Consider the following 144179-nt stretch of genomic DNA (forward strand, 5'->3'; position numbering starts at 1 on the left):
AATTTTTGCTAGTGGCTACAGCTCTTAGCAAGATCATCATATTCAGTTTTCCATAAGTAATCGCCTCCTGAGAGACAGGCTTTACAAACCTGTGACCAGTCATAAGGAGTCATCCATTTACTGGCTCGGGCTTCTACCAAGGTTTGTGTGTAAGGAGCTAGAGGTCCATATTCAGAGCAGGCCAATTTTAATTCTTTAAGTATTTTGTAAGGTATAGGCTCCCAGGTGGGGTTTTCGTCCCCCTCACTCTCATACATGACTGGGAAGCAGAGTGAGAATTCAAGATCTCCATTAGCTTCAGCTTCTCCTATCGCTCTTTGAAATTTAGACATGGAGCTCATAGGAGCCAGAGGACCTGGTTTATTTAGGCTTCCTTTCTAATTTAGGGAGCCTGTTTTGAATGGGAGGGCTTTTCCCCTCTCTACTGACTCGAAAGGATCAAGGGTCATGTTTATGATATTTATTCTCCTTCCGATCAGTAGGCATAGCTAAATTGCTCTTAGATTGAGCTGGAGACAATAATGATGTGTCCTCTCTAGGTGGAGCCGAGGGACTATTTAAAGTTTGAGAAAGTTCAACCATTTCTGCCTCTGGTGCCAAGGTATCACGAATTAAATTCCAGAGGGAAAGGGTATCTGCCGGGACCTTCTCAGAGCCATGGTATCTGTAATAATTCTTTAATTGCTCTCCTACTTTAGTCCAAGTTTCTAAATTAACAGTTCCTTCCTCAGGAAGCCATGGACATACTTCTTGTATAAAACTTTCTGTCTGACTGGGAGTAACCTTAACTCCTCTGCTAGCAAGCATATGTGTTAAAAGATTAATACAGAGTCTTTTTTCTTTAGACTCAGTATGACCCATCTTCTCAATCCAAGTTCTGTACTATCCACCCTCTTACCCTACTTATCCTCTATAAGGGGGTCTGCAGCTCCCTACGGTGCAGTCCTATCCATCCCGAGTGAGGGGGGGGGGCCTTACCTAGGGGGTCCCTGTTTGGGTGTCAATTGTTGGGGTCCAACCCCAGCAGGTCCAGGGGTTCCCAAAGGTGTGGACGGAGTCGACGAAGAAGGAATGACACAGAGACAGCATTCAGGTGATCAGCAGCCTAGCCAGGTTCTCTAGCCAGGTTCTGTCCAGGATCTCCAGCCAAGTTCTGTTTTATTTTTTTTATTATTTATTTATTTATTTATTTTTAGAGTTTTTGTGAGTTTATTTGAGCCAAACTGTGGACATATGCCAGGAAGCAGAACCTCAAGGAATTGAGATAATGCTTCGGAGAATGGCGGGGTTACATTTGTATTTATACATTTGCAATCAAAGGAGGGACATTGGTGACAGATTAAGGAGGAGGGATAAAGCAAAGCAGGAAAATCCCTGGGATTGGATAAAAGTAAAATGATGGACACATACTTAGGTGGGTACAGGATCAATTAACTAACAATGAAGGAATTTGGGGTATCTGTCCTGGCGTCCAGCACATTTGGTTGTGCCCCAGGGGCTCCAGAAAAAGGGAAGTTACAAGTTACCCAGACATTTCAAGGGTGTGTTATCATAGATGCAAAAAGACAGATAGGCTCAGTTAAGGTAAAGGTTGACCTTGTCAGTGAAGATACTGGCCTAGGACGTAACTGCCCACCATAACTGCTTTTAGTTAAAGTTTAATTTCAGACCATCCTCTGTGATTACTTTAGGCCTCTGAGTTTGTAAGACTGCCATGCAGGTCTCCCCTAAGCTTGTCAGGTCAGCATGTGGCCCCTTTCGTTCACAATTACCTTCTCTCCATTAAGAGGTCCATAAAAAGGAGCCAACTGAGATCCACAAGGGGAGTCAGCAGGAGCCATGTTTGTTTTTCCCACCCCGTGATAGGGTTTTGCTGAGGGGCCACTGCTAGGTCCCCACTTGCTCCCCCCCCCCCCCCCTTTGGCCTGAGATGGCAGGGCAGTACAGGGGCTTCGAAGGAGCAGGTCACGACTCCTCATTCCCAGAATCATCATGGTCATCACAGTCGGCATCTTCCTCCTCCTCTTCATCCTCAATGTCAAGGTCGTACAAGTCGTCATAAAGCCAATCTGAGCTGTTGTCATTGGAAGGCACTTTAGTTTTGATGCAATATTCTGCCAGGGTCGTGGGGACTTTCACTCCATCCTTTTCTGCTTCGGCTTTAGTGGCTGAAACCTGTTTTCTAATGATTTCAGCATATTCTTTGTCTTTTCCTTTACTGTCCCTCCATTTCCTGAACATAACTGAAGCATCCGCATTGGCTGCGGAGAAGATGTTGGGCTCATTAAGCAATGAGATTACACTTAACAGGATAGTCCTGACATTCTGAGTAGGATTCCACCTTTCGGAGTTCAGTTGACCACTCTGTGGGGCATCTACGGGTGGATGAAGAATTGAAATGCATACATGTCCACTCTCATAAATGTTGGGGTGCCACATTTTGGTCAAGAATCTGAAGGTAGGTGGTGAATATGGGTAGTCAATAGGAAATTTAATATGCGCCTTGAAGTAGCCGCCTTCGTAGAGGGTGTTGGGGGGTCCGAAGATGGCAACCTCCCAGTTGTAGAGGTCGGACTCATCCACCAGGGTGATCCGGGAGCCCTCCACCGGCTCCTCCTGCAGGGACTTGAGCTCCAGCATCAGGGCCTTCTGGGAGCTGGCCATCGCTGCAGCAGCGGCTGTGCCTGGCTGGGGCCCCAGTCCTCACACACCAGCTGAGCTGGACCAGGCCCCTCCCCTCGGCTCACCCTCGGGCGGGGCCGCACCTGGCCCCGGTCTTCACACACCCAGTGGGCCGGACCAGGCCCAAGATGGCCCGTGGGCTGGCCCTGGTGCTCCTCACACACTACACGGGCCAGGCAGGGCCTGGCCTTCTCCTCACACGGGGGCCAGTTGTTCGGAGAGGGTGAAGGAGTTAGGGGAATTCACTCCCGGTCCCAGTCCCGGAGGGGGCCTCCACTTGGGGGGGGGGAGAGGAGAAAAGGTGGAAGCGGTCAGGAGAGGGGGCCAGACCGGCCCGGGAGCGCCGTGCTCGCTCGGTCGCCCTCTCGTTCTTCTCTGGGGCCGCCGCGGCCGCTGTTTCTCTTTAGAATAGTGCAAATGGGCAATCGTGCACTCACCTAAGGAGCAGATCCAGGGCTTTCTGTAGCAGGAAAAATAGGAATAGGTCAGCTCAAGGACCAAGCCTTGATGTGTGGTTGAAGTCTCTTCCAGAAGTCTACCCAGCCAGGTGAGTTCCCAAGACACTCTTCTGGAGAAGGTTCCAAGTTCTGTGTTTTATTGTCTTGTTACATCTGTATTTATACCAGTTGATTTTAATCCTATTATTTCTATTCCAAAGGTTAGGGCGTTTCTTATCTCCATTCTAGGGAGTAAAGATTATGTAGCTTAAGCATGATTATTCATAGTTAAAGTGATTAACTACCCGTCTGGCACTTAGTTAAGGGGTTTTATTTCCTCCCTAACTTCAGGGGAAAATCCCTACCTGGGGAAACAACCTTTCTTGGAGAGGTGACCTTGGTTAAAACACATAGCGCCAAGAAGGGGAGCAAACATATTAAGAACAGTATACCACATATGCCAGATCCCTTGAAACATATGCTGTGCAGATGTTCCTTCCCTGCAGCAACTGTGTCAAGCAGCAAGGATGGACTGGCTTCCGGCACTTTTTCTTCTATTTTCTTCCTTGCTCAGAGTTTGCTGTGGGTCTAATGACTCTCTGGGCAGTTTTCTTCCACATGATGGCTCAGCATTCCAGGCTCTTTTATCTTAGACATCTACACCTCAACAAATGATAACCTGGAACAAAGAAAGTTTTAAAAAAAAAAAGGTAACAAAGAGAATTGTGTGCCTTCTCTTAGATATTTCCATCCAGAAGCAGTATGTGTAACTTTCACTCACATTTCAGAGGCTAAAGTAAGTGCCATAGCCATGCCTAACTTCAAGGATGTGGACAAAGTCCTCTCAAATGTCTAGGTCAGAAAGGAGTGCTGAAAGTATTGGTAAGCTCCAATGCTGACAATGCTATTTTACATTAAAAAAAGTCATGCCCTCACCCCCCTACTGTCCATGTCCATTGCTATGCTTATATGCATGCATACAAGTCCTTTGGTTGCTCTCTTATCCCTCCTCCCCCTCAGCTGCCTTCCCTCTGAGATTTGACAGTCTGTTCAATGTTTCTATGTCTCTGGATCTATTTTTGTTCATCAGTTTAGGTTGTTCATTATATTCCACAAATAAGTGAAATCACATATACTTATCCTTCTCTGACTAGCTTATTTCACTTAGCACAATGCTCTCCAGGTCCATCCATGCTGTTTTGAATAGTAAGAGTTCCTTCTTTTTACAGCCATGTAGTATTCCATTGTGTAGATGTACCACAGTATTTTAATCCACTCATCTGCTGACAGGCACTTGAGCTGTTTCCAAATCTTAGCTATTGTAAATTGTGCTGCTATGAACATAGGGGTGTATATATCCTTTCTGATTGGTGTTTCTGATTTCTTGGGATATATTCCTAGAAGTGGGATTACTGGGTCAAATGGGAGTTCTATTTTTAATTTTTTGAGGAAACACCATACTGCTTTCCACAGTGGCTGAACCAGTCTGCATTCCCACCAGCAGTGCATGAGGGTTCCTTTTATTCCACATCCTCACCAGTACTCGTTTGTTGATTTGTTGATGATAGTCATTCTGACAGGTGTGGGGGGGTGGGAGTGGCTGAGGAGAGGTCAATGGGGGGGGAAAAGGAGACATATGTAATACTTTCAACAATAAAAAATTTAAATTTTTTTAAAAATTAAAAACTTCAGTACTGGCTGGTGTGTCTCAGTTGGTTGGAGTGCTCTTCCATATACCAAAAGGCTGCACGTGTGGGAGTCAACCCATTGGTGTTTCTTTCTCATGTTGATGATTCATTCTCTCTCTCTCTCTCTCCCCCACTCCCTCTCTAAAATCAATTTTAAAAAATAAAACATAAAAAAACCTTCAAGTCTGTATCAAAGAATGGGGCTGAAGTTATGAACAGAGGTGGAACTTGGGCCACCAATAAGCAAACCCCTATGCCTGCCCTGCTTCCATTCATGTTGTGTTTTGTATGTTGGGGGAGGTGGAGTTAAAAAATCCCGAGTTCAGATATGTCAAAGTCAAGATACTTCCATCTAAGTGGAGTGTCAAATAAGTAGTTAAATCAGAAGGTCAGAGGACAGGCCTGGGCTGGAGATTTAATCTGGGAGACTAAATGCATATCTACAGTTGGATATGAGAGTGTGAAGCCCAAGAGTGGTCCAGCCTGGTGGTTAGGGATAAGAAAATGTGGAGAGGATAATTAGAAGGCAGTTGTGGACAGAACCCTGCTGACAACCAAAATTAAGGGGAGGGGTTCTAAAAAGGAGACTAAAGAGGAACAGAGAGGAAGGGGGAGAATTAAGAGAGAGAGTGAAATTGTTAAAACTAAGGGAAAAGAGCTTTAAACGCTATGTGTTTCTGCTCTTATCAAAGCAAACCCCTGTCCTTGTGCTCTGGATCCTGCCCCTTTTGTTGTCAGTTCCTCTCTCTTGGGTGGCCTTTCTAAACGCTGTCACATTACAAAGTTTTAGGCACACGGGTGTCCTTTCATGACTCCAACATCCCAAGTCCTTCAGTGCCTTTGCACTTACTCTTCCTTCTGCCTGGCAGGCTTTCCCCCAAGTTTTCTAACAATTAACTCTTTGTAAGTCTCAGCTTAAATGTCATCTTCCCAAAGAGGCCTTCTTTGATCACACTATGTAAAGCAGTTCTCAATCCCCACCTGGTGCCATGGGTGCTTGTCTTAGTCCATTCAGGCTGCTATTTAAAAAATGCCATAAGCTCAGTGGCTTATAAACAACAAACATTTATTTTTCACAGTTATGGAGGCTGGAAAGTCAGACTATGGCTCTGACAGTTTGGGTATCTAGTGAGGATCTACTTTTTGGCTCACAGAAGATGCATTTTCACTGTGTCTTTACATGGTGGAAGGGGGCAAGGGATCTGTGAGAGGTCCCTTGAAAGTACACTGTGAGTCTCCACCCCACTACAAAAAAGCTACAAGAGGATATAAGGAAAGCTTAATTGGGGGAGAGGTGGAGTTTAGGAGCGTAAGGAGTGGTCATTTCCTCCTAAAGTATTACATTTTCAGCAATTGTAAAATAGTATGTTGGTAACAGAGTTGTTAATAATATGATGTAAGTAACATTTGAGCAGGCAGTCTGAAATTCAATTGCAGTGCAAGCAGGGAAGCTAATCAAAGGTTGGCATTTTTGTAAGTGCTTGCTGCCCCACCAAAGCTGTGGGGCTCAGCATCCCCCTTGCTCTGGCCCCAGGCCAGATAACTCTGATGTCATAACCTGGCTACACCTTTGAGGCAGGACCTCCTCTATCTATATGTCACAGTGCCTAGGACAGTGTCAAACACATAGTAAGTGCCTAGAACGGTGTCAAACACATAGTAGGTGCTCAATAATTATTGAATAAACATTAACACTTGCACTCTCTGAATCTGCAGAGAGCTTAGATTCAGGCTGAAAATCACACGATTTTAACATGGAGAAGTTCACCTCAGTGGGGCCATTTGCAGTTGGGTATTGGCAAAATGGCCAGAGTGCAGGGAGGGAATAGGAAGAGAAGAGAGGAAGTGTAGCCAGGGAGACTGCTCTTTCTAGAAGCTTGGTTGCGAAGGGAAAAAAGAACAGGACAGTAATTACAAGATGCAAAATGACAAGAGAGAGTTTTGTTTTATTTTAAAAAGTAGCAACTTCAACTTTTATATATATATTTCATGAGAATAGAACCAGTAGTGAAAGAATGGAACATGTATGGGAGGGAATAGATAACTGATGGTGTGAAGACAAGAGCAAAGTTAGCACATATAAGACAAAGAATTCCCTTTCCTCTGGGATAGCAAAGAAGTAAGGATAGGTTGGGGTGGGGTGTAGGAAGCTGAAGGAATGGGCTTGCCACTGGCCCTTATTTTCTTTCTAAACAGAAAGCTCAGAAGTAATTGTTCTTTTCAATTTCTCCTCTTAACCAACTTAATTCTGCTCCACATTTGTTCCATCCCCGCTTCACATTTGACGTTATGCTTTGTCTGTCAACTACTCCCTGTTCTGGATCCACCTGCAGCCCCTAGACCTTCTCTGGACTAGTGTATAAACATGGCCAGTCTTCTGGAACTACCCTGTCCTTTAATACCAAATGACAAAGTCTTCCATCCTGTGAAATTGTAGAATTTCCAGGCTTTTATTTGATTTTTCTAAGTATTAACGAGGATTCCCATGGAATCTTCTCACATTTCACACACTTCATCACCTTACTTCTGTAATTTGGTTCCAATTGGTGTAATAATCCAGCCCAAAGATGGACACAAACTTCTCCTGTAACTCCCTAAAATAGAACATATTTTCAACAAGATTTTAAAAAAATATTTTTTTATTGATTGTAGAGAAAAAGGGAGAGGGAAAGAGAGATAAAAACATCAATGATGAGAGAGAATCATTGATTGGCTGCCTTCTGTATGCCCCACAGTGGGGATCTAGCCCACAACCCTGGCATGTGCCCTGACTGGGAATCAAACCGTGACCTCCTGGTTCATAGGTCGATGCTCAACCCCTGAACCATGCTGGCTGGGCTAAACAAGATTTTATTTGAAGATTTAGGGATAATAGAAATGGATAACAAGAAAGAAAAGTAAAAAAAAGTATTGAAATGTCCAGCCCATTCTGTTCCTGCTCTATCTTAAGATCATTTTCTCAGATGTCAGAAAAGCCTAATAGCAAAAACACTATTGATTTTCCTTACCACATAAAAAACTTGCTAAAACCCCTCCCTATCTGAACTTTTCTGCACTTCCAACCAAGTTTCTGTCTCTCTGTCAGCTGTCTATTTCTTTGTCCATCCCTGCAAAAGTTTCCTCCCACAGCACACAAAAATCTCTAGCCTTCCACAGGGCCTTCTCCAAGTCACACCCTGCTCAGCAAAACAAAGCTGGAGGAACACATTTCTGGGAAACAAAAGCCCCAGTTGTTAGTCAAACCTGACCAAGCATCACGCCACCACACCCAATGCTGAACAGGAGGGCTTCTCAAAGTCTCTCTGCAGAGAAATCTCCTCCGGTCTGGGAATCAAACCAGAACCTGTTTGACTTGTAATTGTTTTAGATATGCTTTTGGTAATTATTATGGATCAAATACTTAGTTTGTGGGTCACATATATTTATATCTATATATGCACATTGTCTTGTTACCACTGCAGTTCTATTTCTGCCTCTTCATATGACTTCCAAACTTCTGGTGGAATACAGCATACCGTATTAAGTGGGAGCTGGTGCCACCTAGTGGACATCATCTCCTTAACAGCTTTGAGTCCAGGATTTTTTCTCTGCCTGGTGATCAAGATGAAGAAGGTGACTAACATTCATTAAGTGCTTATTATTTATTAGGCATTGTGTTAGATGTCATGTTAATCTATTTAAATTCATTGTCTAACTTAACCTCCAAAACAACAATAGGAGGTGGGAACAACTATCACTATTTTGCAGAATATGTTAAGTGAGACAAGGAAACCTTGAGTTGCCTAAGGTCACTCAGAGTTAAAATTCCAGAGCCCTTCATTAACATAAAACACTGAGTCAAGTCTATCGATGGTTTAGTACAATGCTCTATGATAGATGCTATTTTAATAGAAATAGTCTAATTTTAATTCATTTTACTTGAATTTGATATAACAAAAGAACAAGAGGTAGAAATATTTTTCTTTAATATGAGGAATATTACTTTGTAAGAACTCTTTCTAGGTTAAGAAATTATGAAAATCTTTCAGGAGTTATTAATACTTTAAACTACTTTTTAATTTTAGACATTAAAGGTAGAAAACCCATGAAAAATTAATACTCACATGCTTTCTGTCACCTATCCATAGTTTTTCATTGCATATTTATTTTGTTCAGGTTTATATAGTTCACATTTTGTTCTGTAACCCTAATGGTTTAGTATTGATAAAGTTATATATCTAAACCAGTTATATTTCACTAGAATGTAAGTTTCACATAGGCAGATGGGTTATTTGCTCTGTTCACTGATATATTAAAATGACTAGAAGAGTATGTGGCACTAATAAGTACTTGTTGAATAAATTATTTACCACGGTTATTCACTCTTATTTTAAAATTTTAATTTCTCTTCTAATTGGCTGGATTTCACTGTTTTATATGTGTACATGTATAAACACACACACACTATAGGGTTTTTTCTCCCTTAAGAAAAGCTCAGACATGCCATGCTGCTTGAGTTCCTTCTGTTTGAAGACGTTGACTGTTATCTTCTGGCATTAGATAATCTCTTCTCATTTTATCTAGTGAACTCTGAATATTGGTGTAATAAATGGTCACTAATTCTTTGTAATCCTAGTGGTCAGTGCCCTCCTATCATAAGTAGCTTTAAAAAAATGATTTTAGAGAGCGGAATTGGGGAAGAGAGAGAGAGAGAAACATTGATGCGAGAAGCAATGATTGTCTGCCTCCCACTTGCACCCAACTATGTGCCCTGATCAGGAATTGAACCTGCCACCTTTCAGTTTATGGGACAATGCTCCAACCAACGGATCCACACCAGCCAGGGCTAATTAGCTAGTTTTTTAAAAAACATATTTTTATTGACTTCAGAGAGGAAGGGAGAGGGAGAGAGAAATAGAAACATCATTGATCCACTACCTCCTGTATACCCCACACTGGGGATAGAGCCCACAATCCAGGCATATGCCCTGATCAGGCAGGAATTGAACCATGACCTCCTGGTTCATAGGTCAACACTCAACCACTAAGCCATGCTGGTAGGCCAATTAGCTATTTTTTATTGTGAGCTTTTATTCATTTGCCACATTTATTTGTGAGCAAAAGTTAAATTTTTATTTTGATAGGGCCATATTACTAGTATCTCTGATGATATTCTTCAGTAAGTCAACAAGTATTTTGTGAGCACTGTCTGCTAAGAAGTGTGTATTATAGAAATAGTAGAGGCCCGGTGCACAGAAGCACTGCTGCTGAGTCGGGAGAGCTCCTGCAGCCACAGCTGCGTTTGCCAACCATGAGCTCAGCTCCCCCTGTGGGAGTGCACTTACCACCAGGGGGCAGCTCCTGCGTTGAGTGTCTGCACCCTGGTGATCGGTGCGCATCATAGAGACTGGTTGACCAGTCGTAATGATCACTTAGGCTTTTATATATATACATAGATGGATGGCCAATGAACACTATCCTCATGGAGCCTGTCTTGTACAGTAGATAGAATAAGTATATTGCCACAATATGAAGTAGAGTGTGATGTCTTCAAAGAAACACAGTGCCTGGATGTTCTAAAGGAGCAATAATTACTAAGAAGAATGAAGCAAATAAACATTTATTAAAAGCCTGTTATTTGGCAAGCAATAAAGAGCTTTCACAGACATTATTGCCTTTGATCATCAGGACAACTTTGTAAGGAAAGTTATCATTATCCCCATTTTATTGATACAAAAATTAAGCTTAAGTAATTGACAAATTATCACACAGAAAAAGTTGACATTTGAACCCAGTTCTGCCTAATTCCAAAGCTCTTTCTCTACTATATATATTACTTGTTGCAAGAATGAGTAAGAGAAGGCTTGATGGAGAAAGTGGCATATGAACAAGTGTCTTGTTCGATAGGTAGGTTTAAGATGGGAATCACAAATCCATGCCTGGTATTTTCCTCAACTGAGGGACTGATAGGTATTAAATCTACTATCAAGAAATCGTTTTGGGGAGAATCCAATATGGCTGCAGAATAGGTGGAAGCTACACTCACCTGCTCCAGTTCCAAACTGGATTTACAGCTAAATTATAGAGCAATCAACTTGAATAACCAACTGAAAGCTAGCTGAAATGAAATATAAGGATTTACAGAAGAAGCCACATAGACACTGGTAAGAAGGGTGGAGATGCAGAAAGGACTGGCGCCAGAACCCACATGCGACAGGTAAGAAGCTTGAGGGATAGCTCAGCTACAATACCCTTTCTCTCTGAAATCAATAAAAATATATATTTTTTTAAAAAGTGGCAACATCCACATCACAGGGGTACCAGAAGAAGACGAGAGTAAGCAAGGCACAGAGTACCTGTTTGAAGAAATAATGGATGAAAACTTCCCTAACCTGGTGAAGGAAAAAGGCACACAAATTCAGGAAGCACAGAGAGTCCCAACCAAGAAGACACCCACACCAAGACACATCATAATTAAAATACCAAAGGTTAAAGACAAAGAGAGAATCTTAAGGCCATAACAAGAGACAGAAAAGGTCACTACATAACACTAAAGGGATTGATCCAACAAGAGGATATGACTCTTGTACACATATGCACCCAACATAGGAGCGCTAAATATATGAAGAAAATATTCATGGACATATGGACACTGAGAGATCACAACAATATAATCACAGTAGGGGATTTTAACACTCCACTGATGCCAATGGAGAGATCTTCCAGACAAAAAAAAATCTACAGGGAACAGCAACCTTAAACACTACACTGGATCAGATGAATATAATTGATATTTACAGAACATTTCATCCCAAAGGAGCAGAATATACACTCTTCTCAAGCACACATGGAACATTCTTGAAGTTAAACCACATGTGTTAGGACACAACATAAGTCTTAATAAATTCCTGAAGACTGAAATCATATCAAGCATCTTCTCTGATCACATTGGTCTGAAACTAGAAATCAACTACAATTAGAAAATTGAAAAACACTCAAACACCTGGAGGCTAACTAGCATGTTATTAAACAATGAATGGGTTAACAATGAGATGAGTGAAGAAATAAAAACTTCCTGGAAATAAATGAAAATGAGCACAAAAGAACCCAAAATCTATTGGACACAGTAAAAGGAGTCCTGAGAAGGAAGTTCATAGCATTAAAGACCTACCTTAAGAAACAAGAAAAATCTCAAATAAACAATCTAACCCTACAACTAAAAGAATTAGAAAGGGAACAACAAGAAAAGTCCAGAGTAAGTAGACGGAAGGAATTAATAAAGATCAGAGCGGAAATAAGTGACACAGAGACTAAAAGAACAATATAAAAGATCAATGATGAACCTTCAACCACACTCACTAAGAAAAAAAGAGAGAAGACCCATATAAATAAAATCAGAAATGAAAGAGAAGTAACAACTGATGTCACAGAAATACAAAGGATTGTAAGAAAATAGTATGAACAACTATATGACAACAAATTGGACAACCTGGGTGAAATGGACAAATTCCTTGAAACAATCTTCCAAAACTCAATCAAGAAGAATCAGAAAACCTGAACAGGCTGATAAGAACCAATGAAATGGAAGCAGAAATCAAAAGACTCCCAGCAAACAAACAAAAGTCCTGCAACAAATGGCTTCACAGGTGAGTTTTATCAAACATTCCAAGAAGAACTAATACCTATCCTTCTCAAACTACTACAAAAATTCAAGAGGAGGGAAGACTTCCAAGGTCTTTTTCCAAGCCAGCGTTATTCTAATTCCAAGACCAGACAAAGAAACTACAAAGAAAGTTACAGGCCTGTATCCCTCAATAGAATATTAGCAAATCAGATCCAGCAATACATTAAAGAGATCATATACCATGGCCAAGTGGGATTTATTTCAGAATGCAAGGCTTGTATAGTATCTGCAAATCAATAAACGTGATACATTACATAAAAATGAAGGGAACTCTGGCTTTTCAGTCCATTGTTTTTCTCTTACATGTAACAGTATTAATTCACTCCCACTCCCATTTAAGATTTGCTCATTGCTTTTTAATATATCACTCAAAATTATGTCATTTATATATCATGCTGGAATTTGTTCATATGTTCCTTAACTGTTACTTTGAAATCTTACTTTTCAAGGATCTTTACAATTATACCTTCTTCTATTTTTCAGTACTTCAAAGCATGGATCAGCAGTACAACTCAAGCTGATTGATGTCCTCTATAGAAGCTGTAACAGCTTTCCTGTCTGTGCTGTTACTCTTTCCTGTTTGAGATGCCTCTTTCAGTGCTCTCCTCTTTAAATCCTACCTGTTAACCGAAGCTCAGCTTAAATCCCCCCATAAAGCTTACTTAACTATCCTCAGTCCTCCTGCTCCTTATTTTCTCTGAATGTAGGTAGCACTGCATTCCCTCAAAACACACAGAATTTAATTATGTTTTTATTTATTTCTACAAATGCTAGCCTGTGTGGTACTTGAGTTAGGGACTATTATTTATACAGTTCTTACTTTCTGCAGTCTTAGGCACTACAGAGTGACACAACTGAAACAGCATTAAGGAGATGAAGGTGAATGTCCTGACCGTGTATTGAGGAGTTTTGAACAAGTTCTTGGGAAAACAAGCTCTCTGATGCCATCCTATATTTCTCACGGCATAAATAGTGCTAGGTGAAAGGAAAGCTAGCAAAACATCCTGAAGAACATTGGCTTGTAATTCATAAGATATCAGGTCTGTCACTAAGATGAAAATATGCACCTCAGTGCTTCAGATTGTCTATCATGATGATGTTTTGTTTTTGAAAGCTTAGGATAGTACCCTGCTATAAAATAAATGTGAATACCAACTTTCAATAAAGCAACTGCGATTGATTACAGCATGCAGGTCACCAACAATAGATACCAGGGTGTAGTAGTAAAATACAAGTCTGTGTATAGTTTCACTTATCAATTTAGGTAAAGAGAATACTTTGTCTTACTATTACTGCACTGGTAAGTGAGGCAACTAGAATTAAGGAAGAAATGCATATAAAGCACAGATGCTAAAGCAATGCATGAAAACAACAGATGCCAAATCAAGTTAAGTCAACAAATGTTTATCTAACATTTTATCTACAGGGAATCTAAAGTGAGTGAATCTTCCCTCAGTAAACTTTCATAACTTGATGGACCATACAACGCTGACAAAACTTCTGATTTACTGATTATGTAAAATACAGTTGTAAGGTTCTTTTTCATTGTAATTCTTTAAATATTAGCATCAGCCCTAACTGGTTTGGCTGAGTGGATAGAGCGTCAGCCTGCAGACTGAAAGGGCCCAGGTTCGATTCTGGTCAAGGGCATGTACCCAGTTTGGGCTGTGCAGGAGGCAGCTGATCGATGTTTCTAACTCTCTATCCCTCTCCCTTCCTCTCTGTAAAAAAAAATCAATAAAATATATTTAAAAGATAAAAATAAATATCAGCATCAGCGGACAGTGATATTATTCAGAACCTGGATTTGCATCAGTCAGAAGCATGGCCCGTAGGCTAACTATGAGAATAGAAAAAAATAAAAAGGGCTCTTTCTCGGTGATAACTCCCTTCGTTTACACCCCAAATTGGTGAAATGTCTGATCACATCAGTACCGCATCATCTCCAAAACAAAAAATAAGCCCAGCCATTGAAAGCATCTTGAAAACCACTTAGTAATTCAGAAACTTACATTGTAAAAGTTACCTTTAGGCAGAGGTAACTTTGATTCCTCATTGCCCTTCCTTGTGAGCGTACTTCACTTGTTCATCACGCTGCAGGCAGAGTGGAGTAGGTAGAGGGCCGATCCTGTCGTCACTGGAGGCTGTTACTAGCTGCACCGATCGAGCTCCTTGCTGCACACACGCTCTTCGGAGCTCCCGGCCACGGAAAGCATTTCTGTAAAGAGGCCAACATCACCTCCTCTTTACCTAGGAACCCCGGCACCGAAAGCGTGCACAACCCAGGAACGATGTCGTCACCAAGGGAGGACACGAATAGAACCCAAATCCCTCGACTCCCCAGCTTGTGTTTCCCACTAATTGTGCTCCTTCCTTTCTGCTCACTCCAAGGGCAGCAGGTGTCCAGGGCTGGAGCAGGGAGCGGGCGCCGATAAGCCGGGCCCGCGAGGTGGAAGCTGCGCTCAAGGTCCCCAGGAGCCGCGCTTCGGCGCTGCCCTTTGTTCTGGCCGAGAACGATGAAAGCGGCGGCCACCGTCAACCCCCGGGACCAAGAGCTGGAACTAGGTACCGCCAGTTGTGGCAACTCTCTCTTCCTCATGTTCAGGCCTTTCCTTTTTAGCCTCTCCCTTCCCGCCAGCCCGACACGCTGCCCCCTCCGCCCCCCGCCGCACTCACTGCGGGGTGTCCCCCGGGCGGCTGCGCTGCGCGCGCCTTTAGCCTGAGCCCGAGCCCGCGCCCGCGTCCGGTCCTTAGGATGCGCGCTCGGGGGCTTCCTAGCGGCGCGAGCGTTTTTCGCTGGAAAATGAATGCTAGTCGCGCATTACGAACGTGTTGCAATGGTTAGGAACGTGAGAGGTGGGAACCGGGTCTGTGCAGCTTCTCACGACAAAGCGGCCTTTAGACAGTAAGCATGGAGCCCTTCTCTCCAGCTGCGCGCCTCACGCAGCGCAGCCATCCTCGGGGCAGCGACCTCCCCGCGGAGGACGCCGTGCAAAGCGCGCGTGTTTACACTCTTCCCCGACCTGGGGGAGGAGACAGGCGCTCCAGGACCCCGGGGATGCCTAACCGTTGCTCCGCCCGCGGGGTGGGGCGGGGCCAGCCCAACGGCCGAGCCTGCGCAGTGGGCCTGGTGGCTCAAGGGCGCCGGCGTACTCGAAGTCCCAGAATGCAACGCACCGCGGGGGCGGGCTTCCGCCTTACCTGCCGCGAGCTCGTCCCACCGGCTCCTACCGCTCTCCCCCTCCCCCGCTCCCGTCGGCCTCCTTTCCGCAGGGAAAGGCTACTTTCTCTCGAAGCACGTGAGCAGGAGCCGTAGCGACCTCAGCCTCGAAGCTCTTCGCGTCCTCGCTCGCTCTTCCTCGCCCGAACTATGCCTGACTCCCTCACCGGAGTCGGGTAGTGTACGCGAGAGCGCGCAGCCCTCGGAAGCCAAGGCCGGGGCCACCGGGTCGCACTTCCGCCTCCCGGGCTCCGGAAGGTAGAGCGCACGCGCTCCCTGCGACTCCGGCGCAGTTGACTTCCGCTCCCACTGTGCTCCGCGAGCCGAATCATGGATCACACTGGTAAGGAGGCGGAGGCAGTGGGGGGTCCCGGTACCAAGCCCCCTTGGCCGGCCTGGGACTGGTCGCCCAGCGGGCACCGGGGGGTTGTGCTCGCCCTGCAGCGCTGGGGTGTGGCGGCGAGAGAGGAATCTCACGGAACCTTCCCCGTGCCCGGCAAGCGCCTGCTGCTTCCCGGCCTACCCTCCGGTGTGGTACCCACAGCCTCGGTGCCGGCAGTAGCCGCTGCTGATCTAAGGTTCCGCTGAGCTCCGAGCCCGAGCTGCGGGCGGCGCGGGCCCTGCCCTGCCTTATGGGGACTGGCGGGTAGATTGCAATCTCGGAGTCGGGGAAGCCTCGGGGTGCTGGGGAGTTGATGCGCGAGCGGGGGCTGGAGACTTCCTGCTGTCTCCGTCCGCTTTGCGCGGCTGCTCCCGCGGTCTCCGCCGGTCCTTCGTGGACTGGAGGTGGGAGAAGGGAGTCAGAGGTGGCTTTCGGAGTGATACTCGGATCGGCTTTTCCACCCAAACCCCAAGCATGCTCCGTGCGTCGGCTGTGGTCCTTACTCATCATTTGGGTACATTTACAAAGGCGAGCTTAAAATCAAGACGTTCACATCCCTTTCTCCACGTGATGGCTCCACTCTTCGTTATGTTTTTTTGTTTTGTTTGTTTTTGCTTTTGCTTCCTTGTGGCATTTGGTTTGGAGTTAAAAAGCGCTCCATAGAGTTGTGTCGATCATGTGGCAAGGAGGGAAAATGGGTTTTTCCCTGTATGAAGTGTTGGTTGGGATGTCTTCAGTGATCAAACAAATATATTTACATGCCAGATACCTGTAGGCCTGGAGATGGAATGATAGAATGGTAAACAAGACGGAGTAAGTTATTGCTGTCATAGGGATTACATTCTTTTACAAACTTAAAAGACCCCCAATCTTACAGATCATAAGTTCTTTGAAGACAATAAGCGGATGCTGTAGTGAAGACTAACTGGGAGGGCCCTTCAGAAGGCCTTTCTGTAAGGGTTACATTTATAATTTGATGACGAAGCCAGCTGTGGAATAAATCTGGAGGACAGCAAGTACAAAGACAGATAGGAAAAAATAGAGAAGACCAGTTTGCTGCAGCTTAGTTATTAGCAAGAGGGAAAGAGCTCTAGGCTGAGATTGGAAAGGAGGGTTGGAGTCAGCCTGTGCAAGACTTTGAAGGCCATTGCAAAGATTTGAATTTTAAGTGCAATATGAAGCCATTGAACGGAAGTGAGGAGAGACATAATCTTTTAAAAGTGTAATAGGTTCTGTGGAGAATGGTATAAGAGAGGGAGGTAAAAATAATAGAAAATAGACAATTTAGGAGGTGATTGCAGCAAACTAGAAGGGAGGCTTGGTTTAGTAAAGGTGGCTCTGTTTACTGAAAATGGAAATGGGTAGATCCAATAAATATTTCGGGGTTAGTACTTAAACACGTACTGATGGGTTGGTTTGGATGTATGTGAGAGAAAGGAGAGATGCCTATGTTTTTGGTTTGAGTTGGGAAAAACGTGGGAGAAAAACAAACTTTTTTTAAGGGGTAGAGGTGATTCATGGGAATTTGGGAACAAGATTTTGGACTGCTAAGTAAGAGATATACATTGAGAGTCATGCAAGGGGAGATGTCAAAAGAAAGATTTGAGCTGAAAAGCACGTATTTGGGACTTGTACTGCAGAGTTGATATTTTAAGATAATGAGGATGGACAAGATCACTTAAGGAAAGGGAATACATAAGAGAGGAGGTCCTAGACCCCAGGCTCTAAGGAGCTCTCATACTAGTTTGGAAATACAGACTTGAAAGTCTGGAATATTGATGTTAGAGTAGTAAACATCCAAGGTTAGCAAAATATTTCTCATTTGAGCCTATTACTGGAAATGTAAGTCAAACCCCATCCACAGTTTAGAGAATATTATGTTAAATTATAATATGGGTGGGTGTGTACTGATTATTTGGTATCCTAATTCTCCTAAATTAAAAAGTTGCTTAAGAAAGTGAATGTTGCCGAAACCGGTTTGGCTCAGTGGATTGAAAGGTCCCGGGTTCGATTCCGGTCAAGGGCATGTACCTGGGTTTCGGGCACATCCCCAGTAGGAGATGTGCAAGAGGCGGCTGATTGATGTTTCTCTCTCATCGATGTTTCTAACTCTCTATCTCTCTCCCTTCCTCTCTGTAAAAAATATCAATAAAATATATTTATAAAAAAAAAAAAAAAAGAAAGTGAATGTCATCCTAACATGAAAATATTCACCAATGAGCTGACCACTTAAAAAATTAGTTCCTACTAGATAATCCCTGCTGCTTAACACTAGCTTCTTTTCTATTCTTGTAGTTAATATTGTTAAATCCTTTATGTTTCATATCAGGCAGCAGTATCAAATGCTTATATAGATTGTGATTACAAAGCTTACAAAAGAATCAGGTTTTCATGAAATTCATAAACTATTTGAGTCACAAATAATGTCATGGGCAAGTGAGGAAATACCTGTTAGCCAATTAATTGAAGACATTATGACATGGTAGGCATCTCAGAAGAATGATTTTAATAATAAAGGATTAAGAGATGCCCTTGAAATTGATGAAACCCTAGAATTTATACAGAAATGAGATTTTATGATCACGCTGAAAAAGTCATATAATGAAGGCTACCCTGTGGTGCCCTAATAGAATTTTGCTGGTAAAATTACTCTAAGAAACTTCTAGTTAACACTTGATTCATTCTTTACTCATTCTAAGAATTAGCACTTAGTTGTAACTAGCCTAAATTTTGTAAAGTATTTCTTGTTTCCTTTAAAATTCTAAATATACTTAAAAAAAAAAAACACCTATATAATATAAAAGTGTTATTCCTTGTTAAAGTGGGTTTACCTAAAATGGCCAGTTATATCCTTAGTTCTCACTTTGTAATATCCAAAGACTTTTGTCATTATGGGCTTTGTGTTTTTAGTTGTCATATTCAAAAGGAAATTGTTCTGTATGTTCTGATTCTTAAACCAAAAAACCCAAGACAGACCCAGAATGAGCAGGCAGTGATATATTAAGAGGCAGCAGGCTCTTGAAAGTATTGGTAGACTAAGCAAGTATCAGTAGTGACTTCAAGTGTTCAGGGTGATGATGTCAAAAGGACTTGGAATGTTGGCATTTTGATCATTCACCAAGGTAAAACCATTAAGAGTCCTTTAAATATCAGAAGGGAAAATTTGAACTGTTAACTCTCTGTCTACAACTTGCTTTTTAATTATTGGAAAATTAGGAATACCTTTGAGAAAAACAAATCATCTGTCATATCTGTCTTTTGGCAATTACATTGCTTGTAGGCAGTTATACTTAAATAAGCAGCTAATGTGAAAGCTGATGAAATACATTATTCAACTCAACACATTTAGTGAAGTGTTGAAAGTTGATCAAGTTGGGTTTATCTGAACTCAAGATTTTAGCTGTCCATGTAATTCCTTTTCCATGAATTTTGTAAGTAATAGTAGAAATGAGAATGAAAGATATTTAAATTATTAAGGACCTCTTTTGAATTTTGTTCTACATATTTTTCAGAAAGAGTATAAATCATTATTGTGAATTTAATTTGAAATCCTACTAGCCTTGTAGGTCATTAGTTATTATTTCTAAATTTGGCTTTACTGAATGTAATGTGGTCAGCTTGGCTGTCAATTTTGATTGTACTGTCTCCTACAGTTGCAGTTAAACAGCCTGTTCAATAATTTGTCATGTTATAAACATTGCTATTTTAAAAAACTATTTTTAGCTTCATTTCCTACTTTGTAGTACTTCCCTTCATGTCTTTAGTAGGTAAAGGTATTTTGTTGTATTGTAATATCTTGTCATAGACTTGAAAAGGTGATTTTTAAGCTTCAAATGGAGTCAGTTCTATGAAATAATGCTACTGTTACTCATGGGATGAGTTAATTTATTTCTTAGTCAATAACAAGTAAGGACTTAGAAAGTGTCAGTTGTTTAGATGTAGTGGAAGTGCAGAAACCTTGCATCTTCCTGAACTAATTTTCCATTACAATGCTGATTAAGAATAAGAGTCATATGTGAACATACAGAAATGTTATGGCATGGATACATTATTGCATCTTTCTACTAGTAAATGGTATGACAATTTTTACTATGTTTCCATATGCGTTTTAGAAAAACTATTTTACACTTAAGGTAATAATCATCTTCCTTAAACCAAACTTCAGGTCAATGCATTATTTATTTACTTTTACCATTGTCAGTGTTAGTTTTGTGTTTTCAGCTTTATTGATTGCCCTGATGTAGATTCAGTTTACTAAATTTATTGAGTGCCTACTTTGTATGTTTGATGGAGATGGGGATGCTTTTCTTTCTATTTCTCCTCCTTTCTCTTACTTTTTCCTTTAAAATATCTCTCAAGTTACTTTAAGACAGAAATGCTTATCTTGGGCTTATGAAGGATTTTATGTTTCTATAAACCCCTCTGGAATTATATGAAAAATTTTATTGTCTACATTTTTAGGGAGAGTTTTATAACTTTTGTCAACTTTTTGAAAGGTTCCATGTCTCAAAAAGCACTTCTTTAAAGGGTTTATCCAAAATAGAGAAAATTAGCACTTAAACTTACATAACAAAGTATTTAAAATCTGAACCCAGATATTCAAACCTTGATAATGATGGATATGCTGCTTTAATACCTGTAATAGAAGAATCTTCAAAAAGAAAAACTAACAGAAATTACAACTTTTTCCCCCCTAACATAGACAATGAGTTACAAGGCACTAATAGTTCTGGATCATTGGGTGGTCTTGATGTTCGAAGAAGAATTCCTATAAAGCTCATCTCCAAACAAGGGAACAAAGCCAAAGCTGCACCTCGCACACCAAGGACTATAAACAGAATGCCTGCAAAGGCTCCACCTGGTGATGAAGGTAATTTGTTTAAACTAACAGGACCAGAAGTCTTTTTGTTGTATCCATTTCCACCAAATAATGCATGTGATTTTGCTTTTTATACATACCTTTTAAAAATCTTACATACTCTCTTCATTCCTCAGTTTTACTGATGTCTCATTGTGGCATTTTGTATTTTTCTGTCCCTTTACAAATACAGGTGGGGCAAAAGTAAGTCTATGATTGTTCGTATTGAAAATAATGCAATAATTAATAAATAATAAAATAAAAGTAAAGTAATATTAAAAGTAAAATTGTCCCTCTCCCCCACAACTAGTCTCTCCCATAACTTGTCTCCCCCAAAATGATTTGCTATGACATTTTTATATTTACTTTTTTCATGTAGAACTGCTCTTTTTTTATATTATTTTGCCTTCTTAGTACATACAGATATACCTCACTTAACAAAATAGGTTTAGATATTTCATTTATCAATAACTTATGTAATAATTTTTCCAAATTTTTGCTGTTAAAAACAGTGTTGCTTTAATTATCCTTGTACATATACCTTAGTATGTATACTTTGTAGAATTTAAACTTTGCATGATTTGGGCATTTTAGAACTTGATGGATACTGTGTATTTTAGAACTTCACAGTATTGTCAAGTGGCTTTTCAAAACCAGTACATCATTTTATGCTTTCATACACCAATATTAGTACATACTATTAACCTTTCAAAAATTGTTTTTTTTAACGCATTTTTAAAATTATGAGTGGGATTGTATATCTTTCATAGTATTGGTCATTTCTTTTACGTAGGAAATTTACCTATTTATATCCTTTTCCAATTTTATTTTCTGTTTGATTGCCTTTCTCTTGATTTTTATGAGTTCATTGTAAATTAATAAAATTGGCCCTTGGTCATATATTACGTATATTCCCCATTTGTCTTGAATTTTATATATAAAACTAGAGGCCCAGTGCATGGATTCGTGCACATTGAAAGTAAATTAATTAGAAGGTGGCCAGCGGGGCAGGACTGGGCAAGACGGGCTAGACACGCCTTGGAGCCAACCTCCTGCGGTCCCTCCTGGGGCAGCACTGGGACTCAAAGGGTGTCTGCGGAGTGAGCGGGGTCCCTCCAGTAGGTGGGGGTCCCTCGGCCAGGCCTGCAGGGATCGGGCCGAAACCAGCAGTCCGATATCCCCTGAGGGGTCCTAGAGTGCGAGAGGGCACTCTGCAAAGTTGCTATCGTTCGGCAACTCCTGGGTTGAGCATCTGCCCCCTGGTGGTCATTGTGCATCATAGCTACTGGTTGGACAGTTGCTTGGGCTTTTTATATATAGATTTTTGTTAAAGAAGATTCTAGGTAGCAGAGATATCTAGTCTTTTCTGTTATGACTTTTAGGTTTTATGACATTCTTAGAAAGGCTTTTCCCATATTCCATGAATATAAAACAGTTTTCCCAACTTACCCTTATACAGGGTCAGCAAACTATGGCCTGTGGGCCAAATAAAGTTTGATTGGAACATAGCCATGCCCATTCATTTAAGTATCATTTATGGCTACTTTCACAGTATATTGACATAGCTGAGTAATTGCATATATAAGTATTTAGTTATATGGAATTTTACAGAAAGTTTGCTGACCCCTGCTTTGGAATATTATGGATGATACGTATTTTGTTATTTAAAATAAAAAAGTGGAACCTGGGTTTGTTTATTTTTTTCTATAAAATAGCCAGCTATATGTCCCAACTATTAAATCTATCTTGTTGAATTGGAATCCCACTATTATCATATGTTAAAGTTCTATTAGTATTTGTATCTATTTCTAGATTTTCTATTCTAGACATCTGTCTATTCCTTTTTTAGAATCAAATTGTTTTAATTGTACCTTATATTATGGTTCCCCTTATTATAGAATTTCTCTCCCTATTTGAACAAGTATTTGAAGTCAAATGTTATAAATCCGGGTAGTAGAACTTAGGGCTGCTGCTGCATTATCAGTAACTAGATTCTCCCTTTTTGGTCTTTTTGTTTCTTAAAAACTACACAGTAATGTACATATCTTGTAATAATCCCGACAATACAAAAAAGCTAAAATCTCCCTTCTACCCTCTTCCTGTCAGGTATCCCTTCATCTTTTCCTCTCCACCCAAGCCCACATCTCTTTTTAGGGGGAACTACCATTACCAGTCTCTCTCTTAATAGAGCAAACTGAGGCTGAAGATAATTTTTGGATACATTCAGTTCACCTATTTAGGGTAAAAATTGTTCATTGTCCCCCCCACACACACACCTCCCTACGCCCTCCCAGGCATTGTTCAAAATATGGAGGTCTGGGTGCCAGCATGGTACAAATATACAAATATATATATGGTTTAATGATAGATGGCAGTGCTGGTTGAACTACTCTGAAAAATGATAATGTACTCCTAATTTCATTGGCTGTTGTTCTCAATAATTTTTTGTTTCAAATAAATAAGAAAAATTGATTTTTTTTATTTTGAGTTTTAGATGACACTGGTTTTTGTAAGGTACAAATGGGCCATATAAGAGCCTAAGTTCACTCAGTTGTAACTTTCAGGGACACTCTTTGAACTTTACATTTGGTTGGAGATAATTAGATAGCAGTGTCTATATTAGCTTTAAAAAATTTTTGCATTGCTGTGTGTGTGTGTGTGTGTGTGTGTCCGTGTCCATCTGTCTGTCCTATCCTGGTTTGTGCTTGTGTGTTTGTATACAGGTGCTGTAATTTAGCCATTTGGGCAAAGTTAAAAACTTGTGTGTCTCCCTACTCTGTTTAATAGTTATAGGGCCAAAAGAGTTGTGAGAAGCCTAGCATTTTGGAGGGATAGATTTGTCTTCTCAGTTTTACTTTAGTTAATTGGATTCTTCCTAGAATCCCTATCTAACTGTTCATTTGGTTCTTTTGTATGAGATGAGAGGATTACCATCAACCTTTTCAATAGGTCAGAAAAATTGAGTTCATGCAATCTTCATATTGCTATGCAGTATAGGAGAGTATACTTGTGAATAGATATGATACGGCCTTTTCTGTTTGGGTGATTAACCAAGGAGTCGTTTTTTGCTTTTTAAAAAAATATATTTTATTGATTTTTTTACAGAGAGGAAGGGAGAGGGATGGAGAGTTAGAAACATCGATGAGAGAGAAACATCCATCAGCTGCCTCCTGCACACCCCCAGCTGGGGATGTGCCCACAACCAAGGTACATGCCTTTAACTGGAATCGAATTTAGGACCTTTCAGTCCACAGGCCGACACTCTATCCACTGAGCCAAACTGGCCAGGGCCAAAGAGTCGTTTTAATTTAAAGGATGAGGTATCAATATGTTGATGTTTCTAAAATCAGGCTCAGTTTAAAGCTGAAGAAGAAGATATCTAATTTACTAAATCATAGATGAAAATGTGCAGAATTTTTTGTGTTTCATTATATCCTTTTAGCTTCTTGCAGCATGATACTTTTGTAGTAGGTTAAAGTAAATGATATACTAGTATATCTTGAAAATTTGTGTAATAAACGATGACAGTAATTAGTAAAGTTTTATACTAGAAACTAAAATTTGTTTCTAGTATAAAACTAGAAATGTGCATGAAATTTGTGCACATTAAAAGGGAATTAATTAGAGGAAATATTTTAATATTGCTATTTGCCCTTTCTCTATAATAGAAGTGTCAGAGATGAAAGAAAATTAGTAAAATGTATATGAAAATCTCCATCCTGTCAGAGTCTGGGGCGCACCGTGGGACCCAGAGTCAAGTCCCCACCCACCCGTGTGTGCCTCAAAATCTCACGAGACCCAGACCTGGCCAGCCCCACCCCCGTCAAGCCCTGCCAGGTGGGGGGCGCAGCCTCAGGTGGCCCCACCTCAGGTCCCCCAGCCCTGATGCCAGGGCGGGGGGGCACGACTTCAGGTCTCCCAGGGTGGAGGGCATGGCCTTAGGTCCCCCGGCACTGGGGCAGGGGACGCAGCCTCAGGTCCCCCGGCTCTGGCGGGGAGCGCGGACTCACGTCCCCCGGGCTGGCGTGAGGGCATGACAACCATTTGTATATTGGCTCTTTATTATATGGGATAGTTGGGTCAGTAATAAGAGCACTTGAATGGGAATGAAGCGATCTGAGGTCTGTTCCTAGCTCTGCCACTTACCTTCTCTGTATTGTTACAGTCCCCTTACTACAATATTTTCTATTATGAAGTGAGAAAGTTGGACTACATGATCACTAAGATAATTCCTAGGGGATGTTGAAACTAGTCTTGATTATCTTGTTCATAGAAGAGCTTTGAAAAGAATCAGGGAACAGGTCTATTTTACCTTGTAATGAAATTTTGAGATATGAAAAGTTAATAAATAATCCTTTCTTTTCTCAGAAGGATTTGATTATAATGAAAAAGAACGGTATGACTGTAAAGGGGGTGACCTGTTTGGAAATCAACGAAGATTTCCTGGACACCTTTTTTGGGACTTTCAGGTATGACTAAAATAAAAGCATTTATTAGAACAATAAGATATTTTAACTATTTTATTAGAGCAATGGAGGATACATAAAAAATGGCATGAACTTTTATTATAACTGTATCTTTCAGCACACACAACTCATTTATTAATGTCCTATTACCACCATTTCCAAAAATAATTTGAAACAGTTTTTACTTAAGCCAAGTAAAATAAAAAAAACAAAAAACATGTTAACACTATTTAAGAAAAAAGAAACAACAAAAAACTGGTAGCACAGCCAATAGTGCGGAATATGTGAGGATATCAAGAAACTTTTATTTCTAATTGTTTTAACAACATTTATAAAATTTAAATTCATTGTGTAAATTATAGGTATGATTTTTTTAGAAATGATTGAAAAGGAAATTGTAATTATATCATTTCAACAGATAAACATCCTAGGTGAAAAGGATGATACACCAGTTCATTTCTGTGACAAATGTGGATTGCCTATTAAGATCTATGGGCGAATGGTAAGTATAATTGAATTCTATTTTATAAATGTGAACATTTTTGTAGAGGTAAGATTCTGAAATTTAAGTAGATAGGTTTTTCACTATTTAATGACTTAAGTTTGTGACATTTAAAATAAATGTGAGGTTCTGGCGGGTAGCTCAGTTGGTTAGAGTGTTGTCCTGATATGTCAAGGTTGTGGGTTTGATACCCAGTCAGGTCAGGGCACATACAAGAAACAACCAATGAATGCATAAATAAGTGGAACAACAAATCGATATTTTTCTCTCTCTTCCTCCCCCTCTTCCCTTACCCCCCCTCCCCAACTCCCCCTCCCACTACCTCCCTTTCTTTTCCTCACTCTCTAAAATCAATAAAATAAAATAATTTTTAAAAAAGTGAAATAGCTAAGGGAAATTTTGTGATAATAATGCATTTTAATATAATTATCCTGACAAACTCTACAATTGCTTGTAAAGTACTAATTAAGGGAACTAACTTCTGAAAATGAAATAATTTCTTTAGACTGTTTGATACCTGTTTATATTTATTCTGTTTATTAAGGAAAAATGCTTTTTTTTTCTTCTTTGATACAATGAAATCAGTTACTCATTTCGGAAGGCTGTAATTTTTAATGTAAAACTGAATCAATTATATTTTTATTTCTGAGAATTTAATCTAATAATTAAAATAAGTTATAACCGTGACTGTAATTTTATAGTATTTTTGACATATTCTCCTTTTTAAAAAGGTAGTTTTACGTTTGTGTTTGGGGGAAAGAATTGAATTCAATAATATATTTGTGATGGTAGAGAGCATTGATTGTGCACTGTTGCTTTGCTGTATGACATAGCTAAATAACCGTAATGGGCTGTGAGTTTTAAAATGGTCTAACATTGTTTTTCTACATCCTGATTAATTTTTAGATTTTTATAAATTTATTACAGTAAGGCTAACTGGGAAAACTGCTACTTATGTTAAATGTAGGAGATATTCGTTATCTTAGTGCTTTGGAATAATTTCAAGAGGAACAGGATAAGGTAAAACATGGTTACATTACTTTTCAGGAGCTTTTAACCCATAGGGACCATGATGAAATTCATAGGGTTTATACCTTCAGGAAGTATAAGTGAATGTGCATGTATACATTTATTGGGCCAGAGTTTTCATCTCATTGTCAAAGGATTTGTGACTGAAAAAGGCTATTGTTTTTATATAATTAGTACTTAATAAATGCTCACTTTAACGAACAGTTCTCAAGTGTCTATGTCTAGGTTACTATTCTTACTGTTATTTTTTAAAATATTTTAATTTGTTCTAAAATGTGTCACTATATTTCTGTTTACAGATTCCATGCAAGCATGTTTTTTGCTATGACTGTGCTATTTTACATGAAAAAAAGGGAGATAAGATGTGTCCAGGGTAAGATCATCATTAAATTTTTAAAGAATAAAGCTTGTGCTGTAAATTTATAATCTTGATTAAAGGTCAATGACAGGATATCAGATGGCTACTCTTTCTCTGTGAGTCCAGAGTTGGCCTTAGCCTTCTCCTTAGGATAGGGCTATGTAGCTGTTATCAATTAATTCAGATTGGCCAAAATGACAAAATATATTTGTCATCACAAAATTTGTTATAAGCCAAAAATAGTTATTTTATTGTTTTGATGGGACACTAGAGGTAGTATTGCATAGTAGCAATTGAGAGTAGCAAAGACTTTGGAATTAGAATTCTTGGGTTCAAATTCATTTTCTGCCATTTGTTAGTTATGTGATATAGACTGTTTCTTTATCTATAAAATGGATCTAATAATAGCACCTGCATCCTTGGATTATTATTAGAATTAAGTGAGTATATATATATGGTACCTAGCATATAGTAAGTACATATGTAAGTATAAGCTCTTATTTATTACCTTCAAATCTGATTATTATGTCTTGAGTGTATCTTAGAACACCATCATGACATAGACTCAGATCTAAGTTATAAACAGCTAGAGGTATTGGTTCATACAGATCTATGAATGGTTTATACTGGAATGGTGTTGAAGGATCCAGATTAAATTAGGAATTTGATATTAATATGGAATCCCTGATAGAAGGCTTGAGGAATTGAGGAAAGCTTTGAGAGGAACTTCCTTGTCCTAGATTCCTTCTAAATGTGTTAGAAGCTGTCCCAAGAGTTATACTTTTTTTTGGTTGATAGCAAAGCCCTAGACCTAGACAGTTGTAAGGGATGATTTCCTTTTATGGTGTAGGAAGTTTGGCATCACTGAGAGAGAAAGGATGATTCATTGACAAGTCATTAAAACTGATTTTCTTGGCATATTTCTAATAGCTCTTTAAAGTCACAGATTGCAAAATCTGTAGTATGAGTGTAAAGAATATTTCTCCCCTAGAATTATAATTCAGAAGAATTATACAATTAAAAGTGCATAATGTAACTCCAGTAAGCACCTCACCGGTTGGCCCTTAGCTACTTAGAACATAAGCCTATCTAGATGAACAGACCCAGATCTGAGAAGTGTGTCAAAAGACCATTAAATGGAAGCCTGTTAGTATCAAGGAGTGCCAGCCTTACAGCAAGTATGGAAATAATAGACTCAACTCAAAAATCAAGAATATAAAACCATGTAATAGAATGTCAAATTACCTGGCATACATATTCAATAATAGCTTATAGTTATACATATATAGTGTTGAATGATTAAATACTGTCATTTTCATTGTCCCATTGATCTTAAGAATATCTCAGATGAAGTAGATATAAAAACATTGAGTTAGGTAGAATAGATGCTTTAACCCATTTTATAGATGAAGAAACAGACATTAAATGACTTCTCCAAAATTACAGAGCCAGTGCTAGATCCCAATTCTTCTAATTCCTAGTTTAGTCCTCTCTCCACTATTTCAGAAGACTCTAAAGCAGCCACGGGCAAACTACGGCCCTCGGGCCGGATCCGGCCCGTTTGAAATGAATAAAACTAAAAAAAAAAAAAAAAAGACTGTACCCTTTTATATAATGATGTTCACTTTGAATTTATATTAGTTCACACAAACACTCCATCCATGCTTTTGTTCCGGCCCTCCGGTCCAGTTTAAGAACCCATTGTGGCCCTCGAGTCAAGTTTGCCCACCCCTGCTCTAAAGGCAAGAGTGGGTTAAATATAGAGAATGAAGAATGGTTATAATTTTGACCCCGAGTTGTTAAAATACTGAGTTTAAATGACAATTTAGAAAGTGCTTACAATTTAGAAGGCAGGAGTATGCAATAACTCTTTAGTAGTAAATTTGACTGACCATCCAGAAAGATCCCTTCCTTAAGAGACTTGATAGCCAGGGTTTGAATTTAAATTTTGTGTTGATTAATGTTAACCCTGATAATTAACATGATCTTACTTGTTTTTGTAGTCCTTGTAGCATCTTCCACTTAGTGTCTTCCACTCAGTATTATTTCCTCAGCAAATTCTTGTTGTTCAGTAAATATGGTACAAGTTTGAATCCATGATTATGACCTTTGGTTTGCGTCCCCCCCACCCCCCACCCCCTTTTTTTTGTAAGTGGATAGAAAGCATAGACTTGTTAGAGAAAATCAGATAAATTCTAGGTCTTGGGCAGAATAAGGTCTTTTCTTAACACATATTCTATTTGATACACGTTCAGTTTTTTCTTGTATTGAGAGTTCTGAAGTTGATAGAAATGCTGATGCTTAATAGTGAACAAAAAACAAAGTGGGAAAGGTTAAAAGTTCACTTACAGTATAATTTTCAGTTGTGAACTTCTGCAAATTTCCCATAAATTAAAAAATAAGCATATCTTTGAAATTAAGTGCATTATTTTTAAAGTCCTTTAGTAAATCAGTTTTTTTCTTCTTCTAATTAGATGCAGTGATCCTGTGCAGCGAATTGAGCAGTGTACACGTGGTTCTCTCTTCATGTGTAGCATTGTTCAAGGGTGCAAGAGAACGTATTTGTCTCAGAGAGACTTACAGGCTCATATCAACCACCGCCATATGAGAGCTGGAAAACCTGTTACCCGAGCTTCACTTGAAAATGTTCATCCTCCTATTGCCCCACCACCAGCTGAAATCCCTGATCGTTTTATAATGCCGCCAGACAAGCACCATAGTATGAGCCATATTCCGCCAAAGCAGCACATCATGATGCCACCACCTCCTTTGCAACATGTTTCACATGAGCACTATAATCAGCCACATGAGGATATTCGTGCACCTCCAGCAGAAATGCCCATGGCTCCACCTCCACCTCGTTCGGTCAGTCAGGAAACCTTTCGTATTTCAACAAGAAAACACAGCAATTTAATAACTGTCCCTATTCAGGATGACTCAAGTTCAGGTGCTAGAGAACCACCACCTCCTGCCCCAGCACCTGCTCACCATCATCCTGAATATCAGGGTCAACCAGTGGTATCGCACCCTCATCATATTATGCCTCCACAGCAACATTATGCACCACCCCCACCTCCTCCACCACCAATAAGCCATCCAATGCCACATCCTCCCCAGGCTGCAGGCACTCCTCACTTGGTTTATAGCCAAGCTCCTCCTCCTCCAATGACCTCTGCTCCACCACCAATAACCCCGCCCCCTGGACATATCATTGCCCAGATGCCACCTTATATGAATCATCCTCCTCCAGGACCTCCCCCACCTCAACATGGTGGTCCACCTGTTACTGCACCCCCTCCTCATCATTATAACCCTAACTCTCTACCCCAGTTCACTGAAGATCAAGGAACTCTGAGCCCTCCATTTACACAACCAGGGGGAATGAGTCCTGGTATATGGCCTGCACCAAGAGGGCCTCCGCCACCTCCACGAATGCAGGGTCCACCTTCTCAAACCCCACTTCCTGGACCACATCATCCAGATCAGACAAGATATAGACCATATTATCAATGATAATAGTATTTTGAACTGAAGATATGAAAAAAACTTACGTGTAGTCAATCTTTTAATTAAGCTTTGACTGTTCTGGGAAGGAAAAACACCTCTTATTGAGGTGGCTATGAAACACTTAGGGTCTTATAAAATGGTTTTAAATCTTCATCTTAGGATTGATTTCAAATACTATACTGTAGTGCAGATAAGTGGCTCAGTGGAGCACAGCTATATTTTAACAGCTTTGTTCCCCTCCTGTGGTAAATTGACCCACAGGTGACCATTTGTAAAAAATTGAAAATTTTTATTCCACTTTGAAAGGTGTTGCTTTTGTTAAACCCAGTTTCGTTTTTCTTGTGATACATTTTGTTAACCTGTGTAAAAGGATTAAATTTCAATATGGTTGTAAAAATGCTATTTTTATGTGAATTTAAGTGCAACCACATACTGTTTTTTAAAACCGTATGTTTTACCACTAATTTCCCAAGTTACAATAAAATCCTAAAAGTAAAAATTCACTAGAATTTACTGTAAGGCAGACTGTTAAATGATAGAGAATTACTTCACATTTTAGGCACTGAAATTTTGAGGTATATTAAGTATATAATGCACTTCACTTGGATGCCTTTTCATTTTAGGCAATTCAGGGGCACCAAAATATGTTGAAATTCCAGAGAGATATATTTATGTTTGAAATATTAAAGGCATTACTAATTATTTGGAAAGATATGGCCAAAGTAACTGACTACAGTCTCCAAACTGTTAGGGGATACTGTTATTCATTAATGCTTTTTACTGAGTGGTTGGAATCACATAATTCATCACACTTTTTAATCTTAAGTAACTATATAACTGTCTAAGTGGTGTTCTTTAGATGAAGGGTGTTTTACTCTGCTCATTGTCTTTAAATATTTAGGGTTGAATAGGCTTTATGTAATTCCTCAGTTCATGATAGAGTTTGATCCTGTGCTTAAGTGTCGTCTTGTTTATTGGGGTTTAAATCACAATTTGAATGCCATGGAGGAATTTGAATATTGTATTAATGAAGGACATTCTTGTAGTCACAAACTCGCATTGCTCAGGTTTCAGTACTGTGTGATAAGGTTTCTTTCTCTAACTTGAAATTTAAAAACTATTAATGATTTTCTTTTTCTTTTATTGGTTAAGTGGTCTAAAACTTGGGATATTTTAGCATGGAGTCAACATGAAGACTACCAGATGATTTTGTATTGGAGAACAATAATAACTAAATTGTGAATTTCAGTGCTTTATAAGGTGCCTTTAGAGTCAGCCTTTGCATTGTAGGGGCTTGTTATAGTCCAGCTAAGATAACCACTCAGTTTCTACAGAACTCATGTACACTTCATTATTCTTAGGATATATTATTATATATTCTATGAGTAAACCCCTGTGAAGTATTTCCTTCCTCTAAAATGGTGCATAATATAAACATGAAATATGTAGTGTGCAGATACCATTTATTGAATAGTTTGTAGTGTATACATTTAGAACATTTCTTTTTGACAAAGGGTGAACTAATTGCTATTTACCACTTAATTCAGTCAGGTATAGGCAAAACAGTTTCTCATTTTGGATAATCAGATGCAAAGTCATCTATGAACTTAAGATTTGAAGTTAGAAATAATACAAATGGCCATTTCAACCATGACCAGTCGAAAATAACGAATACACTTTCTTTTAACTGACTTTCCACACCTATCAATTAGAGAGTCCAAGTTAATGTGATATTTCTAGTGAGAAAATTTTGTTACTAGAAGCATGGAAGTGAAATAGTGTGAAAAGGTGGTGGGAAGTACTTCTGTTATATTACTGTAGGTACTTGGACTGGTGCAAACTTGATACCCTTTCAAGCCTCTATTTAGTAGCCGTTAAAAATCCTATATTTGTTTCATGTAATAAGAGAATATCCAAATTTTTTGAGAATAATCTCAACTATTTATGAAGAACTCTTCTGTTTTTATTGAAATTCACTAGAGTTGAATGTGGTTATGAAACCACTTAGCCTATGTATTGGACAAAAAAATTAGTATCTTGATAAAAGTACACATGTTAAGAATTCTCATAGGCGTTTAAAAGTGATTATTTTCAGTTAGATTTAAGAAATATAAGTTATGCAGGGAGGCAGATCAGATGAATGTGTTGTAGCAGACAAATTTTAAATGTGTTAGACTTGAATTCATCCAGTTATTGTTTGAACGGGGGTGGGAGGGTGGGGGGTGCTGTAGTAGAAGGATAACAAAATTACTGTTAGTATTTCTTTCCTTAAAGAAAAAAGATGTGAATTCCAGCTTTATTTCAGGGAAGCCTTTGAAACTATAATGGACATAGTTCTAAATTAAATGTATGTATGTTTCATTATATTGCTCTTAAGACTACTGAGGTGGCAGTTTAATTCTTAAAAACAATAAAATGGAAGCATAAATACTATTTTGCCTAAATGAGTTTTTACCTAATGATGACACATTTGGGAAAATGCAGAATTTTTCATGTTTTCATCGATAAACTTTTATAGTAAAATTAGATTCACTTTTAGAGATTCAAACCAGCAAGTTGAATGAAAATTTCTTCAGTGGCATGTTTGTTCAAAATATTATATAGTATTTGGGGAAGTAGTTGCAAAGGCCATAAAAAAAGAGACTCTATTTTTCCCTGTAAAAACCACTGCTTCAAAATTATTGTGTAAATACTAACTAGGTAACACTGAAATATAAATGGAAAAGATACTTGCACATAATTTTAAACTCACGATGGGAACTTACCATGTGAAGTATAGTATACAGAGCTGCTTTAGGCTTTGTACTAGACGAGTGTCTTTCATACACCTTTTTGGAAAAGCTCTGTAGTCCTTTCCTGAAAAATTTTGTGAAAGTCCTGTAAATACATGGAAAAAACTCACAAATATCTAAAACAAAAGTATGCATTCTAATTACTAGTTAAGACATCAAATTGATATATTGATGTTGAAGTGTGACATAATCACATTCAAACATTTTCTGAAGTGGATGAATTTTTCACTGGTTTGTAAGAATAATTTCTTGTGGCCTTGAAACCAAGCAGAATTTACTTATTGCAATTTATACACAATCTAATAAAGCATTATTGGATATTTAGACTTAAGGGTAGAGGGGGGTAAGCCAGTTAAAATACTTGGTAGTGATACTAATAAAAACATTTGGATTTTGTTTTGATTTATGCTCCTTTTAATTTCCCAGCATTGAGGGAAAAGGTGTTAAAGTAGAATTCTTAAAGGAACATTTTATTGTTTCTTCCATCATTGAGGGAGAGTGTTAAAGTAGAATTCTTAAAGGAACAATTTAGTGTTAAAGTTTTATTGTCCTCGCTTTAAGAATTTTTAGGCATTATAGGATCAGGATTGAAATAAACAATGATAGGTCATGGGTTTAGCTCTCACAATTGGACAGGACCATGTCTTTTTAAAAATCTAGTGTTTTGAAATGTTAATTTATTATCCCAGAATATCCCATTTCTACTCTAAGTAGTAGTAGGCACCAAGTCTCATACTGCATTTAAGTCCATTTCTTATTAATCTATTTAAAAATTGTTCTTCCTTTGCCTTCAGATGAAAAATCCTGCTCTCTTTTGGTGTTACTTTTAAAACCTCTAATTGTTTGTTTTAAAATTTGTACTCATTTCACCCTAGCTGTTTTAGCTCTGGATAGAGCATCGGCCTGCGGACTGGATAATCAAATGCAAAGTCATCTATGAAGGGTCCTGGGTTTGATTCCAGTCTAGGGCACATGCCTGGGTTGCAGGTTCGATCCCCAGTAGGGGCCACACAGGAGGCAACTGATCAATGATTCTCATCATTGATGTTTCTATCTCTCCCTCTCCCTTCCTCTCTGAAATCAATAAAAATATATTTTAAAAAATAAAAGTATTTTGTCTTTTGTTGAGAAAAGATGAGGGAGACAAAGAGGTCAGTCAAAAGTTTGCTTTAAAAATTTACACAAGACTAGCATTGTAGGTATCAAGAAGTGGGTGACCGGTGGAAGGATGTATATGTATACGTACAGATGTATATATATCTACACTAATAAAAGAGAAACATGCAAATTGGTCATCACTCTACACCCACCAGCCAATCAGGGCGAGTATGCAAATTAACCCAACAAAGATGGCCACGGCCATAGCGGTCAGGCAGTGCTTGGGGCTGCTGGGGGCCAGATGGAAGACACAAACACAGCCCAGCACCCAGCAGCCCCAAGCCCCGCCATCGCAGTGCTGGGGCTGCTGGGGGGATCAGAGACATAAACCCGCAGGACTGGCACCCAACAGCCCCAAGCCCCGCCACCTCGGTGCTGGGGCTGCTGGGGGCCAGATCGGAGACACAAACCCACAGGGGCCGAGGCAGAGGTGGCTAGAGGTGATCAGGCAGGCAGGGGAGCAGTTAGGAGCCAGAGATCCTGAGGGTCCCCAGATTGGAGAGGGTGCAGGCCAAGCTGAGGGGACCCCCCTTCCCGTGCAGGAATTTCGTGCACCAGGCCTCTGGTATATATATAAAAGCCCAAGCAACTGTTATGACCAGTTGACCGGAACGACTGGTCCCTATGACACACACTGACCACCAGGGGGCAGAAGCTCAGCACAGGAGCTGACCCCTGGTGGTCAGTGTGCTTCCACAGCGGGAGCGCTGCTCAGTCAGAAGCTGGGCTCATGGCTGGTAAGTGCAGCTGGGCGGCAAGAGCCTCTTCCATCTCCGCAGCAGTGCTACTCAGCGACGGCGGCAGCAGGCAGCGGCGGCGGCAGGTGCAGTGGGGAGCAGGAGTGGCGGGTGCCCAGCCCCCGCTCGGGCTCCTCCCCAGCTGCCTACCACTTTGGCACTGCTACATCTCTCAGGGATCGGACCAAAACCAGCAGTCCGACATCCCCCGAGGGGTCCTGGATTGCGAGAGGGCACAGTATATATATGTGAATTGTATAAATATATAAGAAAATATGTGAAATGTAAATTATGTATATACTAGAGGCCCAGTGCACGAATTTGTGCACGGGTGGGGTCCCTTGGCCTGGCCGGCGAACGGGGCTGATGGGGGCCATATAGCTCAGTCCCGATTGGGCAGTTGTCCAGGGGTTGGGGGAAGGAACGACCGGGGGAGGTTGGCTGGCTGCGAGAGGTTGACTGTGGGAGCGCACTAACCACCAGGAGGAAGCTCCTGCATTGAGTGTCTGCCCCCTGGTGGTCAATGTGTGTCATAGCTACCAGCCAGTCGTCTGGTCTCTGGTCATAACAGTTGCTTGGGCTTTTATATATATAGAAGATGCTAGACATGGATATATAATGATAAACAAAATAGGTATAGTCCCTGCTCTTTAGGAGCTTACATTCTAACTTATCTAGGAATTATTTGTGGTAGTCATCCCTAAATTTCCTTTCAAAATTTTTATATTCTCTTTCAAAGTATAGTAGCCAGGAAAAAATATTTTTAGAATGTATTACCAACACACACACTATAATGAGAGGAAATTAATAATTAATTCTGGGCATTAATATGTTTCCTAATAGCTTTTCTGGGTACACTTGTACAATGCTAAATTAGTGACTTTGGAACAAATCTGTAGAATGCACCTATATTGTTCCTGAGTTTAGTCCTGCCTTGTACTAGGTCATCTTTAATCAGATTTTAATTTCTTTTTCTTTTTTAGACAGGTTTTAATTTCTTTTGGGAGGTAATGTTTCTAGTGGTTCAGAGCCTGGGCTCTGGAGCCGAACTGTTTAGACTGAATTCTGGCTCTACTACCTGTAACTATATAAGTTAGATCAATTACTTATCCTCTTTGAGTCTTGATTCATTTTGCTTTTCTAAAAAGCGAGGATAAACATAGTACCCATATTATGGGACCTATTTTGAGAATCAAATGAATTGATCCTAGATATACTTTAAAGGTGGGGCCAGTAGAATTTCCTGACAGAATTCTTAGCCTGAGCATCTGGAAAGATGGATTTGGCACTAACAGGTGGAAAAGGCACTGGCAGGGCAGATTAGGGGAGAAGAGCATAGGTCACTTGACATGTAGACGTCCAGATGAAGATGGCAGAAAAGTAAATGAAATATTCCACTTTTCTGCTCTTGTTTATGCAGCGTAAAGTCAGGCTTGCATTTAAAACACTTCATTTACATGTCTGTGGTAAGTTACTGTGCTTAAATAAGGTATCAAATGCTTAAATTATTAGAAAATGATATTTTTAAAGTGTTATTTTCCACTTTAATTCATGTTATTTTTTGTTTTTATATGTTCAGCAAATAAACTTAAAATGTACATAAATTCGCAGTTAAAATATTTAGAGAAAATGATTTTAAAGATAAACTGCTTAACATGTATTAGCTTCAAGCTTCCTTAATTTCAGTACTGTGTCTGTCTTTTCACAAGCTTTTCTGTCTCCAAGTTGAATTACTGGATCTCCTCTCCCTCCCATCTTGCTCTGAGTTACGTACGTTTCATTTTTCATCTTTCAACATGGACACTGGGCCTCTTCCTAAATCAGGGATCAGATTTTTGTACTAGTCAAAAATTTTTTTCCCCAGTATTTGTTCTGAGCCAGGCAAATAGAGGCTCAGTCCCATGTATTTCCATTACTCAATGAATATCCATCTTAGAGGCCTCACACAAAAAAATATGTAAGGGTGAAGATAAGCAAATGTTGTTAAGGTTGAATGGCCTGTGATGGGAGCACGCTAGTGGGCGTGCTTGTTCCAGCTCTACCGTATGGTATTTTATTTGGCAATAAGAGTACAGAGGGCACCTTTGCTTGAGAAGATGCAGGCATCAGTGACAGTCCTATATAAATAAGGCTTTTGCCCCATTCCCAAGCCAGATGATCAAGTAAATAGGCCCATGTTTTTATTTTATTCCTGCCTTCTATAGAGAAAGAGCTCTTAGCCCGAGATTCATTGGGCATCATATATAAATGTGTATGTGTATGTTTATCTTTTTTCCTAAAGCCCGAAGGGTGCATGAGGCTCTGGTGTCCCATGACTCAGAATTTAAGAAACGTTGTTATAAAAAGTGCTGATGTTCTAGTTTTTAAAGAGTAGCTATGTAAATAAACCTTTATTTTTACCTTTCTGTAATTGGTTTTAAAGTCCAATAGACAAGCCCATGCAGTAAAGACACTAATAAAGGATGGAAGTTACTTTGAGAGCAAATATTTAAAGGCGAGACCTAAAACAACTGAGACCACATCTCCCATTGACAAAGTGGTTTGATGTTGAACAGAGGGCACTGCATCTTTTTTCTGTTGGTGCTAATGTTTAATTTCTCACTGTTACATAAATACTATTGTTTGCACCAAGAACAGTGCCAGTGAAAAAGAGAAGTATGTGTGTGCTGACTCATTCACCAGCTAAACGGAGCTGCAGAGCTGTTATTCTGCCCTGTGAGTTGCAAAAAAATGACCAGCAGTGAAGAGAGAGTCACACTTTCCTCTGCTATCTTTTCTTTCCTCCCAGGAAGATCAGGGAGGAGGGGCTACCCATCAAGTCTTCTCTTTCCTTTTTACCTTCTTGCCTTTTCAGTGTTTATCTTCCATTAGCTGACACAATTTTCATATTAAGAGGTGGGGGGAAAAATAAGGATTTGCTTCAAAAGCTAGTTATGAAAAGATTGTGTCTAAATCCGGATAGGAGGCTGGATGCTTTAAAAAGCTACAGTGATAATGATAAAATCTGGACAAAGAAGTCTCATTACAGGGGGTTTAGAAGATTCTCGTGTAGCAAGCTTCCAGCCAGACCACTATAAAGGGGACTCGCAACAAGCGTATTTCAGAAAGCAAACAAGAAATTTAATAAAACGACACACCTACTGTACAGATTGATTTTGTTAAGTGGAGCTGTATTAATTACATACTGTATGAGCAGTATAAATTACAGGATTCAAAGCATTGGTGTAATGAAACATGCACGAAAGTAGTTTGGATAGAAATCTGTCAGTGCTATAAAAATACATATAAACACAATTTCTTCCTTTGATAAATCTACAAGCTTACAAAATTAAGAGTATTTACATCATTTTATACTACATATATGAAAAAATATACCAAGCTAGAACAATCTTGTTCCAAAGTTTGAAACATAATTGTGTCAAATAACAATATTCTTCATACAATGTATGAATACATCAATAACTTTCTGGGTATAAAGTTGTTCTGTATGTGACCGTCAGATGTGTATCCCTCTGGATCATATTTTGGTTAGAATTTCGTTTCAACTGGTACCTGGAAGACAAAAAGTTCTTGTTTAAAACCAACTTAAGTTCTTTCCCTTTCAATAATCATGTCTTGTATTTAAAATGTAGTCAATCTTATAAAATTAGGGTTAGGATTAGACCTAGAATTTGACAGAATCATCACATTTTTTTTTGTCTTGAATGTTAATAATCAAATACCTTTCATTGCTACTTGGTTAACGTAAAACCATGTGACACCAGGTAGTAACATAACTATCTTTCAAAAGCCTGATTTAACTTAAAGTAACAATACAACTTGTAAATGTATTTCTTCACATTTGTTTCAGGGGCACACACACTCCAAGGGGCTATGTGTGTTTGTTGGACGAGTACACTCAGCTTTTACATAAGTCACCCCTGGAGGCCTACCCCCGACTCTAATGCAGCGGTTCTCAACCTGTGGGTCGCGACCCCTTTGGGGGTCGAACGACCCTTTCACAGGGGTCGCCTAAGACCATCGGAAAACACATATGTAATTACATATTGTTTTTGTGATTCATCACTATGCTTTAATTATGTTCAATTTGTAACAATGAAATTGGGGGTCACCACCACATGAGGAACTGTATTAAGGGGTCGTGGCATTAGGAAGGTTGAGAACCACTGCTCTAATGCAAGAAGCTGACGTCGAATGTTTCTTTTTGTAAATACAGATAAACAGGTATAAAATGGTGCTGACTACATTCTGTTGGTTCTAAAGCTTTGATCAGGCATCAGGTTTAAATTCTGTTCCTATACTTTACCCTCGAAAACTTGGTGACAATTCTCAATCCAGCTACTGGGCAGAGGGTTGCTGGTGGGGCTCTCTGATTGGTTCTACAAATGTAAAAGTCACCAAAGAGCTGGTACCTGATTGAAATTAAACTTTGAAGTACTGTAATCCTTCTTCATCAAAATATGCAAAACAGCATCGTGGATTGTTAAGAAGAATATTGAGTCCTTGACTTCATCATCAAAAAACTCACACCGTGCAAGCTTCTCAATGAAATCATCTGAAGAGAGAGAAGAAAGAATAATTTTTAATTTTAGTGTAAATTAATTTTAAATTTTACTTACATTTCATAGGTGTTTGGTTAAGTGTCTAGGGTTTGCAACGGTATGACACCAGCGTACCATCAGTAAGTACAGTGTCTTCTGGAACTAGAGGATACCTTTCTAATAAAAGTATATATTTAATGCCCTAAAGTAAAAAGACTGAAGGAAAAGGTTTAAATGAATAAAACTGCCCTAGCTGGTTTTTCTCAGTGGTTAGAGCGTCGGCCCGTGGACTGAAGGGTCGAGGGTTCGATTCTGGTCGCAGTTGCAGGCTCAATCCCCAGTTGCAGAGTCAATTGATGTGTCTCTCTCACATCGACGTTCCTCTCTCTCTCTGTCTCCCCCCCTCCCTTCCACTCTCTCTAAAAATCAATGGGGGGGGGGGGAATCTTAGGGTGCGGATTAACAACAACAAAAAAATTAGAAAAACTTTTAGTAGTTCTTAGAAGAAAATCAATCCACTTTCTTTTAGGCAGGAGCCTAGTGAGTTAATCTCCCCAGTAAATGGTTGATGCATCCAGTGTGGCTTCTTTTTACAAACTGTGATTCTGCCAAAATAGAGCATCTGCTCATGGACCAATGACATGCTGTAGTTCTGGATGGCCAGACCTATTATTTACCAGTTATTTACTGTAGCCCATTTCCCCAAAGCTGCTGGGTTCCATCAGAAAACATCTTTCCTGACTACCCCACATCACCTTTCCACATGCACTGGGGATCAGCCTGTAGCCCAGGTACATGCCCTTCACTGGGAATTAAACCAGTGACCCTTCAGTGCTTGGGTCAGTGCTCTAACCACTGAGCATGTCGGCTAGGGCCTGAGGGATAAATTCTTTGTTGTGGTTAATCTTCACTGGAGGATATTTTTCCATTGGTTTTTAGAGAAAGTGGAAGGGAGAAGGACAGAAATAAATATCAATGTGAGAGAGACAAATTGATTTGTTGCCTTCTGCATGTGCCCCCACCAGGGCCAGGAACTGAGCCTACAACCAAGGTACGTGTCCTTGACCGGAATTGAACCCAAAACCCTTCAGTCTGAAGGCCAGCGCTCTATCCACTGAGCCAAACAGGCTAGGGCCATGAAAGAGTTTCCTAGTCAGAAAATGGGGTAGGAGAACGTTCTAGAGACAGGAAACTAGCTAGAAACTTCTTTCCTAGGGCCTAGATGAAAAATGATAGAGGTGTGGACTGAGGCTGTGGAAGTGAAGAGCAAGAGACTGTTTCAACAGGAGTTACCTACAGGTGACTGGTTGAATGCAGAGGGAAGGGGAGGAGGAGAAATTAAGGGTGGCTCCAGGGTTTCTACTTTGGGCAACTGAGTGAGTGGTGATGGAGTGACTGAGACAGGAAGAGAAGGAGTGGTTTTGGGAAGGAGGATAATATATTTAGTTTTGAACAATTGCATACATGGATCTGCAGCTCAGAAGAAAGGTCTGGGCTGGAGGTGTAGTTTGGGAATTCATTAACAAGATACACTTGCAGTCATAAGCATGTACAAGATTCAACTGAAAGAGTTCTTGGAATTAGACCTATAGGGTTAAGGGTGAAGTCAGGGAAAGACTGGCTTTCAAAAGTGGGAGAGGAGCCAGTGTCAGACACTGAGGCGCTCTGAGAGGGGTGAGAAGTGAGTCAGAAGAAGGGTCTTGCAGAAGTCATGGAGAGAGTTTCAAAGACAAATGCTGCCTGGCCGGCATGGCTCAGTGGTTGAGCATCTATCTATGAACCAGGAGGTCACGGTTTGATTCCGTCAGGGTACATGATCAGGTTGCGGGCTTGATCCCCAGTGTGGGGCATGCAGGGGGCAGCTGGTAATGATTCTCTCTCATCATTGATGTTTCTATCTCTCTCTCCCTCTCCTTTCTTCTCTGAAATCAATTTTTAAAAAAAGAAAAGAAAAGACAAATGCGAAAGAAAGGGCCAAATGCTAAAGTAAGCTCCATGAGAATGAGGCTAGGAGGGAGGCAGTTGAGCTTGACAACCTGGATTACTGATGACTTCATCACTGAGGTGAAGCAGAAACCAGGTTATTATGGGCTGCGGAATCAAGGGAGGCAAGAAAAGAGAAAACAAACCTACTTTTCCAACAAGAGTAGAGTAAAAAATGGTTACATAGCCACTTCTTTTTTGCTGCCTATTAAACTAGGATTCAAATTGCAAAGTTAATTTAATTGCATATTGACAGAACTGAAACATAAAGATGTGATTTCCAGAGGGATTTCTATAGGCTCAGCTAAAAATTAGACTTCCTGCCGTGGCCGGCTTGGCTCGGTGGATAGAGCATCGGCCTGGGGACTGGAGGGTCCCGGGTTCGATTCTGGTCGGGGGCATGTACCTTGGTTGCAGGCACATCCCCAGTCGGGGGTGTGCAGGAGGCAGCTGATCGATGTTTCTCTCTCATCGATGTTTCTAACTCTCTATCCCTCTCCCTTCCTCTCTGTAAAAAATAAATAAAATATATTTTTTAAAAAATTAGACTTCCTTCTTGGTGATCGTAAAAAAATAGCTGTTATTGGAGAGATCGAGAGTTGGCAATGAACCTGAAGTGATTGTCAGAATTTAAAAATAAAACAACTTACCATCAGCTCCAACAATATACACATCTACCTTGATCCTGATGAAATCTTGCAAAATCTGTTAAAAAGAAAGTAGATCTTCCTTGGGGAACAGTTTCACTTGTCAGAAATGTAAAGAAAACTGTCATAATTATAGTGTATGGGTGACATAATGCTTTCAGAACCTGTTACATTTTGAAAAGAGAGAATAGTATCAAGAGACACTAAAGTTCAAAACAAGGCTCCGTGACAGAAAGAGATAAATCCCAAGGAAAGAATTCTCCCCAAAAGGAGGAAGTTAAAAGTGATCATTCTTCTGGGAAGTGTGATGGGGAAATGTTGTGCTTTAACTCACCAAGTAACCTCTGATTTAATTTTAAATTCAGAGAGAAACAAAGGAGTCTTTTCAATATGCTATGATGTTGATGTCATTCCCTAATTTTAAAAGTTTTTTTTTTCTATGAGATGCTATCAGCTAGAGCTTTCTATTTACACACACATAAGTTGTTCATTATTCCTGTCCCCAGTAACTAGATGTGTCCAGAACCAACAAATCTTTATTCAATTTCTTGGTCTCTAGGCTAACAGCAAATACCAGTAGAGATATCGTTAAGATCGTATAAGGCAGTGGTTCTCAACCTTCCGAATGCCGCGACCCTTTAATACAGTTCCTCATGTTGTGGTGATCCCCAATTTCATTGTTACAAATTGAACATAATTAAAGCATAGTGATTCATCACAAAAACAATATGTAATTATATATGTGTTTTCCGATGGTCTTAGGCGGCCCCTGTGAAAGGGTCGTTCGACCTCCAAAGGGTCGCCACCCACAGGTTGAGAACCGCTGATATAAGGTGAGAGAAGTAATGTATACGGTTGATCTATGAGACACTGAGCTAAAAAGGTGGGCTTTAATGAAATGTAAGGCAGAGTCCCTGTCCTTTGTGCTATCCTAAAAAAAAAAAAAAAAAAAATCAGTATGCTAGGATAAAAAAAATCAATATGATGTGTGCGTATTTTTTGCTTCAAAAGCTGACACAAAAAAACAAATACACACACAAAAAAAATAAAAAGCAAAGAAAGAACAAGTTTGAACACAATGAAATTATCCTATTTTTAATTTTGTCTGCGTTCACCCTACTTACTAGATCTTATCTTAGCTCTGTTCTTATGTAGGCAGATTTTTGTGAAAAACCAACCAAAAGAAGAAGGAAATGTGGAATTTCTTAAATTTCCTTTACCTATTTCTGCATTTCTGTTAGAAACAAATTTATTTTAGAAATGCCCACAAAACCATGGCAAGAAAACAGAGAGCAACCGGATTGTTTCAGTCTTGCTTTTAAATCCCAAATCGCTTGCCATACTTATTCTTTCACACATCTCCTTTTTAAAAAAGATGGTTATTTAGCCAAGTGAAATTCCATCAGCTTATATCAGATCAAAACAAAAGGAGCCCTATTTCCCAAGAACTTTTCAAATCTTCTGTATTTTAGGACAATTTAGATACAACGCCCATAAAGATATGAAGGTGCCACAGGCCTGAAATTTCATAGGTATGAGAGCAGAGTTGTCTCCCAGCAGGATCAACATAGATTAGAAATGTAGGTTTGGTTGCCTTCAAAATTTTATGCCAGTCTCATGGGAAATGCACTCTTAAAGAGTTCACTGAACATGCCCCACCTGCCCTCCCACTCCCTCCATGGAATATTCTAAGATTATAATTTGCTTCTGTTTAAATGTGTATTGTCTAAAGGAGCATCCTTCCACAAATACAGTTTTTCACCTTCAGTCGCTGATTGGTTATTTCCATTAAGAAAAAAGGGATTACCGATTTGAGACCCCTCATTGAAGACACATCAAGAAATGACACGGCTGAGAAATCCAGGATGAGGCTGTGCAGTTCAATTTTAGGGACCGCAATGTTGAGAGGAAGGTTAGCATTCCAGTCTATCTGGAAGGGCAGGTCTGTGGTATTGACTGGCTGGTTCAGTTCTTCTACTTGATTGTTGTCCAGCTCTTCATCGGAATCTTTCAAGCCATCAACAGTGCATATAAGTCCTTTCTGCAAGAGAGGATAGTAATATGCATGGAAATTCCAAAGGAGAAATACCTTCTGTGTGTCAAAGATGGCCAGTGACTGACTGAAGCACAGATTTAAAGTTGGGTCAAGCAAATGAGATTGTAAACTCTTTTCTCTGGATAATACAAATTGTCCTAGGAGGATAAAATTGGAAGGAGAGCCTCAAAGATACTATTTTAAAATACCACATTAATTGACACATGAAATACCTTGTTTATCTGGCATTTTATATCAAAAGAATGGGACCAACATCTTGACCTACATTTTACTGAGCTTTTAGCTATAATACACAGAAATGCGGTCAAGAAACTTACTGGTGTCACTTGTAGCAGGCCTTGCTTCTGCAGTTTTCTGATTTTCTTTAAAGCTTTATTGCGCTTGCGTAGAATTCGAAGTGGACTAAAGCCAACCTGAAAAACCCATTGTCCTGTTACAACAGTATTGAATATTCTGCTACTTATGTAGCATGTTTCTAATGATTTTAAGTAGGGTAGGTTAAGGAATTGAGACATATATTGGTAATAAAATGTAAGTGGTTCAAACAACATCAGTGGGAGCATTGTGTCAAACTGATGGTCTGCTCAGCCTGTATGCAATGATTAATGTTTAAAAACCTGTGTACCATCCAGGATATGTCCATAAATGATCCATGAATGGGTCTACACTCTAATTTGAATCTGTTTGTATTTTTGGTCCACACAACTCTTAAGGGATTTTATTTTATTTACTAGAGGCCTGGTGCAAAAAAATGTGTGCACTCGGGGGGTCCCTCAGCCCAGCCTATGCCCTTTTGCAGTCTGGGACCCCTCGGAGGATGTCCACCCGCTGGCTTAGGCCCGCTCCCTGGGGGATTGGGCCCAAGCTGGCAGTCAGACATCCCTCTGGCAGCCCGACAGCCCTCAGGGGATGTCCACTTGCCAGCAGGGAGCAGGCCTAAGCTGCAGTCGGACATCCTTAGCGCTGCTGAGGAGGCGGGAGAGGCTCCCACCACCACCGCTGTGCTGGCAGCCATCAGCCTGATTTGTGGCAGAGCAGAGCTCCCCCTGTGGGAGGGCACTGACCACCAGGGGGCATCTCCTGCATTGAGCGTCTGCCCCCTGGTGGTCAGTGTGTGTCATAGTGACCAGTCATTCCCAGTCTTTCTGGGTTAGGGTCAGTTTGCATATTACCCTCTTATTATATAGGATTTTCTATTTAATGAATATGGGTGGCATCTAATTAGTATTCTGCTTCTATATAACTTTATTCTATTAAAATGCATATGATTACATTTTATAATATCTATTATTATGTGATTTTATAACTTACTTATCTTATAATTTTATAATTTTATAATAACCAGAGGATAACCTTCATTTTCTCCTTTTCAAAACAAATGTGTTTTTATTGTGGCAACATATAGCTCCAGAGTAATAGGTAAGGAGAGTCAAATTATGTAATTTTTTTTAAAAAGTTGGCCAAAAAAAGTAGTTGGAGGGAAAGATACTAGATTAAGTGAAAAGGACAGTATATAAAGCCATATACACAATATGATCCATTATTGTAAAAAAATTTGGTAGAAAAATATTTGATGCACACCAATCTATAATAATAAAAGCATAATATGCTAATTAGACCAGATGTCTTTCTGGACGTCCTTCCGGGGCTGCTGCTGCGAGGGCCTCTAGTCTAATAATAATCGTGAGGGCTAAGGCAGAAACTCTATGCAAAGTACAGAGTAGATCAAAAGGCAGGTTCAAGAGTAAATGCTGAGCTTTTGTTTCTTAACCTTAAAGACTGCTTCTTTGTCATCTTCTCTACAGGCCACCAGGACACTCAGTTGTTATTTCATATTAAATATTCATTTGTGTTATATTTATTAATTTCATTTATATTATAAATATTTGTTTGCTATTCTGAATCTCTTCAATGATACAGCCAAATATTAAATATCACTCTTTTTCTCTTTCTGAAGTTGATTCCTCAGGAAAATCTGTAGGACAATATCTATGAAAAACCAGTAGCCCCAAACCTCATTGTGATCTTTTTACTCTGCATCAGAATTTAATAAAAGGTGACTGTATATTGGAAGTTGTTCAAAAAATCTTATTTTCCAACATATTGGAAAATATAGGATACAAAAACATTAACAAAACCCAGCCTCAACATAGGTGAAGTCAATGACCTTCTCTTGTTACAAAACAAACATTTCGTTTCTAGATATTCGGTGGAATTACAAAAAAAAATTAATAACCCCTGAACTTACAGCATCAATAAGTTTCTGCTTAAAGAAACTAATGTTTGCAAAGTAAATAGGAGATGGACATCTGAAAATTTTCACTCCTTCTGGTTCATAAATCTGTAAGGCAGAGACATAATATTAGATGGTGCCCAGTGGATTCATATTAATATAACTTAGCAAATCAAAGTAAAAAATGAATCTTCCTTACGTCAGAGTAATCTTTCTTATTCTTGTAGATGTTGCTCCGTCCAACACTAGCCAGTGTGCTGCATTTCGGACTGTAGGGAGAATGAACGCCACATAAATCATGCATACATATTTGGGAGGCCTAGAAGGCTAACACTGATGTTGTGCTAGCATCCCAAAGCAGGCTCGTTTTAAAAATGTAAAAGATTCACTATGCCCATAGAGACCATGGAGGGCCAACACCTGGGTTTCCTTATTCTGCCACAGCTCCTAAGACAGTACCTCCCACCTACCATATTCCAGTTCACAAAAAGCTTTTGTTCGTGTTTGCTGTTTTGATTCTGAATATCACAGTTATTTGGTGAAAAAGACAGACATGTTTACCCAGTTGTACAGATGTGGACATGGGGAAGTATGATGATTTGCCTATGACCACTCAGTTTGTTTCTATGTTTGGTGAGTCCCCAAGAAATGAATGAAAATATAAATGAATCAATGAATGCAGGAACATTGCAATATAAATGCATTCCCTCAGTCAAGGATTAACTTAAACTATGATAACACTGTGATATGGAACTGCTTAGCTGCTAAGAAGTGTTATATCTCTCTCACAATATAATCCAACTTAGGCTGAGTGGAATAAAAAAGATGTTTGGACTGGATGACCATTAAGAAACAATCATTCTAAGTGTTGTTGTTTTTGTGGCATCCTAGGATGAGCGGGGCCTTTCAGAAATTCTCTTAGGTCAGCTCCATGCTTTTCAGGTGGGAGTACAATCTGACAGCCTATAAAGAGGAAGAATACTCCACTAAACATGGAGAATCTCACCATCTTCTCAGTAACACATTTCCCCAATGTAAATAGTCTAAGGCAGTGGTTCTCAACCTTGGCTGCACATTAGAATCACCTGGGAATCTTTTTAAAATCCTGATTTCTGGGCCTCACCCCGTAACAAAGAAACAGAATTTCCAGAGGATGAGGCCCAGAAATCAGGATTTTAAAAAGATTCCCAGGTGCCGAAACCGGTTTGGCTCAGTGGATGGAGCGTCGGCCTGCGGACTGAAGAGTCCCAGGTTCGATTCCGGTCAAGGGCATGTGCCTGGGTTGCGGGCATATCCCCAGTGGGAGATGTGCAGGAGGCAGCTGATCGATGTTTCTCTCTCATCGATGTTTCTGACTCTCTATCTCTCTCTCCCTTCCTCTCTGTAAAGAATCAATAAAATATATTAAAAAAAAAAAAAGATTCCCAGGTGATTCTAATGTGCAGCCAAGGTTGAGAACCACTGGTCTAAGGCATATGCATTTCTGATTTCTTTGAATTTGAGTGCAGGCAGGGAGCAGACCAACAGCTGGAGAGACCTCGGCTAATGCTTTAATTTGGGCCATTCTATTGCCCTTTGGGGTGAGCAACCTGAGGAAGAACAGACTGGCCAATCTTGATAGATTTGCATGCCTATCCATTAAACTACTCTCCCCTTAATCAGAGACAAGTTTTTTTTCTCCCGACACTGGCAGGCCAAAGTCTGCAAGGACACAGAGTGCGACAATCACTCACAATTGGGTCCTGAACACGATGGTCAGGAGCTGAAACGCCACGCTAGCTGCCAGGCCTAACGCAAGTCCCAGGACAGTGACAAAGATGAAGGTCATGATCCAAATGAGCTGCAAAAGGAAGGCAACATCTACACCAGTGGTTCCCAAATTTATTTGGCCTACCGCCCCCTTTCCAAAAAAATATTACTCAGCGCCCCCTGGAAATTAATTTTTTTTAAAAACTTTAATTAAACAGAAAGATATATGTATTAATGTTTCTACCTTTTTCGTAAAATATAGTAAAGAAAGGTGTAAATTAGAAACATTGAAGTTTGAAATTAGGAAACTATTTATTGAACTCAGAATAGAAAGGTAATACAAAAAAAGTTAAAACAAATGCACCTGTGGCCATCACCGCCCCCCTGGATCGCTGCAGCGCCCACCAGGGGGCGGTAGCGCCCACTTTGGGAATCACTCAATTGACTCTGATTCAAGCACGATGTGTTACCTGGTAGGTTCATTGCTACGAGAAAGCATGAACTTCCAGGGAACACAGCAGAAGTTGGAAGTATACAGGAGAAGGGACCTGCCTCCAGAGATCATTTCTACTGGCTCAGGTTCTGAACCACAGAAAACACAAGCAGATATTTTTTAAAAATCCCAAGAGAGTGTATCCACTGCTAATCCCATCCCTGGCCTGGTCAAGGAAATGATTGAGTCTGTCAGTCACAGCTAAAATTCCAGAACCAGCTGCTGTTCCTTAAAATGAGCAGGTTAGTGAGCATATTATACTTTTGGTCTGCTGGTTTTATTCATAGTGATGATCTCTCCAAGAATCTTAGTATGGCCCGGCCGGCGTGGCTCAGTGGTTGAGCGTCGACCTATGAACCAGGAGGTCATGGTTCGATTCCTGATCAGGGCACATGCCCAGGTTGTGGGCTTGATCCCCAGTGTGGGGTGTGCAGGAGGCAGTGGATCAATTGTTCTCTCTCATCATTGATGTTTCTATCTATCTCTCTCTCTCTCCCTTCCTCTCTTAAATCAACAAAGAAAAAAAAAAAGAATCAGTATGCCAAAGGGCTGTGAAAATCCCCAACAATTATCTAGCCAGAACAAAAGTAAACCAAGTGTAGTGCTCGCTTCGTCAGCACATATACTAAAATTGGAACTATACAGAGAAGATTAGCAAGGACATTAGCAAAAAAAAAAAAAAAAAAGAAAAGAAAGAAAGAAAACCAGGTGTAGTTTATTACCTTTTGCTTGTAAAGTACTAGAGGGTATGTTAAGCGTTTTTATGCCACAGACTTTGACCCTGATATAATTATGGGCTCTGCTTCTCACAACAAGGCATGCTGAGAGCGAGGGGAGCTTTTATAGAGCACTTCCAAAAGATTGTTCAGAATTGAAGTTTCTCACACATCCTCTGGGAACTAACAGATGATGTGATGAAGAACAGAAGCAATGCATACCCCGAACTTCAGAGAGTTTCTGCGGCATTTGGGAGGACTGCAGGGATTTTAAGGACAGATCTAAGGAAGTGATCTACTAGTGTGTCCTGGAGCATTTCCTACTTGCAAGAAGCTCATCCTTTTAAACGAAAATCCCAGAGAATGATCATTAGAGTGGGCTGTTTAAAGATAGTAAATAACACAAACTAAAGTCACTTTAACAGATATATAGGAACAAAATTTCTCAGAGTTTACAATATAAGTAGGCATTTTACATCAGCATGAAGTGCCATCCTGATTTTTCTCTCAAATGCCATTGCCTCTACTTACACAATCATACTTATCCTTTCGCCACAGTCTTCGTATTTCTGTAAACTGCATCAGCATTCCCTTTAAGTTTCCAAGTGCTAGAGCTGCCAGGACAGACTGTGAGAGACATAAATGGCAGATGTACTTTCAGATAACTAAATAAGCCACCCTGAAGCAAAGGTGAAGGCTGTAGATAAGTGAGTCCTTTAAAAGGGCCTCAAAGCAAAGTGTACACCCTTGTCTGGTGTGCAGTGCCATGCAAGACACACCAGACCTTCCCCACCACAGTGACAGTGGCATCAATGACCTGACAGCACATACCAGCCTATACCTTGGGACAGAGAAAGGCAGGTCCTAAGACCTACGACGGATATAAATTCTTCTCAATCAGCGAGAGGCTACTGTGTGTCTACTTATTGAAGGTGGGAGAGGGAGTTGCTCTTTGTTTAAAAACAAGTTTGGGGAGCTTGAGGTCCTGGAATAAGAATTCAAAACTTCGACGATGCTTAGCAATCGTGCCATTTTGAAATAGGAAACTGAAGGTTGCAGAGGTGAACAAGTCTTTGAGGCAGACTCTCTGGGACAGCGTGTGCCACATCTCTCACGTTCCCTGCTGTATCCCCAGAACCGACCATGGTGCATATATCCGGGGGGGGGGGGGGGGGGGTTTAATAATTATTCAGTGAGTGAGCGGATGAGCTAATGAATTACTATTTCCAAAGCCAGTACTAACCACCCAGTAACATAGCCTTTTTAAAATAGTCCTGATGCAGATACCACTGAATAGTACATTTGCTAAGAGATCTGGGTAGAAAACGCAACTCTGCTACAGCAGCATTTCGGGCTCCTGGTTCTTCCTTCACATGCCCAAGTGAGATCACTCATCTTATAGGGAATGATGCCAGTTAAAGTGAAAAATGCTGACTAGCCAAGTTTGCTCCCTTTCTTAGATTTTTTCCTTTACATGTATTTTATTGATTTCAGAGAGGAAGGGAGAGAGATATAGAAACATCTATGATGAGGGAGAATCATTGATTGGCTCTCTCCTGCACACCCTCAACTGGGGATTGAGCCTGCAACCTGGGCATGTGCCCTGACCGGAAATTGAACCATGACTTCCTGGTTCATAGGTCAACCACTGAGCCATGCTGGTCAGACTCTTATTTACATTTTAACACAATGGTAGGTGTGTGCTCCTAGCCTTCACCCCCAATTCAAGCTGTCCCATTCCGAATGGGCTACGGAATTTGCATGCTGACATCGACCTACCAACCAGGAGGTCATGGTTTGATTCCCGGTTAGGGCACATGCCTGGGTTGTGGGTTGATCCCCTGTGTGTGGCGTGCAGGAGGCAGCCTATCAATGGTTCCCTCTCATTGATGTTTCTATCTATCCTCCCTTCCTCTCTGAAATCAATAAAGATATATTTAGGGGAAAAAAATTGTCATCACCATGGTAGCTGGGGGAGGGTTCCATAAGACTCTCTGTAATAAGCCTCCTGCTTATTGTTTGGGGGACTTTAGCATTGAGCATGTCCAGTGCCACCAGCAGAAGAGACATAGTTGTCTTTTCATTAGGCATTATTTCCCACCTAGTCAGAATTCCAAGGGAAAACCATTTGAAATGAATTACATACACAATAGCGCCCTTAAATAACAAAGCCTGTAGAGCACTGAGGAGCCGTAGAGAGGAGTTTTATCTGGTATCCACAGTATAATTGATAAAAAGGACGAAATACATGTAAAATGCATAAAATTCTGCCGATACTTAGTAAGCACACAAGAAACATTCATTATTAGCTATCATTGTGGGTTATTTTGTTCTCCTGTGATTAAAAAAAAAAAAAAAAAAAGCAAAGCAGCTACTCAGGTGAAACAAGGACATTACAGAACAATGGTCTAAGAACTCACCACGTGAATCCTTTATAGCAGGAGTTCTGATTGATCCTGGACAATGTCTCTGGGCATTGCTTATTCACTGGAGAGCTATGGTTTTATATGGCAATTGTTTCTTTAATTCTCCAAGTTGATGCGGGTGAGGGAAAGCTCAAGAATGCACCCGGAAGAAGCACAATAGGACAGAATTCTCTATGCAGGGGGCTGTGTGCGCGTGCATTTATTTATTTATTTAGTATTTTTGTTAATCCTCACCCGAGGATATTTTGGGGGGGGAACTTGAGGTTGAGAGAAGTTAAGTAATTTGCCCCGAAGCACACAGACAACAAGTGGCAGAGCCAGGATTAGAAGCAGGTCTACAGGACTCTAGAGCCAGTGCTCCATACACTCCCTCACAATCCTATACACACCATAAAGAACTGCATGTTTACCACTGTCTGGCTTCCTAGAGAGCCCATGCTTTCCGGAGTCCGCTGTTATGTTTTCCATCTGGGCGCTGCAGTCGTTTACAAAGGCTCCAGCGAAACCCTCAACATTTACAGTTCAGGAGGGCTGGACAGAGGAGCGTGAGGCACCCTCCCCAATGTATTTGGCTGTTTGCTCCCATCCTGCAATCTGACAGCTTTGGTCTTGGAGTCAAACCAAACCCTGGGAGCTGCAGGGCGGATGCCTGAGAACAGGTTGTGTGGCTGGCAGCACCATTCTCTGACTTAGATCGACGCCCTGATTACCTTAACCTTTAAGAAAATCTTCACCTCAGTCAATTCATATTATAGAAGCCGCTGTGCCAGGGTGTCTTTCTGTCTAAACATCAAGTATATTCTGAGCTACGAACATGGGAAGAGTAGAGTAGATACGGTGTTTTGGGCATGTGCATTCCAAGCATTCACAAAATGCTACCAGGGCAAGAAGAAATACTTACGGCCCGTAGAGAACTGGCTGAGAAGAGTGCTCGAAGGTTTGCAGTTACCTCATATTCCCGTTTGGTTTATGTTTCGAGAGTTTAGGAACCAGGGTCCCACAGGAGAGAGATAGCATCCAAAGAGGGAGGGTTGGTACCTTTTGTAGTGGTGCCAGAAGAAATCCCAGGTTTTCAATGAAAATCAGCAGGATGAGAGCAGAGAGAATCCCAGCAATCTGTGTAGATGAAAACATTCCCAGCACAAAATCAACTTTTCCCACAGTCTGGCATTCCCCGGGGCCTAAGCTAGGATGGCCTTCCACGCAAAGGTCCAGAAATACCTGCGTTTTGCCTCCAGTACTTTCTTGAATTGCAGATCTGGAGAGGGCGGTACTGGCAGCAAATCCTTTGAATGATCCAGTGAATATGTTACTCACTCCCAAGGCTATTAACTCCTGACAAGAGGACGAGAAGGGATCTTCATTAGGAGCAGCGCCATGGGTATTGTGTACGTGAAACATTATTTAAAGATGCTGAATTAGACCCAGCATCGGCTGTACACTTACCTGATTGCCATCAATCGCATAATCGTGTTTGAGGGAATAAACACTGGCAACCGAAAAGGCCACTGCAAAGCCAACGATTGCAATGCTGAAGCTGTCCCCGATGGTTCCTTTGATAACCTCCAAGTCATACGTGATAGGTGGCTCAAATCTGAATTTAAAGTAAACAAGTCTGAAGGTCACCAACCTGCTTAGACACCTTCAATGGCATCCATTTGTGCTCAGAAAAAGTCCAAATTCCTTAGCAAGGCCCCCCATCTACCCACTCCCTCCATTCCTGCTTAATCGCTACAATTTCCCAGAATGTATGCTCCAACCATACCCAGCTTTTTTTGTTTGTTTGTTTCTTGAAGATGCCACCCATTCTCTCACCTTGGAAGCTTCTAATTTGCTGTTCCCTGTGCCTGAACCATTCCCCTCATCCCTGTCCTTCTAGCACAAGCATGTCAAACTCTTGGCCCATCGCCCCATGCGGCCCACAACAAATATTTTTGTGGCCCAGCCAATATAATGTTATCTAAGAAACATTTTAATAAAAATTTCGTAATTTAATTTTTACAATATCCTGTTATACATAATCCTATATAATAAAAGCCTAATATGCAAATCGACCGAACAGCAGAATGACCGGTGAAACGACCGGTCCCTATGATGCAAACTGACCATCAGGAGAGAGATGCTCCACACAGCAGCTGCCCCCAGCCTGCAGGCCTCAGGCCAGCCAAGGTGGATGCCAGCAGGGGCCCCATGATTGCCCTGCTGGTTGCCCCACAGATCAGCCCTGATCGCCAGGCCTAGGGACCCTACCTGTGCATGAATTTTGTGCACCAGGCCTCTAGTTACGTTAAGCGCCCAGCCTGTTTTGTCTTCCAGATGGAAAGTATAGTGTCAGTCACCAGTGACTGACTGGGCGCTTAACGTGTTAATAACAAACTACAGCATTTGCTAATGACTGATTACTATAATCGTGTTGCATTCATTTCCCTTACATGCAGGTGCACCATTTCTCTCCACTAATACTAGCAGTGAATATTTTAGCAGCTGATTGCCATGTCGTTAGTCTTGGATTGACTTGTTTGATGTACGCAACAGGAAATATTTTGCCTTCAGAGAACAAAAAATTAGGTTTATTTGCGGCATGCTTATTAATTTATGCAGTTATTCAGTGTCTCGTAAGTTAATGTTGAAGAAAAAAATTAATTCTTATTAAAATGTTCTATTATTTTATATTAATGATTACTCATTTACGTCAGCCCTTTTTATTCAGCATGTCTCTATTGAAATAAATCTTACATTTCTATTGAAATTGAAGCTTTTGTTTTTCTGTGGCCCACAAAAACTTAAACCTTGTTTATTTGGCTCATGTTAGCCTTTGAGATTGACATGCTTGTTCTAGCACGTCTTCCCTCACCATCAAGGGTTAGGAGAGATTCTCTGTGTTTCCCTAAGTCTTGAAGCCTCCCCACCCCAGATACTGAGCAGAAACTGTGACTGGTTCGCTATTCTGTGACCAGAACTGACCGGTCTTCATGGCATATATCAGGCGGTCCATAATTTGGGGCAAATCAATGAGTAAATGCAATCTAGAATGAATGCTGCCTCACTTTGGAGCATGACTAGCAAGAATTTGGTATCCTTGCAAACTTTGGAATCTGTTATATTATTGTTGAAAAGCAGTGCTGCTTGAATTTGATACAAGATTGTACATACAGCCCAATGGCAGTGGTGCATCGGAGATGATTTTGCTGGTATAAGCGTATTATAACGTATATTTATATCCCCATCAGCTTCATGCAAAACATCTTAGGTCCCACTGGTATTGTTGCAAAGAGTGCAAAGCATCCCCTACAATGCTTCCACTAGTTACCCATGGATAGAGGCTTTTGAGGAAATACAATTCTGAGGCAAGGCCAGGAGGAAAGTCTTCTTTCCGTTGATAACATAGCCTTTCATGGAAAACCCTTCGCAAACAGATGGGCCTTGGACTCTGTCCAGGGCTCCACAGAACTGCTAGAGCCAACTGTGGCCCCGATGCAGACAGAGGGTTTCCATTTAGACTGATGTTGTGTCAGGAAAACACTCACCTCACAGAGGATACTTTTGTGCTTATGCCTCATGAGCTTAGAGCAGTTAAATGTTATTTACTAACTGTATTCTAAACAGTACAAATATCTCAAACTCAACAGCAATACCCTCAAATGCCCAGCTCCTATAAACATCTAAAACTTACTGGTGGTGGGTTAGGCTCCATTCAACTCTTTCTTAATTGTGAATATCTATGTTAAAAATTTTTCAGCTCTGATTTGAAGAAGTGCCATTATCTCACATTCTGCAGCTATCATGAATCAGAAAGTTACCTCGGAATATTATTTATTCATTAAATAAATCTAAAATCAGTGATACAATTAAAATTTGCACTGGATATCAAAATAACCAGAAGCCAGCTATTCATCTTTTGTTCTAGCCTCTAAACACCATAGACAGAGTGGTCCGAAGACTTAAGTTAATTTCTTGGCTCTGTTATTTATTTAGCTCCCTGAGCCCAAGGCCATGCAAAGTGAGTCAGAACTAAACCCCAGGCACCAGTGCCTCTAGAACACCTGAGCTTGCCTACTAAGCTACACTGCCTCACTGTAGAATGTAACAATTAATACACGTGAATTCCTCCCTTCCCCATCCCACACACCCTGAGGAGAGAGGTCCATTGACATCTGAAATACAGTCACAAAGTAAAGTCTCTAAGATTGTAACTCAGTGATGTTAAGTATATCTTTTATTTCTAAAACCCTCTGAAAAGTTCTTTAATTTATTAAAATGTAATTACTTGAAAACTGCAGAGTGGAGAGAAATCATATATATACACTTTTAAAAGAAGTTGGCTGTTTTTAAATCAGCAATGCATATAGATGCTGATTCCTGGAATTCTCAAGTACACCTTAAGCATGTTTTTGTTTTGTTTTTAAACAGGAATACAGCCTATCATTGTAAGCCTGTTGGAAGAGATTGCTGTTATGGTCAGAGGGCAGCAAAAGGAAAGACAGCACAAATCTGGATCTTTCTTCTCAATCTCTGTTTTCAAATTCCTCGTACGAATTGGACCCCCATCCTTCAGCAGCGGCAAGAGTTGCTCTGGCCTTGTTTTGAATTTGATCACGAGAAAGGACAGGGTGTGCCTAACTGGATTGTTCACGCAGTGTGCCAGGTATCCCTTCAGTGTCTCTTTTGAACTGTCGGCTCTTGGCTCCAGTAACACAAGCAAAACACTACATATTGTTTGTGGTAATTTATGGACAAGGAAATCTGGTTTCATTTGGTTTTCTTTCTTCCTTTCTTTTATTTTATGAGGGGAAGCAGGTTGAAGTGCCTATTTTTCTGCTTTTACTACTTCATTTTTACTTGTGTCTGAGTCCCTGTTTGTCTGGTTTGGGAGTTCTTCCACAAGGAGACATGTCCTGATATTAGGAACTGCAGACCCCTATGTCCTTTGTGGCTCCTTCCTAGAAGGAGAGCAGTGAGTCTCCCTCATAAATGCCACATGCAGGGAGGATTCTAGCCTGGGTTAATGCGCTTCAGCTGGCTGTCTTTAGTAACTTCTGCTTACTCTCTAATGAGTGCTTGGGGATGTCATCCCAAAAGACACACTTACCCACTTGGCATGTTCCCAATCACTGTCACATTAAACCTTCTTTCGAAGTCAAAGCCATAGGATACCCCTGTTGCGATCACAGTCTGCAAAGTTGCAAATTGCCCAAGTTAGAAACATGAGACATACCTAAGAGTCTTGCTTTACGAAAAAATGCCAAAAACCATCCCTTGACCTCTTAGATACGAATCTCAAGCCCCGGCTTGGCTACTTTTTAAGAAGTCCTGAGGCAATTCTAGTGTCCCACCAGAGTTGAGACATTAATTCAAATGCATCTATCAACTTCTTAGAGATCTTGCCTTCTGCACCGGCCTTGTCTTGACTTAAATGGACAGAATAAACCCAAAATCAAAAGAGAAAATTCTTAATTCTGAATAAAGATAAAACTGTACTAAAAATTAGGCCCAGAAACTGCAGAGATGGCATCAGCCCCACTAAAACCTCCTGATCTACAGATGGTGAAGGGCTTTCAACATACAACTGTGAGACTCATGAGCTATGAGAGAAAGTCTTAAGATGGTCAATTACCATGATGAGTTCAATTGGGATGGGCACTGGAAGTTTGGCTTTGTAGCGCTGATTTATTTCTTTAACCACAAATAAAATGAAGAGGATAATCAAGGATGTCACAAGGTCTGCAATATTAGTCTTCTCTATTTGTGTGAATATGGAATTTAGTATCTAAAATTATAAAAACAAAAACACCCAAGTGCTATATTAATGTATAATTTGATTACGACACTCAATTTATTTCCAAATACATAAAAATAAGAATTGAAGCAAAAGAACTGACATAGATTGATAGCGAGTGAACGAGACATTGCTTGGTTGCCTCCCACATGCACCCTGACTGGGGCCAGGGATCAAACCTGCAACCCAGATCAGGTACATGCCCTTGACGGGGAATCTAACCTGCGAACCTTCAGTGTGCAGGCCAACACTCTAACCACTGAGCACACCAGCCAGGGCAGTACTATGCTGTTTTGATTAGTATGCCCCTGTAGTATAGTTTGATATCAGGTAGCGTGATTCTTTCAACCTTGTTTTTCTTTCTCAACACTGCTGTTGCTATTCGAGGTCTTTTGTGGTTCCATATAAATTTTTGGAATATTTGTTCTACTTCTGTGAAATACAAAATTGGTATCTTGATAGGAATTGCATTGAATTTGCAGATTGTTTTGGGTAGTGTGGACATTTTAATGATGGTAAATTCTTCCTATTCATGAACATGGTATATACTTCCACTTATTTGTATCTTCTTCAATTTCTTTCTTCAGTGTCTTGTAATTTTCCCAGCACAGGTCTTTTACATCCTTGGTTAAGTTTATTCCTAGGTATTTCATTTTTTTTTGAAGCAATTGTGAATGGGATTTTTTTTTTTTTTTTTTTTTTTTAGTTTCCCTTTCTGGTAGTTCATTATTGGTGTATAAAAATGCAATTGATTTCTGGATATTTATTTTGTATCCTGCTTTCATTGATCAGTTCTAGTAGTTTTTTTTATGGAATCTTCACTGTTCTCTATATTGAACAGAATAGAGAGCCCAGAAATAAACCCACGTCTTTATATTTGACAAAGGAGGCAAAAACATACGATGGGCTAAATACAGTCTATTTAGTAAATGGTTTGGGGAAAATTGGACAGATATGTGCAAAAAAATGAAACTGGACCACTTTCTTAAATTGCACAGAAGAATAAACTCAAAATGGATTAAAGACTTAAATGTTAGACTTGAAACCATAAAAACCCTAGAAAAAAATCATAGGAAGTAAAATCTCAACATTTCTTGTAGCAGTATTTTTCTGATATATCTCCTCAGGCAAGGGAAACAAAAGAAAAAATAAATGGGATTACATCAAACTAAAAAGTTTTTGCACAGCAAAGGAAACCATCAACAAAATAAAAAAACAAACATATTGAAGAGGAGAAATATTCACCAATACATCAGATAAGAGGATAATTAATATCTAAAATTTATTAAGAATTTATACAACTCAACACCCAAACAACACCACCACCAAACAATCCAATTAAAAAATGGGCCAAAGACCTTAATAGAAACTTCTCAAAAGAGGACATACTGATGGCCAATAGACATATGAAATGATGCTCAGCATCACTAATCATCAGAGAAACGCAAATTAAAACCAATTAGCTATCACCTCACACCTGTCAGAATAGAATGGCTAGCATCAATAAATCAACAAATGACAAATATTGGTGAGGTTGTGGAGAAAAGGGAACCCTTGTGCACTGTTGGCAGGAATGCAGATTGGTGTAGTCACTGTGGAAAATAGTATGAAGCTACTTCAAAAAAATGGAATTGCCTTATGACCAGCAATTCTTCTTCTGGAATTTATCCAAAGAAACCCAAAACAGTAATTTGAAAGGGTAAAGTTACCCCTATGTTCATTGCAGCATTATTTACAATTAGAGGTCTGGTGCACAAAAATTCGTGCACTCGAGGGGGCCCTCAGCCCGGCCTGCATCCTCTCACGGTCTGGGACCACTCGGAGGATGTCCACCTGCCAGCTTAGGCCCGCTCCCTGGGGGATCGGGCCTAAGCTGGCAGTCAGACATTCTTCTGGCAGCCCGGGAGTCCTCGGGGGATGTCCAACTGTGGCTTAGGCCCTCTCCCCTAAGGCCACCCCTGCGGAAGGTGTGGCACTAGGACCGGGCTCGTGCCACCACCTCTCCTGCCACCTCTGTGGAAGAGGGGGTGCTGGGACCACCATGGCTGGCCTCGTGGCTCAGGCTTGCTGGCCCAACCCCCCGCCCACTGGAGGAAGGGACGTGGGTGGAGATTGAAGAGGGTATAGGGGAATAAATGGTGGTGGGAAAAAATTAAAAAACAAAAAAGAATACTGTTCTATAGCACATCCTCTGTAGGAGGAAGAACCACTGTCCTATTTACATATTGACCAATTTCCTTTTGCTTTATAAACAGAGATGCATAAAAGAGTAAGAAGAACTTCAACTCAAAAAGAATGAGACCTGCTTTTTAGAAATGGGGAAGCATTTTCACTCAATTAGCACATTTCTTTCAAAATAAGATTTTAAAAAATTTTAAAAATTTGGGTCAAAATACTAAAGCTTTTAATAATGTATGTAGATTATTTTCTTTTTAATAATACTTAGCAGTCAAATATAAGAGAAGTGGCACTTTTTTTCTGTTGTTCCCATTAGCTGTACAGTAGGTGTGGTTGATTTTCTATGTTGTTCTCCTTGTCACTAACTTTATATATATATATATATATATATATATATATATATATATATATATTTTATTGATTTTTTACAGAGAGGAAGGGAGAGGGATAGAGAGTTAGAAACATCAATGAGAGAGAAACATCGATCAGCTGCCTCCTGCACACCCCTACTGGGGATGTGCCCGCAACCACGGTACATGCTCTTGACCCGAATTGAACCTGGGACCCTTCAGTCCGCAGGCCGACGCTCTATCCACTGAGCCAAACCGGTTAAGTTTTTCTTAATGTAAATACATTTCACAACCCATTTGTTTCTTAGATGTTGTAGGCAAGACCCACGGCATTAAAGCGAAGCTCTCCCAGAAACACGATAGTGAATTACATGTATTTAAACATTTTTAAAGCAAAAGTCATACTTACTTTGAAAAGTGAAAAAGGATCAGTGTGTGATGGGACACTCAATTGTAGCATAAATTTGAGTTGGGAAACCAGAACGTGAACAGCAGCAGCTGTGGTGAAGCCACTGATGAGGGATTCAGACAGATATATCACCATGAATCCAACCTGCAGAACCCCCATGAGCAACTGGAAGGAGAAGGGCAAAGGCCTTTGTTAGTGCAGATTAGGAGTACACACCTCAGCAACCTGAAGTAACAGCGACTGAAATGATCAAAATGTAAAGGTGCAGCCTGTACTTATAAGCCTTAAAGTAGCATGAGTCCCTGCCTCCTCGAACACCTCCCCTTTCCCCACCCCACACCCCAAGGTGGAATGTTACATGCTGTTCAATAACATGCAAGTCTAGCTCACTCCAAAAGCAACAGGCTTATCTGCCCCCCTTTTTAAAGGTGCAGTATCTATCTATCTATCTATCTATCTATATAAATTTCAGAGAAGAGGGGAGAGGGAGAGAGAGAGAAACATCAATGACGAGAGAGAATCATTGATCAGCTGCCTCCTGCATGCCCCACACTGGGGATAGAGCCCACAACCCAGGCACGTGCCCTTGACTGGAATCGAACCCAGGACCCTTCCGTCTGCAGGCTGACGCTCTATCCACTGAGCCAAACCAGCTACGGCAAGGTGCAGTATCTTTAGAAGACTCACCTATAAATCCTTTCATAGCAGAATCTTATCTAGCATCAGCCCTCATCAATCTATATATATAAAAAGCCAGCGGCCATAACGGCCATAACAACCAGTCACTATGACACCCACTGTGGCCAGCGTACCACTGATCAGGGGGTGGGGCCGGCCAGCCAACCTCGAAGCCCCTCCCCCCTGCCAGTCCGTCTGTGATCAGACTCTCCCACCCAATCAAGAGCTGGCCTCCAGCCAAATACCCCCTCCCACTCCCCCCAACCAGCCCCACTCCCAATCAGCCTGCCCCACCACCATAGGCCTGCAGCCCCCTGCCAGCCCCGCCCCTGATTGCCCCTGCACCCCATTCAGGGGTGGGGCCAGCTGGCCCAGTGACCACAGCCCCTCCCCATGGCCAGCCCCGCCCCCAATCGGCCCCCCAACTCCAATCGGGGGTGGGACCTGCTGGCCAATCATCCATGGCCCGTTCCCCCAGCCAGCTCGGCCCTGATCAGCCTGATCAGGGCAGGCTGGCTGGCCAACCTCCCACCATCTCCTCCTTTCGACAGGCCCAGCCCTGATCCGCCCCCATTTGGGGCCAGGCTGGCCGGACCCCACCCGTGCATGAATTCGTGCCCTGGGCCTCTAGTTTTCTTATGTAATTTTAAGTTACACATTCTAGCTGCTGTAGTATGCATAGATGAGCATCCATTCATATTCCCTCAAACAAGTTGCTTGACTTTTGTAGGAATTACATAACTGTGTACTGGACATATGAATTGCTCGGTTTTAACTGAGGGCAAAAATGGTAAATTGCCCCAAAGAACCAGTATTTTGCAATCAGGTGACTGCATGGATTTTTCCTTCCCTTGGATACCTGGCCTGCCTTTCCATTCATGTCCCTGGAATGGAGCCAGAGCTGTGGACACTATGTTCAGAAATGTCTTAGAAAGACCTGACCAAGCTGTTTGTCAATAGGACACACCACTTATGTGTTTGTATTCATTCACTCTTTCTTTTAAAAAAGGTTTTAACCAATGGTATCACTATTCACAAACTTAGGCAACATCGTGAGGAGTCCATGACATCTTTACTTGGGAGAGAGGCTTTAGGCCCCTCCATTAACCTCTTCAGCTTTTCCCAAATCTTTGAAATGGACAATTCAAAGTCTGAAACCACAAACCCTTCCAACTAGATTACAGTCCCTGAACAATCAGAAAGAAAAAAGTTCCAAAGCTCCCAGTTTCACTATTGCTTGCACATAGTTATGTTGAGTGACTATATTTTATTGAATTCAGCATTTCACTCACCCCTTCCTGTTCCCACTTTTCTTTCTCTCTAGACCCACGTTCACCCATCTTTGCAATGTGGGTCTGCCTCTCGCCTCTGTGGTGAGTGGCCCTTTTACAATTATTTCCTATAGGCTATGGAAGGAGGGCTACAAATCAAATGGGAAGTGGGAGGGCTGGCAAGAAGGAGGAAAATCAGAAAAATGTGTACAGGTCAGGACAAGCAGATTGGGAGGGTAGATTATATGAGAAAGTGCTCACCTGGATGATTCCAGAAAGAACTGTGACTGTGGCGGCCACCATCACCCTATAGTTATCTAGTGCCGAGTTATTACTCATTGAACTATTATAAGAATCCATAGCATCTGAATTGTCCATTGAGCTTAGTCTCATAACTGTTGCTCCCACCATGATACTCAGAACTGGAAATGGACCTAATTAACAGAGGGTGAATTGTGGTGAATAAATGTCTCCCTAAAGCACAATTGTCTTTTACAAGAAACTGATTCTTCTTCTGAATTATGCACAATTTGAAATTGATTACAATGTGTGGCTAATGAAATTCATAGAGGAAAGGCAGTGTGAGCATGAATTAGCCCAGAAATTCACTTACCCACAGCTATGTGTCTAGAAGTGCCCAAGAAAAAGTAGGTTATGATTGGGAAAAAGGCTGCATATAACCCATAGCTTGGAGGGATGTTGACCAGTAGAGCATATGCTAAACCTGTAAATACACAAACATCAGGGTTTATATTTCATGCAAGGGGAATCACAGAAGTTCTCATTAGATCCTTTAAATATTTAAATTTGGACCCTAAATATAAGTTACTTTACTAACTCAAGTGTAGCAAAGATGTAAATGTAAGAGCTAAAACTATAAAACTCAGGAAAAAAACCTAATTGTAAACCCTTGTGATCTTGGATTAGGCAATGGTTTCTCAGAAATGACACTGACGGCATAAGCAATCAAATTAAAAACAGATAAAATGGGCTTCATCAAAAATTTTAAATGTGCGCTTCAAAGAAAATGAAATGACAACCAATAAAATGGGAGAAATTATCTGCAAATCGTATTATGAATAAGGGCTTAGTATCTAGAGTATATAAATGACCCTTGTTACTCAACAATAAAAAGACAACCTAATTCTAAAATGTGCAAAAGATTTAAATATATATCTCACAAAAGATATACAAGTCTCCAATAAGCACATGAAAAGATGTTCAACCACTGTTAGTCACTTAGGAAATACAAATCAGAACCACAATGAGATACCATTTAATTTAAAAATATACTTTTATTTATTTCAAAGAGGAAGGGAAAGGGAGAGAGAGAAACATCAATGATGAGAGAGAATCATTGATTGGCTGCCTCCTGCACGCCCCCTACTGGGGATCGAGCCCACAACCTGGACATGTGCCTAACTGGCACATGTAACCTTGTGGTTCATAGGTCAACGCTCAACCACTGAGCTATACTCATTAGGACAGTTAAAATAAAAAAGGCAGACAATAACCAGTGTTCACAAGGATATGAAGAAATTTGAACCCTCAGATATTGCTAGTGTTTTACCATATGACACAGCAGTTATACGCCTAAGAGAATTGTTTTTACAAAAACTTGTACACAGTGATCATTCCTAATAGCCACAAAGTAGAAACAAAAACAACCCAAATGTCCATCAACCCATGAATGCATGAACAAAATCTGGTTTTTCCATACAATAGAATATTATTCATCCATTAAAAGGAATGAAATGCCCGTACATGCTGAAACATGGATGAATCTTGAGAACATTATGTGAAGTGAAAGGAACCAGGTACAGAAGAATCTATTTATAGGAAATGCCCAGAATAGGCAAATCCATAGAGACAGAAAGTTGTTGCAAAGGGGATGAATGGAGGGGGGAATGGGAAGTGACTGCTAATGAGCAAGAGATTTTTGGGGTGAAAATATTCTGGAATTAGATATGGTGGTTGCATGACCTTGTGAATATACCAAGAAACACTGAATTGTACACATTAAAAGGATGAATTTTGTGATAGATGAATTACATATCAATAAATATTTTACCTTGCAGTACACACACTAGCCCTGTGCTGATTCCAGAAACAACGTCACTGAGTAGCCATTCCTTTACCCGGTAGGCTGGTAACCAAGATGCTATGGGGAGTAAAGAGAGGGCAATTCTCTTGGCCTTTTGTGTGGAACAGCTGAAAAAAATGGAAAGCCACAGGTCAGTTAAAATCAAATTTTAAGTTCAGTACCTCATTGTAGGTGGAAAATTGGTAAAGGCGGTAGTATATTAAAGAAGAAACTAGCACTTTCACTAACTTTCCCACCAACAGTCACCTCCTTGCCCATATCAACTGCCCCTGGGCCACCACCAAAGGATTTTGAAAAAGAAAAATGCTGCTTTTCTTTAGCCATAATAGAGCTTATTTGTCATCCTCAGCTTGAACTGTCCTGCATTTCAACTGAGAATGTTCCTCTGTCCTCGTCTATTAGTCCTCTGATATGGAAAGACTGTGTTGAGAGCTGAGAGGTGTTCATTTCAGAGTCAACCTTTTCAGCTCTGGCAGCGGAGTTTGGAAACCAAAGATAAGAAGGCTCTGAAAGCTCTGGGCCAGAGCCAGAAAGGAGAGCATGAAAGTTTGAAAATGTAGGAGAAAGCGTTTCCTTTATTTCTAATGCCAGTGTCTTTAAAAATACCTTACCTACAGCACACTTTGAGATGATCCAGAAATGTCTTATGATATCTGTGTTTCTTCTTATGTTCTTCCTGAAAGGCATTTGCAGAATACACCGGCCTGTTCTCAATGTACCGATTCCCAATGTGTTCGATCATTTTGCTTCCTCTGAAGGCTGTGGTTAGTGGGAGACCTTTGGAACGGTGTGGCAAACGCTCTCCTTGCCTTTAACAGGTTAAAATGCCAGAAACCAAACGGAGCTTGCTTCTTAAATAACTTGGAGATAATGTGATGCAATTTACAGATGAGTGAGCTCTGGACTGAATGTTACCACCTTTTGAGATCAAAAGAAGCAGGATTAAGGGACCTGGCTTGTGTTTTGCGACAGTGATATTCCAATGAGTTGGACACGGCTTCTTTGGGTAAGTAAACAAGATCTCTTGTTTACTTATTTTTAAAAGACCACCAAAAATCAATAGAATTGACTCAGTTTACTAATCAGTGAGTGCATTTTATACTCGTAAAGTAAGATCTCCTCAAGAAGAAGAAATTTTTTTTTTTTTTCATGGAAAAGTTGCCAAAGCTACGGCTTTGGATTACTGGGACAGATTAGATTTAAAGTCTACTCACAGCCCCTAACTCCAGTCAAGGCTGCTCCATTTTACCATTCAGAATTTTTATAATTCCTTAGAAAATGCTTTTAGTGTGTGAAATTCAAGAATATTCCCCATTCAAGTTATTTTTTCTATTGTTTCTGGGGGTTAAATAGTTTTACAATTTATAGTTGTAAACTGGCACAAAGTATTACTTGGTTACTTAGTTCACCAGTGATGAGATCTTTTTAGGAAAAGATCTTGGGCAATTTACCAAACCTCTCCAGGTCTTAGCTATGTAATTGGGATAATGAAACTCAAGTTTCAGGGAGATTTTTGAATATTGAAGGAGAATGTTTTCAAAGCATCTAGCTTGTTCCTAGCACACAATAGGCATTTACTAAATGAAAGTAATTATTCTAACTATTTGCATTTTCTGCACAAGATATTTCATTTTTTTTGTTCTTATCTCAATCGATTGTATTTAATTTAAAAGATCAATTTTGCAAAACCTTTTAATGCATTTTTACCTAGTTAGCCCTCACAATTCTTTGAGGCACTTACAATTATTATTATTGTTCTCTTCTTGCAAATGAAAGAATAATAGCATACTCCTCCCCACAAAAATCTAAGTGCTTTTTCTCAGGCGATACAGCTAGTAGTGTCAAAATGTGGTTTCTGTTTTCAGACTTCTTTGCTTTTTCTTCTTCCACATGCAGCTTCTCTACTGTCTAATGTGGACATAATTAAAGAACATTCTAATGAACTCTTCACATTCCCCCCCTCTTATCTTGGTTATCTATTACTACCCAGAGTTTTCTTTCCTGACATGATCACAATGATTAATTTAATTATCTCAAATTATTATTATTTTTAAAATATCTATTTTTATTGATTTCAGAGAGGAAGGGAGAGGGAGAAAGGGATAGAAACATCAATGGTGACAGAGAATCACTGATCGGCGGCTTCCTGCACACCCTCTACTGGGAATGGAGCCCCCAACCTGAGCATGTACCCTGACTGGGAATGGAACCATGAACTCCTCCTGGTTCATAAGTCGACACTCAACCGCTGAGCCACACTGGCCAGGATAACTACCTCAAATTAGATTGTACCTTGTTACACGGTGCTCTCTCGTAGCTCAGGGATTTCAGCATGTTTGCAGAGCTCAAGTTATAACCAGGAATCAGATGCTAGCCTCAACATCTGGCCCTTCTGACCTCTCTTTGACCACCCATTTCTCTTCCCCACCCCATTCCCTAGCAGCCTCTTTTAAAGTCCTCTCTACCGACCTCTTCTGACCACAATATAGAACGTCTTGCTCACACTCTGGCTTGACTTCCAGAACTCGAGTCCCTTTGAGCTTTGTTATGACTGTTAAACTCCCTTACTTATTCTTTCTGCCCCTCCTCCCACCTCAAGTTGCTTGTTCTCCCTGCTTCTTATCTCTATCTCCTCTCCCATCTCTTCACCCCAGTTTGTCAGAAAACCTTGTCCGTGAGATAGAGTTGGCTTACTACTGCCGTGCATAGCGCAGATTTTTGCCCTGATGTGCCAATTACCAACAACATGGTTGGGGCATTAAGATCTAATCCATGTTAATGACTCTTGACACCTAAGCTCTCTTGCAAGGTTGTCTGGAGTGTCTTTCAAGAACAGCTTTAATCTTCTGAGGTATCCAACCTAGACAACCTTAAGATGATGGAAAACTCAGGTACTGTGCATCTTGTTTCTGTTAGATGCTGCCATGAACAGGAAAAAAAAAAACTTCCACTATTTTGTTGCTTTACTCATTTTCACTAAGTTGTTTATGAAAATGAGTTCTCTTCCTGAAGAAAGACCCTGAACGTACTTCTTTTCTTCCTTTTGCTGCTGCATGTTTTCTCTCTTCTAAGTCATGGTCTAATGCTTTAGCCAATGACAGTGATGGCAGAAGCAACTTCATTTCTATTAGGCTTCCTTCCCTGAGGATGACTGAGGCGGGCTCTGCAGTGGGCTCCATCATACCTCCAGCTGGGCATCCTGCCACAGACTGCAAAATGCCTCCTCCTCACACCAAGAGCTGCATAAAGGTGAGTGCTCAGGACAGGAATCAGGGCAGCTTACAAAATCTTTTCAGAAATGAGAAAGAGAGAGAGAGAGAGAGAGAGAGAGAGCTTAATGGCCACATTCCAGTCTTGTGGATTTTCCCCCTGTTGTCAATCTTGTTCCCCAAAGCTGCTGCCTCATATTCCACATGTAATCGACAATCTGAGCTACTGAATCAACCACCCAATGGTGGCCCTGCTGAGAGAACCTGCAGGGAGTCACAAATTAATGTCATTCTCCATTTCATCATTTCACGGATTCTTCAGAATGACCTACATTACTTAGGAATTCAAAAATGAATTTCTTTTTAAAAAAATATGTTTTTATTGATTTCAGAGAGAGGAAGGGAGAGAGAAAGAGAGATAGAAATTTAATGAGTGAGAATCATTGATCTGCTGCCTCCTGCATGCCCTCTACTGGGGATTAAACCTGCAACCTAGGCATGTGCCCTGACCAGGAATCGAATCGTGACCTCCTTGTTCATAAGTTGACACTCAACCACCAAGCCACACAAGCCAGTCAAAAAAATGAATTTCTTAACTTAAAAAAAAAAAAAAAAACCTGAACAAGTTACCTTTTCTCCAGAAATTCTTGAAAAAATTTTTCTTGGTTCCTAGAATCACAATTCCAGTTTCATATTAATGTATACCTTTTCATGTTCTGTTTTATCTTTGTGCCTCAAATTTCTCTCTGGGTTCCTTACAGTGTTAGTGGCTTTTGGAGGATTGAAACTCATTCTCAGGGAATTTCCTTCTAATAATTTTAGAATTCTAAGGTTTGTTTGTATAGATTTCCAATATTATTTCCTTTCCGGTGTTCTTTTTTTTAAATTTCTTTATTAGTTAGGGCATTACAAATGTGTCCTCATCCCCCCATAAGCCCCCAACTTCCCCCCGCCCCTCATGCTCTCATCCCCCTGTTGTGCATGTCCATTGGTTTGGCTTATATGCGTGTATACAATTCCTTTGGTTGATCTCTTCCCCTTACCCCCACCCTTCCCTACTTTCCCTCTGGGGATTGATAGTCTGATCGCTGTTTCTCTGTCTTTGGATCTGTCCCTGTACATCAGTCTATGTTGTTCCTATCTGTGTTCTTTTTAATTTTTTTGCCTTCATTTTATATAATCTTGGTCCTGGGGCTTAGTCTTACACATTTATCTTTTTTATTTTCTGCACAAAAATTGAATCCAAGGATTAGTTTATGAAGTTCATATTTTTCCAATTTAACTATTCTGGTTTATGAATAAGTTGATATTTCCAGCAATTAAGATGGTCATGTGCAGTTCCAGCCATCTCCAACCTGCAGGCCAACCAGTAGGCGAACACTGCCTGGCTCCTAGTTATCTCCGCTCTGCTGCCCCACTCCACTGAGAAGCATCTTTTAGCCCTGACCTGTCCACTGCTCAGCATTGATCTGCTCAGTGTTCTAGTCTTTCAGAGCCCCGCCCTCCTTTCTGCTGGAGAGCAACTTTTAGCCAAGAAGCTCAGGAGCAGTGTTCATTTTCCTTTCACTAGATGGTAATTTGAAACCAGGAGGCCAGCAGGTGTTTCCCAACCCATCCCCAGTCACACAAGGAACCTCCACCACTCTCACTCAGTTACCCTACCCCTCAGTAGGATCTAAAAATCCCCCTGTGCCAGTCAGTGGAAAACCAGAAGTAAGCCAGCCGTATTTCATGAGTTGGTCCTTGGGGAATGGAAAATGTATCAATGTTGTTTTTTTTTAAGACATCACATTTTATTTTATTTTTTAATCTTTATTGTTGAAAGTATTACACAAGTCTCCCCTTTTACCCCATTGACCTCTTCCAGCTCGCTTCCTTCCCACCCCCCACCCCCCAGGACCTCATCACCCTATTGTCTGTGTCCATAGGTTATGCATATAAGCATACAAGTTCATTGGGTGATCTCTCTCCCCTCACCCGCCCCTGCCTTCCCTCTGAGTTTGAACAGACTGTTCATGGTTCTGTCTCTGGTTCTAGTTTTGTTCATCCGCTTATTTTGTTCATTAGATTCCACGTATGAGTGAGATCATGTGATACTTATCTTTCTCTGACTGGCTTATTTTGCTTAGCTTACTACTCTCCAGGTCCATCCATGCAGTCTTGCTAGCTATACTTGGAAGAAAGGTAGGAGAATAAGCAGAATAATTGCTCCAGTGAGCACCTTGAGAGGAACCCCAATCGGCAACTGATGGGAAACCAGAAATCAAGGGCACATAAATGCCACATTCTGGTTGGTGTCCAGCAGGATGGAAGCAGAGGAAGCAAAACTGGAGAGGGCCAGGGGGTGATGAGGAGTACCTGGGCTAGGGGTGGGGTGGGTGAAAAGGATGTCAGAGTAGATGTGGCTGAAGAGCGGTCAGAAGGGGTCAGGGCTGGGGCAGGCAATACTTCCTTAATTAAATCCTGTGGTTCCAGTGTGCCTCAGTCACTTTTGAAACACAGAGGCTAAGTAATTAATTAAGCTCTGTTACAGATGTAAACCTGAACTGAGTAGTTATTTTCTTGGGAAAAATAAATTGTCATTTAGAACATAAAAAACATGCTGTTTTCCCCTGTCCTTTAGTGGTGATCCTTTGAAAACAGTCATCATCTCACAAACCCTTCCAGGTGGTTTCTGAAACCACAGTCTTTCCCTGGAGAAAGGGGAGAAGCTGACATGGAAGGTGATTAAAGGTGATGGGACTGAGGTGAGGATCCTGAGGGTGTAGAGGCAGTTCCCCCAGAGAGTCCCAAGGCAGGATAACTAAAGGAAAACGTTTGGATTTTCTTTAAAACCAAAATCATATGGATAATTCACACAACTCTAGTTCAGTGTCCATAGCGGGCAAGAGCGTGACATGTGTCTTGCATTGCTTATTCAAGAAGTCTGTCTATGTGACTTAGTTTGTAATGGTCTTATAACATCTTCTAGAAACTTAGTTTTATCTTAGTTCAGACACTAAACATTATTATTATTGTCAGTTTTTAAAAATTGATTGCAGAGAGGAAGGGAGAGGGAGAGAGAGATAGAAACATCAATGATGAGAGACAATCATTGATCAGCTGCCTCCTGCTCGCCCCCTACAGGGGATTGAGCCCACAACCTGGTCATGTGCCCTGGCCGGGAATCGAGCTGTGACCTCCTGGTTCATAGGTCAATGCTCAACCACTGAGCCACACTGGCCGGGCAACAATTGTTTTTATTGGCAATTATTATTATTGGCCATGCTGCTGAAAAACTAAGTCATACCTAATTTACTTAGGAGGTCCAGCAGAAAAGAGTGAGAATATGGCAGCCAAGCAGACCTTGCTTCACAACCTTGCTTTGCCGTTGCTTACCTGTGTTGCTGTGGGCAAGCACTTCAAACTTGAGTTTATCTAATGGTAAAAGGAGACGCCATTCCCTTCGTTGTAGGGCTGTTGTCAAGACTGAAAGTATGTAAGGAGAGACTACTTCGCTTTAATTTCATGGGTAAAGGCCTCAGATTTGAGTTTAATATTGACTTAGTGCAAACCTGATTTACAACTGTACTTATATGACAAAAGTCAATTGGAACCTGTCTGACAATGTTAGTGTTGCAACCTTTTCTGTGACTTCCTGTTTACTCTGAGCTCTTCCAGAATTAGCAGTTTTTCATTCTCACCCATTTATTTTACTTTAATTATAAAGCATCTACCTATCTATGGCATACAAAGCCTTTGATATTTTGGCTCTGGCCTATCTTATGAGCTTCTCCACTCCTCCTCCTCCTTTGCAATTAGAGCAGTTTCCTAGCACACCATGCTTTTAACATCTCCATGCCTTTGCACACACTGCCTCCTTCATCTATGTTCTTCTCCTCCAATACCTGGGAAATTCCAGTTCATCCTGAAAAACACTCAGCTGTCCCTGATGATGATTTGTTCCTTCAACAGCATTTATTGGCCTATTGTTTGTCAGGAACTCTTTCCTAATATCCTATATAATAAAAGGCTTATATGCAAATCGACCGAATGACGGAACGACTGATCGCTATGATGTGCACTAACCACCAGGGGGTAGACGCTCAATGCAGGAGCTGCCCCCTGGTGGTCAGTGCACTCCCACAGGGGGAACGCTGCTCAGCCAGAAGCCGGGCTCATGGCTGGCAAGCGCAGCGGTGGTGGCGGGAGCCTCTCCCTCCTCCATGGCAGCGCTAAGCCATCAGTTAGACATCGCCCAAGGGCTCCTGGACTGCAAGAGGGTGCAGGCTGGGCTGAGGGATGCCCCTTCCCCCGAGTGCGTGAATTTTGTACACCAAGCCTCTAGTACAGTGATGGCGAACCTTTTGAGCTCGGCGTGTCAGCATTTTGAAAAACCCTAAGTTAACTCTGGTGCCATGTCACATCTAGAAATTTTTTGATATTTGCCACGATAGTAAAAGAAAGACTTATATTTTTGATATTTATTTTATATATTTAAATGGCATTTAACAAAACAAAATGAACCAAAAAAGTGAGTTCACATGTCACCTCTGACACGCGTGTCAAAGGTTCACCATCACTGCTCTAGTAGTTGTATAAGATAAAAAGATGCTATGAAGTCTTTGTGGGATCCTTCAAGAAGAGTTAACTATTTTTTCTTATGCATATCTTGGACTGTCATACACCACATAACAATGTTTAGGTCAATGATGGAATGCATGTACGATAATGGTCCCATCTACATATATAAAAGCCTAAGTGACCATCCAACCATTTGACCAGTAGCTATGATGTGCAATGACCTCCAGGGGGCAGATGCTCAATGCAGGAGCTGCCAAGTTGTGGTGACTTGGCAGCTGCAGTTCTCGGGTGATGCACCTGGAACTAGAGAGGAGGGAGCCTGATTCCAAGGTGCATCACCCGAGAACTGAGAACCGGCCTCTCACAATCCAGGACCCCTCAGGGGATGTCAGAGAGCGGGTTTCGACCCGATCCCCTCTGGCCAGGCCAAGGGACCCCACCGGTGCATGAATCCTTGCACCAGGCCTCTAGTAAAGTTATAATAGACCTGAAAAATTCCTGTCATCTAGTGATGTCATGGCCTTAATGTTGTAGCACAATGCATTTACTCACATGTTTGTGGTGATGCTGGTATAAACAAACCTAATGCTCATTGTATAAAAGTATAGCACATGCAATTATGTACAGTACATAAAACTTGATAATGCTAATGATACTGGTTTATATATTCACTATACTATACTTTCTTTTAAATCTTCACTTGAGGATATGTTTTTATTGATTTTTTAGAGAAGGAGAAAGGGAGAGAGAGAGACATCGATGTGAGAGAGAAACATCGATCGGTTGCCTCCTGTACACATCCCCAACTGGGAACTGATCAAACTAGGTATGTGCCCTGACTGAGAATCAAACCTGCAACATTTTGGTTTATGGGATGACACTCCCACCAACTGAGCCACCTGCTAGGGCACTAAACTATACTTTTTATTATTATTTTAGAATGTATTCTTTCTACTTATATTTTTAAAAGTTTGCTTTCCTGGCCAGTGTTCTCAGTGGTTAAAGCATCGGCCCACTAATTAAGGGTGCAGGGTTTGATTCTCTGTCAAGGGCAATTACCTGGGTTGTATGTTCTATTCCTGGCCCCAGTCAGGGCATGTGCAATAGACAGAGAAGGTAGGCATTGTTATCTCAACTTACAGATGAAGAAATTGAGATCAGAAATGACAAATACCTTTCCCAAGTTGCACAGCTAGAGCCATGTCAGTGTGTGTGTGTGTGTGTGTGTGTGTATTAGCCCTAATCTGACCCCAAGAGCGACAAGGCAAGAGAACAGAACTCCAGTGAGGCACCTCCGTGCCCTTGCCCTTGAGCATAAGAGCCTCCCCGCCATGCCCGTACTAGTCACATCCCATGAACAAAATGTGAGCCTGGGTAGCCGGGAGCTCAGTCTTCTTGAAGTACATGAGCTCATTCTCCCCTTCGGTCCCTAACAAAGTGAAACAGAGGCTGGAGGAGGCTCTTCTTTTTTCTTTAGAGAACCAAAGACTTCCACTGTGGAGAGAAGCTGGACTAAGTTATTACTTAGTTATTGTAGTAATTTAAAAATACACATTCTCATTTTTTAATTGTTTTGTTTCCTACTTGACTAGGAGTTAGTTAGTAGATATTGATACATCTATTCATTTATTTATATACTTATTTATCCAGATGGAGCAGGCAAGGAGTTTATTAATCCACTGTGAACTACTTGTTTCTGAAATCAAATAGTTGCTTCTTAATTTCTTAGTAGAAATGATCTTTATGTGGCCAACGTTCACTACACTGTTTCTCTGAATGACAAATTTACTTTGGGGGAAAAATAATGATACACTCCAACGATTTAATAAGGTTTTTTTTCTCACTTTCATATTTAAAGTATGTTGTGTGATCTTTTCCTGACATTTGAAAGAATGAAATAAATTTCATCTTATTAGGACTGGTAATCTGTGGGATAAATACCTCTGCACGATACACAGTTGACCCTTGAACAACATGAGGGTTAAGGGCATCAAATCTGTGTATAACTTTGGTTCCCCCAAACTTAACTACTAATACACTACTGTTGACCAGGAGCCTTACCAGTAACGTAAAGTCAATTAACACATATTTTGTGTATGTATTATAAACTATATTCTTATAATAAAGTCAGCTAGAGAAAGGAAAATATTATTATGAGAATAATAAGAAAAAGAAAATATATTTACAGTATTTATTTAAAAAATTCACATAGAAAGTAGACCTACACAATTCAAACCTGTATTGTTCAAGGGTCAACTGTAATATTACTCGTGGCATATGGCACTCTGCTACTTTCCAATGACATTTTTTCTCTATTTCTTTTCTTTTTCACTGTCTATCCTACTTGCTTCTATTCCCTTTTCTCCTCCTACCCTTTTCCTTCTTGGACTTTTTGGGGTGTCTGGAAGATAAATCTCTCACTTCTGGACCAAAAGGCTCTTCGCAATACCTTCTAACAGATTATTCTATTTACTGGAAAAACCTTTCCTAAAACTTTGGTCTATTGGCCAAGCCTCGGAATAAATGATCTACTATAAAGTCAGACTTGGGTGCAGAATTAAAGAAATTACATGAACACTTAAGGCAAAGACCTCTGCTATCTTTTTAAAAAAGCTATTAAAGCCTTAACATATATACTCATTTACTTGGTCAAATCAAACTCTACTCAAATATTTACTTCACTTTGCTAAGTGAAGTAATTACATACATACATTGTTAGCCTATTGTTCTAAATAGGTTTTGATCAGAAAATATACCATTTTCAAGAAACAGACAACCAGTTTGAGTAAAATGACCATAAATTTGGTTCCTACCTGACACACAGTCAGTGAAGCGCTCCCGCAACAGTGGACGATTTCTGAGATAAAGTAACCCCACTCTAAGGGCGAGTATCCATTCACTTAGATCTATAGCCTCTGAATGCATCCATATGTACAAGGATGTCTATATATAGAATATGTCTGTCAGTGGGGAATTACCTTTCTGTCAGCTTTAATAACTAACTTTCATTAACTTTTACAACAATGGAAAGAGTGTGGTCTTGACCTTTGAGACTATGATCGGCAGCAGGGATGATAACAGCTTCCTCAAGTTCCTTGTGAGCTTTATACCACTCATCGCACGTGTGTGTTTCATTGGTTTGCAGAGATTTGTACAGCAGATGTGCATGTGGAAGTAAAAAAAAAAAAATCTCAGCAAAGCTTATCTTTCTGACATTTTCCCTACCAGTGGAGGAGGGATTTCAGAGATGTTGCTTCTTGGCGGGATGACTCCACAGATCCCTCTTGAGCTGCACGAGAATGCGGTGCAGGCTAACTCCTGGTCTGATAAAGGCCCTTGTTAGGAAGCTCTCCCAACTCCAGGCAACAAGCCTGTTTGGACTCCAATTCCTGCCCCTCTGCCTCCCACCATTCCCTCTAAGAGCAGTAAACCTTTTGCTACTGGAGCCAATGAATACTTTGCATCCTCATCTTACTTACCCTCTTAACATTTAACTTGCTGAGAACCCTTCTTGGAAATATTTTTTAAATGTTTAAAAAAAGTTTTTTACCACACTTCTCTTTATTTTTCACCTCGTGCTTCTCCACCAATTCTTCCTTCTATCCAAACCTGGACTCCGTTCTCTCCTCTCTTTCTACCCTCATGCTGTAGGTAGGAGTCCATTGGTTCCCAGTGACCTTCAAGTCTCTAACTCCAGCCCTCCAGACTAGACTCACATAGTGAATGGCCTAGATGCTCCAGAGGCATCTCAATCTTGACACATCCAAATCGGAACTTTTGATCTTTCGCCCCAAATGTGTATCAGTTCTAGTTGTCATTCTTGTACAAAATGCCGGCCTCTTAGCATGTCAGAGACCTGGGAATCACCCTTGCACTTCCACTTACGAACACTCTGCCCACCCCAGCCGATCCATCATCACCAAGTCCTGTTGAATCTACCTCCAAAACATACTACAAAGCCACTGTTTTTCATCTCCACTCTCGCCTCCCTCGCCTAAGCCACTACCATCTCTCACAATAGCCTCTTGCCGCATTTCCTGCTTCCTCTTTTAACCCTTCCAGTCTCTTCACCATCTCATAGTCTGAAAGATCTTCTCATGCTAGTCCTCTTCATGGAGCCAGTGTTAATCCTTACAATACAAGGCCTCCAAGGTCTTGCATGAGATCCCCCTGCCCACCTCTCCTACCTCGTCCGGCCCCTTCCTCCCATTGCTTTCTCCACTCCAGCCCCTGTGCTGCTTTGGAGCCCTCTGACTTTGCCAGCTCCGTTCAGGCAGTGTGCGCTCTGCTGAAATTCTCTCCCTCCTTCCCTCTCTTTCTGGCTCTTACTTAGTCTCAGTCTCACTTCCTCTGATCCCCAAATCTAAATGAGCTCTTCTTGTGGTATTCCCTCATAGCACCCTCTACTTTTCTAACATAGTATCATAATTTCAAAACAAGCTATTATTTTTTTAACTACCTGTTTACTGGTTGGCTCCCTTGTTAGAATGAAAGCTCCGGATAAGCATCCGGATAAGCAGGGACCTTGCTTGTCTTATTCAATCCTGTATGCCCAGTAGCAAGAATGACTCTATTAGAAAATTGGTCGAATGACAGTTACATGAGTGAATTACATTCGATAGAACACAATTCCAAAAGAATTTAGACAAGAAACTAGTTTGTTCTAAAATAATCTAACTTGTATTATTAAATCTAGCTCTAACTTAAACCAAGTGTGTAATTGAATTAGCGGTGGCATCATTTAAAGCATAGAATATTGCTTTTAATTGTTTTAACAAATGTACAGCACTTATTCAGAACTACTGTGCATTGATCAAATTGTGTTTTTAGGCTTGGTTGCTGAAAGAACTGGAAAATAATGCATATAAGATAGAATATCAGAATCACTCATCAGATTAAAAGTGATTTATTTTAGGACACACAAGAGAGTTTTGCAAAGTTAATAGACTACAAGAGGAACAAAGACAAATCAAAAGCATTCCTATATACTATCAATAACCAAATGGAAAATGTAATAGAAAGAAAGATAGCATTGGGAATAGCAACAAAACCTCCAAAGATAAGTAGGAATAAATCTTTCCAAAGACATACGAGAACTTTATGGAGAAAACTGCAAAACATCATTAAGAATAAAAAGGAAAACATACAGCCATACTAGTACATCTTCATAGATGTGAGGGCTCAATATCAAAAAGACATTTCCCTCACATTAATCTAATATATTAAATGCTATTGCAATAAAAACCTAAAAATGGGGAGACTTACTCTGTCAGGTATACAGACTTATTACAAAGCTTTAGTAATTATGACAGTGCTCTATTTCTGCTACATCACAGTAGAGAAAGGATGAACTAATGATTCAGTAAATGGTGCTGAGACAACTGGCTAGCCACATGGAACAAATAAAATTTAGATCCCAACTTCACACCATACACACAATTTTTTTTTTCAAGTTGCCTAGAGACCTAAATGTAAAAAGCAAAGATTTACAACTTTTAGAAGAAAAAAAGAATTCCATTATAGCCTTGGAATAGCAGTATTTCTTATACAAATCACAAAAATCTGCATATCATAAAGGGAAGTTTAAATGATCTTGTCCAGACTGCGCAAGATATTTGCTCCAAGCAAGAGCCTCTGGATAAAATTTCCATGAGTCAAATTTAATTTAAATGTAACAGAAGTGCCTATCTGGGTGCCAAGAATCTGTGGTTAGAAATCGGGGACTCTGTTAAAGCTCTGCAAAAATGTGTGTGTGTGTGTGTGCGTGTGTGTGTGTGTGTGTGTGTGTGATGTGCAAGTGTGAAATTTTCTGGAAATATGGTCCATAGTTTCCATCAGATTTTCAAAAATCAAGAAATAGGAAAAAATACAAAGTAAACAGTTAATATTTTGGCTACCCTGATTTGTCAGTGATGTCAATTTGTGTATAACAATTACAGGACTCATTTAAAGAATTAACTTGATTTTTCTTCTTCTGAGTTGACCTTTAAAGTGTTTGGCTGAAGAGATCAAAACCAATTTCCTGGCATAATGCAGGTGCATCCCCAGACTTCATTGACAAAATGGGCAAAAATTACACCAGGAGGCAAATTTCTTGTCATGGAGAGAAAAACAAAACTTCACCTCCCCTAGATTTACGGTTATGTCTACACTTAAAATCACACTGATTTTTCTATTAGAGCCCAGGCTCCCTTTTCAAAGGCTCAGTTTGTCCACACAGAGTATCTTTTTCTGTTTCCTTAAGAAGTTAGGAAATGAGGCTGTTACCCTTTTGTACTTCATAAAGGCTGACCCCAAAAGGATTCCAATCCATCAAAGAAGATAATTCCCAGTTTAATATGAGTTTCAATGAACCCCTCTTAGTGTCAAGATGAGACCAGACACCAGATGGAAACTCAAATTTCAGAATGGAGAGAAAAGAGTAAAACCAACCAGTGATCACCAATCAAAAGCAAATTGAACTTTCTGATGTCTTTTATTTTGATCAAACTTGAGATGATTTAGAAAAGAGTAGAGAAGGAAAAAGAAGAAACAGTCCTAGAGAATATAATCTAAGAGAAACTCTTGGACTAGAGTGATCTAGTCGAGTCAAAGTCAACCTCAGATGTATCTGGGGGTGAGGGGTAGTTGAGGAAGGGAGTGGATGGTAATGCTGAAACATTTACAGGAAGTACACTTTGTACAAACTTGAAAACAGTCGCCTGGGGCTCATGACTCTTGTTCCAAGCATAAATTACATTTCTTTTATTGCTTATTGTTGTTGTGTGTGAGTTTTTTTTTGTTTTATTGTATGTAGTTGTATGATAAAACTTCTTATAGCCCTGGCCAGTTTTCTCAGTGGTTAGAGGGTTAGCCAAGGACAGAAGGGTTGTGAGTTGGATTCCCAGTCAAGGGCACTTACCTTGGTTGCAGGCTGGATCCCCAGCTCCAGCTGGGGCATGTGCATGAGGCAACCAATTGATATGTCTCTCTCACATTGATGTTTCTCTCGCTCTCTCTCCCCCTCTCCCTTTCCCTCTGCTCTCTCTAAAATAAAAAGCTCAATGGAAAAATAATCATCTGGTGAGGATATAAAAACAAAAAACCTTCCTATAGCAATAATGAAGAATTGCATTTTGTATTTAAATTTAACATTATAATCTTTGGTCCTCATCATTCCTGGCCTCCCTGCTATTGCTACTCTTCATTTTAGAGTTAGGACTCCCAGTAAAATCCTGGGTGTGGCAGTACATTGGGATGGGATGGCCAGACCGGTCATTTGAAACTACCTTTCACTTTATTGCCAACATTGCTTAACATTTTGGAACTGAGTCAAATCCATTTTGAGGGAGTTTAAAGAGCTGGCTGGGTTTTGCACCAGCCTTGTCATGGTAGAATTTTCTAGTAAACAGTAAAGGTTTCCAACATAGATATTGTCCACAAGAGTTCTAACATCTGGATAATAATGATTGTCAAACTGCAGTGGGAAGGCCAGGGAGGGTTGGGGGACAGGAGGGAGGGGAGTAAGAGATCAACCGAAGGACTTGTATGCATCCTTATAAGCATAACTAATGGACATAAGACACTAGGGGGTAAGGGAGGGCAGGGGTTTGTCAAGGGCGGGGGGGGGGGGTAAGGACACTTATGTAATACCCTTTGTAATACTTTTAGCGAAAAATTAAAAAAAAAAAGAAAAAGAAAAAAAAATAAAGTGGGTAATATTGTCTACTAGAAAAAAAAAAGAATTTATCTTAGAGATACATGTTCACAAATATGTAAAAAGATGCATACAAGAATTTGCATTGCAGCAATGTTTCTAAAAAACATTTTTCCTTTTAAAATTACAGTTGACATACAATATTATATTAGTTTTAGGTGTACAACCCTGTGATTAGACATTTATATAACTTACGAAGTGATCGCCTTGATAAATCTAGTACCTCTCTGACACCATACATAGTTACTAGAATACTAGAGGCCTAATGCACAAAATTTCTGCAAGAGTAGGCCTTCCTTCCCCCAGGTGCTGGCACCAGCTTCCCTCTGGCACCCGGACCCAGGCTTCCCTCACAGCCCAGGCTTTGTATGGAAGGTCGTCCAGAAGGACATCTGGTCTAATTAGCATATTATGCTTTTACTATTACAGACTAGAGGCCCGATGCACAAAATTCATGCAAGGGGCTTCATCCAGAAGATTGTCTGGACAGTCGTTCTGTTGTTTGGTCTAATTAGCATATTAGCTCTTTATTATATAAGATTATTGACTATATTCCTTATGCTGTACTTTACATTCCCATGACTATTCTGTAACTACCAATATGTACTTCCTTCCTTGTAGTCCCTTCACCTTTTTCACCCATTCCTTAATCTCTCTCCCATCTGGCAACCATAAAAATGTTCTCTGTATCTATAGTCTATTTCTGTTCTGCTTGTTTGTTTATTTTGTTTTTTAGATTCCACATACCGTATAAGTGAAATCATCTGGCATTTGTCTTTCTCTGTCTGACTTATTTCACTTAGCATAATATTCCCTAGGTCCATCCATGTTGTTGTGGATGGCAAGATTTCATTATTTTTTATGGTTGAATCATATTCCATTGTATAAATGCATCACTTCTTCTTTACCCATTCACGTATGTATGAGCACTTAGGTTGCTTCCACATCTTGGCTATTGTAAATAATGCTGCAGTAAACATAGGGATGTATATGTCTTTTTGATTTGGTGGCTTGGGTTTCTTCAGATAAATACCCAGAAGCAGAGTTAGTTTTAAAGTCTATTTTGTTTGCCACCCGAGCTTTTTGTTTTGTTTCCATTTTTATGAAATATATTTTTCATTCCTTTACTTTCCGCCTGTGTGTGTGTCTTTTGATCTAAAGTGAAACTCTTATAGACGGCATATATAAAGGTCTTGTTTTGTTATCCATTCAGTTATTGTATGTCTTTTGATTGGAACATTAAGTCCATTTGTATTTAAAGTAATCATTGATAGACATGTATTTCTTGCCATTTTGTTTTTCATTCTTTTTTTTTTTTTTAAATATATTTTATTGATTTTTTACAGAGAGGAAGGGAGAGAGATAGAGAGTCAGAAACATCGATGAGAGAGAAACATCGATCAGCCGCCTCCTGCACATCCCCCACCAGGGATGTGCCCGCAACCCAGGTACATGCCCTTAACCGGAATCGAACCCGGGACCCTTCAGTCCGCAGGCCGATGCTCTATCCACTGAGCCAAACCGGTTTCGGCTGTTTTTCATTCTTTTGATATGTTTTTTCTTCTTAAAGAAGACCCTTTAACATTTTTTGTAATGCTTGTTTGGTGGTGATGAACTCCTTTAGCTTTTGTTGTTGTTGTTTTCCTTGTTGTTGTTGCTGTTGTCAGGGAAGCTCTTTATCCGTGCTTTGATTCTAAATGATAGCCTTACCAGGTAGTAATCTTGGTTGTAGGTCCTTGCTTTTCTTCACTTTTAATATTCCGTGTCAATTCCCTCTGGCCTGCAAAGTGTCTACTGAGAAATCTGCTGACAGTCTTATGGGTAACTAACTGCTTTTCTCTTGCTACTTTCATGATTCTCTTTTTATCTTTAATCTTTTGCATTTTAATTATGATGTGTCTTGGTGTGGGCCTCTTTCGGTTCATCTTGCTTGGGACCCTGTACTTCCTGGACTTGTATGTCTATTTCCTTCCCCAGGTTAGGTAAAATTTCCAGCATTATTTTTTCAAATAGGTTTTCAATTCCTTGTTCACTCTCTTCTCTTTCCAGCACCCCCATGATGCAAATGTTGGTACACTTGAAGTTGTCCCAGAGGCTCCTTACACTATCCTAAAATTTTTGGATTTTTTTTTCTGTTCTGATTGGGTGTTTTTTGCTTCCTTACATTCATAATTATGGATTTGATTCTCTGCTTCATTTACTCTACTGTGATTCCCTGTAACTTATTCTTCATTTTGGTTAGTGTATCTTTCATTACTGACTGATTCTTTTTATGGTTTCTGCATCCTTTCTTACTCTGTTGAAGTTCTCACTAAGTGCCTTGAGCATCCTTATAAACATTGTTTTGGGCTCTGTATCTGGTAGTTTGCTTGCCTTCATTTCATTTAGTTCTTTTTCTGGAGATTTCTCCTATTCTTTTACTTGGGAACTATTTTTTTTTTTTTTGTCTCCTTATTTTAGCTGCTTCCCTGTGTTTGTTTCTATGTATTAGTTAGAGCTGTGATGTCTCCCAGATTTGGTAGAGTGCTCTTAAGTAATAAGTGTCCTGTAGGGCCCAGTGGCACAGCCTCCTGAGTCACCCAAGTTGGGCACTCCAGGTGCAACCCCTGTGTGGGTTGTGTGCACCCTCCTGTTGTAGTTGATCCTTGATTGTTGTTGGCATGTCACTGAGAGGAACTGATCTCCAGGCCCATCAGCTGCAAATGTTGTCTGCAACTATAGCACAAGAGCTGCTGTGCAGAGGCCGACCCCACAGAGCAGGATTTGCTTCAGTGAAACTTTGGTGCCCACTGAGTTGGTCCCTTGAATACGTCACTCATGGAAGTAATTGGGCTGTAACTTTTGGCACAAAAGTTACATATGCTTATTGGTGATATCTGAAGCTGTCCACCCAGTACACTGGCTTTGGGGCCTCCCAGGAGGTGCAAAGTCAGCCACCACCTGTGCCTTGCCTGGGGCCACTCGGCATGAGCTACAGAGTGATCTGCAGGTGGCTGCTACTTGTGCTGAGCTTGGAGGTGCCCAGGCGAGGCCGAGCTGTGAACTAAGGCTGGCTTCCATTAGTGCCAGGCCTAGGCCACTTAGCAAGAGGTATGGGGTACACAGAGGACAGATGCTGCTTGTTTGAGAGATTTTTATGAAAATCCACAGCATGAGCCAAGAGAGGCCATTTGTAAGGAAACGCTATGAAAACAGCTGTAAGTTGGGTGGGGCAGGGTTTCAGGGAATTACCAGGGCAAGGCAAACAGTGTTATCCAGGTTGATGGAGACTCAGATATGGTGCCCACCTGCCAGCTCTGTGGGGTGAGGACTCAGAAAAGGAAGAGTGAGTGGCCTCTGCCAGCACTTCTCTCTGAGAGAAAGTTGCCCCTCCAGCCCTGTCCTGATGTCAGACAATTAATTTCCTCCCCCTTTGTCCCTGGTGCCTTTCAAACTGCTGCCCCAGTGCTGTAGCTCAGAGGGAGGGAGTCCAACTAAGTCTATGTGTGGGCCTTTGAAGAGGAACACCTGAAACTCTAGCAGTGCTCTGTCTCACTCAGCCACTATCTTGGCTGGTCTTTAAAGGCAGAAGTTTTGGAGACTTCTCTGCTTGGCACTGGAACCCTGAATTAGGGGTTTTGATGTGCAGCCAGGACCCATTGCTCTTCAGGGGCACCTTTGTATTGGAGATATACCTCCCGGTTTTTAATTGCCACACATGAGTATGGAACCAGCCTGTTCTGAGTCTCGGCCACTCCTATCAGTCTCGATATGGTTTCTTCTTTACATCCTTCATTATAGGACTTTTGTTCAGCTAGTTGTCAGGCAGTTCCGAATGGTGGTTATTCTGTAATTTTATTGTAATTTTGATGTGATAGTGGGAGGTTCTGAGTACCATGTTTACCTATTTAGCCATCTTGACCTAACCCCTGCAAACAATAGCAGCAGCAACATCCAGGCTACCTTGTCCACATTCCATTTTTACTTCTTTTGGCACAAAAGTTACATATGTTTATTGTAAAAAAAAAAAAAAGTATTACATTTTATGGAAATATACGGAATAATGAAGTCCCCTTTTATTACCCCAATGTTACTTGTCAACAAACAAGGCTAATCAATAAATAATTAAGATAAAATTTTTGGTTTTGTCAATAGATTTGGTTAAGAAGAAAAACTGTAATAACCTTTCCACCATTTTGTATCTGTTTAAAAACACTGGCCTTTGAAGATTTTTATAGGTTTTGGTGGGAACAAGGCGACAATTCCACTTTTCTTCTGTATGTGCTCTTAGGATGGGCAGACACTGCTATTCCAATTGCCAAAAACAGAGAAACTAGAAGCAAATCATAGTTTAAATGAGCACAGCAGATACGCCTTGCATATAAGGTTCCCAGAACCAAGGAAAGCTTGGATAAAAGGAGATACCATCTGGTACAAGTAGGTACCTAAGACCTCAGATTCTCATTTCTTTCCTCATGACCAGCCCTCAGGCCCTCCCCATTCTGGTGAGTGAAGCTGAATGGTGAACTTATCTCATCTCACTTGACAGAGATCATTTCCCAGGAACCACTCTGTCTCCTGAGCCCCGGGCACAATCATTTCTTGGAGTGCTCAACTGTTCCCTCAGTGCCTCACTGCTCATCTTGCCAAAATTCTCCATAGGCCCTCTTAAATAAATGCAATTCTTATACTTTGACCATTAGACTGCATTGGCAATTGATTTGTGTACACATTGGAAAATGTATCATTGTAGAGTATGTAGGCATATAATTTAGAATTGGTTATGTGATGCTGTGGTCAGTTCTAGAAAGAAAAAGTATAACCCTGTTATTGCAGCATTGTTCCTATGAGAAAATCAGATTTGATTCACAATCTTTTGATTTATTATACCTTTTTGAATAAGTCAACCTATTGTACGTTTAAGAACTCCTTGTACTAGTATTACTATTTGTAATCATTGGATCTTTGCTGAATTCATTATGAAGAGATTAGGTTAGTACTGCCAACTTTAATACCATATAATCAAAATGTGAGGAACAGAGTGGGGAGAACACAAAAGTCATGGGCAGTTGGGTATGAAAGGGAAAGAAAAATGACTCCCTTTCTTGAAAAAGGAGGAGTTTTCTTGACAAAATTCACTAAAAGGAATTAATAATTGACTTTTAGGTATTTGCAGTTAGTGCTCCATTGCTTTATTAGAAAAAAACAAACAAAAGGAAACGGGATTGCCATTGACTATTCTCTAAACTTCCAGTAACATTAAAAGATATTTTACTAGAACACCTGTCTGATCCAAGCTAACTCAGCAAGAAAAGGCAGCCAAGAGTAAGTGACAAGCTATTGTGAATTCTACATACCTTAGAAACCTAATTGCTAGCTCAAAAATTCATTATTTTAAATTTAATTAAATTGCTTACCAACCCTACATGTTATCTTCTACTTCTTTGCACATTTATAGAGCTCTGAAAAAGCTCTATAAATCTCCAAAGAGTGTTCCATCCATTGGCTTGTTTTTTCTTTCTCCCCTGTGGAACTTTTTTTTTTTTTCAACGCACAGCTTATATTACATCTTTAAAATATCACAAATAATCTGAGGAATCATCTGGCCTCTTGCTGTTTCTGTAGCTGGACAACTTGGATCTTATTTATCAGCCTGCTTGACTGTTCCTTTTTTAGAAACATAGATACCCTCCCCAAATTTTCTGATATCCTCGTTTTTAACTGCCATGTCTTGCTGAATCAAAACAGCTGAATCCAAGTTCAATGTTATTTCCTTCAAGCATTAACTCATCTTTGTGGGCTTGATATACTGAACAGGCAATGCCTGACCTCATCCAAACCCTGCAGGTGTATTTTTCACCCAAGACATTTCTGATTTCAATGAGAGAACAATTCTCCTGAATGGGAATGAGCATACACAGGCCTCATTCTGTAAGGAAGTCCAGTGTAACACTCTTGATCATGTTCTGTACATGACTACAGAGGATGTGAATGGTAGTCAGTTTCTTGCTATTTTCCCACGATTTGTCAATCTGGAGCATCTTCTTTTTCTTTCCAAGGAAACTGAGTTCTACGTTGATGTGATTGAAGTCCTCCTCTGGGTGCCTCTGGGACACTTCACAACAACTGTGCTTCCCTCCAGAGTGAGATTGACATTTTCTGGAATGTCAACAGTCTGATTTCTGAAGACGGTCTTCATCCTCATTGTAGATGTGGAGGGTGGGGTGGGGGTGGGGGGGAGTCCTGTGGGTCATTTTTAATATTTTCTCTCAGTTTCAGCAGCCTCTTACCTTCTTGCCATCCATAAGGTTCTCAACCCTGGTGTGTGTGTGTGTGTGTGTGTGTGTGTGTGTGTGTAGGGGTAAAAGGGAAATTGCCTGTTTCTCTCAGCAAATATCTGTTTCTAGCAAGAGGCAGCGAGGGCAAGAGGAGAGTAGGCCTGATTCTGCAGGCGAGGCGGGCGGCTCTAACATCCCCAGCGTCACACATTGGCTAGTCTTTTCGTTCACCAACCAAAGCAATGTTGTGGTAAATAGAGATTTGACTATACAGTTCCTCTTCCAAAGCATGCTATTAAGATATCAGTAGACCAGGCTCAGCAATGTAGCCTGAGACCCCCTTGAACACCTGCTTGCAAGTGTTCATTTTTGTCCTTATCCCTTTTTTCCTGTTAATTTGAAAAAATCATTTCCTCACATTCAAGTTCTTAGATGTTTTTTTTCTGTGAAAATTTGACATCCAAGAGTGTGAATCGGACATTTCCCTATCTATTTGAAGTTTTAAGATACTGATTGTAAGATCCCTGGTTCTTATAACAGAAATTAGCATCTCACATTTTTATGTGATTTTCTAAGAAATTTGCTGGGATTTTTCTCTTGTCTATGCATTCAACATTGGTTGCTAAAATGTGTGTCCACCTCAACTTTTCCCCAAACCCTACGGTAATTCAATGTTTTATTTCATAGCTTTGGGAATAAAAGATTGTTTTGAAATTCAATATAAATTATGTAAAACAATTACCCTTGTTTCTTTTCTTTTTTCTTCTTTTTAGTAAAACCCAAGGGGTTAGTAATAGATTATTTTTCTTGATTATTTCCCTTAGAGGACCATGAAATGATCTTCCTTTCATTTTTTTCCTGCTGAGGAGACTTCAGATGTGGTGGCAAGTTATTTGGGATCATGTGGATACAGGCAACCACTCTAGGAAAAGAGAACAAGATGGAAGGAGCCAAGGTTCCTGATACCATGAAGACTCTGTGCCGGTAAGACATTCTTAGTTTTGTGTTGAATTATACCTAATGGCTTGTCCAGGTAAAGTTAGACTCACTAATCCATAGTGCTCAAGGCTTCTAAAAATTTTTTTGATGATTGAATTTTCAGTAATAAGAAGCTTGTATTAAAACTAGTGACCATTTCTGTTGGGGGCCAGATGTAAGCTGGCAAGGTCCTTGCACCTGTAGGGGCTAGCAAGGCTGGGATTCTTACCCACATAGTTTTCCCAGACTTGTTTGGATGGCGTTTATCAGTAGAATAAGAGCAACATTTGTAGAGCCTTTCATAGCTTACCAAGAAGTCTGTAATTATTTACTGAGATATACTGTACTGAGAACTTGTCCTTCTGCTGTGTCCTTCGCTTAGAGATTAAGAGGGACAAAGAATACATTCCTCTTGATAGACCTCCTATTCAGTGTGTTATGTATAAATAGTATTGTATGGCTAATAAAGTTGCTTCAGTTCATCAAGAAAACTGGGGTCCTCCCGATCCCGCTTTCCTATCTTTCTTTCTTTTCTCAATTCCCACCTCCCTGCCTCAGCCTGGCTCAACCCTGTCAGGCTGGCCCTGACACATTTCCCCCTAATTTATTTGTCAGGGCTCCAGTTTTAAATCCTTCCCTTTATGCATATGAACTTGTAAAATCCAGTATTCTCACTTTTGGGTTGGGGAAATACTGTATCGTTACTGAACCAGATAGCTTTTGGCTGCAAGTAACTGAAATCCCAAATCAAATAGATTTTCATATTTAAAAAAAGGCTTTGGGTAAGATTTGGTCTGGCATCATTCCTTTGAGAATTTCTTGGCTCTGCTGGCCTTAGTGATCTCTATCATCAGATTAGATTTTTTTTTTAAAATGAGAACTGAGGTGAGACTACTTGATTCCAGAAGGATTTTTAGCTGAATCCATGATGGCCCAGGGAAAGTCTACCTTTCTAAGCACCCTTGCAGCTGGGTGTGACCACATGACCAGAGCTGGTCAATAGGATATGAGCAGACGACATGAATGCAATTTCTGAGACTTGTTCTTAGAAAGACGAGTCATGCACTCCTCCCACCTTTTCCTTCTTCCCCTTGAATAGACTTGGGACATGTAATTATACAGGTCAAGGTAACTCTTTTGAAGACAAGCCCAACTTGAATCCTACAAATTAAGGCAGAACACAGAGAAAGGATTCTGGGTGTCTGACACTGTGAAGCTGCCATGGTAGCCTCGAACTGCTGATGTTTAACTCTATATAGGGAAAAAAGATTCCTGTTTTGTTTACGTCACTATTATTCTGGATCTTTATAGAGCAGCCCACTAGAATCTCTGGGGTCCCTGAGACCCTTATAATGGATTTATGAGGGTAAGTCTATTTTTTTATCCTCACCCGAGGATATGTTTATTAATTTTAGAGAGAGAGGGAAGGAGAGAGAGAGAGAGAGAGAGAGAGAGAAACATCGATGTGAGAGAAACACTGATCAGTTGCCTCCCATGCCTGCCTTGACTGGGGATTGAACCTGCAGCCTTGATATGTGCCCAGACCGTGAATTGAACCCAAAACCGTTTGGTGTATGGAACGATGCTCCAACCAAGTGAGCCACAGGGCAAGGGCGGTCATTCTATTTTTATAATAATACTGTTGGAGGTTGGATAACAGCCCACCAAAGATGTCCTTAAATTCCTATCGTGTCAAGGATAAAATTTAAATCAACAATGTGATGCCAAAGCCTCATTATTTGCCCTGCCAGTACCCCTCCCAGATCCCTCTACCATACACTCCATCTTCTCTGGACTCCTTTCGTTTCTTGAACTCACTAATGTCTTTATTGCCTTATGGACTGTGCATTTATTGCCCCCTGGAATAATCCACCCACCCTTCACTTACCTGTAATTCATCCTTCAGCTCTCAGCGTACAATGTCACTCCCACACAGAGGCCTTTGCTGATCTCTACCCATTTATTCTTTCTCATCGATCCTGGCTCTTTCCTTTGCTGACCCTTATCACACTGTAGATATACGTTTATTTATATGTGCCCTTTGTTATGCCTGATTATCCCACTAGAATTCAAGTTCCACGAGGGCAAAGCTGTGTGTGTTTTGTTCTTGTACATCTTATGATGACAGTGCAGTTTCTGATTCATAATAATGATCAATAAATGCTTGTGGAATGAATAAACAAACAATATCGCAAGATGAGAGTGTTTAATTCAATTTATTACCCAACCACCCTTTAAACATTTGTTGAATGCCTATTGGTGTTAAGTACTGGGAATAAAAATATGAATAAAACACATCCCATATCTGTCTTTGCAAATAGGATCTTGAGAATGGGAGATTACTTGGATTATCCAGGTGAGTCATAAATGTCATTATATGTTTTCATTTTTTAAAAAAGTTTGGAGACCATTTTATGTAAATGTATGAACAACCAATGAGCTACTGCAATCCAAGAAAGCTCTTTACATTTTGAACCTTTGTGCAGTATGGGAAGATGAAGTAAGACTGATGGTATTTGGCAGATTCCTCCTGTGCTCCAGACCGGGACATAGAGATACAGGTAAGTGTTTATATAGTTAAAGAGCAGAGGCCCACGCGAAACTTCACATCCCAAGCTGGCTCCCCAGCCCCAAAATTACCATTGGCCCCTGAGAACACCCAAAGACCACCCTTCCAGGTTTCACACAATATCAATTGCAGAAACACGCACGGCAAAGTATAAGTTTTATGCATATCACAGAGCGCGCGCGCATGCACACACACACACACACACACACACACACACACACACACACATCTTTCAGAGGGAATGCAAGTTGCCAGCGTCTGGTGGTTTTATGATGAGCAGCTACTAGCAAACATGTCTCCTAGAGTTGTGAGCAGGCAAATACATTGAGCTCATTTTGCTGTAATTCCATCTATTTTGCAATGTCTGCACAGTGTCTGTCGCTGGCTGTTAACTTACTCATTCTTGACAGAACTCTGCTTTATAGATTGCACTTTTTAAAAAATGCCAAAGGCATTTTCACACTTGTTAGCTTGACCGCCACCACTAAGGTATACTAGCAAGTTAAAGGGTAGGTGGAGGTAGGCAAAGGGGCAGGGGAATGGGTCTGAAGAGAGACTTTGCTTGGGGCAATGGGACACAATGCGTGTGCAGATGATGCTTTGCTTTCTTTCTTTCTTTTTTTTTTTTTTTAATTCTCACCCGAGGATACTTTTCCATTGATTTTTAGAGAGGGAATGGAAGAGAGAGGGAAAGACAGAGAGCAATATTGATGTGAGAGACACACATCCATTGGTTGCCTCCTGCATGCACCCCAACCGAGGTATCGAACCCGAGATCCTTCGGTCCGCAGGTCGAGGCTCTATCCACTGAGCAAACCGGCTAGGGCACAGATGGTGTTTTAATGAACTGTGCACTTGAAACCTGTACCCCAATGAATTCAATTTTTTAGGAAAGGAGTACTTGTCCTCTATGCCTTACTTGCTACAGTCTCCTTCTTTGGAGAGGATTCCCATAATGGTAACAGCAATGGGGGAAGCTGGTGCCAACAACACAAATACATTTCTGTGGTGGAAAGATCTCACTTGAGAAGGCCTTCTCCTTGGATGGTGCTGGGTCCCCTCTGGGGAGTGGAGCATCTTGGCAGGGTGTCCGCTGAAGACTGGATCTTTTCTGTAGTTTCTTGCTCTTCAGTTCACAAATTGTTTACAAACCATTTCAGATAAGGCATGGGAGAGTGCTTAGGAGTTTTGTTTCGACTTTTGAAAACTCAGAAGCCATGATATGTATTCTTATAAAAGGTAGCTTTTACAACACAGAGAAGATAAGGTGATGTGAGGACGGAGGAAGATATCGGCTGCCGAGAAATGCTGGCGGCCACCAGAAGCTGGACCAGGCGAGGAGCAGATCCTCCCTAGAACTTCCGGAGGGGGTGTGGCCCTGCTGACATTTTGATATGAGCCCAATGATGCTGACTTTGGACTTCTGGCCCCCAGAGCTGTGAGAGAGTCAGCTTCTATTGTTTTAAACCATCCAGTCTGTGCTAATTTGTTACAGCAGCCACAGGAAACAAATACAGACAATGATGCAGTAATAAGTCCTTGCAAAACAGTATCATACATGAAGATAAAAATCAAGGTGGTGTATTTGAAAGAGCTATCTGGGCGGTGTTTGGGACAGTGTGCCAGAGGAGGAGACATTGGACTGGGTTTGAAAGATAAGCAACCATTTTCCAGGCGAGGCTAAGGACAGTGTTGTGGGGGCGTCATTCTTGGCAGAAACAGCAGCACAGGTAAAGGCATGGGGGCATCCAGAGCATGGTGTGCTCAGGAAACCGAAACATCTGGTTTCAGCTGGAGCACGAAGAAGAATGGTGGAAATAAGGAGGTAGAGAATTAAGCTGTGGCCAAACTGTGAAGCATTAATGTGCTACACACCTTTGTTCTGTAAGTGATAGGGATAGGGAACTATTGGAAATATAGGGATGGCTGATTTGTAGAGAATGAAGTTCTGCAGCAACATGAATAGTGGACAAAAGAGCCGTGAGACCAGCTCAGTTCTGCTAGTAACTGTATTTAAAGATGAATAAGACAGTTCTTGCCCTTCAGTAGCTTAGAGACTCAGAGGCGGAAACAAACATGGAGGCACATGTGTAATTTATCCCAGAGGCTTGTTATAAGGCTGTGGCCATAATCCTGTAAGAGATGGTAGACTAAGGCAGTTGCAGGAGGGATAGAGAAATAAAGATATTTGGAAGACATCTCCTGGGTATATACACTAACAAAACTTGGAGATCTACAATTATGGAGTGTAGGAGAGGGAAGTCGCAAGGATGAAGCAAGAATTTTATTAGCTTGTGTGGCTGAGAAATAGCACTAACAGAATTGTATAGAGAAAGATCTAGGGATATAGTGCTAATTGAATTTAAGATGCCTGAGGGATAGCCAAGTAGAAACTTCGGGGAGATGTTAGAAATATTGGTTGAGAGTCTAGACACACAAATCTGGACATCATCAGCAAGAGATGGGACTTGAAGCTATGAAAGACGATGAGTAGACAGAAAGATAAGAGAAGAGAATCAAGATCAGAGCCGTGGACAGTACTGACAGTACTAGTGCTTGAATAGGAGAAATACAAACTGTGCAGTGTACCAAAAGGGTTGTAGACATGAGTAAGTATTCTGGCCTATGACTTCTGTCAATGCCTTTATTTGAAAGAATTTTGGATCTCTTAGAAACTCAAGTTGTCCCAAGCTAACAACTGGGAACTTGGTTGACGGCCTACATTTCTGTGCATGTTGGCTTGCTAGGATCCAGTCTAAGGATAAGGCCTTGTAATTTGGTTAACCCGAACACCTACGTCAATAGCCAAACCCTTGATCAAATTATTAAACAATTAATCTCGTGAGCACTTAATGATCCAATCTAATTGGTCAATAGGCTGACCATAACGAAAATCAAAATGCCCCTTTGAAAAAGTTGCACCAATTCATCATGTAGACATTCCTTGAGATAAGCATTTAATTTTTCAGTTATTAACAGGCTTCTTGTTAGATTGGCAATGACTCTGAAGCTATGTAACTCGTGCTTACATGAATGAGGTCAGTGCTCAGGAACCTCTTGCACTCTCATTGCCCTTTCTGAGGGTTTCTGACTGACTTGAGGCATGAGCAAAGGAGGAGGAAAGAAGGAAAGAAAAGAAGACAGGAGAGGGAGAGAAAAGGGGAGAGGGAAGTCAAGCGAGAAATGGAAAGAGAGAGAAGGCAGAAACAGAAAAGCAAGTTTATCTGAATTTGTTCCTGAAGGGTAGGATAAAATATTTCAGCGATCACAAGATTAAGTGAGGAGAAGTAGGAAGCATGTATTTTGATGCCAGACAAACCTGGGCTCTGAGCCCTGGCTCTGCCATTCTATTCATGTGACCTTGAGTCAGGTAATCTCTCTGAGCTTCATTTCCCTCCTCCTGAGAGGTATCTTGGTAGAGAGGTGAAGAACCACATTTCTGGGGCTGGGTTTAAAATGTGATTTTGACATATGCCAGCTGCATGACCTTGCGAAAGTTTGTTAACCCCTCATGACTCCGTTTCCTGGTGTTTTAAGGTGGTATAATAAAAAAATCTGCTTTATCTAGATGTTGACTCTTGAATGACTTAATACCTGTGAAGCACTTGTAAAAGTGTGCTTGATAATGTTAACTATTAGCTATAAATTGTAATAATTAGATTGTAAACTATTTGGAAAAGCTCCTAGCCCAGCCCTAGCCAGTTTGGCTCAGTGGATAGAGCGTCGGCCTGCGGACTGAAGGGTCCCAGGTTTGATTCTGGTCAAGGGCACATGCCCGGTGTTGTGGGCTCAATCCCCAGTAGGGGGCGTGCAGCAGGCAGCCAATCAATGATCCTCTCTCATCATTGATGTTTCTATCTCTCCCTTTCTCTATGAAATCAATAAAAATATAGTTTTTTTAAAAAAGCTCCTAGCCCAGCGCCTGGCCTGTGGAGACCCTCATAACCTGTGAACCACCTTCCCTTGTCTCAAATCCTCAGATGCCCCAGATGGAGCCAAAGGTAGAAGAACCTTCTCCATGAGGCCACATCCAAGTCCACTTGGACCAGGACCTTCCAACCCCCCATACATAGGTTGGTCTCTTTGGGTTCTGGGACACACCGATGGAGCACCTCCTGGGAGGAAGATTTTAATAGGTTGCTCTTTTCCAATGTCATCTTTTTTTTTTTTTTTTTTAAATATATTTTATTGATTTTTTACAAAGAGGAAGGGAGAGAGATAGAGAGTTAGAAACATCGATGAGAGAGACATCGATCAGCTGCCTCCTGCACACCCCCATCGGGGATGTGCCAGCAACCCAGGTACATGCCCTTGACCGGAATCGAACCCGGGACCTTTCAGTCCGCAGGCCGACGCTCTATCCACTGAACCAAACCGGTTTCGGCTCCAATGTCATCTTAAGAGTAGTTACCAATGGTCTAGCAGTTTCAGGGTTAATTTTGCAACAGCTTCCAAAGCTCAAGACTTGTGGAGCATGGGTGTGGCATATGCATGGTATGCTGATTAAAGCAACAACCAAGAGAGATCTAAGAGGACAGAATACTAGTAAAACTCAACAACTGGGAAGTCACTCAATGTTCATCCTTTGGAGTGCAAAACATGAAGTAAAAGAGTGAGGCAAGTATTTTTGTCTTTCCTAAATAATGGTGGCATATACCACACACACACACACACACACACACACACACACACACACACACCACACACACACACACCACACACCCCACACACACTTCCTTTTCTTTTTCTAAACAAGAGGATTTATTTAGTTTTGGTTAATCTTCACCCAAGGATATTTTCCCATTGATTTTTAGGGAGAGTGGAAGAGAGAGGGAAAGACAGAAAGAAACATCAATGTGAGAGAAACACATCGATTGGTTGCCTCCTGCTAGAGCCCCGACCAGGGCCCAGGCTAGGGAGGAGCCTGCAACCAAGGTAAGTGCCCTTGACTGAACTGTACCCGGGACCCTTTGGTCCATAGGCTGATGCTCTATCCACTGAGCCAAACTGGTTGGTTCTCTTTTTTAAAACAATTTTTTATTGCCTGGCCAGTGTGGCTTAACTGCTGAGCCTTGACCCAGGAACCAAGAGGTCTCAGGTTCACTCCCCAGTCAGGGCACAAGCCTGGGTTGCAGGCTTGATCCCCCGTAGGGGCTATGCTGGAGTCAGCCAATTGATGACATTCCTCTCTCATCAATGTTTCTATATCTCTATTCTTCTCCTTCCTCTCTCTCTAAAAATTAGTAAAAATGTATTTTAAAAACATAAATAAAATTTTTTATTGATTGATTTTAGAGAAAGAGGGGAAGGGAGAGAGAGAAACATCAATTCATTGTTCCACTTATTTATGCATTCATTGGTTGATTCTTGTATGTGCCCTGACTGGGGATGGCACCCACAAACTTGGCATTCCAGGAGGATGCTCTAACGGTTAGAGTCTGGCCAGAACACACTAATTTTTCACAGAATTCATTAAGCTGCATTAGACCAAACCTTATTATTTTTTAAAGCCATACTTTTCATATTTAGCATAATTCTCGCAAACCAAAAGTAAAAAAATTGGGCAGGAATAAATCCTGAATGGAGAAGCATCCATTAATGAATGTAGAGAGCTCTGCATGGCAACTTTATTCCTGCAATAAGAGGAGCACAAAAGTCGTCCCTCTCCCACCCTACCCCCTCCACCTTCTTCTCACAGCCTCCAGATTACCTCTACTCTCGTGTGATTTTCCATTTGCTGTCTACTGCCCTGCTCAGGGGACTGTAAGAAACCATGACAGATCCCTCTGGTGCCAGCAAAAGTAGGTGATGCTAAATAGTTTAAGGGAGAAGAGCAGATGGGTCTGGCATCAAAATTTCTGAGTTTGATTCCCACACTCATCACTTATTAGAGTTATAAATTACACAAGTTTCATATCTTCTCTTTACCTCATTTTTCTCATCCCTAAAATAGAGATGGAATTAGAACTGACCACCTAGGGGTGCTGTGAGGATCAAATCGAATGATTAGATGAGATAAAATGGTTGGCCCAGGCTGTGACTCATGCTTAGCAGTCAATACATAGTTGCTACTGTTTTCAATAGCTTGAGGTTAAGGTCAAATACCAAGCCAACTGTGGAGAAAATCTTTTGCCCACCCTGGGATGGATGAACAGGAGAAATCAAATCTGCCATAAATGCAGCAATGTGTTAATCACATTGACTTTATCAGGATGAGGCTACCTTTATAAAGTGTTTACTGTGTTCTGCGTTATCCTTCAAGAATTGCTGTCTAGGTCCCTTGACAGTTGACTTGAAATTACTGATGAGACATTATTGCTAAATATTTGCCTCTTCCACCTTATACGTGGAACCCTAAGCTGCCCAAGGGTGTGTGAGGAATCCTGATGAACGTATTCTGGAGATAAACCCCAGGGAGGAGGACTGCTAACACTTGCCAAGTGCAGACTTGGTGTGGGAGACGGCAGGGTGTTCTGCAGTCACTCTTATATTTCTGCCACCCAGATGGGGAACATCTCGTCTCTCTTAAAGTTGGTTTCCGCTTCTCTCCTGGTGATATCCCACCGTCACCGTGGAAGAAGAGAGGGAAGGATTGTCATGTCTTTAGGGCTTTGATCTCAGCAAGGAACACCAATTTCTACATGTCCTCCTGACACCACAATTAGAGATAAGATATAGTCAGAGAAAAATGTATTTGTTGGAGGTGTGGAATGAGCAGAGGAGAGCAGAAAGGGGAAAATCCAGGTGATACTTAGTGGCCTCAAGTGCGGATCACTACTTTTGCATTTTTGGTTTAAATGGGATTAAATTGGAATTGAACCGAGGAAGCAGCTTTATACATCAAAATGCCTCTTGTACATCTCTCATATTTCTGTGCCCTGTACTCCTTCTTTATCTTCACCAAATCAATGAGTTAGCTTGAGAACTTTATTTGGAGGGAGAGATCAATGTTGTCCTAAAAAAAAAATGGGGGTGGGGCTTCCTCTGTGTCCTATTATACCTGCCTTTGCCTAAAAGCACTGGGAGGAAGTCAATGGTGGTGGTGGGGGTGAGGGGAGATTTGGAGAGTCTGCCTACACAGCCCCACCTGACCCTGTTCTGCCCACTCCAGCCACAACTCTCCCCATCCTGGCCTTTGTTCTGTCTTATTCACTCTTATCTGCAGGTGCATAGAAAGACCTCAATTAATTTTTGTTGAATGGATGAAAGAACTTGGCTTTTGAGGCTCTCTATATATTTTTTAAATATATTTTATTGATTTTTCACAGAGAGGAAGGGAGAGGGATAGAGAGTTAGAAACATCGATGAGAGAGAAACATCCATCAGCTGCCTCCTGCACACCCCCCACTGGGGAGGTGCCCGCAACCAAGGTACATGCCCTTGACCGGAATCGAACCTGGGACCCTTCAGTCCGCAGGCCGACGCTCTATCCACTGAGCCAAACCAGTTTCGGCAAGGCTCTATATATTAAGATTACATTTGTGAGTGTGTGCACCAGCCAGAAAGTCTGAATAGAATGAGGTTTACAGCTAAAAGAAATTTTTTTTCTCCCAAAGCAAAGTCTTAGAAGTCCAGAGCGGAGATAATTTTTCCCCCCTAAACCTTTCTCTCAGGAGAAGTCTTGGCAAATTTGGTCCCAACTAGTGAAGGATTAATAAAGCACAACTCACTCTTCCCAGCATAAATCAACCACAAACCTAGATTCAAACACATGAGGAGAAAAACACACAGTAGGAAAGAGGAATGACATAAAATATTAGAATGTTGAAGCTTGCCCTGGCTGGTTTGGGTCAGTGGATAGAGCGTTGGCCTGTGGACTTAAGGGTCCCAAGTTGGATTCCAGTCAAGGGCACATGCCCAGGTTGCGAGCTCAATCCCCAGTAGGGGGCGTGCAGGAGGCAGCTGATTAATGATTCTCACCATTGATATTTCTCTCCCTCTCTCCCTCTCTGAAATCTATAAAAATATATGTATATAAAAAGAATGTTGAAGCTTAAGCAAATTTTAGCCACTGTATCTTCAGATGTATGAGGACAGTAGTGACATTCCTCAGGATTGGAGATAGGCTGTCTATCGATTTAAAGATCATGCTAAGGGTTTGCTGAGGGCAGGGAAGGGGTCTTCTCCCTAGGAGTCCTGTGATTTGCTACTTTTCAGCAGAAAACACTAGATTGTAAACCCTAGGACATGGCCCAAATTTACATGTACAGCTAAGGTAGGATAACTCGGCAAAGCCTTTTGTTCACAGAATCCCAGGTACATATAGGTGCTCAGGATATGTTGTGAATTGCAGAATCCAATAAATAATTCTCCGGAGCCTGCAGCTACTGTTTTCTGGATCATTTTGAAGTCTAATTTAAGGTGCGCTTAAATGGTCCTAAAACACCACCCTGCACCCTATTTGAAAAATTTCCCTTTTTGGTTCAATCTGAAATTGTTCTTCCAGATTAAAGCCATGGACTTTTTAAAAAAAGAATATATTTTTATTGATTTCCAAAAGGAAGGGAAAGGAAGAGAGAGATAGAAGCATCAATGATGAGAGAATCATTGACTGGCTGCCTCCTGCACACCCCACCCTAGGGATCAAGCCTGCAACCTGGGTGTGTGCCCTGATCAGAATCGAAACGTGACCTCCTGGTTCATAGGTCTACATTCAACCATTGAGCAACACTGGCTGGGCAAAGCCATGGACTTCTTTTTTTTTTTTTTTTTTTTTTTGTCTGATGCAAAAGCATAAGAGTCTTTATTCGAGCTAGCTCGGCTCCCCCACCTCGCCAATGCAGCGGCAGGAAGCAGAGAGAGCGCCATGGACTTCTTAAAGCCTCCATTCAAAATAGTTTTTTTTTAAATCTAGGCACATTATCCCATTAATACATTATCTCTGGTTATTTTATCAGATTTCTCCAATAGAATAGGGCTAAGAGGGTAAGGTAAGCAGTGAGTCATGGGAAGTGGGGGCGGAGAGGAGAAGGTTCTCATTTCACCCACTTCAGTCTGATGAGGGAGGCAGAGCAAATAGTTGAACCAATTGAGACTCAGCGGTTAAGTGACTTGCCTGACACCACAGCTCCAGGACAATGGTCTTTCTCTTGTGTAGCCTCCAACTGAGACTTACTTTGTTTATGCTGAGAAATCCAGAGAAATGTCTGGTGAGTGCCCATAGTGCAAGTACACAAGAAATGTAAGATCCCTTATGCCCTCTGGCTTACAGCTCCTGAGTCAAGAACCCCCATGTGCCAATCACCTCCAACTGAGAAAACAAACATATACTGTCCACAGGGAAATGGGATGTTAATATTATAAATTACATGAATCTATCTAATATTCATCTAACATATATTTATTGATCACCTACTATGTGTCAGGCACTATTCGAGACCCTGAGGATATAATTCTATTTAATAAAAGCATAGTATGCAAATTGTCCCCTCTACCTGGAGTTTGTCTGTGGGTTCGACCGGGGGGGGGGTGGGGGGGGGCAGCCGAGGGAAGGGAGGGAGGCCCCAGCTGGCAGCCGGCAGCTGCTAGGGACCCTACCAGTGCATGAATTTTGTGCACTGGGCCACTAGTAGTAAATAAAAAGTAACAATTTCTGTTCTCATTGAGCTTATATTCTTGTAGGGAGAGACATGCAATAAATAAAACAAGTAATATTTATAGAGTTGCGGGTAGAGATAAGTGCTCTGGAGAAAAGTTGAATGCAGAGTATGGAGTAGGGAGAATGATGGATATAATGTTAAATTGGGTGGTCAGGGATAAACCTATCAATATGGTGAACTTTGAGCCACCTACCTCCCTAGGGAGGTGAAGGAGTAAGCCATGAATATATAGGGGAGGAGTGATCCAGACAGAGGGAATAGCAGAGTCTGCTATAAAAAAAATAATGACATATGGTTAAGAAAACCCTGAGTAAGAAATGTTGTTTGGTGCAGACAGTGGTTTTGATTAAGGAGGATTAATTAATTTAAGCCTGCAGTTTTAACTTTTGGCCTATAGCTACCAGAGAAGAAATCAATATTTGAATCTTGGACTATGGTTTAAGTAAAAAATTATCTTTTTAAATTGCATCCACATTAGGAAAAGCTTTAACTTATTAATTAATAATTTACTGACTGTGAGAAGGTCTTTCATAATATATTGATCAAACCTGATTCTTTCCTCTTTCAGAGGCGTTTTTGTTCACTTTGTGGCACTGCACGGGGCAAGGATATTGTGAGCACACACAGATCACCATTATGTTCTAATGCACAATTGACACAATTTGGTTCCACTTAATCTTGATGGAAGGAGCCAGCAGTCCCTGCTCCTGTCTCGGGTCATCCCCAACGCTGGCCTGGTTTGTAGTATGTATGGATGCCAGCCTGGCAGGCGATACCCTAGGCTGCTCCAGCTGCAGGCTCAGGGTCAGACCAACGTGGGTAAATCACACTGCCCCAGAGACTGGAATTTGACATCATGGATCATCATGACACATAAATACCCACGATTGGGGAGAAGATCCTGGGAGCCTCAGAACTCAGCTGTGCTGTTTGGGAGTCTCTAAAATGATAATCTTGTAGCTCTGGACACAAATGGAATGTCCTTCCCTGTCTTCTAAATTGTGCATCTGGAGTTGTCATCCAGTTTGAGGCGTCCTTCTGATCAAAGGGCCAGAACTATGACCCAACCTACCCTTCACTTAATGCTCCATAAGCCAGCTTATCTGGGAAGGGTGAAATTGAACAGATACAATAGACATCAAATCTCCATGACTTGTCTGAGGGGGGAAGTGGCACAGTGGTACATGGGTCGTATTTTCTGAATCCCAAATAAGGAAAAATGATATGATAGAAGATTTGGGGAGACTCCTGTGTATTTTATTTTATCCACTATTTAAAGAAACATTAGCATTTCTGGGACATTTGGGTGACTTTTGAGGACAAGGAGACAAAATATTTAAAGTTAGCAGTGTGTGCCTAGCAGGTGTGGCTCAGTGGTTGAGCGTCAACCTATGAACTAGGAAGTCACAGGTCAATTCCCAGTTGGGGCACATGCCCGGGTTTCGGGCTCGATCCCCAATAGGGGGTGTGCAGCAGGCAGCCATTCAATGATATTTCTCTTGTCATTGATGTTTCTGTCTCTCTTTCCCTCTCAGCTGGAGTAGTGAGGAGGTATAGCAATGCTTGCCTTTATGTTCAGCATATTAGATTGTTTTTGCTCTCTTCAACTACTTTAGCAAAACTTCCAAGGAGTTCCTACTTCTTTTAAGAGTCACAGCAACCTGATTAATGGAGAAAACCAAGAAGAGGCAGGGATGAGAGGAGGCAGTTATGGGAAGAGGCATAGGTGAGTAAATTCATTCATTTTGCCCACACCTGAGGGCAAAATCATCCAAAAATACATAGTATTTTCTTCATGTGCCATTCTTTTACTAGTCTAATAAAGATATACAGATTTTATTGTCAATTTGTTCTCTCAAACTGTACCTTGAGTAGTTTTTCCAAGAGTGATGCACTTGAATTCTATTTCCCCCAATGACTCCCTAGAGATGATTTGTAGGCTGTGGTTAAAGAAGTAAGTAAAGATCATACATAAATTAAATGAGGTCAAGTAAAGCCCCTTGGTCAGAAAAAGGTATACTGTACAAAATAAATGTTATTTCTCACTCATCTCGCCTGCCTCTTATCACACATGCCAGATTGGATCTATGCCTTTGACCTTACAAAGGCTACCTGAGGATTGTGATCATTTGGATTAATAAGAGCAACTTTCTGCCAGTAAAACTTAAAGGGCTAAGATCAATGGACAGAAATATTTCCCAATAACAGAGCTCTTTGATCCCCCAGGTCTCCCAGAGCCAGCCTCCAGCTCCCAGGTGCCTCTGGGGCAGCGGAGCCCCGGGCGGGGTCATGCACGGCTCAGTGGCACAAGCAGGTCAGGTTGAAGGCCTCATTGTGTGGCAGCAGAATCTACAATGGAGACTCGTTCCGATGGCTTCTGGGGTTTCCTACCCAGTGACTTCCTCAGCCTATCACAGCTAGGAGCAGCCTTGCACCAGTTCAGGACTGTAATAAAATGTGACAGTGGGAGGAAGATTTGCTTCATTTCACTCCAGAATTGTCCCCCAGGCCCCAGGTACTGTGACTTTTGACTTTGCCACCTTTCAAATCACTTCCCCACTTCAGAGCCCCAGCCTCTCCGTTTATGGGCAGGGCAGCAGGAAGGGTGTGGACAAAATGGACTTTCACACGGGTGAGGTAAATGTCCAGGGGCTCAGTATTACTCACTTAAAGACATTAAACTGGAATTAGGGTTTGGAAAATTGGGAGTGGAAAATGGATAAGAAAAGAGAGTAGAAAGATGTGTACTCCAGAAAACAGCACAGCCCTAGTCTGTGCCCTTGACTTCAAATAAGGTCTGTTTATAGAGAACATACACTGACCCTGTAAGTGCCAGAGTCCACTGGTTCAGTCCTTCAGTCACTAACAAATATTTTTGGAGCACCAATTTAGGGTAAGACTGTTTTGTTTTTAATATACATATTTTTTTTATTTCAGAGAGGAAGGGAGAGGGAGAAAGAGATAGAAACAGTAGTGATGAGAGACAATCATTGACTGGCTGCCTCCTGCATGCCCCACATTGGGGACTGAGCCCACAACCTGGGCATGTGCCCTGACCGGGAATCGAACCATTACCTCCTGGTTCATAGGTTGACACTCAAGCACTGAGCCATGCTGGCCGGGCCAGACTCTTTCAAGTAATGGATAACAAAACGGAAGGAATTTTCTTGGAAGCTTATATTCTAGGAGAGACGCACAGATAATAAATAAACAAATAATAACAGGAAAAATCGATACAGCCTGGCGAAGGAGAAATTTGAGTGACATCTGGATGTGGACACTCAGGTAAGAGCTTTCTGGGAGGAAAGAGGAGCTAGTACAAAGACCCTGGACTAAGAAAACGCCAGGTGGTCTTGAACAACAGAAGAAAGGCCAGTAGGCTGGGGATCTTTTCTCTTGAGACTCAATTTTATTCTGTTTAAACTTGGTAAAATATAACTAACAGGATTTGCCATTTCACCATTTTCAAGTGTATGATTCAATGGCATTAAGTACATTCACATCATTGTCTGGCCACTGCTGTCCATCCCCAGAACTCTTTCATCATCCCAAACACTCATGGAACAACAGCTCTCCATTCCCCTGTCCCTCTACCTCCAGCAGCCACCGTTCTACTTTCTGTTTCTGTGGATTTGATTTCTCTAGGTTCCCCATATAAGTGGAATTATATAAATTTTCCTTTTGTATCTGGCTTGTTTCACTTAGCATAATGTTTTCAAGGTTCACCCTTGTTGTAGCATGTGTCAGTTTCCTTTTTTCAGCCAAATAATATTCATCGTATGTACCCACAACATTCTGTTTGTCCGCTCATCCCTTGACAGCCATTTGGGCTGTCCCCACCTTTGGGCTATAGTGAATAATGCTGCGATGAACACTCCCTGGACTTTATTCATCCTCGTGGTTTTTCCTGGCCAAAAAGCCAGACAGCTGTGACACTTGACGTAGATGCCAAGAAATTCCTTTCCTGCTTCCAAATTTCCACACTGGTCTACAATTCCATCAGAATATCAGCCCCAAATCAACCAGAGTATCACCACACCCCCAATTTCTCATGTGAAATCTGCAGACAACGTCTCCTCTGGGTTAGGAGACCAACAGGATGTCCATTTTCAGTGAGTTGTCTCCGTGGTCTAGCACAGTGTTTGTACCCTTGGGAAGTTAGCTTTAGTGGAGACCTTGACTGTACTGGACCTAACCAAATACCATTCTTGCAATCCTGGCCAGTTTCTACCTGCTGGTGTCCACACTTCCCTCAAACGTAATTAGAATGTACAGCCCAGAAATTACCTCTTTGCAATCTAGGAAAAGTGGATCTAACTTATGACACAGAAAAGCTGAATGGAAAGCTGTGGTTGGCAAGATGCCCAGAAAAGCTGAATAAACGTCCCTGACCTAACACGGTAAAGAAGACATTCTCCAGATTGGTGGTTTGGGGGAGGGCAAAATGGATGAAGGGGATCAATTGGATGGTGATGGATGGTAACTAGACTTATAGTAGTGAACACTGTGTAGTGGATACAAATATTGAATTATAGTGTTCTACACCTGAAATACATATAATCCTGTAGAACAATTTTTTTACCACAATAAAAAAAGATTTAGCCCTAACCGGTCTGGCTCAGTGGATAGAGCGCCAGCCTGCGGACTCAAGGGTCCCAGGTTCAATTCTGGTCAAGGGCATGTACCTTGGTTTCGGGCACATACCCAGTGGGGAGTGTGCAGGAGGCAGCTGATGGATGTTTCTCTCTCATCGATGTTTCTAACTCTCTATCCCTCTCCCTTCCTCTCTGTAAAAAAAATCAATAAAATATATTTTTAAAAAAAGATTTAAACACAGAAAAAAATATATTCTTTGATAAAACTCTTGAGTATACATTTCAAACTTCAAAAATCAGATCTTCCCTATTAGTCCTTGTCCCACCTCTGTTCCCCTGTTCCCCACCCCAAACTTAAAACCTTATCATACATTCATTCACAAAATAAAGAGCAAACTCCCTAGCAGACATGGAACATAACAGGCTTTCCTTTGACTTAGACTCTTCCCCTCCACTCCATGCTCCAGTTGAACGGAAGTATCTGAATCCTCCAAGTGCTGTATCTCAACCCAGGTCAGGCCTTCACCCATATTGACTCTGTTAGGTTTAATGTGAGGTTTAATCTGAGATTTAAGATTTAATCTGACCCAAGCCAATAAACTGACCAAGACAAGCAGGGTATGAGCGAAATATCGCGTTTATTGGAAGCTCTCGGGTGAGGTCCCACGGTCTGGGGGTGCAGGCCGGGGGAGTCACACCCGCCTATGCCTGGCAGAGATTTTTTATGCTGCTGTTGGACCAATCAGGTTTATCTGAAGGAAGCTTGTGGCGGGTGATTGATGAGCGGGAAGTTGGTACAGCTGCACCCTGGCCATCTTGAGAAGTCTCCGGTGGTTATTTATTGGCCGTCAGCACAACAGGATGCTCTGGTGGGTCCCAGGGTGGCAGCTATTGTCCAGCAGGATGTGGCTCTGCAGTTCTGGGTTGTTTTGTCCAACTCAGCTGGTGGGATCAGGAAAGACCCTATTTTCCCAGCCCCAGACCTTACAGACTCCTCTGTCCCAATGGCCTTTCTTCCCTGCTTCACATGCTGTGGAAAACATTTGGCCCTAGCCAGTTTGGCTCAGTGGAAAGAGCATCGACCTGCAGACTGAAGGGTCCCAGGTTTGATTCTGGTCAAGGGCACGTACCTCGGTTGCAGGCTCTATCCCTCGCCCTGATCGGGGTGTGTGGGATAGATGTCTATCCCAGTCGATCTCTCTCTCTGTGTGTTTCTCTCTCTCTCCCTTCCACTCTCTCTAAAAATCAATGAAAAAATATCCTCAGGTGAGGACTAACAAAACATAAAAAATAATAAAGCACAGAAAAACACTTGGCCGATTTTGACTCACTGTCTCTGAACCCTTTTCGCATGTGTGAGGACATTGCTCACCTTATGCATCTTGTTGGGAAACAGCACTTGTCTTCTGTTACAAAAGGTGAAAGGACCCAACACTCAATTTGCCAGCTTTCCTGACACCTAAGACGTGGGCAGTAACCTCATCTTGGCCCATCAGCTGCCCCTGTCTGGAAGGTGGAATCTGGAAGCAATGCCACCAAGAAGCAGGGAAGGGAGGACTCCCTTCTGGTGTTGACACTGGTGAGGGCACCAGCATACAGTTCCCTGGGGCATCTGCAACACCACACCACAAACAGCAGCCACAACACATGGGCAGAACTTCTCCAGATTGTTCTTTACCCTTCTCCAAACTGTGTGGCCACTGATGTCCTCTCCGCAGGCTTTGGCCAGAATCTGTTTCTGTTGCTTGCAGTTAAGATTCTGACTGTTATATGTGACTAGTTTCTACTCGTCCCTGAAGACCCTCTCCGTTATGGCTTTCCCCAGAAGCAGTACCCATCCCTTTCTCATCCCCAGTCAGGGCTTCTCTTCTGGGCTCACAAAGAAGTCCGGTCCACCCCGGCTCCACACTAGTGACACCATGTCATGACCTGCCACTCATCCCCCTGTCCCCTCTTCTAGACTGTAAATTGTCTGAGGACAGACTAGACTTCGCTCATGTCTGTCCCCAGAACCCAGCACAATGTCTAACATGACATGCAGTAACATTGGCAGCAGGACTAATCCTAGTAGTCATAGTAATAATATATATTGAGCACCTACAATGTGCAAAGGCCTCATTAGCTTGTCAGGTGCAAAAAGAAAGATGTTTATTTAATGAACAAATGAATGTATACGGAGGGTTGCTCACAAGATATTTTTAAATAGTGTGGCCTGGGCAACCTTGAGGAAAGACTGGTACTGTTCCATTTCATCACTTAATACCCCCTTCTCTCTCTTTTCTTCCTCTGGATGTATCTCTAGTGTTCCATTCTTGTCCTTAACTAGATGCTATTTAATCCCTAGAAAGACGGTGAGCAATGGTTACAGTGTTAGCTGCCAGTGCTTTGCTTTTCAAAGGAAGCTTCTTAAAGTGTGAAAAGGTTTCAGAAGTATCGAAGTCTTTACTGTGAAATGGCTTACTGACCATACTTGTTGATGGCATGGGCACTGGACCTGGGGGTAGAGAGAGCATCTGTGTACTTGCGTGAAGAAGCAGGGAAAGTTGCTTCCATCCTCCCTCTATTTGCTCTCTTCTCTGGGAAGTCCGCTTCTGGGCTCTTCCTAAGTCCCGCAGAGATTTTTCCAGGGCCTTAGCTAAGCCGTGTCCCCCGGAGCAGGCTCCTGGTGAGAAGGAGAAGAGGGATCTGTAGACAACTGTTCCCACCCTCCACTCTCCTGCCTCAGGGCTGAGTGAACACAGGGTTGACGCACCCTCTCTGAAAGGCTGCGGACCCTGGTCTGGATTGCCCTTCTGCTCAACACCTGCAGGACCCTAATGGGAGGTCTGGGGGTGAACAGAGGGTCCTCAGGTCAGGTACAAACTCATCTGAAAAGCAAAACCAAGTAAGCCAACAAAAAGCAGGGCGAGGATGGGGACAGGACAACAACAGAAAGTCCCCCAGATCACCCGCTGTTCTGCAGGTCTGACTTCCTGCAGGCTGTCCTGGAGGTTGGGAATATGTGGTTGGAGGAGGCTGGTTACTTGTTTCAAAACAAACAAGGGCCTCAAATTCTTTGAACAGCTAAAGAAACAGAACACTCCATTAAGGTGTATTCCTTCATTTCCTCTAACCGAGGTCTTTATTTATAAGGGTGGCTGGTCTGGGCTGGAAAAATGGCTGTCAGATGTAGATCAAAATGATAATCCCAACATGATCATCTCAGAACACAGCAGCGCCCTAGCTGGTTTGGCTCAGTGGATAGAGCATCAGCCTGCGGACTGAAGGGTCCCAGGTTGGATTCCGGTCAAGGGCACATGCCCGGGTTGTGGGCTCAGTCCCCAGAGTGGGGTGTGCAGGAGGCAGCCGATCAATGATTCTTTCTCATCATTGATGTTTTATCTCTCTCCCTCTCCCTTCCTCTCTGAAATCAATAAAAATATGTATATTTTAAAAAGAACACAGCAGCAAGTGTCTTTTCCATGAGCCTTACTGTTTTTGATGAAATGGGGGCTGCAGAGGAGAAAAAAATGGAAGCCCATAGGAAAATATGAAATTTTTAAATCGTTGACTGTAGTGAGAGGCTCACTGCATTTCTGACTCAGCTTCACAATGTTTCCCACGTCTAAGCCAAAAAGTTCAGGCGTGCAGCTGTTGTGGGACTTTGACCGGGCCCAGCCTCACAGCGACTCTCTCTCCTACTCTTTTTACTTTGGAATCCAATGCACATATACAGTTGCCCCTTGAACAGCATGGGTTTAAGCTGTGTGGGTCCACTTGTACGTGAATTTTTTTCAGTAAATACTGTAAATATTTTTTCTTCCTTATGATTTTCTTAATAACACTTTATTTGCTGTAGTTTATTGTAAGAGTGCAGTATATAATACATATAACATAAAATATGTGTTCATCAGCTGTTTATGTTATTGGTAAGGCCCCTGGTAAACTGCCGGAAGCCAATTCCAGCAAGTCAGCAGGGCCGAATCATCTGGAGATGGCTGAGGGCATTTCCCCAAACCTGAAAAGGATGCATAAAATGATTGCTTGCTGACAGACAGCTAAAGGCATCATTATCTACATTTTATTGCCTCCTACTGGCCAAACATCTGAACAGCCGTAGGCAGTTTTTCCCCAATCTGACAATGGATTCTGTATACTAAACCTACCCTTTGATGTGTACATTTACCTTGCCTTAGGATAAATTGTGTTAATAAATAGCAAGGAGTCCTGAGACAAAGAGAACTTGGAGAACTTGGTTTCTTTAGCCAAGCTCCTCTGCCCCCCTAAATGTCTTTCAAAATGATGTTTCTGGACTCTTAGTTAATTTACACACAGCGCCTTCTCCAGATTCCTGAACACTTCTAAATTCTGGATCAAGACCACCAGCATTAGTAAACATCAGGCTATTAGTAGTTAAATTTGGGGGAGTCAAAAGTTATATATGAATCTTCAACTGAACAAGGCATTGGTGTCCAAGGGTCAGCTGTATAGTTCTCTTCATTTTGGGTCATGGAGTGCATACATACCCTGGCACTTGTGAGTTCATTGCCTGCTATTCTCACAACACACACACACACACACACACACACACACACACACAAACAGTGGAATGTGCCTGGCTGGTGTGGCTCAGTGGTTGAGCATTGACCCATGAATCAGGAGGTCACGGTTTGATTCCTGGTCAGGGCACATGCATAAGTTCTGGGCTCCATCTCCAGTAGGGGGCATGCAGAAAGCAGCCAAGTAATGATTCTCTCTTATCGTTGATGTTTCTATCTTTCTCTCCCTCTCCCTTTCTCCTTCCTCTCTCTCAAATCAATAAAAAAAATATCATTAAAAAAATAAAAACACAGGGAGTGAGGTGAGCTACAGGATTAATTTTGTCAGTGCATACAGTGAATCTAAATCAATTCCTGCAATTTAAGATACTTTGACCTCAATTATTAATACCAGTTTACCTTCACTATACGAAAACTCACTAACCTATTTCGTGTTACACAAAGTGTTTTAAAATTTTGTGTATTTCTTCACATTTGCACTAATGAAACTTTTAAGGTCAAACCTTTTAAAGTAAATATTAAAACTGAACAGCCTTGGGGATGATTTTTCTTTCTTTTTTTCCTGCTAGGCTACAAAAGTAGAAAATTCCAGTACTTCTCACCATCTGCACATTCCACTCCTGGTTCAGGTCACTGCCAGCTGCCTCATCATTGATGTTTCTATCTTTCTCTCCCTCTCCCTTCCTCTCTGAAATCAATAAAAATATACATTTGGGGGGGGGGGGAGGCTCTCATATTGTCTGGTCAGTGTGGCTCAGTGGTTGAGTATCAACCTATGATCCAATCAGGGCACATGCCCGAGTTGTGGGCTCGATCCCTAGTGTGGGGTGTGCAGGAGGCAGACAATCAATGATTCTCTCTCATCATTGATGTTCTATCTCTCTCTCCCTCCCTCTCCGTTCCTCTCCAAAATCAATAAAAATATATATATTTTTAAAAGGCTCTCATATCAAATGTGTGGTGAACAATTTGCAGAGACCATGGGAGGAGCATGGTGTAGTGGAAAAGGATGGATAGGACATTTGACGAACTGGGCTTTGAATTTTGGCTTTGCCACTTACTGTGTGTTTCATTTAGAATTTCTTACTTTCAGTCAACCAAAACCAGCTCTGGACAGCTGTCCACCCTTTGACTATACCATCAGCCAGAAAGAGGAATGGCACAACTCCTTGAATCACTGGGAGGCAGGTACCTGGAATTATGCTACAGGCAATGCGAGGGCTGATTCCCTCAAAGAAAATCAGGGTTCTCTTAGAAATCCAGGGAGCCCAACCCAGCAAATGTCCAACATATCGTGTGACCTTACTTAACATCTCTGAACCTCAGTTTTCTTGTATTTAATAACTACCTCTTAGAGTTATAAGAATGAAATATGATAGGTAGCTCTATGACTATTTAGAGTGCTCAGAACAGAAATGTTTTATAAATGTCACTAGTGGCCCGGTGTACGAAATTCGTGCACTTGGGGAGGGGTGTTCCCCAGCCTGGCCTGTGCCCTCTCACAGTGCGGGAGCCCCGAGATAGATGTCCCCAAAGAGGTAGGCCATGCCCACCCATCCAGGGCTCCTTGATGGATTGCCCCAAGAGGTAGGCTGGAGCCGGGGTCCTGCCCCGGTGTCGCTGCTGACACCCGCCTCTGTGGCTCCGCACAGAGCCACCGGGACCTGCCTCCACGTCGCGAGGAGCCGAGGGACCCCCCGGCATCACCGTGCAGAGCCATGGGACCAGCCTCTGTGCTCACATGCAGCGTCAAGTCCCCACCCACCCACACCTGCCTCGCCACACATGCAGCCTCCTGGTGAAGGATTGTTACAGAGTGAGGGCATCACATCACGGTGTGAGGACGTGATGACCACATAGGCTTTTATTAGTATAGATTTCCCATTTTTTCTTCCTTTTGGCCTACATAGTTAAAATTCGTACCTCTAGCATTCCTAAACTCAGAAGTTTAAATAATTTACCTAGTTCCCCAAGCTTGATATCAGGGAGTGAGTATCAGTCTATTTTTCTGTTATTTTCACCTCCTAAATACAAGATACCATTTCACCTAGATCAGCGGTTCTCAACTTGTGGGTCGCGACCCCTTTGGGTGTCGAACGACCCTTTCACAGGGGTCGCCTAAGACCATCGGAAAACACATATATAATCACATATTGTTTTTGTGATTAATCACTATGCTTTAATTATGTTCAATTTGTAACAATGAAATTGGGGGTCTCCACGACATGAGGAACTGTATTAAAGGGTGGCGGCATTAGGAAGGTTGAGAACCACTGACCTAGACTATTACATCAGCTTTACAACTGGTCCGCCTGCCTCCCCTCCCAGCTGTCTCTGTCCCTGAGGCAATGTAGCAGAATGGCAAAGTGCATGGACTCTGGAGCCAAATGGTCTGGGTCTAAATCTTGGCTTTGTTCCTTAATAGCCATACAACTTCAATCAAGCTGCAGAATCTCTATGTATTTATTTCCTTGTGTGTAAATCAAGGACGATAATAGCTTCTATCTCTCAGAATTGTTATGGAGTTACTCCATGTAAACACCAAGAACAGTGCTTGGGTCATCTTGAGTGCTACTCGATGTCTTGTTAAACAAATTTACCCCCTTGCTGCTTTCAGGGTGAGTTTTCTAAAATTTAAATGGGAACCTTCTGCTTGGAGAGACCATGCTTAACCTGTTTCATGCCTTCAGGCCTCCTTCTCCAATTGCCAGCCCAAGCTGAAATTGGACCTCTTTTTGCACCTTGCACTAAACTCTTTTATTGCAATGATTTATGTTTGTTTTCTCCCCCAGCCACCCCCGCTTTTTTTTTCTTTTGCTTATGTTTGTTTTCTATACATAGTCTGTGAATTCTTGGAAATGTAGACACTTACCTGATTTATCTATGTATGGCCAGTACCTATGTGTCCAAAGGAGGTGCTTAATGAATATTTTCTGATCGAGTAAAATGAGCAAAATAGTTGGTACTTTGTCCACTGAGAAAAAAATAATGTTATTGTCTTCAAATGTAGTTTCACTGAAAATGGAGAGCAGGGATTCCTGTAGCTATTCCTTTTACTAACTCGCCAGAAAAATCCAAGTGCCGGGAGCCGGTCCATCCTTCCTGTTTCAAGGGACCTGGCATATATGGCATACTGTTCTTAATATGTTTGCTCACCTTCTTGGCGCTATGTGTTTTAACCAAGGTCACCTCTCCGAGAAAGGTGGTTTTCCCAGGTAGGGATTTGCCCCTGAAGTTAGGGAGGGGATAAAACTCCTTAACTAAGTGCCAGGCGGGTAGTTAATCACTTTAATTACAAACAATCATGCTTGAGCTACATAATCTTTACTCCCTGGAATGGAGATAAGAAACGCCCTAACTTTTGGAATAGAAATTGATAGGATTAAAATCAACTGGTATAAATACAGATGTAACAAGACAGCAGAGCACAGAACCTAGAGACAGGACTTGGCTGGAGATCCTACACAGAACCTAGCGAGAAAACAAGACAATTAGACACAGAACCTAGAGACAGAACCTAGAAACAGAACCTAGCGAGAGAACCTGGCTGAAGAACCAAGAGACAGATCCTAGACACAGAACCTAGAGACAGAACCTAGAACCAGAACTTCGCTGGAGTTCCTAACCAGAACTTCGCTAGAGAGAGAACCTAGCAAGAGAACATGGCAAAAGATCCTGGAGAGAACCTGGCTACCGAACTTGGCTGGAGAACCTAGACAGAACATGGCAAGAGATCCTGGACAGAACCTGGCAGGAGACCCTGACAAGAGAACCCGGCTATGATGATCAACTGAACGCTGTCTCTATGTCATTCCTTCTTCGCCAACTCCGTCCACACCTTTGGGGACTTCTGGACCCGCTGGGGTTGGACCCCAGCATCCAAGGCCATATCATTAAATGTTACCATCATAGTGATGTTTGTATAGAAATCTAAAGTAATGAAGAGCAGGTGTGGCACTCTCCGGTAGCTCCAAGCAGGGATAGAATCTAGAGCTACAGAATCTAGATGAGAGGGTGGATTTGCATATAGGCCTTGAACTTTGATTAAAATATCAGTCAGACTTTTGCTGGGCACTGGAGAGTGCACTGTTCGAGGCTATATTCCTCAGCAGATCCTGAAGTTAGAAATGTTGTTACTGATTGAATGTAGACCCACCTGGTTTACATTCCAGGCCTGCCAGAGGGTAAGTTTAAATACAGTGGGGCCTTGATTTACGAGTGTCCCGACTAACGAGTTTTTCGAGATACGAGCCGTCTCTCGGCCGATTTTTTGCTTTGAGTTGCGAGCTAAAATTTGGGTTACGAGCCAGCTTCAGATACCCCACCGCTAGTTGGCTCAGCGAACGTCACAGTGAACACCACAACATCAGCCCAGCATCACATGTCATGGTAATGGTCAAAATTGATTTGACATACGAGTAATTTGAGTTACGAGCTCCGTCACGGAACGAATTAAACTCGTAAGTCAAGGCCCCACTGTAGAAAGAATTCTTGCCTGGACCTGGAGTCTTGCCACATCATACAAAGGCATAACAGGAGGACACAGGCAGGGCTAGTGATTTAGTAAGAAGCCGACTGGAATCTGTTCAAATGCCTGAGCAAGCTCTCAGCTAGAGGCCCAGGCTTTGGTGTCATTAAGCATAGGAGAGACAGTTCTGGCCAGACCATGAGGGACATTAGAGGATCTTGATAAGGCTGGGGGGAATGTTTGCTTCAGAGAAGGGTGGCATTTTGATAGACCCTGGAGCCATCAGCTGCAAAATGTATCCCCAGATAATTTGAACTTACTAGTATTGCATCACCCACAGCAGTGGTTCTCAATCTTGGCTGCACATTAGAATCACCTGGGAATCTTTTTAAAATCCTGATTTCTGGGCCTCATCCTCTGGAAATTCTGTTTCTTTGTTACTGATGTTGTGGCCCCACCCCAAACAAAGAAACAGAATTTCCGGAGGATGAGGCCCAGAAATCAGGATTTTGAAAAGATTCCCAGGTGATTCTAATGTGCAGCCAAGGTTGAGAACCACTGACCTACAGAGATTTAAAAAATATCAATGCCCAAGCACCAGCTTTTTAAAAAAAAGCTCTGAAGTGGAATAGACTGAGTTGTGTGGCCCTAGGGCAGGGGCTACACACCCAACCTGCCCTAAAGCCTGACCAGCAGCTCCCCCTCATGGGATATCCATTAGCCCCACCCTCTCTACTCCCTGAGGCCCCACCCTGCTGAGCTAGAGCTCCTCCCAGCAGAATCTGGGAAAGACTGAGTTGTGTGGCTCTAGGACAGGGGCCATTTTCCACACGCATGCCTGAGCAGTGCAGAGCCCTCCCTTCACACGGCCAAATCTTGGTCTGATTGGACCTAATAAACTCAACTGGCCTCACCCTGAGGCCCTGACTCACCACAAAGTTGTTCGAGCTTCCAAAGTTGTGCGGCAGCTAGTCTTGGTATAACCTGGGGCTTTTGTTGAGTGGACTCAGACCCAGCACTGGCACTGAATTTGAACCTGTACTAATCTGGTGAGCACCACTCACCCCACCTGGTTACTCACTGAGAACTTACCTCATGCAACTTGAATACTGGCAGAAGCTCATTCAGCGATTTAGCCTAAAAGGCAGCCGGCAGCTGGAGGTGAATCTCAGGGTAATTTGGAACTTTTGCTGACTTACCCTTTGGCCTGGTGCTGGTAATAGCCAGCTTTGGTGCACACCTTGGTCCTTCCTTCACACACGCAGTCCCAGCAGAGGCTGTCAAAAACTCAAGATCACTTTGTAGCTCCAAACAAATTGTCCAGGGCAAGTCACAGGCAGCATCTGACCTTGGCCGGCACCAGAGTCCCTCCCAGAGGCCCAGAATCAACACACCTAGTGGCCAGCTTTGGGCAACATCAGTGCAGGATCCAATAACCTTCACAAGCAGCATATCCAAAGGAAGATCTTGGCAGGCACCAGACCCTGCTGGGGTAGCTAGTACAGCAGCTAGCATGCTGTGGTTGGGGTTAAGCCTCAAGGTCACCCAGCCCAAGGGAAGATCCAACACACAAATGGGCCAATAGTAATAAAGATTCAATTACAGTCCTAACTGGTTTGGCTCAGTGGATGGAGCATTGGCCTGCGGACTGAAAGGTCCCAGGTTTGATTCCGGTCAAGGGCATGTACCTTGGTTGGGGGCACATCCCCAGTAGGGGGTATGCAGGAGGCAGCTGATCGATGTTTCTCTCTCAACCATGTTTTTAACTCTCTATCCCTCTCCTTTCTTCTCTGTAAAATATCAATAAAAATATATGTTAAAAAAAAAAAGATTCAATTACAACAGGATGGCCCACATGACCTACACAAGGAACATTCCTGGAGCAACCTGCACAGGTGAAAAAGGAAACTGCCTCACATAAGGCCACCCTATTCAAACCTGGAGTCACAGAAGATCTACTTAACACATAGAAATAAATACAAAGAGGAAGCAAAAATAGGGAGACAAAGAATATGCCCAAAATAAAAGAGCAAGAGAAATCTCCAGAAAAAGAGCTAAATGAACTTATAAGAGCAAGCAACTTATCAAAAATGGTAATAAGGATGTTCAAGGAAATTAGTGAGAACTACAACAGCTTGAAAAAGGACATAGAAACCATAAAAAGAACTAGTTAGATAAAAAATACAATATCTGAAATGAAGAATACACTGGAAAGAATAAACAATAGGTTGGATGAAGCAAAGAACTGCATCAGTGATTTGGAAGACAAGGCAGAAAAAAAAAACCCATTCAGCACAGCAAGAAGAAAAAAAATTAAATAATGAGGATAATTTAACATATTAAGCGCCCAGCCTGTTTTTTCTTCTGGATGGAAAGTATAGTGTCCGTCATCGGTGACTGACAGGGCACTTAATGTGTTAAGGGACCTTTGGGACAACATGAAGTAAAACAATGTCCACATCATATAGGTACCAGAAGGAGAAGAGAAAGAGCAAGGAATGAAGAACCTATTTGAAGAAATAATGACCGAAAAACTTTCCTAACCTGGTGAAGGAAAAAGACTCACATGTCCAGGAAGTGCATAGAGTCCTAACCAAGATGAATCGAAAGAGACCTACACCAGGACACATCATAATTAAAATGGTAAAGATTAAAGAAAAACAGAGAATCTTTTTAATATATATGTTTCTATTGATTTTAGACAGGAAGGGAGAGGGAGAGAGAGATAGACATATCAATGATGAGAGAGAATCATTGATTGGCTGCCTCCAGTACAGCCCCCCTTGGGTAGTGAGCCTGCAACCACATTATGTGCCCTGGTTTAACATAATATGGATGCACCAGCCCTCTCTGTGTACATTGAGAGGATTGCTATTAAATGCAACACTTCAGAGAACATTCTTGAACATACATCTTTGTACATTTATGCAAATAAAATTGAACTAGATATTTAGATAGGTGAAACATCTAGAGATCTTCCCTTAGGCTGGAGACCTTTTCTAAACTAAAAAGAATAATTGCATGGAGGTAGGAGGTTGGGAGAGTTTGGGAAGTTTAAATTGTTCCTGCCTAGGTGGAGATCTGGGTTTACAAAATGTAGGGCAAACATTACAGGGCCATAAAGTTGAAAGAAACAATTGTCACAGTTACCAAGAGAAATTTGTGCTTCCACAAGTCTTCTCTTTGATAAGGTGCTGTAGGTTTTCATGTTCTAGAATTAGCACAGGTTTTAGCTCTATGGGATCATCTTTTCATTGAGATCTGTTGTAAAAATTATTCTAAAATAAGTTAACTGCAATGAATGTCTACGTAGCCTTCCTGAGTCTGTCACTCTGCTAGTTTTGTGTGGATCTGGGAGCACTTATAAGCTAATACCTAATAGTGCCCAGGAAAGGCAAAAACAATACAAGGGGAGTCTCCCTAGTAATTAAGTAATGGCCTGTGCCCTCCACTTTTTAAAAAACATATATATTTTATTGATTTTTTACAGAGTGGAAGGGGGAGGGATAGAGAGAAATCTCCAGAAAGGGAGAGTTAGAAACATCGATGAGGGAGAAACATCGATCAGCTGCCTCCTGCACACCCCCTATTGGGGATGTGCCCACAACCAAGGTACATGCCCTTGACCGGAATCGAACCTGGGACCCTTCAGTCCGCAGGCCGATGCTCTATCCACTGACCCAAACCGGTTAGGGCTGCCCTCCACTTTTTATTCCTCCTTCCACCTTTGTAGCTCATTCTCCATTGCCTCCCATGCAGATTCTTCTCATATTTTCCTATGTTTTATTTTAATTCAGCAACTATCTATTGGGTATTTTATCCTGAGCTCTGGGATAGAAGTATTGATAACAAGTTAGAGTTGCCACTCTAAAAGAGTTTACAATCTCCTGGGCAGAAAGGGGATGCAGAGAAGTTAACAGGCTTTCATTTATTTGTCCACTTAGTGAGTGCTTTCTATGAGCCAGGTTTTGAACCAGAAGTTGAAGAGATGAACAAGATAGTTAAGGTCCAAGACTCTTGGAGCTTACAGTTAAGTGAGTAAGACAGAGAGAAACAAGGAAATCTACAAATATAATAACTACAAATTGGCACACATTCGACAGAGAAAACAGGGTGCCTGCAATAAAGTGCAATAGGGAATCATACTTTTCAAAGGGTGGAGGTCAGGGAAAGCTCCTCTGAGAAAGTATCATTTAAGCCAAGCCTGGAAGATGAGAAGTCAGCCATGGTAACAGTGGGGGAAAGAGAGTTCCAGCTAGAGGCCACAGCCTGTGCAAAGACCCGTGAGCAGGAATGGGCTGGTTGAGGAAGTGAAAGGAGACAAAGAGTTGAAGAGTGTTGAGTGAATGGCAGAGGTCTGAAATGTTTGGGTGACATCATTCAGGGCCATAGTAAATAGTCTGACATTGACTTTATTCTAAGGACAATGGGAAGCCAGGGAAGGATTTTTATGCAAAGGACTAATATGATCTAATTTTGTGTTTGTTTTCTTTAGGTTTTTTTAAAAAATATATTTTATTGATTTTTTACAGAGAGGAAGGGAGAGGGATAGAGAGTTAGAAACATCGATGAGAGAGAAACATCGATCAGCTGCCTCCTGCACGCCCCCCACTGGGGATGTGCCCGCAGCCAAGGTACATGCCCTTGACTGGAATCGAACCTGGGACCCTTGAGTCCGCAGGCCGATGCTCTATCCACTGAGCCAAACCGGTTAGGGCTAATTTTGTGTTTAAAGAAAGTCATTCTTGGTGCTGATTTGTGAATGAATTGGAGAGGGGAGAAGAATGGAAGCATAGAGAATATATGGGAGTCTTTATATAAGAAGTGAGGTAGAATGGCTTAAGGTGGGCCTGGTTGGTGAGTGAATTTGAGTTATGGTTGGAGCTGGATTTATCAAGGCATTCTGAAGGATTAAAAGTAGAGAGGTAATAAGGGATCAAGACTATCTCCTAGGTTTGGGGCTCTAGCAATTGGAGGGCTGGTATTGCTATTCACATTTTTCCATTTAATAAATATATTTTACTCATCCACAGTTTGTTGTTTTTTTAGCCAAATCTAACAGGATTCAAACTCTTTGCCTATAAGTCTGAATTCTTTGTCTCCATTATATAAAAACGTTTTTAATTTACTTGAATATCCATAATACCAACTGAAATAACTGTCAAGTTAAAAAATACAGATGTATTTCTGACTTAAGAATTTGATCAGAATTTTATGCAAGAATTCTATTTAAAATATTTAACAACAGGTACAATATGGGCACTATCAAATCTGAATGATGATTGTGAAGCAGGAATTTTGGGGTAACATAGGCAGGCTTAGGGATTTCTTAGAATTGGGGTCTATGGAAAAGCGTGGGGCTGCAGACTGGGAGAAGGTACATTTCCATAACACAAGGAAGCCAGGTGCAGTTACATCTCCATAAGACAAGGAAGCAGCAACAGGTATATTTCCATAGGACAAGGGAACTGGAAGTAGCCAAGGAAGGTCTATATTTACAAAATAAAGAAGGAGGAAGAAAGCCCAGAAGGAACTAGGACAGCCGTGGGCAAACTACGGCCCACGGGCCGGATCCGGCCCCATTTGAAATGAATAAAACTAAAAAAAAAAAAAAAAAGACCGTACCCTTTTATGTAATGATGTTTACTTTGAATTTATATTAGTTCACACAAACACTCCATCCATGCTTTTGTTCCGGCCCTCCGGTCCAGTTTAAGAACCCATTGTGGCCCTCCAGTCAAAAAGTTTGCCCACCCCTGAACTAGGAGAACAATGAGGGAGGAGAGCCTCACATGTTCCATGCGAGGTTTGACCTTTGAGCTTAGGAATCACTATAGTAACCAATTCAAAGGGGAATATTGACCAATCAGAGGGGATATCAGGACACAGGAACTGCAGCCTTTATAAGCCATGGTGAAAAAGAACTCAGTGGGACCCTTTTCCCCCTCCCTACTTGGGAGTCCATTCTGTGGGACTCTTACCCCCTCCCTACGTGGGAGTCTGTACTTGTTCTTCAGTAAATCTCCATCTTTGCTATACCACTTTCTGTCCGTGGACTCGTTCTTCGATTCCGGCAGACAAAGAATCCGGGTTCCATTCCAAAAATTCGGTATCAATTGGGCATAAACAATAGATATATCTACCCTACTATGTCCTGGCTGAATACAGGCCTGACTTTGGTGTGGTATTAAACTAGGAAATTTTGATTTCTGGCTTCAGACTGGGATTTCAAACTTGAAAACTTAACAAGAACCAAGCAAATGATGCAAATAAAGGAAGGGGGCTGAGGGTAAGACAAATATAAACCAGTGAGACCTGGTCAGATTGTAAAGTTCAACAATCACTCCCAGAAGAGAGGAACAACTTAGGTCCAGCTGCCTGCTGCCTTTGGAAATGTAGACTGAAAAGAATCTCAAAATTTGGATTTTTGGAAAACAACTATATGGGCTGGGTGTGGTCCAAGGATTGCCCGTTTGCTCATCTGTTTTCTAAGCCCATTCTTGAGTTTTCACTGGAAAAAGTACAGAAATTTCTCATTTGTTTTGAATATCCTTTAGCCAAGATTGACTCAGAAGGAAAAAATTCAGGACTCTTGATTCTTTTAAAAACATCTTTGTGGGTTTTTTCTTTTTCCTATTAAGACTTTGTGTATTTAAATGTATGATAGGACAATAATTATACTTTTGGATGAATGTTTATTGATCCTTTTTTAACAAAATATAAACTTCGTAGTAAGCATAAAACTACATTTTAATAGTAGTTTTACATAAGGTGTTATACCTTATGTAACTTTTAATCTCTGGTCTTTTCTTGACTCTTTTATTCTCTTTCCACAGGTCTGGAAAATTTTTTTCTAATTAAAGTGGACAGATATAAAGGGGTATAAGTGATTCTAGATGTCACTTCCATTTCTTCCTGTTTCCTAGTTGGGAACCACTCTAAATTAATCTGATTTAATTTTTTTCCTTGAAAGCAGAAAAGGAAGAAATGACAGAAAGGAGGAAAGTGAGTGGAAGCGATCAGGAAGAGGGAGGGGAGGGAACACTACCTAAAAAAAGCTTAAAGAGTATTTCTGAAATACTATACATGCAAAATGTTTAGCTCTTAGCTTTCATTATTCATTTGGTCAAGTAACATGTATTGAGTGTCTATTATATGCCAGTGTAGAAGACATGCTCTATGATTCATCTTCATAGAAAAACAGCATGTGGCCAGTCGGTTACTGAATTTCCCCAGAGCAAACAGGATGTGGGAGGTGGGGAGAGGGTATGAGAACTGTGCAGGTGGCTGATAGCACATGTTCCAGGAAGATTCCCCTACCCATGGTCGGCAAACTGCGGCTCGTGAGCCACATGCGGCTCTTTGGCCCCTTGAGTGTGGCTCTTCCTAAGCCTTAGGAGTACCCTAATTAAGTTAATAACAATGTACCTACCTATATAGTTTAAGTTTAAAAAACTGGGCTCTCAAAAGAAATTTCAATTGTTTTACTGTTGATACTTGGCTCTGTTGACTAATGAGTTTGCCAACCACTGCCCTAGACCAGTGGTTCTCAACCTTCTTAATGCCGCGACCCTTTAATACAGTTCCTCATGTTGTGGTGACCCCCAACCATAAAATTATTTTCGTTGCTACTTCATAACTGTAATTTTGCTACTGTTATGAATCGTAATGTAAATATCTGATATGCAGGATATATTTTCATTGTTACAAATTGAACATAATTAAAGCATGGTGATTAATCACAAAAACAATATGTAATTATATATGTGTTTTCCGATGGTCTTAGGCGACCCCTGTGAAAGGGTCGTTTGACCCCCAAAGGGGTCGCGACCCACAGGTTGAGAACCACTGCCCTAGACAAAGAGAGGTGGAGGCAACTAAAAAAGGCCTCAGCCCAGTTTTTTAAAATAACCCAATAGGAGACAATAAAACCTAGGTGACATCCGGGACAGGTTGTAAACTCCATAGTACTCAGCCAATGAGGAACTGGAGGAGGGATTCTTGGGCAATATCAAGCATGTCAAACTCAAAGGCTAACGCGGGCCAAATAAATGAGGCATGCAGCTCCCCAGGCCGCAGGTTTGACATGCTTGGGATAAATAGTGCCTTGCTAGCTAATTCCAGTGTGCTTGCAACAAAGGACACCACTCTTGAGACTATTATTATAAGTCTTGTTTTCACCATATTTCTGTCTCTAAGTCCGTCCTTTGAATTCGGACAGGTAAATATTTTCTCACACCAGGCACTGTTCTAGGCTCTGGGGATAGAGCAGACAAACTGGTTGAATAAGCAAAAAAGAAAAAAAAAAAAAAAAAAAAGGGAGCGATCAAGAGTTTGTTTTGCTTTCTAATTGTGTCCTAAGTCCCTGAACCAATCACTATTGGCTGGAAATGTATTGCTCTGATTGGTCAGTCTTGAGTCACAGGCTGTATTTTTAGCCTTTGAAGCAGAGAGGTCCTATAAAAATATAAACCATTACGGGAGTCACACATATGAGACAGATGTAAGCTACACATGCAACTTTAAGTGTTCTAGTAGCCACATTTTAAAAAGTTAATCCAATATATCCAGGTTATTATCATTTCAACATGAATCAATATAAGATATTAATAAAATCTTTTACATACTTTTCTTGTACTGTCTTTAAAATCAGCATTTTAGCAAGGCTTCTAGTGATGCCGATGTAAAAGGCGCGGAGGGGCATCTCCAAAACATATTTTGAGAAACACTGTTCTACAGGCTCTTATTTCTTCTGTGTTCCCCAAATCACAGTTATAATGGCAGGAGCACTGGGAGACCTGCTGAAACCTATTTGAGCAATTGAGAATTAAAGACAGGGTTGTCACTGATGAGATCAAGCAGAGAATTAGTGACGTTTAATATTGTTTGCATGTTGCTGCCACCTGTTGGTTGTAGTACATATTGCAGCCACATAAACCCAACGGGTTTTGGTCATTTGCAAGCCCTTGAAATTTCTTGGTGACACACCTCAACTGAATCTTGAGATAATTTTCCTTTGGAATTCACCTTTCTACCAGAGCTCAGTAACCCTTTTGGTGGGTGGGTGTCGGGGGAATGCTAAATAAAATTTAATACTAAAATTAATTTCAGCTGTTCCTTTTTACTTTTTTAAAATTACAGTTTATGTTCAATATTATTTTGTATTAGTTTCAGCTGTACAGCATAGTGGCTAGAGAATCAGATACTTTACAAAGTGGCCAGAAAGTCCTAATAGTTTGTATTATGCATTCTCAGACCTATGTTTACCAGGATGTTTGTGTGTGTGTGTGTTTTCGGCCTCTTCAGGACACAGATTTCCTCTTTTTTAAAACCTTAGGTGCACATGTCAGTAATCTGTCAGTAATCTATTGTTCCTGCTTTCTGTTTTTGCAGGTTGTTTCTATCACTATTCTTTTTTAAAAAAATATATTTTATTGAATTACAGAGAGGAAGGGAGAGGGATAGAGAGTTAGAAACATCGATGAGAGAGAAACATTGATCAGCTGCCTCCTGCACACCCCCTACTGGGGATGTGCCCGCAACCAAGGTACATGCCCTTGACTGGGATCGAACCCGGGACCCTTCAGTCCGCTGGCCGGCGCTCTATCCACTGAGCCAAACCAGTTAGGGCTACTATTCTTATACACCTTCTGAAGGCAGTGGACAGAGCCAAATTGTTAACGCCTTAGTTTTTCAGCTGTGAAATGTAGCATAATGTTAGCTGCTTCCCGGTGGCATCGTGAAGATTAAGTTGCACCTGGTTGTAAAATGTTTGGCACAGTGACTGACATGTATGGAGACTCTGCAAATAACACTGTTCATAGTGACAAATCCTAAATGGAAATTTGAACAGTGACTGGATATTTGAGGAGTTCATTTTATGTTCCATTTTTTTAAATCCTTATTTTTAAAAATCTTTATATTTTAGAGATACATACTAAAATAGTCATGGATGAAAAAATATGACTACTGGCGTTTTGCTTAAAAATAAAACAGGAGGAGGGAAGTGGGTAGTGATATGGGTGAAACAATATTGGTCATGAGTTGATAATTGTTGAAGCTGGGTGATGGACATATGGGATTCATTATAATATATACATTTTTATTTTGTGTGTTTAAAATTTTCCATATAAATTAAATTAAAAAGAATAATGAGTTTTTCTGTTTCTTACAGCATTGTATACAACTGTGGGTACTGCTTGATTTGTTGATTAATTGCTACATTGGGATGGAATTTTGGCATTTTTAGGAGTTTTGTTATTGTCTTTGAAAAAATATGAATTTAAAAGAACTGGCTGCATATCCTTCCAGAAAAATGTTTGATGGAAGCATGTTTTAGCTAACAACTTAGGCTCATTTTTGTTAGAAAAATAACAAAGTGTAATACCTTCAACACAGGGAAATTTTGCAATTCTTTAGGGAATGCAGAAAGGATGAATTGCAGAAATTACCTCTGAGCATCTTTCTTTTTGACTCTAATAAATAAATGAAGAAAACACTGATTGGCCTGTGGACAGGAATCAAAGAAATGCCTGATTTGTGCAGACGAGGATTATGTTCTTTTGTATAACAGAGAACCCGCTCAATCATAGGGATATCTATATTTCAACAGAAGTAACATCTCTCTCATCCACGCTTCACCTAATCCCATTACATCAAGTGAATTTGTAACCCGGCCTCGCTGTCCCTTTTCACACCCTGTCATGTTAAGAACAAGGTCCACCCCTGACCAGTTTGGCTCAGTGGACTGAGCGTCGGCCTGCGGACTGGAGGGTCCCGGGTTCGAATCTGGTCAGGGGCATGTGCCTTGGTTGCGGGCACATCCCCAGTGGGGGGTATGCAGGAGGCGGCTGATCGATGTTTCTCTCTCATCGATGTTTCTGGCTCTCTGTCGCTCTCCTTTCCTCTCTGTAAAAAAAAAAAAAATCAATAATAATAAAAAAAGAACAAGGTCCAGCCTAACTGATGTGGTTCAGTGGTTGAGCATCAACCCAGCAACCAAGAGATCACCGGTTCCATTCCTGGTCAGGGCACATGCCTGGGTTGTGGCTTGTATTTGGAATCATTTTTTGAAGCATTGATGGTAAATTCCTTCATCTCTGCCCCAACATATACATTTCCTTCTTGAAGTTTTTTGCTTTTTCAGAAGTTACCAGAATGAATGACATGAGAGAACACTGTCCTCCTTCAGGGCAGGTAGTACTAGTGGCCTTTGACTCTCAGTTTACTTATACTGTTACTCACTATTACCTACTCAATCAACCACAAATGTTTGATTAGCATTTTGATACAGTTTTGGTGTTGTTTAAGTGTCACTTAAGAATATGAAATTTATCAGGAACAAAGGAGATGATTAGGAAATGAAGCACTTTCTTCATTAAAACCACAAAATATCCAAGGGAGAGGTCTGTATAGGAATAACTCTGAGACCATTTGAGCTGGTTTGTCCCCTGGAAAAACTCATTGGCACTCAAATGCTGTCTGTGTGTCTGCTTCTAGGAACAGTCAACAAAAACAGGGACCAATTAGATATTTGAAACGGAAGTGCCGACAGAACCACCCCGTAGGAGTACAGCAGACAGTTGAAAATATGGAATTGGAGATCAGGAGAGAAGTAGAGACTGGAGATGAGAAACTAGGAGTTATCCGTACATACAGACAGGTGCTAAAGTCATGAAAATGGTTATAATGGCCAACATGCTATGTACTGAGGAAAGAGCAGGGAGAACGGACACTGGGTATCATTCACGTCTTTTCCTCTAAAACTGAGCATCGTTAGGTAAGGAGTAAGTTCGAACTAGTGTGTAAATCCACAGTGCCGGGCACTAACCTTCCAGAAATGTAGAATTAACTTTTAACCACACTATATCGTTCATGCAAAGCAAGAATCGGACCTTAGACCTCTTGAACACATTTTTCTTTTTTAAGAAAACCTAAAATCCCATCAACCTCCCCACCCATTCTTCCTGACTCCACCAGGGCGTTGTGTTTGCCAGCTGAGGGGGTAGCAGTTTTCTGCAGATGCCGGTTAGCGTGCTCAGAGCCAGAGGCTGTGAAGCCAGGCTGTGGCCACATCCCTCACTGGCATTGGATGCGGGGTTGGGGGCGGGGAGGGGGCGTTATAAAGCTGTAGTTCAGACCAAAGGCGTTGACCTCAAAACTACAGTCTTCTCTCCCTTGTGAGATCTCAGGGGTATTGTTTAAACTCGCAGGGCCTCACCCAAGAAGTCAAAACACTCGCAGTGATGTCAGTGATTTCCAACCGGTGTGCCCTCACTTTTAAAACACGTCGCACCTGACTACTTAGGGGCACTGACCTCTTTCCCCTTAGATTGTCAATTTAAAAAAAAAAAAATGACAACAGCGAACACAACAATAGTGGTCCAGCGTGAATGAATTAACACTATACTTAATTTCTGGCGAGTTGCAGAATTTTATACTGAGTTTGCGTGTGCCATGAGATGGAAAAGGTCGAAAACCGATGCATTGTGGTGTGAAGATGAAGAGAGGGAATGCCTGGAGAGTGCTCAGATTCCCCAGCCGGACACAATCAGGAGCTTGTCAGTCAAACGTCGGTCTCGCCTGTGTATTTACCTCGCCTTCCCAGTAGATCGCATTGCAATTCCCCACACTTCTTGCCCCCACCCCCACTGATCCCTCCATCCCCTGCTGCCACAAAGCACGACGCTCCTTACGACAGTGTCGCACGCCGAGCCTGAAAGGAACGGCTGTTCCCGTGGGTCCGGCCGCGCTGGCCAATCGCGCGGCTCCCAGCCAATGACGTCACTGCGCTCGTGCATGCGCAGGGCGGGGAGACCTTGGCGAGGCGGCGGAGGGGCTTGGCGGAGGTGAAAGCGGTGGCGGAAGGGAAAGTACGGCGGCAAAATGCAGAGCTGGAGCCGGGTATACTGTTCCTTGGCCAAGGTGAGGGCCCGCTGGGTGGGGTCGTGCTGAACCAGAGGCACCGAGGGGCGCGCTGACGGGGCCGAGACGCAGCCTAACCGTTGGGAGCGGGGGAGGCGGGCGGCCTGAGTGGGACCACCTGCCGCCCGGCCCTGAACTGGTTCTGTCCCGGCGGCCCCTCCCCTCCCCGGAGGCCGAGGCCCCGCCGGCGAGGCCCCGCCGGCTGTCGGACAGTCCGCAGTCCCAGGCTCTCCGCTCCCAGGCCAGGGCCGCGGGGCATACGGTTGCACAAAGACCTCTGCACCTTGGAGGAGGAAGCGGAACGTGCCCTTGTGCCTTACGGTCGGTCGGTCTGGCCCTTCCCATCTCCTATCCTTCCCTAACCTCGGCTCCCGGTGGCCCAGCTCTCCGCAGTGGTCAGGTTACCTGGGCGCCAGTCAGACTTGGGGTACCCCAGGAATGCCTCCGAAGTCTCTTCCGTGCTTGCAGCTTTAAGCAAATTAGTTCTTTGCCTTCTAGAGGCGTATTCTTAATTGCGGCAGGTTGTCGCCGCGACAGCTTTCCCTTCTCATCCTCATACCCAGCACAGCCAGATTGTGTATGTGTGGGGTCGTGGCTGAGTGCTGTGGTGGAGACCCTGGGAGTAGCCTGTGTTCCCCGAAAGTCAACACGCTGGGAGTCAGACACTTAGTGGGGGCCCGGGCCCGGCTGACGTCTAGGCTGCCCTTTGGGCTGCCTGCCTGACCACAGGTGCGAGAATGGCCTCGGAATAGGTGACATCACGAGGTTCGTGTAGGTTTCGGCACTGCCGCAGTTCGCCTGCTGTGCTGGGAGGTATTGGGTTTGTTTCTTGGCGCTTCACTGTTTCTAGGAAACAGTAGCCATTCCTATTTAGAGATGGTTGTGGAGATGATGGTGAAGTTTGTAAAACTGCAGGAGCTCTTGAATGCGAGTGTGTTACTTAGTACGTTTTCCGAAATCACCGCATCTAATTTTCTGTTTTTAGCTGACGATTCAGGAACATTTCCATAGATGGTACATGGTAGATTTGAGTTAGGAAGCAATAATTACAAGCAAAAGGATTGCCGTCATGTAGATTATTCAGATACTGAGGTTAGAACTTTAAGAACTGTAATATTGACCTGAAAATGGTCCCTGGCGTAAATGAGCCATGCTTTCTGAAACTTTAGTAAAAAGTAACACTTGAGTAACATTTTTTATTAGGCTAAACATGAGCTGTTTGAATATTGACAATACAAAGATAATGTGGTAAGCTGAGGCTGAGAACTTTAAATAATTGCTATTATCAAAGAGGAGAAATTGATAAGTAACCGCTGGGTGGCAATGGAAGATACATTAATAAATACATTTGCTCGAAATCATTATTTTTCATCGACCTTCAGTAGTTCTTTGCTTACATAATAGGAACATTTTCTTCTTTTCTTCCAGAGAGGCCATTTCAGTCGAATACCTCACGGCCTACAGGGAGTTTCTGTAGTGCCTCTGAGAACTTACGCAGATCAACCACGTAAGTACTTAGTCAAAACAGTTTCCCCTCAAAATTGTTCATATATTTATTCACTTAAATGTTTCCTGAGCGCCTAGTGTGTTCTAGGTGGTGAACAAGGCAAAGCCCTGTTCTTATGGAACTTATAGTCCAGTTCCATGAGATATAAATAATACACAAGTGACATAAATATTTTGGGAAGTGATGGAAGATTAAAGCAGGTAATTGGGAGGAAAAGAGACTATTTTAGATGAGGTGTCAGGGCTTTTCTGAGGAGATATGTCTCAGCAAGTGCCCTAGAGAAGTGAGGGAGTGAGAACATTATTTCAGGCAAAGGGAAACAGTGAGAAGGGTCTCAGGTGAGAATTCGATTGTGAGGTTTAAGGATTTGCAGGAAGGCTGGAGCACAGACCCATAGAATGTGAAATCAGAGAGGTAGGTAGAGATTAAATCATGGAGGGTTTTGTAAGCCAGGCCAAGGAGTTTGGATTTTACTCCAAGTGTGATGGGAAATGACTGAAAGGTTTTGAACTGGGGGGGAGGGTGTGATCCTATATAATAAAAGCTTAATATGCTGTGTCCAGTCGACAAGTTGCTATTATGTGCACTGACCACCAGGGGGCAGACGCTTGGACCTGTAGGTTAGCTTGCTGCTGAGGTCCGGCCGATCGCGACTGAGCAAGATGGGCTGGACACGCTGTGGAGCCCTCCTGCGGCCCCTCCCTGGTTGGCCAACCTCCTGCATCCCTCCCTGGCCCCAATCGTGCACCCGTGGGGTCCTTCGGCCTGGCCTGCACCCTCTCATAATCTGGGACCCCTAGGGGGATGTCGGAGAGCCAGTTTGGGCCTGATCCCACAGGCCAGGCCAAGGGACCCCACTGGTGCATGAATTTGTGCACCGGGCCTCTAGTTTTATATATTTACATTTAAAAGTTCATTCTGTCCACTGGTCAGATTGTGTTGATTATTTAACACTGTTTAGAATGGTGATATGACTTTTTTCAAATCCTGAATGAAAATCTTGATGGTCTTATTAAAAGCACATTTTAAAGACTAGGAGGATGTGCCTGAAAGGAAGCTGAGGGTTATGGGTATTTTCTTTATACTTTTTTATATTTTTGAAGTTTCTATAAAGGATATGTATTTTATTTTTTTAAAGCATTTAAAACAGGAAGCTAATGGGTCTCCAAGTACCGAGGATATTGATTATTTGAAATTATCTGTTTTGACATTTACTGGACTCACCCATATGGTTATAAGTAAGCTTGTACATCATGTCTTAGAGCTTCATTGTACAATCATTAGCTGAGGGAAACTGTGACCATCAGTCTCGCTGTATTCTGTAAAATAACTTTATTCTGTATCCTTAACTATTATTTTGGAGATTTTATTCCTAGAAGAAAGAGCAGGGGGAGGATTCTGTCACCAGTAACCAACAGTGTGTAATTTATCCTAGCTTTGAACAGGTCAAGAAATCCTTTAAAAAATACTAATTTGATGGTGGGAAAATAGGTTTGACCATTATTCCCTTTGTCCTTTTATTTTTTTCTTTCAGTTTATTTTTAGTTATAATTGGCATACACCCTTTGTCTCTTTTGTTAAGTGGGAATATTACTTATTTTATACTCATACATCAGTAGAAATGCTAGGTTTTTTTATTTCTAAAGCATGCAATTAAAGACTTCATGGCTAATTCTGCACTCTTGGAATCATTCAACAAAGATTATTGAGTGCCTTCTATTTACCAGGCAGTTGGGAGCAAGAACTTAGATTTTAATGGAATGGGGTAATTGAGCCCTCCTGAATCAATTTAGTGATCTCTTGACATTGAGTAAATGATAAATCCCTTAGTACCTGCATGGATACATGTATAAATCTTTGATTGGATGAAGTAACAAGCATTTTTACTTACATATTTATATTCATCTGGGGTATTTATTTAATGGCAAGGACTGTGACCCTTTGTTTAGGACTTAAAATGGCATAGTATGTAACTCAGTACATATTTATTCGTTATTTCAACAAATTGAAATCTACTCTGTGCTAGTTGTTGGGGCCAGTTGCTGGGATATAGCATTGAACAAGACAGGCAAGATGCAGCTTTTATAGTTTCTAATCTATTTGGGGAAGACAAACATCCAACAGATAATTAATTATACTTGTGATAAGGACTCTACAGGCTAAGCATAGGAAGCTATGGAATCTACATATGGATTGGGAATGTTCACAGAATTCTTTCCTAAGGAAATAATTTCGGTGTCTGAAAAGGTAGTGGTTGTGGGTGTGGGAGGGGGTGTTCCAGGAAGAAGGAGCAGCATGTTGGAATATTTTGTTGTGAGGAGCATAGAGCATTTGAGGAACTTGAAAAGGGCCCGTGTGGCTGAAATATGTTGAAGATGTTGGTGAGTTGATTTTTCCAGATTATGAAAGATCCTAACTCTTTATTTTAAGTATGTTGGAAGTCATTGACATGTTTTAATCAGGGGAATAATATGATTAGATTTGTTTTTAAAGATCATTCTGGTTGCAGATTGGAGTGTTTATTATAATTCTTTTTCTTTCATCTGTACCAGTGGTTCTCAGCCTTCTGGCCCTTTAAATACAGTTCCTCGTGTTGTGAACCAACAATAAAATTATTTTCTTTGCTACTTCATAACTGTAATGTTACTACTGTTATCAATCATAATGTAAATATCTGATACGCAGGATGGTATTAGGTGACCCCTGTGAAAGGGTCGTTCGACCGCAAAAGGGGTCGCGACCACAGGTTGAGAACCACTGATCTATACTAATAAAAGTGTAATATGATAATTAGACCTGGAGACCTTGTGGATGTTCTGGACAAAGCCATGGTGGCGGGGCCGAGGCAGAGGGGGTTACGGGTGATCAAGCCAGGAGGGGGGGCAGTTGGGGGCTCGCAGGCTGGTGGGGGGGGGCAGTTGGGGGCTCGCAGGCTGGCGGGGGGGGGGGGGGAGTTGGGGGCATTCAGGCCAGTGGGGAGGGGAAGTTGGGGGCGAGCAGGTTGGCGGGGGTGGGCAGTTGGGGTCAAGCAGGCCGGCGGGCGGGGCATCCGGTTGGGGGTGAGAAGGTGGGGGGGGGGGCCGCGGCGAGCAGGCCGGCAGGCAGAGTGGTTAGGGGCGATCAGGCAGGCAGGCAGGTGAGCAGTTAGGAGCCAGCTGTCCCGGATTGTGAGAGAGATGCCTGACTGCCGGTTCCCTCAGGTGGTCATTCCACTGGGAGTTTGACTGCTCACTATGACATGTGCTGACCACCAGGATGCAGGCCTGGCTGAGGGACACCGCCCCCCCCCCCCCACGTGCACTAATATCATGCACTGGGCCACTAGTTAGACTATAAGAACCGTGGCTATGTAGTTTATAGGTAGTCCAAGAGCTTAGAGTACTGTTTGTAATGTGAAATGCATGCTGTCAGGACTTGAATTTCAAGGTAGCTGGGATAGAATATAGGTAGTGAATCAGCTTAATTCGTGGGTACACTATCAGTAATTCACTGTTGCTGAAGCTTCAACTGCTTGGTATTAGTGGGTAAGCAGAATGTGATGGAAGATGAGGCTGGAGAAATAGTTCCTGAAGAAATTTGTATGCTGTATTTAGGAACTTGGACCTTATCCAACAAGGGACAGGGAAACCAATGAAAAAATAGGAGAATAAGGTCCAAATTGGGTTTTAGCAGGAAGTAACACTGGAATAGTGGTGTGTGGGGTGTTATGGATGGTGGGAATGACAGTGGAGGCTCCGAGACTAAAGTTGGGAGGTGGATCTGAGAAGGGAAGAAACATTTATTGAGTGCCTTATAAGCCTGGCATCCTCCCAGGGTCTTGACATGCATTATCTCTGATCTTACAACCCTGAGATGCTGGTATTAACTGTCATTATTAGCCCTATGTTACATCAATCCCAGAGAGATTAAATAATTTGCCTAAGAAATTAAGAGGTGGTAGAGCTCATATTTGAACTTCAGTTTACTTCAAATCCTTTTTTCATTTACTATATTTCTCCTTTATTGTCGAGGCGGTTGTAGGGTTTTGATCAGAAAATGAAGTATTAGAATTCAGGATTTTAGAGCAATTTTGGGTGGTGACAAGTATAGACTGAAATAGACTGAAGATTAAGGGCATTGGCAATTTAAAAACAGAAACCCTCCCTCTGCAATACAACAGCTAATAAACCTTACCACGTCACTTTATACTCATTTAGTGAATTTCGTAATTAATGTTTACTGCCTTATGATATCTCTTTCTATTTCTATTTTCTTTTTAAAAATAACTTTGATTTATCTACACTTTGATATGTGCCTGTTTCTCCTAATTATAATGTAAGGTTATTGAAGGTAGTGATGTTTTCACATAGGGTAGACATTTATAAATATTTATTGATTTCTTTCTGAAAGTGAAGAAGCTTCCTTGCTTTAGCCAATTTGGCTCAGTGGATAGAGTGTTGACCTGCGGACTGAAGGGTTCCAGGTGCGATGCCAGTCAAGGGTACATGCCCAGGTTGCGGGGCTCAATCCCCCGTGGGAGGCTTGCAGGAGGCAGCCGATCAATGATTCTCTCTCATCATTGATGTTTCTATCTCTCCCTCTCCCTCCCTCTCTGAAATCAATAAAGATATATTAAAAAAAAAAAGAAGCTTCCTGTCATTTGAGTTTGAGTTCCTGATTGCCCAGGAGATTATGGAATTATCTGATGTTTTAGAAGGCATGAGAACATATAAAGGCTTCAGAATCTAAAGAACCCCGTTTGAATCCTGGCTAGATCATGTGCTAGTTGTGCTGTGCAGCCTTATGCAAATTATTTAATTACTCTCAGCCTTATTTTCTCCCTGTTAAATGGAGGGCATAACTATGTAATAGAGTTATAATGAGGCTTAAATAAGACAATATGCAGCACTTAGCTCAATGCCTGGCACATAATAAATTACCCAAAATGGTATTTTTACAGACTGACTTCTTAATGTAACTTGTAAGTTGTTTATGATTATAATTTATTTGTAATCTGACAACTTTATTTCAGTGGTAACCTTTATAATGTAGTGTTTTTATTTCCTCAGTGGTATAAATAGCATTTGTAGAATAATTTTTTTTTTTTTATAAGTTGTAGACGCCATGACACCTCACCCCTCAGTGCTTACTGTGCTTCTTGTAGAATAATTTGTAAAGCACTTTTTCCCACTTCTTCTCTTTCAGTTCATTTCATGGCATTAACTGCCACGTTTTTAAAGTCAATCACCTCTCATTTTACCATTTTTAAAAAATATATATTTTATTGACTTTTTACAGAGAGGAAGGGAGAGAGATAGAGAGCTAGAAACATCGATGAGAGAGAAACATCGATCAGCTGCCTCCCACACATCTCCCACTGGGGATGAGCCCGCAACCAAGGCACATGCCCCTGACCGGAATCGAACCCGGGACCCTTCAGTCTGCAGGCCGATGCTCCATCCACTGAGCCAAACCGGTTTCGGCTCATTTTACCATTTTAAAAAGTGTTAATCTGATTGCTTTTTCCTGGTATTTCGCTGCCACCTGCATTGTAGATTGCTCTCAGTTGTCTTTTGCCATTTTTGCTGACTTAGTCATTTTTCTCTCCTGCTATCAATTTATATATCCTTTTTAGTTTTTCTTTTCACCTTTGAAGGCTGATGCTAATTTTATAAAAGTTTCCATCAAGTATTCCTTAGTTTCACTTAACTACTTTTCTGTGTCCTGATTTTTAAAACTATATATGGGAACCAAACTGAGAAATGCTTCTTGACAAGAATCATGTATTGTAAACTTTCACTCGCATGCACCTTTGGTACTGATGAGAGCTAGCTGGTTTGTTTTTCCAACATTTTTTGAAAAATTGCAAACATTAGAAAAGTAAGAATTTTACTGTGAACATTTATAGATTCTTCCATTAACATTTTACTGTACTTACATTATCACGTGCCCATCCATTTCTCCATTAATCCACCTTACTTTTTTGATGCATTTCAAAGTAAATTGCAGATATCAGTATACTTCCCCTAAATACTAGCTTATTTTTTTAAAAATATATTTTATTGATTTTTTACAGAGAGGAGGGGAGAGGGATAGAGAGTTAGAAACATCGATGAGAGAGAAACATCGATCAGCTGCCTCTTGCATGCCCCCTCCTGGGGATGTGCCCGCAACCAATGTACATGCCCTTGACCGGAATCGAACCTGGGACCCTTGAGTCCGCAGGCCAACGCTCTATCCGCTGAGCCAAAACGGTTAGGGCACTATCTTATTTTTGAAAGCTTGTCACTGGATCATATCCTTCTATATTCTCAGCTTACAAATCTTTAGATAAAGACTTTTAAAAAAAAAATATTTTATTGATTTTTTACAGAGAGGAAGAGTGAGAGAGAGAGTTAAAAACATCAATAAGAGAGAAGCATCGATCAGCTGCCTCCTGCACACCTCCTGCTGGGGATGTGCCCACAACCAAGGTACATGCCCTTGACTGGAATCGAACCTGGGACCTTTCAGTCCGCAGGCCAATGCTCTCTATCCACTGAGCCAAACCAGTTAGGGCTAGATAAAGACTTTTATATTTTTGCTTCATTTTTGTGTTTCCTAGCACGTCATCAATTTTCTGAAGGAATGGTAACTGTGAGAGGTGAACTGTTTGAGTTTGTAGTGTTTTCTGTAGTTTAAAAAAAATTCTAAGACCACATAATAAATTGGGACATAAAACTCTAGTTTTTAGCTTTTATGTGTTTAAATTTACTAAACCTATATAATTCAAAAAGAAGTTAAAGTTTCAGCAAAGAAACCTGTTTTTGTAGCTTTTATTTACATTCTGTGAAATTAAAAAGTTAAAAACCCAAATTAAGGGATATTGGTTAGGTCATCATTTTATTGGTAGTGATGGAAATGGCACCAGGTGTTAGGTCAGACCTGGGTTCACCAGCCTTGGTACTTGAGTTCTGGTTAGGAAAGAATTCACTCAAAACTATAAGAGAACATCTATATGTATAAAAGCCTAAGTGACCAAAGACCAGTCAACGTGTCGCTATGACTTGCACTGACCACTAGGGGGCAAACGCTCAATGCAGGAGCTGCCTGCTGGTGGTCAGTGCACTCCCACAGCTAACCTCCCGCAGCTGGCCAATCTCTTGCCAGCCAGGCCGAGGGACCCCACCCGTGCATGAATTCATGCACCAAGCCTCTAGTCCTATATAATAAAAGCCTAATATGCAAATTGTTCCCTTGGGCGGTCAGTCTACTGGGAGTTTGACCGCTCACTATGACATGTGCTGACCCCCAGGGGGCAGCGCAGAACATGGCAGGCGTTGGCGACGCAGTGCTGCCAGCAAGTGGCAGTGGAGGCACTGCCGGTCCCAATGGGCCCCAATGAGAGCGGGAGGTGGGGGGGGGATGGTGGAGCAGGTGAGCAGGTGGCGCCAGGCCAAGGCGGGGCAATTGCCCCACTGATCGCCCTGCAGAGGTGACCATCAGGGAAGCGGGGCGCCGCCTGGCTCCCAGGCGCTGAGGGAGCCCAGTGGCCCAGTCTAGATCCATCGTCCCACAGACAGCAGGGGACCTGGACCCTACCAATCACCCTGCAGATGGTGACCAGTGGCTGGCAGGCCCTGATCACCTCTCGCCGGCTACCTGGGGGTGGGGGTGATGGGGATGGAGGTGAGAATGTGGGGTGTCCGCCAAGCTTGCTTTCGCCAGGCCTCGCATGCTAGGGAAGTCCCCGCACTCAGGTGCCGGGCGCTCACGAGGAGCCCGCCCCGCACCCGTGTGGCCTCTTCTGGGTGAGCTGGACCGCAGCTGCCGGGACTGCAGGGGCTGGTCAGGCTCCCTGTCAGATCGCGCAGGAGCTGGTCTGGGAGGTCGGCTGGGAGGGAGCTTGCTGCCCCACTCAGCTTCCTGTGTGACGCTGCTGGGTGGCCCAGAGGCCCACGCTGTGCCCTGGCCCACGGCGTCTGGCCGCACTCACTGCATCTCTGCATGGGGACTTGGGCACCGTGACTCAGGCGGAGGGGGGCGCACGGGGGCCCAGGTGCTGCCCAGAGGTCAGCTGGAACCTGCCCTTCCATGCCGGACGCTTGCACTTCTATCGCCAGCCAGGCCTAGGGACCACACCTGTACACGAATTTCATGCACGGGGCTTCTAGTTTATTTATAAAATCAAAGAGGTAGAAGAAGTAATTTCGTAGAAGAAATGGACTTAGGAAATAAGTTATAGAGGCAAAGGAAGGAAGGGCTCTTATAGCTTAGAAGTGAGGAAGGTCAAGGGGAGGGGAAGTGGAGGGAGTATGGGGAAGGCATGAGTCTGGAGGAGATGGGAGGGAGGGCGCTGCTGGCTCCTGTATCCTACGGGTTTTAAGGGTGGAAATCTTGAGACCAGCGGTCGCCAACCTTCAGACCTCACGCACCACCAGTCCGTGGACCACTGGTTGGCGACCGCTGCTTTAGACTATTCAGCAGCTTTCCAGGTGTGTCTTTACTGGGTCAGGGTCTTCACTGATTGGTTGGTCAGCACGAGGGCAGTGGGTCATTATTGAATGCAAAACCAGACCAGCAAAGCCAACACTGACCAGGTCCTGAGGTCAGCCTTCGCTTTGCTGGTCTGGTTTTGCTGCTTTTCTGGGCCTGGGGCTGAAATACAACTGAGGCCTACATGTTATCCCCAGGGAAGGACGGTCAGAGTGTCCAAACTGCAGGACCACTGATATGCGAGGGTAGGAAAGGTCACCCTGAGGACAATGTCCCACCCTGAAGCTGTCCTTTGCTTGAACTGGATAACTAATCAGTTATCTTCCAACACAGGTTCTATGATTCTGTTCAGGGCCAGCTAAGGTGTTTTGAATGATAATAGCACTCCTACCCCCTCAGGGTTGTATGTTTTGTAGGAGAAGGGGATGGTAAGACATTAAAATTGCCTTCTTTGTAGGTCAAAATATAGCTACAATGTAGGGAATGCTTTTTATTTATCTTCCAGGTCTGTTCTAACCTGTTGACATACATTATTATGTGTTCTGACCCTATGAGGTAGATATTTTGTGGTCTTTATTTTGCAGATGAGGAAAATAGCTAGTAATTCTAAAGCTTGATATTGCTCATGGGGATTTTAGTTTATGATCCTTGAAACTGAGGAAAGGAATAGTATTGAGTAGTGGAAAAACCATTGGAAGTAGAGACAGAAAGCTTAATTTTGTCTCTGCCCCTTGCTTGCTAGATGATCTTGGGCAGTTGACTTCTCTGAACCTTGTGCTTCTTTGTCTGTGAAGTGTTAGCTATATGTCATCCTTACCTTCCTCATAGGAAGTTCTGAGAGTTAAACATGTTAATATATGTGAAAGCATGTTATTAAAAAAAGGAAAAACTGCTAAGTGCTACAGTAATTGGGGTTGTAAGACTAGTGGAGGGGAGAAGGGAGGGAGACTCTCCTGACTTTTAAAAGTTGGATTGAGGAGAATGGGGTTAATTGGACTTACTTTGTACATTTGTATTACAGTTATTAAATTCCTACGGCTGCTGCTCAGAGTTAATTCTTAATTTTTTATCTTTATTTGGTAAATATCCAGAAAAGTTAATTGAATGCTCTGGTTAGCTTATTATCTTAAACTATGTAAAAATTTTCAGTATTCAAATTCAGTTTAAAACATTTGCTATGTGTTATAGGAAAGCTGATTCTCTCTTCCCTGATATCTCAGAAGTTAAGAACCTGAAAGGGGTAATCAGTCTTAAATTTATTGACAGTACTAAGGTATTACCTTATTCAATCCTAACATCAATAATTTAAGGCACTGTTGTTTATTACAGAACAATTAAGTCACTTGGACACACAACTAATAAGTGTCAGAGCTGAGATTCAAAGACAGTTATGTCAGATTCCGAAGTTCAGGCTCTTTACATAGATGTGTGTATTCCAGTGTCGCTTAATGCCGGCTCATTATCATGAAATAAAAGTGTGGAATTTAGCAAAGTCAGTAGATACAAAATTCATAATGAACAAATGGAAAATGAAATATAAAAATCTATGCTATTTTCAGTTACGTCAAGGAACACCAAGTACCTGGGAATAAAATAGTACTGTGTAGAAAATGCTGATTATTTATACTTTCTTGGAGGTTTAAAATATCAGGTTGTTGTTTTTTTATGCACTGATTTTGGTCAACATTAAGCAATTTACTGTTTTATATCAATTTGCTTTTATTGTAGTTGAAGCTGATGTAACGGTGGTAGGTTCTGGTCCTGGAGGATACGTTGCTGCTATTAAAGCTGCCCAGTTAGGCTTCAAGGTAAGGGTTAGACTAAAACTAAGTTTTGATTCATTTTTATTTGGGAATAGTTGATCATATTCACAAAATACTTTGCAGCCCAAACGGCATGGCTCAGTGGTTGAGCGTCGACTTGTGAATCAGGAGGTCATGGTTCGCTTCCTGGTCAGGGCCCACGCCTGGGTTGTGAGCTCAATCCCCTGTATGGGGCGTATAGGAGGCAGCCGATCAATGATTCTCTCTCATTATTGATGTTTCTATCTATCTCTCCCTCTCCCTTCCTCTCTGAAATCAATAAAAATATTTTTTTTAAAAACTTTGCAGGTAGCTAATAATGGTAAATAATTTCTTAATTCTATACATTATTTTTAAGCCTGAGGCTAATGAAGAGAGGGTTCATTAGTTGGAATATTCTCATGAGGGGTGGAAAGTGAAATCCATTATTTTTTCCCTTCCCCCAATATTTTTCATTTTGGCTTTTAATCATGCTTTGAAAGGTACAGTAATAGAGCTAAAAGCATGTATTTAGTAATATTAAACAAAAATATCTCTAAGAATAATTCACTTCTGGTGGGTTAGCTTGAGTTTGGTATTCAAATGATAAGTTATAAAAGAATATATTTTATTCTCACAAACACAGCTTGAGTAGCTTGTTTTGTAGGAGGAAGAGAGATATACTTGGAATTTTAGGAAAGTGAAACATTGCAGTTTATGTGTGTTAAATACGTAATGTGTTTTTTTGGTTGTAGACAGTCTGCATTGAGAAAAATGAAACACTTGGTGGAACATGCTTGAATGTTGGTTGTATTCCTTCTAAGGTGAGCATACATTTTTGTACAGAGCAGAAATTTTCTTCATTGGCCAACAATTAGATATGTTTAGACTAGAATATTAGTCATTAAAAAAGAAACAATCCATGGGTGATAAACACCACATTTTTTTAGTTGTAAATTTAGAGTGCTGTTACCAGTCTGCCATACATTCTTGAAATAGCTTCCTTGTCTCAGAATACCTAGCCTTTCCAATCAATCAGACTTATGCTACTTTTTTTCCCTCTTTAGCTTTCCTTTACCAATGAAACAGATAGTAGGTAGTAAATTCTTTTAGTTACTTTATATATTTAGTAAACAAGCCTGTACTTTTCATGTCATGAAACGGAGCAAACACCCTGAAATGTGTATTTAATGCCTTTGCTTCTAAAGAAAGTAATTTGTTTTTTACTCTTATTTGTTAAACATTTTTCATGTCATTATTGTTTGTCTTAGATTAATTATAGAAATTGACTTGGTGTACTACTTCTTGTACAGACTGTCATTTCATAAGTGCTTTTTTATTCTGCTTTTGAAATTTTGATAATTTTGTCTTATATCCTTTAGGCTTTATTAAATAACTCTCATTATTACCACATGGCCCATGGAAAAGATTTTGCATCTAGGGGAATTGAAGGTAAGTATACTTTCCATATTTAGTGATATTAGCAACCATACATGACTTTTCTGACTAAAGATTTATGTGTGTTTATACATGTGTAATAAATGTTTAGGGAGGGAAGAGTGAGAAAAAAGATCTTAAAAATATAGAAAGATTTACTTATGAAAGACGGCTTAATCCAAATTTCTGCCATGACATCTTCTGTTCCTCTGTCAACTTTTGCATGCAGCCCACTCTGTATGTGTGTGAATAAGTGTGTGTGTGAAGAGTCAGTTTTCATTTTTCTGAAACCTGGAAGTCACGGTGGTGGCCGCTGGATTCCCGAGTGCTATGGGCAGATGAAAGAAGAAAGGTCTACCTTGATTGTTGGTATTGGAAGAGCAGAGGAGAGGGAGGGATGTGGCTTAGTGGAAAAGGACATTTCATAAAATTTTAATGTGCTTTTTCTTCTGCCATTGTTTTGGGTCTGTTATTTCATTCTTTCTCTCCAATTATTGTTGTTGACAGATACATCAAAAGGGTAGTCTGTTCTAGAAAGGGCTTAAACACACATTGGAGGACTGTTTTTTCCTTCGTTTCTTTGTAGCAGTAGGCTTTTGAAAGAATGGGATATAACATAGGCAATCCCGTGGGTATAGAGGTGGTGAATATACATTAGAGCAAATACTGTATTAAACTAGATGAAAAGTGGAATCAAAACCCATTTTCCTTACCCACTAAGAAAAGAAGAGACAGGGTTAGTCAAGAGACGTGCATTGCAGACAAAGATTCATGTTCTAGCTCTGTGACCTTAGGTAAATCAAGTCTCTCAGGGTCTTTGCTTTCTCATCTCTAGTATATGTTGGTTGCATGAGCTCATTTTAAAGATAGCCTTCTAAAGTTCTATGAGTTGAGCTTCTCTTTATCCTCTTATATTGTTGCTTTTCAGAGTTCTCTTCCGAATTAAATGAGTGATTGAACTTTTATATTAAGCTATCTATATTTGAAGTTTTCTCATGTATGTTTTTATTAGTTTTTGTTTCATGAAATTTAGCATTTCCTTTTATTTAAAACGAGAGGCCCAGTGCTTGAGATTCGTGCACTGGAGGTTGGGCGGGGGGGGGGGGGGGGGGGTGTCCCTGTGCCCGGCCTGTGCCCTCTCACAGTCCAGGAGCCCTCAGGGGATGTCCACCTGCTGGCTTAGGCCCAATACCTCTTGCAGTCTGTGGCTCTCATGGTCCAGGACCCCTCGCTCCTTACCGCCCACCTTCTCACCAGCTGTGAGCCCAGCTTCTGGCTGACCAGCGTTCCCCCTGTGGGAGTGCACTGACCAGCAGGGGACAGCTCCTGCATTGAGCATCTGCCCCTTAGTGGTCAGTGCGCATCATAATGACCGGTCGTTCTGCCGTTCAGTTGATTTGCATATTAAGCTTTTATTATTTAGGATTTCAGGTAATGTTTTCCTATGCCATTTCTACTTAAATCTCTTCCAGACTTATGATGATCATAAGGTGTTTGGAGAATATGTTGTCACAGTGGGAAATATTTTATTTTGGACTGCATTTTCCCCAAAGGTGGATTTTTTTATAGTATTTGATAAGTTATGTTACTATGATATGATGCTGTTAGCCTTTTGCCAGCTAGGACTATTATATCAGTTATTAAATTTTGAAATGTTAATACTGCCTTACATACAGTTTTATAAGCATTAGGTTGAGATTTTCCATACCATGATTAGTGAAAAATATCATATGTTGCTTCAAAATTTAGCTAAGTACTAAAGATTTATTTAACAAATTACAGTGTCTGAAGTTCGCTTGAATTTAGAGAAGATGATGGAGCAGAAGAGTACTGCAGTAAAAGCTTTAACAGGTGGAATTGCCCACTTATTTAAACAGAACAAGGTCAGTGTGTTTAATATCGAATTTTTGCTTTATTTTATATACACATTAAACATTGCTTTATGCTGATAGAGTGATACAATTAGAACTTGGCTGCTGGAGGATAGTTACTTAATTTAAAACAATATGCTAACCTGAAATGCATAACAAATTTTTTTCTGCTCCATGTGTAGCATTCCTAAGTAAGGAAGCATTTTGTATTGTATAAATTATTTAATAGAATAATTTTTTGCTGTTAATCATGTTTTTTTGTCAAAAAATTTGTTTTAAACTTTGTGAATTTATATATATTTTATAAAGGTTGTTCATGTAAATGGATATGGAAAGATAACTGGCAAGAACCAGGTCACTGCTACGAAAGCCGATGGCAGCACTCAAGTTATTGACACAAAGAACATTCTTATAGCCACAGGTTCAGAAGTTACTCCTTTCCCTGGAATCACGGTATTTGTTTCTTACAATTGTCAAAACCTTCCTTTGGAAGTATATTTTATAAACTACTTTATTCATGCTTTTTATGAACTTTGAGAGATTTCTTACTGAAATACTGTTTGTTGATAGTCATTCAGTTTTGGGAAGTTGCCTGTCTTTATTCTGCAGTGATTTTGACCAGAAATAGAACACTTTACATTAAGATATATTTGAATTCAGTCTTAAGTTAAAGTAGATCATTTTGTTTTGACATGCTGAATGATAAAATTTTAAGTATTTTAATTTTTAATTGAGTATATGGTTAGAAGTCATAGATATCTTGAAACAAATAAATGACTTAGTATTTTTAGTGATTATATTGTGTGAGATCACAGTTTATAAATCTCTTAAGTTTTCCAAATAATTTTAATTGTATCTTTTTTAAAAAAATAGATTGATGAAGATACAATAGTGTCATCTACAGGTGCTTTATCTTTAAAAAAAGTTCCAGAGAAGATGGTAGTCATTGGTGCAGGAGTAATTGGTGTAGAATTGGTAAGTGATGTCTTTTCTGTCTCATATTATCTCATGGTGTTGGAAGTGACTTAAAGGTCTCCTATTTGATTCTTTGTATAATGTCGCAGACAGATCGGCATTGAAATTTACTTAAATACTTCTAGTTGTAAAGAGTTTTAAGACAACTTATTGTAATGTAATCGTTAGTCATTAGAACATTCTCTTTTATTTTGAGATTGGTTTCCCTGTATCTTCCACCCTTCCTATTCCCTAAAATTTGACTAATTGTTAAAAAATCTTGACAATCCTTCAGCCATTTAAATCTGACAGCCCTTCAGGCCATTCAGCCTTTGAGAAGGCAGCTCTTATTCTGAGAAAATTGTATTTCAGACAAAGACTGTGACTTACATGATCTGGCTCTTTCCTTCCTCTCCATCCTCATCTCAGTCCCTCTTCACTTCCGTGTTAGAAATGTCAAACTACTTGCAGTTCTCTGAATACCATGAAGTTTCATACCTTCTGCATTGTTCTCCCTTTTGTCCATCTGGCAACTTTCCTATATTTCTAGTGATCTCTTCCCTCAGTTTCAGTTTTCTTTTCCCATGGCTGTTTTACTTTGTACTCATCAAGAATTGCTTTACTTCTGAAAATCACAAATTAGACATTTTATTCTCTAACCATAACCTCCTTTCCTCTCTTACTCTGTTATTCCTAGTAAACAGGCATTTTAACTCTATCAGGTTTTCTAGTCCATAGATCCCTCTTCATTTTTGCTATCTTCTCTTTCCTGTTTTGACTGCTTTCAAGCTCAGCTTAAGATTCCATAGTATATCACTTTAACTATTTCTTATAGCTGTTCTTGAGTCCTTTGCCTTGCTGTCATACCTGCTTGACAAAACTCTGGTCCTGCCTTCTTTATGCTATATCCAGGCTATTGACTACACCAGGAGAAAAACACACACCCTGCAGATTAATGCTTGTATAAATTCTTGGTCATAAATCTCAAATCTCAATAGGAACCTCAACCTGCTGACAATCCCCATTATTGTCCTAGTTGGTACACTTTCCTGTTTCATTTCTCACTTGTCTCAAACTGTTGCCAGTATACTGTCTTTCCCTGCCTGCAGATGACCTTGTCCTCTAAATCTATCTTACCTAATAATAGACAAACATGTAAATTGACCGTACCTTCACTATGCTAACCAGCCAATCAGGAGTATGCAAATTAGCCCAACAAAGATGGTGGTTAATTTGCATACATAGACTCCAAGCGGCGGAGCGAAGCCTGATGGCCCTGGGGCCGGAGCAACGAAGCCTGACGGCTCCGGGGCCGGCTCCGGCCGGAGCCTGGCCAGAGCGAAGGCCTGGGTCCTGGGTGCCAGAGGCAAACCAGTGCCAGCAGCTAAGGGAAGGGAAGGCCTATTGCACAAATCTCTTTGTGCAACAGGCCTATAGTATGTATATAAAAGCCTAAGCAACCCTTACAAACGGTCGACTGGTTGCTATGATGTGCACTGACCACCAGGGGGCAGATGCTCAACGTAGGAGCTGCCCTCTGGTGATCAATGTGCTCCCATAGCCAACCTCCTGCAGCCAGCCAACCTCCCACGGTCTCTCCCCCCAGCCAGCGCCCCCAATCGGCCCCAAAAATCTCGTCACGTTGTGCCGTAGGAATCGGATCTCTGACGTAACCCGAGGACCTACTGTA

At 41.3% G+C, this 144179-nt stretch overlaps 3 protein-coding genes, 1 long non-coding RNA gene and 2 pseudogenes across 6 annotated transcripts in view; 4 read left to right on the top strand and 2 right to left on the bottom strand.

Annotated features, from left to right (window-relative positions):
- Positions 1-1087: 1087 nt before the first annotated feature.
- LOC139016516 (ubiquitin-conjugating enzyme E2 R2 pseudogene) lies at positions 1088-15925 on the bottom strand (annotated as a pseudogene).
- Positions 15714-34664, top strand: CBLL1 (Cbl proto-oncogene like 1). 2 transcript variants are annotated; one of them, XM_070424665.1, is made up of 6 exons: positions 15714-16033; positions 20775-20942; positions 25302-25399; positions 25815-25898; positions 27227-27300; positions 29760-34664. In XM_070424665.1, the coding sequence occupies exons 1-6, from the start codon at positions 16021-16023 to the stop codon at positions 30796-30798; spliced, it is 1476 nt and encodes a 491-aa protein (XP_070280766.1). In that variant the 5' UTR covers positions 15714-16020; the 3' UTR covers positions 30799-34664. The 2 variants fall into 2 exon arrangements, with proteins under 2 accessions (XP_070280766.1, XP_070280765.1); XM_070424664.1 differs by having other exon boundaries at positions 15715-16033; positions 25299-25399.
- Positions 34665-38577: 3913 nt separating this feature from the next.
- Positions 38578-75781, bottom strand: SLC26A3 (solute carrier family 26 member 3). 2 transcript variants are annotated; one of them, XM_070424668.1, is made up of 21 exons: positions 75675-75778; positions 68274-68377; positions 65701-66007; positions 65057-65196; positions 63599-63709; positions 63247-63419; positions 61037-61201; positions 57938-58090; positions 57413-57495; positions 53770-53917; positions 53545-53658; positions 53362-53439; positions 50429-50524; positions 48673-48779; positions 47139-47208; positions 46955-47047; positions 45024-45119; positions 44458-44691; positions 42654-42708; positions 39892-40034; positions 38578-39031 (listed from the first exon to the last, which is right to left on the bottom strand). In XM_070424668.1, the coding sequence occupies exons 3-21, from the start codon at positions 65829-65831 to the stop codon at positions 39008-39010; spliced, it is 2214 nt and encodes a 737-aa protein (XP_070280769.1). In that variant the 5' UTR covers positions 65832-66007; positions 68274-68377; positions 75675-75778; the 3' UTR covers positions 38578-39007. The 2 variants fall into 2 exon arrangements, with proteins under 2 accessions (XP_070280769.1, XP_070280768.1); XM_070424667.1 differs by lacking the exon at positions 68274-68377 and having other exon boundaries at positions 75675-75781.
- Positions 49783-49841, top strand: LOC139017087 (U6 spliceosomal RNA; annotated as a pseudogene).
- LOC139016518 (uncharacterized) lies at positions 65707-90148 on the top strand. The gene is made up of 3 exons (XR_011472686.1): positions 65707-66095; positions 87684-87798; positions 90114-90148. It is a non-coding gene; the product is annotated as an uncharacterized lncRNA (long non-coding RNA).
- Positions 90149-126377: 36229 nt separating this feature from the next.
- DLD (dihydrolipoamide dehydrogenase) overlaps positions 126378-144179 on the top strand; it is a 25451-nt gene continuing 7649 nt past the window's right edge. Inside the window, exons 1-8 of the mRNA XM_070424669.1 lie at positions 126378-126485; positions 127914-127992; positions 138175-138254; positions 138983-139051; positions 139610-139679; positions 141447-141547; positions 141845-141988; positions 142409-142510. Coding sequence (XP_070280770.1) covers positions 126447-126485; positions 127914-127992; positions 138175-138254; positions 138983-139051; positions 139610-139679; positions 141447-141547; positions 141845-141988; positions 142409-142510 — 684 coding nt within the window. The 5' untranslated portion in view covers positions 126378-126446. The remainder of the gene's footprint in view (positions 126486-127913; positions 127993-138174; positions 138255-138982; positions 139052-139609; positions 139680-141446; positions 141548-141844; positions 141989-142408; positions 142511-144179) is intronic.

This window comes from Myotis yumanensis, unplaced genomic scaffold (assembly GCF_028538775.1).
Source record: "Myotis yumanensis isolate MYYU_CA2020_CCGP unplaced genomic scaffold, mMyoYum1.0.hap1 SCAF_9, whole genome shotgun sequence".
NCBI classification, from domain to species: domain Eukaryota; kingdom Metazoa; phylum Chordata; class Mammalia; order Chiroptera; family Vespertilionidae; genus Myotis; species Myotis yumanensis.

Coding starts and splice junctions, on each gene's coding strand:
- SLC26A3 (XM_070424667.1), bottom strand. CDS start 65,831: ATGATCGAACACATTGGGAATCGGTACATTGAGAACAGGCCGGTGTAT. Junction 61,202..63,246: donor TTCTTTCTGGAATCATCCAG/GTGAGCACTTTC, acceptor TTCTCCTTCCAG/TTGCTCATGGGGGTTCTGCA. Junction 57,496..57,937: donor TCCCAATTGAACTCATCATG/GTAATTGACCAT, acceptor GCAACTTTGCAG/ACTGTGATCGCAACAGGGGT.
- CBLL1 (XM_070424664.1), top strand. Junction 25,400..25,814: donor ACCTTTTTTGGGACTTTCAG/GTATGACTAAAA, acceptor TCATTTCAACAG/ATAAACATCCTAGGTGAAAA. Junction 25,899..27,226: donor TTAAGATCTATGGGCGAATG/GTAAGTATAATT, acceptor TTCTGTTTACAG/ATTCCATGCAAGCATGTTTT.